Here is a 131,780-nt window from a genome sequence, read left to right as displayed (position 1 = left end):
GCTATAAAAAATGATGAGTTCGTGTCCTTTGTAGGGACATGGATGAACCTGGAAACCATCGTTCTCAGCAAACTGACACAAGAACAGAAAATCAAACACTGCGTGTTCTCACTCATAGGCGGGTGTTGAACAATGAGAACACATGGACATAGGGAGGGGAGCATCACACACTGGGGGCTGTGGGGGGAAACTAGGGGAGGGACAGCTGGGGTTGGGGGGTTGGGGAGGGATAACTGGGAGAGAAATGCCAGATATAGGTGATGGGGAGGAAGGTAGCAAACCACACTGCCATGTATGTACCTATACAACAATCTTGCATGTTCTTCACATGTACCCCAAAACCTAAAATGTAATAAAAAACATATATATATAAAGAAGTTAAGAATATTAAAAAACAAAAAACAACAGAAAAGATTTATAAAACCAAGAGTTGGTGCTTTGAAAAGATAAACAAAACTGGTAAACCTCTAGTTAGGCTGACTGAGAAAAAAAAGAGAGAAGACAAACATTACCTGTATTAGAAATCAAAGAGGCACCATGACTATGATACCCATGGACACTGAGAAGAAGGGGATGCTATGAACGATTTTATGTTTAAAAGTTTGATAATTTAGATAAACTGGAAGTCCTTGGAAGAAACAAACTACCAAGCTCACTAAAGAGGAAGTGGGTAACAAAAACAGTTCGGATAATATCTATGAAGAAATTGAGCTGGGCATGATGACTCATGCCTGTAATCCCAGTGCTTTTGGCCTTAAGCAATTCTCCCACCAAAAGGATTTTTCCAAGAAATGCAAGCCTGGTTCATCATTTAAAAATCAACCAATGAACCCTCATATTAACGGACTAAAGAAGAAAAACCACACGATCATCTTAGAAGGTTCAAAAAAAGCATTTGACAGTATTCAACGTCCATTCATGATTAAACAAAACTCAGCGAACTAGGAGGAGAAAGAAATATCCTTCATCTGATCAATCTTTGTGACACTGGCTCAGCTTTTACTTGATGAAAGACACTGTTAAGATAATAAATAGAAGGGCCGGGCGCGGTGGCTCAAGCCTGTAATCCCAGCACTTTGAGAGGCTGAGGCGGGTGGATCACGAGGTCAAGAGATCAAGACCATCCTGGTCAACATGGTGAAACCCCGTCTCTACTAAAAATACAAAAAATTAGCTGGGCATGGTGGCACGTGCCTGTAATCCCAGCTACTCAGGAGGCTGAGGCAGGAGAATTGCCTGAACCCGGGGGCGGAGGTTGCAGTGAGCCGAAATCGCGCCATTGCACTCCGGCCTGGGTAACAAGAGTGAAACTCTGTCTCAAAAAAAAAAAAAAAAAAAAAAAAAAAAAAAAAAAAAGATAAATAGAAAAGCCACAGATTTGGAGAAAATAATTACCAGTCATATTTCTGTCCAATAACTTGTATTCAAATATATATATATATTATCCCCAAATTCAACAATAAGAACACAAACAATCCATGTTTTTTAATGGGCAAAAGATCTGAATAAACACTTCCCCTAACTATATATACAGCTGGTAAATAAGCACATGAAAAATTTCTCAACATCATTTTCATTAGGGAAATGCAAAGTAAAACCATGATATAGAGAACAGAGATGAGAAAATAAGTAATTCAAAATTAAAGCTTTTGGAACTTTATTTGGGGCCTTAAAGGAAGTGATTATGGGACGTGAGTCATATAACAGGCAGCTGTAGCTTAGACAGCCGTAACCTTTGTTGCTCTGATTAGAGATTCGCCTTTTCTTTACCTACATTGTTTTGTAAAATGTAAAGACTAAAGGGCATCAGAGAAGAAGCTCTTTCCACTTAACCATTGATCTTTGTTATAGATTAACTTTTCTTTTTCTTCTCTTACACAAAGACGTCACATTGTCTAAGATGGAATGTTAAATATACTCTTTGAGAAAGGAAAAGAAAACAAGCCATATCTCACCAAATTTCTGTGACACATAAAACAGGCTTGTATGGAAAATGTTGTAATCCTGTAAAATCTCCTTGTTTTCTGCCTATGTAGGTAAGACCTTAACTTTTCAGTTTCAGAGCACTGACCCCATTCCTTTGGAGTCTGTGTTTTCAAGATGGTCATTCTCAGCTTTGCACTTACATAAACACTCTTAAACTGGATTTTGATCCTATAGATTATTTCAGGTTGACAGAATATAAAAGTTAACTGTTCCAATTGCTAATAACAGATGTGGAGCAACTGAACTCTCCAATGCTGCTGGTGAAATGCAAACTGCTACAGTCATTCTGAAGATGGTTCGTCAGTTTCTTATAAAGTTAAACATGCATATGACACAGCAGTCCTACTCCCAGGTATTTATTTCCTCTAGAGAAATGAAAAGTTGTATCCACACGAAAATGATGCTGAGAAACTTTTCATGTGCTTATTTACTAGCTGTATATATATTTAGGGGAAGTGTTTATTCAGATCTTTTGCTTGAGCTGGGTGTGGTGGCTCAAGCCTGTAATCTCAGCATTTCAGGAGACTGAGGCAGGTGGAGGATCACCTGAGGTCAGGAGTTTTAGACCAGCCTCACCAACATGGTGAAACCTCGTCTCTCCTAAAAATACAAATAAATTAACTAGGCGTGGTGGTCGGCACCTGTAATCCCAGTTACTTGGGAGGTTGAGGCAGGAGAATCGCTTGAACTTGGGAGGTGGAGGTTGCACTGAGCCAAAATGGCATCACTGTACTCTAGCCTGGGTGACAGAGCAAGACTGTGTTTCACGAAAAAAAAAAAAAAAAAAAAAAAGAAACACGAATGCTTATAGCAGCTTTATACACAATGGCCAAAACTTGGAGACAACCCAAATGTTCTTCAACCAGTGAACAGATAAACTGAAACATCCATACTCAGCCATAAAAAGCAACAAATTATTACAGATTATTCAACAAAAAAAATCAAATTCATTTTGCTAAATCAAAGGAGATACAGAAGCTTACATATTGTATTATGACATTCTAGAAAAAGCAAAATAACAGTGATAAAAACCAGAGCTGTCATTGCCAGTGGCTAGGGAGGCAGAGCTGTGTACAGGGGAACAGCCAGAGGGATTTTAGAGGGGATTTTACTTTCCCATATCACGACTGGGGTGGTAGATACAGTGCTCTATGCATTTGTCAGAATCTATAACACTATACAGCAGAGTGACAATAAAAATTGTAAATACATTTAAAAAACATGTTTTTCGCTTTTCCTGAAATTCTGTATGGCTAATACATTCTAACGGCAACAGTTAGCCAGAGATAATGCAACCAGACCCACGTCCAGCAGCCTGCCACTCAAACGCCAAACACGACGGACAAAAGTTGGTGGGAGGAAAAGCAGGCTTACTGGAGAGCCAGAAAACTGAGAAGATGCTGGACTATTGTCCTAAAGTACCATCTTAAGTCGGTACAAACTGTAGGTACTTTTCATGTTAAGGGAAGGGGAAAGAGGAGGGAACTGAGATCGAGAGGTAACCAGTGACCACAGACAGCTGGGTGCCAGCAAGGGTCTGAGGAGGTGGGGAATGTCTTTGTCCTTGGTCAGGTCTCAATGCTCCTATAAATGTTCAACAAAACATGGTTGTTTAAACATGTCTCCTTTAATCCCAAACTGTTTTAAAAACTACATTATTGTTGTTTTTGCATATTAGTGCTCTAAAATTATCCCGGCCTATGAGCAGGAATGGGTAAAAGCTCCTTAAACAAAAATGGAGTAAAGCGTTTTTTAATTTTAAATTTTATTTATTTATTTATTTTTTCTGTTACAATAACTCAGCAGCCCTTTTAAACAGAGCAGGCATTCTTCATTTCGCCAGTCACTCTCCCTCTGGTCTCGCTCTTGGGCCTCTTCCCTCATTTAGGTTACCTGCTAGGCCCCCTGTGATGCTGTGGCTTACAATAATACATACCTGTGTTGGTCTTTGTCCAGTTTCCTGGCACACCACTCCAAGCATGCTTTAAAGTGATAAGTGATGTGTCTTTTTGCATGTGAGTGAGATGTCTGAGATGACTGCCAGGGAAGGAGGGGGGCCTCAGGATAGACTTCACGGGCAGGCTGGTTGCCAGGGAAACCAATCCTGATGAGAGAGTTGAAACTTTCAGCCCCAACCCCCAATCAGGGAGAGGAACTGAAGTTTGAATTAATCACCATGGGCCAATGATGTACTCAATCATGCATACGTAATGAAGTTTTCATAAAACTCAAAAGGATCTACTTTGAAGAGCTTTCAGGTTGCTGAACGTTGAAGATGCCTAGAGGGTGGTGGGCCTGAAGAAGGCATGGCGGCTCCTTGCCCTTTCCCACATACTGTGCCCTGTGTAGTTCTTTACCTGGCTCTTCATTTGCATCCTTTGTAATGGCCTTTATAATAAACTGGCATAGGTGAGTGAAGTGTTTCTCTGAGTTTTATGAGCTGTTCTAGCAAATGATCAAACTCAAGAAGGCAGTTCAATTTGTAGCCAAGTCAGGCAGAAGCTGTGAGTAGTAAGTCCTGGGAACTTACTACTTCCTGTTGTCTTGTGGGACTGAGTGGAGTCACCCAGTAGGTTCATTTTGCCCACTACCTAGATAGATCCAACTTATTAAGACAAGGAAATTGCAATAGAGAAAGAGTTCGATTCTCACAGAACCAGCTAAACGGGAGACTAGAGGGTTATTATTACTCAGATTAGACTATCCAAAAATTCTGAGACTAGGCTTTTTCAAGGATAGTTTGGTGGGTAGGGGGCCAGAAAGTGGGGACTCCTAATTGGTTGGGTCAAAGATGAAATCATAGGAAATTGATGCTCTGTCCCCTTGTGATTAGTCACTTCCTGGGTGGGGGCCACAGGACAGATGGTGAGTCTGGGTAGACCCACAAGTCATCAGAAATCCAAAAACCTGAAAAGATGTCTAAATCTTAAGCTCTATGGTAGTGGTATTATCTTCAGGAGCAATTGAGAAAGTTGCATTTCTTGAGGCGATTTTGTTAGCCCTACCCAAGGCAGGGTAGTCCTCAGGTAAGAAGGGGCTTGTTTTGAGAAACTTAAACTATATATTAAGTTCCTCTCAAAGTTAGCTCAGCCTATGCTCAGGAACAAACAAGGGCGGCTAGAAGGTTAGACACAAGCAGGAGTTGGTTAGGTCAGATAACTTTTGCTGTTACACCTTTCTCACTGTTTTATTTTTGCAAAGATGGTTTCATGAGTCCTCATCCTACGAGGTCTGCACTAACTCCAGTTACTGTTGCAATTGAATTGAACCGTGAGCTAGGAGGACTATTCAGTGGGGACCACTCCACATGTGGTCACGGAAGTGTTCTGTGTTGCATGAGAGTAGTAGGAGAGTATAGAAAGAGAAAAATATCTTGTTTTCTTATCTGTGCACCCCTGTAGGCATTTCAGTTTGAGACTCTTGTTTTTGAAAATAGCCTAATTACAGTGCCTGTAAATCCAATAAAAACCTGGGCCTTTACCTTGTTCCAGAAACCCTCTCCTGCCCCTTTAGGCCAGGTTAGGCAAGCTCTTAGAAATCCCATAGCATTCTGCGCATGGCTCTTTTAGAATGTTATGAGATTTCCTCTGTATTTGTTAGAATCCTGTTGATTTTAAGTGGCAGAAATCCAGCTCAATCCAGCTGCAGTCAAATCAAGAAATGAATTGTTCACGCGGCAGGGGTGGAGATGGTTTCAAGGATGGACACTCCAATCTCACTGGGATCCCTCCCTTCCTCATACATCCTCTCTCGGGTCTCCGTTCTCTGGAGCTGTTGCCATTGTGGGGCTGGGAGGAGGACCACAGGCAGCTCTGGACGCACCTCACAGCAACCAGGGAAAGAATGCTCTGCCCAGTCCCCATGGAAGAATATCCTGGGCCAAACCCCGACCATGGCCATAGAGGAAAGATAGAAAACTCAGATGGTACCTGGCCCAGGCAGGGCACAGAGAGCCTTCAGCTGACATCAGAACCACATGGCTGGATTTGGGTGGGAGAGTATCCCCCAAAGGGAGGCAGGCTGCTCTGGGCTGGCAAAATTGTGAATGTCATTACATTTGTCAGCTTGTCTGGTTTTTTTTTTTTTTTGCTAGACTCTTAGATCTTTAAGAATAGAAGAATAGATTATTGTGTCTTTCATTTCTCTATCTAGTACAGCAGGGGGTCTGCTACGAAAGACTTTTAAAATATTTTCAAATAAATGTTAAATGAAGGATAAAATTTAAATTGTCATAGTCATATGCCTTGAATTTTCTGGAAGGTTCCCAATTTCATAATATGTCTATGATATATCTTTTTTATTAAGACAATTCTTTCAATGAATAATTTCCCTCTTTTGTAAAACTTTTTAAAAAACGAATTCAAAAATTTACTCAGTAGTCAGTCACACCCTCTGCTTGTGGTTTTCATTCGGCAAATCTGGCCGGTTGTGTTGCTTATATCTTATTTGGCTTCCAAATTCCCTTTAACCACCTTTTCTGGCCTGGCTGGTGCCTCAGGAGGTTAACCCTTTGGACTGCTCTCTGTCAATATCTTGCTGGTAAGCATCCACTGGGCTTGTCAGTAAGAGCCGACGCCCAGAGAACAGATTATATGAGAGAGAAGGAGAAGCAAAGCTGGAGGATTTTTTCCCTGCTTGTTTACTGTGTCATGTCCCTCAAAATGGCTCTGTCCCTTCCAGGGGACAGCAGCTCCCCGACAGCCCAGGCTCTCACAGGGAGAGGTGGTAACAGCTTCCTTCTCTCACCAGTCTCTGGGAGCCTTACCCCATGTTTATGTGCTCAGTAAGTAGTCCCTTTATTTAAGCCCCATCATCTGAAAACAGTGGGGGTGGATTCTGCTTCCTGCTTAGATCTTGACTAAACTACTAACTTAACCTTCGCAGGTGCAATTTACCAATTAGATCCCCTGTCTAGTTCAGTGGTTCTCAGTCTTTGCTGTGCGTGGGGATCACCTGGGGAGCTTTAGCACCTATGATCTGTCCCCAGAAGTTCTGCGGTAATTGGTCTGGAAAAGTGGCCTGGGTGTCAGATTTGAAAAATCTCTCCAGGTCATTCGATCGGGCAGCCGAGGCTGATAAGCACCGCTCCAGCCTCATACACCGCCTGTGCAGAAAGGAGAATTCTAACACGTGATGAAAACAACTTCCTACAACCTGTGTTCTATTTCTTACTTTCTTGCAAATTATTGCAGTCTTCACTCTAAAGGAATGTTGTTTTTTACTTATCACAAAAGCATTTTTAAACAAAGTAGAACAATTTTAAACACATTTACATAACTGTAAATGTTTAAAACAAAGAACAGATATTTCCAGAAAGCATACAAATCCACCATATATACTTTGTTTTTGAATAAGGTGTGTGCAAGGGTGATGGCAGTGGCTGCTGCCATCATGCTGGCTGCAGCAGGGAAGCACAGCTGGGGCTGCACACTTCCTGGAGTCAGTGGGAGCCCTGCCCTTTCTGAGTTGGGACACGAGTTCCCCATGCAGTTACAGCCACCTAAACCACAGCTGCAGAGCCAGGCCTCCTGCTCTAGGGAGCAGGAAGGAGCCCCACCCTACTGGGTGAGGCTACAGCTGCCCGAACTGCAGCTGTAGATTTGAGCCTCCCTGAGCTCTTGGGAGAACCTGGAACAGGCAGGATCTGCCTTCCCAGGTGCAGATAAAACCGCCTCACTCCAGGAAGGGGAGCTGAGGACAAATGGGAGCCTTGCCTCTTCTGAGTTGAGGGGGTGGGAGCTCCCGGCTGCCGCTGTGCTGCCCTCCCAAGCACGGGACCTAGGCATCTCTGCAGCCTACACCCTTGGGTGCCCCAGGAAGGACCCCTGTTCCTGCAGCCTCAGGGGTGTCTGCTCCCACTGCTTGGCTTCTCTCTGCTCCCAGCACCCGCTTCAATCTCCCAGAGGAGTTGGGACCAAGTCCCAGCAGGAGGCTGACAGAGTACTGGGCAGAAGGAAGTGGGTCCCCAGTAAGGCCCCACCCGCAGGCCATGAAGAGCCTGAAGAATAGGGGCTGGGCTGCCACTCCCATGGATTGGACTGGGAACTCATGTGCCTCTTCCAGGCCCACCCATGGCTGCTCATGGGCTAACTGGCATGCATTTCCTCCCTTCTGAGGTCCATAAAAGCCCTGGGTTCAGCCAGAGCAGGGCAGAGGACCGCCAGAGGACAAAGAGGGCAGGGAAATCATGGGACCAGAAGACCAGCTGCAGAGGAGTATCCTTTCCACTGAGAGCTGCAGAGACGACCTGCCAGCAGAGAGACGCTAACTACTCCTCTGAGACGGTTCTAACACTAAATAATTAAACTCTTCTTCGCCCTTCACTTGTGTACCTCATTGTTCCTGGACACAGAATAAGAATTCGGGCAAAGGTGCTGTGGCCACAGAGGTTTCTAGCGAGAAAAAAATCAACACTCCAGAGCTCCCCTAACAAGGGTAAGTTTTTCAGGAAGATAAAAAGAGAATTAAAGAACCATTGGGGGATATCACAAGATAAAAAAAAAATTGCGAGACTATTAACTGTTGAAAAACTACTATCTTACAAATATAATAATTGAAATTCTAGTGCCACATAATTAACTCATGCCAGGTCCATGACTGATCTGGGTTTGCCGATCTTCTCTGAGAAGGAACCAGATTAAAGCACTCACAGCTTCCAGCACATTAAAATAAGCAGTGGCTACTGGCCTCATGAGAACCTTTAAAGTGTTTGAGGTTTAAAACACCTTTGCCATTTGTCAGGTTTTAAGATACAAGAGAACCTCAACCACACTATTACTTTAAAATGCAATTGCTTTTTAAACACTATTTGTTGATGGTGACAGAATTTAATATTTTTGAGAAAGAACTGATTCTACAAAGCCTTTTCTTATTTTGAGGGTCCCAGGAGTGTTGCATTTAAATAAACGCTGTGCCTGTAGCGGTCAGCTATTGCTACATTAGTGTCTGGCATGCAGCAAAGAGCATTTATTTCTCACTCACAGTTTGTGAGTCACGAAGGCAGGTCAGCTGGGGTGAATCATTTTTCTCCTGGGACCAGTGAGCAGCCCAGGTTTATTTCTTCTAACAACCCATTAGCCAAAGAAAACCACGTGGCCATGCTCACATTCAAGGGTGGGGGAAATACATTTCATCTTTGGTGGGAAGGACTGTAAGGTTACATGGCCAAAGGTGTGGATACAGGGAAAGATGAAGGACTGGGGCCAATAATTCCCCTTACCTCCATCCTTAAAGTAAAAGTCTGTAGAAGATTACATCTCAATAGTGTATTTACAAGTAGAACGTCTTGCTCTAGAGTGATGTCATTGACAAGGTCTAGAACTCTGGAGGTAAGATGACTTTTTGTGGGCCAGGTGCGGTGGCTCAAGCCTGTAATCCCAGCACTTTGGGAGGCCGAGGCGGGTGGATCACGAGGTCATGAGATCGAGACCATCCTGGTCAACACGGTGAAACCCCATGTCTACTAAAAATACAAAAATAAATTAGCTGGGCATGGTGGCACGTGCCTGTAATCCCAGCTACTCAGGAGGCTGAGGCAGGAGAATTGCCTGAACCCAGGAGGTGGAGGCTGTGGTGAGCTGAGATCACGCCATTGCACTCCAGCCTGAGTAACAAGAACGAAACTCTGTCTCAAAAAAAAAAAAAGATGACTTATTGTGTCCAGACAGATGGCAATACTCATCAATAGGCTGCCCCAGGGGTGATGCTGGCTTTTCTTGCCTGCCCTACCCCCAGAATACCAAAATGATCTCCAAAGAAGTAATCAGGGTTTCAGGGGAGGAGAGAATTGAACAGGTGGCCATGGAGAATTTTTTGGGCAGTGAAAGTATCCTGTGTGATACTGTAATGGTGGATACATGGCACTATGCGTTTGTCATAACCCATAGAACTTTATAGCACAAAGAGTGAACCTCATTGTGTGTGAATTTTTAAAAAATCATTTGGGAGATCAGGGATCCCATTTGGGACTCCCAAGGTGTAGAGATAGGTCAAAAACTTAAGATGCATGCACAGACATGTCTGCAGTAGGTAAAAACTTAAGTCTTACACAAAACTTTGCTACCAAAATTTGAAGAACACAAATAGCATAAAAACAACGTTCATGGGTGATCCACAACTTGAATCAATAGAATTGTATTGATTGCTGTGAAATAAAGTTACGCAGAATACAAGAGTCTACGCTATCAGAAATACAATGGCACTCACACCCTGATCCAAGTCTTGCCTCCTTGATCTCTTTCTGTGTGACTTTTCCCTGTCCCCGGCCAACTCACTATGTATGTGACAACCACTCCACCTTCTTCCAGTTCCTAGAACACCAAAATTGTTTCTATCTTAGGGCCCTTGCCTTGTTGTTCTCTAAGCCTGGAAAGGTGTTCCCCCATCACTCCATGTGGCTGGCTCCTTCTCTTGAAGTTTCAGCTCAAATAGGAGCCTCTTGGTAACTCCATTACTGTCTTTCACTAGTGATTATCCCCAATCCCTAAACCCCTGCCTGGCACATAGTAGGTGCTCAATAAATATTTGTAGACCAAAGGGATACTCATGTATTAGTATTTGGCTCAGGGCCCTGATGGAGTATGGACCTCTGCTTTGGAATCAATGCTGTGCAGACAGTCAGGAAGTCCCACACTACACACATTAAACCAAGAAAGAGTCCATGTAAAGCTCCTGGGTGGCCACTGCGATAGTTCCAAGCATTCTAAGAAAGGCATAAAGCAGCTTGATGCTCAAGTATTGGCCCAGATCTACAAAGGACATTGGGGTGGGGAGATGAGCAGCTGATCAGTCGAAACTAACCCTGTCGAAAGCAGGGATGGTTGGGACATGATTGCCTTGGTACAAAATGGAAGCAGGATATAGGACAGGTCCAAACCAGGGCTCAAAAAAGAAAAAAACAAACCCCAGAGTAACAATAGCAACAAAATCTTGCCGCTACAGGAAACCTAGAGGGCGAGCTCTTTCTCCACATGAGCCCTGCTGGCAGCTGTGTGTGTGTGTGTGTGTGTGTGTGTGTGTGTGTGTGCACGCACACGCATGCACAAGAGCACGAGCAGAGGACGTAGTAAAAAGTACAATGTGGAATGAGGAAGTAAAGAGTATCTTCTCAGTCAGCAGCCGTGGGAGGAACAGAGAAGTAAAAGGTCCTGGGAGCATAGAGATTATATTTTATATGTTGGGGGAGAAACCCAAATGTTGTAGTGGTTGTGTGTGATAAAAACTACTAGTATCATGAAAAACAGTATATTTCCAAAACTAACACTAGAGGGGAAAATGAAGAAAATTAGGAAAAGTAAAACTAGAAAGAAAAAACAGCAAATAGCAAGCAAAAATGACACAGAAAACAAAACCCGGTATGTGAAGCATCACAGTTGCTCTGTACTGGCTAAATTCTCTGAAGTTAAACAGCCTCATGTTAGTCATAAAATAAAAGCCAGGCATAATTTATTTCTAGAAACATACTGAAACAATGTTACAAAGACAGATTGGAAATGAAGACAAGGACATACTGAGCAAATGCAAAGGTAAAACCAGAACCAAATCAGCACCAACAGCAACATTAATATCAATTAAAATGCAATTTAAAGCCAAAAAGCATTAACTGCCAAAGATGGATGATATCTAATGGATAATGTTAACCAATGAAGAAGCTCTGTATAGTGATAAACCCTAACAGAATACAAAATATAGCAACCACATATAGAAAGCAGAAAACCCCAGAAATACAAGAGAAATTGATAAAAATATATTTATTGTGAGAGGTTGCAATATTCTTTCAGAATTGAACAGTCCAAGTATACAATTGAAGATATAAGGGATTTCAAAAATATAATACACTGTAATTTTCCTCTTATATTCATGTAACACACAAATTAATCATATACTTGATTAACGGCATTAAATACAACTTTAATTTCCCAAAAGCAGATTTTTAAACTTTCCTTCATTCAAAGAAGAGATAAGCAATAAAATGATTTTTAAAATCTCTAATTATTGGGAAATTTAAAATTCTTTTCCACATAATTCCTAGTTCACAGGAGAAATCAAAATTGAAACCACAAATTCAGTATCCAAAAGGGAAAAGAAAACAACATTATATCAAAACCTATTGGATACAGCTAAAGCTATGTTCAGGGGAAAATTTGTAGCCTTAAATAATTTTATTATTTAAAAATAATGCAAAGCAAAATACACAAACTTATGGCTAACACAACATATTTGGAGCTATTTGCATCTTATTTTTTGTTGATAATTGAGAAAATGACTAGGAAGGTCCTCATGCTTCCATTGATTTTCAGATTTTCTTCATTTGAACTATTTTCCCTTTTCATTTCTCCTTTTTGTTAGTGTCACAGTGAGCACAAATAAAGCGATCAAGAATTTGTCTATCTGAAAAGAATGAAGAAAAACAGGATGAAAATTTCCATGTATTTAAATGCTAAATTAAGAAATTCTAGGAAGAAAATATTTGACAGTATTACTAAATACACAAATTTGATGAGACCAAAATAATCACAAGCTATTATATTTAATACCTAAATAGGCACAGTTATATAATTATTGAATAAGAAGAGTAAACTTAATGTTCAAGGGATTGGCAAATTTACTGGACAGACACAGATTTTAGAATGAAAGAGGCTTAAGTTTCAGTTGTGTGTTGGCAAGTGTTAGCAAATGATTTAGCCTCCCCGCTTCCTTGGGTCCTCATCTTTGAATACACGCAGCAGTACTCACCTTGCACAGATGTTGGAATAGATTAGGGACACTGTGTGTGAAGCACCCCGACAGTGCCTGGCCCATCGAAAACAATAAATAGTCATCTTAGCCTTCTATTACGGGGTCCATAGTAATAAACAGTGATGATGAACAATAGAGATTATTGTTCCAAATTTCACAGAAGCCAGGGCTGTTTTTGTATCCACCGACATTGGTAAGCTTTGCTGTCCTTGAATGGTAAATGTTGACCTTGAGAAGGCCCTTCAGCTCCCCTCCCTGGCCTCCATTTCCTGATCTGTAACATGAAGGAGTCTTGTCTGGTTCTGAACATCTACGATTCCCTATTCCTAGTCATATATACACACACACACACATCTATATATACACACACGCATAATATATATAATAGATATGTATACATACATATATCATGTATATAATGTATATATATTATATATATAATATATACATATACATATATATATATATTTTAGATGGCGTCTCACTCTGTTGCCCAGGCTGGAGTACAGTGGTGCTATCTCAGCTCACTGCAACCTCTGCCTCCCAGATTCGAGCAATTCTGCCTCAGCCTCTTGAGTAGCTGGGATTATAGGCATGCACCATCATGCCTAACTAATTATTGTACTTTTAGTATAATCCCAGACTCCTGACCTCAAGTAATCTGTTTGCCTTGGCCACCCAAAGTGCTGGGGTTACAGGCAGGAGCCACCGCGCCCAGCCCCTAATCATACATGTTTTTAATAGTACAGAGTGGAGCTGTAAAACTTGTTCACTCCCAGCAGTTATCACCTGTGCAGTCAAATCCAAAAGGGAGTGAATATACAAGTGACGTTATGCTCGTATTCTGTGTTCATGTTGTCCTGCTCAACGTCCCAAATGCCAGTGGAGGTCCATAGATCAGGGATGTCTGTATGTGCATGTGTGTGTGTGTATGCGTGTGTGTGCGTGTGCATGTGTGAGTTCCTGTTTTCTCTTCAATGATGTCTTCATTTATTTATTTTTGTGATTTCATGTTTAATTCTGAAGCATCCCTACCCTGTTCCATACCTTCTCTCCAATATTTTTTTAGTTGGGTATACTTTTCATAAAGTGAAATTCACTAATCTTTTGTGTACAGTTTGATGAAGAGACATATGCATTGCTGTAACCTATGACCACAGGATGATATAGATCATTTCTCCCACCCCAGAAGACCCTTCATGCTCCTTCCCAATCAACACTCCCTACCCCAAGACAGCCACTGTTCTGGTTTCTTTCATCATAGATGAGTTTTCCCTGTTGTAGATCTTCAAATAAATGAAATCATAAAGAAGGTATTTTTGTGTCTGGCTTCTTTCATTCAGCATGTTTTTGAGGTTCATGCATTTTATTGTATATATCAATACCTCATTTCTTTTTATTGTCGAGTGGTATTTCATTATGTGAATATATCACAGTTTGTTTATCCATTTTCCTACTGATAGAGATTTGGGTTGCATCCAGTTTGAGGCTATTAAGAATAAAGTGATTATAAACATTCTTGTACATGCCCTTTTGTGGACATATGGTTTTCCTTCTCTTGGGCACATATCCAGAAGTGGAATTTCTGGGTTATGGAGTAGGTATATGTTTAACTTTAGGAGAAGCTGCCAGACCTGTTTCCAAAGTGATTCTCTGATAGCCAGGCACAGTGGCGCATGCCTGTAATCCCAGCACTTTGGATGGCCAAAGCAGGTAGATCACTTGAGGCCAGGAGTTCAAGACCAGCCTGACCAACATGGCAAAACCTTATGTCCACTAAAAAATAAAATAAAATAAAATTAGCTGGGCATGGTGGTGCACACCTGTAATCCCAGTTGCTTGGGAAGCTGAGGCATGAGAATTGCTTGAACCCTCAAAGCAGAGGTTGCAATGAGCTGAGATCGTGCCACTGAACTCCAGCCTGGGCTACAGAGGGAGATTCTGTCAAACACACACACACACACACACACACACACACACACACACACGCACACAAAACAACAACAACAAAATAATTGTACTCTTCATTCTTTAATATCCCCACCAGTGCTGTGTGGGGTTCTGACTGCTTCCTCTCATTGATATTTGCTATTGTCAGTCTTTCTTACTTGAAGCATTGTCTCTATTACCAAAGAATTTATATTAAAATAAGAAAAAAATCCTTTCTTCTCATACCAGAGATATACACACACTGTTAATCAAGGTTTGCATGAATTAGTAAAAAAGGATGAGAGTCTGTAAAATTTAATGTCAACTTAACTGTTCAATAAGGCTACAAATAGTAAGTCAAATGCTACCATCTTTACTAGGTATAAATGCAAATTCATTTCTTCATGATTGTGTACATGCTGTTGCTTCTGCCAGGAATGCTCCTCCCTCTCCTTGTCATGCAGATTCATCTTTAAAACTTAAAGGACCCCTCCTCCAGGCAGCCTTTCCTCATCTCCTGTCCACCCACAGGGTTGGGAGTACCCAAAGATTGCTTTGATTACAGAACTGGTGACATTTTAACTATGTGTCTGTCTTCTTTACCGATAATGAGTTCCCTGAGAAGGATTCCTTATTTATCTTTGTATCAACTGAGCATTTATTGGGTAAATAAATTGATTCTTAGCGTTGAAACACAGGCTATGAAGAAATACCTTTTACATGGCCATTTGTGGGAGTTTCAGTTGGAGGAAGAGACAGGGCGGGAGCCATAACTGAATAAATTCACAGAAAACTGGGTTTCAGATCATTTTACCTTTTAACTGGGGAAAAGTGGACAATTGACACAGTCTTTACAAATAGGAAACAGTTGCCCAATGAGTAAGCTTCTGTGTGGTCTGAGGCAGACTCAGAGATTAAAAAAATGTTGAGAGTAGAATAGCCACTAAAGATAAATAGTTCAACCTCCTCAAGTTATAAATAAGCTGAATACCAAATAGTGGTGACACAGAGTTAGTGAAAATAAAAAGGTTTGACTTCAGCTCTCTCTCCTTTATGCTTTCACAGCTTTATTTTCTGTTGTATTGGAGTTTTCTCTTTACTGTGTTTCACCCCCCACCACACAAACCAACTCTCTGCCCCCTCCCCACCTCCCACCCAACTTGGTCCATAAGAGCAAGCCTGGTCCCTTCTCTCTCTCTCTCTCTCTCATTCTCTCTCTCTCTCTCTCCATCTCTTCATCTCTCCCTCTCTTCCTCTCTCCCTCTCTAAAATGCACCTGTTCTAGGCTCCTATTCCATCAGTTCCTACAACCTATGAGTGATAATCCAGTAAAATAATTTAAGCTGAGTTGATAATAATTCTGCCTAACACATCTGCATATGTGCTCAGCCACAAAAGCTCTGCTGCGATGTTCACCAGCTGAAAAGCATCAGTGCCATCCCTGACACTAGAAAATGACAAGAGGTTTTGGGCACAAGAATTCAGGGGAAGCCTTCCATTTGTTTGTCAGCTTCTAACAGGCTGGCAGTGAAGCGTGGGTCATTCTACAGCAGAGCGTGGAAAAAGGAGTACAAACCCATGGGAAGCGGATCTCACATCAGCCCAAGGCAGCACCAAAGAGCAAAGGTCTGGGTCATGAGCCTTCAGGCACTGGCCCCTGGTGCTGCCCTGAGGGAACCAGGAAAGCAGAAGAGCTAAGAAGAAACAAAACCCTAGCTTATTCTAAGTTATCTTGTTAGCTAACAGGTCATGCCTCACCTGTCTAGGGAGGAAAGTCCTATCAGGTGGACAGAGTGTTTTACCTGGAAGATCAGCTTACCCCAGTAACTTGGAGAATGTAGATCCAAGGCTGCCAGAGCACTTTGAGGAGTTCCTAGGTCACCTTACGGGGCGCCACTAAGACTTAGATTGCACCTGACACACAGTAAGAGACAAAGCTGCCTACAGCCACCATGGTTTCCGTGGGGGCAGAGAAGTGACAGCTGCATCTGCATTGCAAGTCCCTGGGCAGATGGGAGCATCTGCTTAGGAAAGACAAAAATCCTCTTTCTACAGGGTCCAACAGATGTGGATCCTAAAGGTAAAAAGAGCTCCTTGTAAAATGCAGAGGATGCTTTTATACACAAAAATGAGCATGAGAACAGGTGGGCAGGCTTGAGCTTGCTGCAGAGCTTTGGCTGGGCCCTCTGGGGAGTCTGAGCCAGCGGACCCCCAGGAGCCTCTTGGCTTCCTTCTGAAGTGTCAGACTGGCCCAGAGCCATCTGTGGAGAGCAGGGAGGCATCATACTCCCTCCCTGTTCCTTTCTCTCAACAGAAAATGCATACTCCTGCCTCAGTAGGAGGCTAACCTGCTTCTTGTACCTCCCTGAAACCAGCATTCAAGGTCTTAGAAGGGTCTTTAGGTTCTCAGCCCTCAATGTGTGACAGTGGCAAATACTTCATTTCTACACACACACACACACACACACACACACACACACACACACACACCACTCCCTGTCAGCCTTGCCAACAGTAAGATTTTCGTTTTTCTTGAGGCAGGAGATCCCCCAAAAAAGAGGGTTTCAGTGAGGATTTCAGAGGTGCAAGCTCTTCTGATTGTGGCTGGGGACCCAGGAGAGTCAGACAAGAGACAGAGAGCCCTTGGAGGGAAACCACATGGCCGGTGGAAGTCTCAAGCTCATTACAGAGCACACAGTAAGTCAGCAGCCCCCAAATAGCCTAGAGCACAAAATGGGGTACAGAAAACGATCACTTGGGTACAGAAATAAACAGTAGACCCCTATTGCTATTTGATTTTTACTTCCTTCTAAAACAGTTTGTATGCTCTGCAATGTATGTGATACATTAGTTTAGTTGGCATATGAATGTATTTTATATAAAGTTTTACAACTGCATTAGGTGATGTGCTCACAAATGAGGAGGAATGGGGGGGTGTGAGCCCTCATGTCTGATGCTGAGCGAAAGCTGCAGGAAGAGCTCTGTTTCCTTCCCTCAAGCTCTCTTAGTCTCTGAGTTGACATTTTATATACTCTCAGTTAAACTCACCAGTTGGCCCTAAGATGCTCCCAAATCAATTCCAGTCATTTGGCTACAAACTTGGATAAATCTTTGTCATGTGGAGTGAAGCCACATCAATGGCATTTGCTCACTTTGAGAGAGTGATATATAGAGATTCTCTTGTACCTTAAAAAGCCGGTCACAAAAATGTACCAGCAAACAGAAAATAAAGATTAGACAAAACACAGCAAAATAGTGTGATTATACGAACACCCAGAGGAGAAATCAATTAGCTCTAAGAAAAAGAAGAGTCATCCTGGAGCAATTCGACTGCAGGCAAAATGAGATCAGAAATGAGTGAAAAGCTGCATGTCTCTTTTTTAATAAGTGGGGATATAGTCACTGGGGTCTCCTTAAAGGAAAATATCTTTTCAGTGCATTGAGGTTTGCACAACACTGAGATGTTTTATTTTTGAGGCTATGCTTTCCCTTTTTGTGGGCATTCAACTCCAGTGGCTACAAGTTGGAACAGTTTCTATTTGGCAAAAGTAATGTATTATGAATTGTAAGCGCATGAAATAAGACCTCATCTTACCTTTGTAGGAAACACTCTGAAGGTACTTTTTGACTTGAGAGGAAGTAAATGAGTTTAAAAGCATTATGAAATCCAGGTAGGTTCTGCCATAGTCGCTTTGGTACGTGGTCTGCTTCTTCATATGCTCTTGGTTCCTTAGGTAGCTGTGCAGCACAGAGGGCACTACAGAAACGCACAGGAGAGGAGAGGCTCAGGGGCTGGTACCCAAGCGCAGCAGTCTTGCCCTTACTGTTTAAAAATGACCCTGAGGCCAGGCGCGGTGGCTCACGTCTATAATCCCAACACTTTGGGAGGCCGAGGCAGGCACTTTATGAGGTCAGGAGTTTGAGACCAGCCTGGCCAATATGGTGAAACCCCATCTCTCCTAAAAATACAAAAAATAAAAATAAAAAATTAGCCAGGTGGAGCAGTGCGGACCTTTAGTCCCAGCTATTTGGGAGGCTGAGGCAGAAGAATCACTTGAACCCAGGAGGCGGAGGTTGCAGTGAGCTAAGATCATGCTACTGCACTCCAGCCTGGGTGACAGAGTAAGACTCTGTCTTAAAAAAAAAAAAAAAAAATCAAAGAAAGAAAATGACCCTGACAGCCCTGATCCCAGCTTTGAGCTCAGGCAGCGTCCTTCATGATGCTAGACACTAAGGCTCTGTATTAAATCAATTCTTCCAATGACTAGGGCTACGCAGAGCTGTGGGGGCTTCCGGCCTGTTGCTGCTGAAAGTGGCAGTGATGGGAGACAATGACCGGAAGGGTGAGTCTGACCATCACTTTCAGAAGAGAAGTTTTCCCTGAACTTGACTCTTATGCAGGTCAGTGTGTTATGATGGTGAAGGAAACTGAAGTATTTCACCCCAAAATACACTTCTCTGGTGTACTTTGAGAAGGCTGTTGAAAAATCCTGCCAACTGCATTAGCTCTGCGAAGTTGTCTTTGGGAGTGGGGTGACCTGCATCCACAGGGAGTCTGCACTGGTGCAGCCCAGCTTTCTAAGGCCTTTCCTTGTCTGGATCTAAGAAACATGAACTAAGATCGGACTTCATAGGTCTAAAACCTTTACCATCATTCTCTCTGGGGGCTGCTACCATTGAACAAGACCGCCTTTGCTAGCCAGGCCTCCTCTGCTCCCCCACCCATAACCTGTTCAGCCAGCTCTTTCTGTAACCTCAAGATGGTATAAAAGCATCAACCTTCCCGTCATTTCTTTGAGTTCTTTTTTTTTTGAGACGGAGTTTCTCTCTTGTTCCCCAGGCTGGAGTGCAATGGCGCAATCTCGGCTCACTGCAACCTCTGCCTCCTGGGTTCAGGCAGTTCTCCTGCCTTAGTCTCCTGAGTAGCTGGGATTACAGGCACACGTCACCATGCCCAGCTAATTTTTTTTGTATCTTTAGTAGAGACAGGGTTTCACCATGTTAACCAGGATGGTCTCTATATCTTGACCTCGTCATCCACCCGCCTTGGCCTCCCAAAGTGCTGGGATTACAGGCGTGAGCCACCGCGCTCGGCCTTCTTTGAGTTCTTATATTTTGCTTGACTCCCATGCATGTTAATAAATTTATGTGCCTTTTCTCCTTTTAATCTGACTTTTTTCTGTTGATTTTTCAGCAAACCTTCAGAGGGTAAAGAGGAAGTTTGCCGTTGGTGGCTCTGATGGGGATGTTCACTGTCTGCTTATTAACAAAGGTCCTCATAGAAGTTTCCTTTGCTTTGAGGACACCTCCTGCGCACATTTCGGATGGCACAGTAAGGGACCTCCCTCCAGGGACCTCCCTCCAGGGACCTAGGCATCTTCAGATGAGCGTTTTGGAATAATGATGGTGTTTATAGTCATCACTCATTGTCCATTTGGAGTGATGGGGGTATGAGGTGCAGGCAATACCCAAATCACTTATATCTGATTATGAATATTGCTCATTTATGTGAGTTCTGATATTCAAGAAATGATCATGAAAAAACTAATAAAATCATGATGCAAAAACCAAATTTTCACAACTTGCTCAATCTTTTTTTCTTTTTCCTTTTTTTGGGACACAGTCTCTCTCTGTCACCCGGGCTGGAGTGCAGTGGTGCAATTTCAGCTTACTGCAACCTCTGCCTCCCGGATTCAAGCAATTCTCCTGCCTCAGTATCCAGAATAGCTGGGACTACATGAGTGTGCCACCACGCCCAGCTAATTTTTTGTATTTTCAGTAGAGATGGGGTTTCACCATGTTAGCCAGGATGGTCTTGATCTCTTGACCTTGTGATCCGCCCGTCCCTGCCTTCCACAGTGCTGGGATTACAGGTGAGAGCCACTGCACCCAGCCCCAATTTTTAAACCTTACGAACACCTTCCAGCTCCAGGTGTCCCCTTTAAAATGTTACTGGCCAAATAGAGGGACCAGACTGGTGAGAGGATTTGATGTTATACCCTGAGAAGAGTGTTTGTAGGGCCTGGAAATACTTTAACTGGAAAAGACTTAGAAGGCATATGACAAGATTTTCATAGAATAACAAATTTATAATAAACAACATCCACGGGAAGAAGCGGAACCAGTGGCTAGAAGTTCAGCAGGAGTTACAGCTGCTCTAGCTTCTAAACAGACCGCGAAGGGTATGGGGCTACCCTGAAGAGGATATGCAGGGGCAGTGTCGCCCCTTGGCAAGGATGGAGTCAGGAGGATTCACAACATGAGGCTCTGGATGAGGTAATTTCTAGACTACCTTCTAACTCAAGGTGCTAAGCGTCAATTCTTTGATTATTATCTCAAGTGCTACTTATTCTCAACTCTATGCTAGGAATGAATCACGTCTCAGACTGACACCAACTTTTCTGCTCAATTAGTAGCATGGAGGTGGCTTGGTCATGGAATTTTAAGAAACTTTCGAGGGATGCACATGTGGATACACTTCCAGTAGGAGACTGAGACTAGACTGGTTTCCTGCCTCAGCTCTTTCTGCACTTTACAGTAACTGTGTCCTACCTCTGGTTGTATAAGGAGGAAGTAGCCCCTAATCCTCACCACCGCCCCTTCCCAGCAGGGATCACACTCATTTCATGGCGTAAGCGGTCAGTCGTCTTCTGAAATCTGCTGGCTCTCTGGGTTCCAGGTTGGGAGCTGCAGTGACCAGGTTCTGATTTTATGCCAGGATCCCCGGCTTTCTCCGTGACTTTTACCAAATGGGCTACCAGTGCCCTCTGCATTGAGAAGTCCTGGAGCCAGGGTTTGGGATCTATGAGGCTGTTTTAGAAGCTGTAGCTGTACTCACCTACACCCCGAGAAGCAACGGGCAAGCTTGCGTAGCATCCATATTTGAAACTGAAATCCTGAAGCTCGGGAATTTTAGCTGGAATTTGGTAATTCCTTCGGAATTCGGTGTCTGGAGGTCGGGGAAGGAACTTTTTCCATTCCAGAGACAGGGGAGAACTTTTCTTAATCTTCTGAGCTGGGGTGGGGTGGAAATGGAAGGCAAGACTTACTCCTTGTGGGCCATTTCTAAGCAGCTCCACATCCCACCTTGCCTCTGGCAGGAGCTTCCAATTTATCACACTAAAAACCCACTCTTGCTGTATTTAGAGGTCCAGTCAATGTGCTCTGTGTGAACGCCTCAATGAAGAAATAATTTTATCAGTCACAGGAGGTATGCGCGCAAATGAATGAACACTTCGATGAAGAAATAATTTTCTTTACCAGTCACAGGAAGTATATGCTCAAATGATCAGAAGTAGTTTCTAGTGAATATATTTTTAAGTCAGGAGTCTGCTCAGCGGGCACAGAAGACACTGATCACTCCACTAGGTCTGTCTAGTTCCTGGGGCAGAGGAGGGGTATCAAAGAGATTTTTGGATAGGGCCAGGGTTGCCATTTTATAAAACATGAGATGTCCAGTGAAATTTGAATTTCAGATGAATAATGATTTTTTAGTGTAAATACTTTCTACCTACTATATATCATTATTCAAATTTAACTGGGTGTGCCATAGTTTTATTTGCTTAATCTGGTAGCCTTAGATGGGGTGGTGTATATCATCCCCATTACCTGGGAGAAAATAGAAAATAATAAAAAAAACACTGGAAACTTATCCCTTACTGATGGATGGTTAGATAACATTGCTGGCATTAGTGGATAGTACCACTATTACTTCTTTGAAATATCTCTGCTAAAACATATTCATTAAATATCTATGAAGCACCGAAGCCAGTGTTGCAAACATTATCAGATTTACAGAGGCAAGAGTCACAATCCATCTCACTTAGAATGAGTTCGTTCCTGATTCTTGCTACAAGCCGTAGTTCAGAGGCATATCATATAACACCATCTTTATTCAGAAGGACAAAGATGTCAAAAACATGGGTTTCATGAGCAATGTCCAAACAGCGCAAATTACAATCGACACTGAACTCAATTATCTTCCAGATTAGTTTTCCAATAGATATTTTCAAAATAAATCCTAATACACATTGCGTATCAAACCATTTATAGTGGTACCTACTGGTATAGATTTTATATCAAAGGATATATAATTGCATCTACTGGCCTCTGAGAGCATTTTTATATCAATTTTTAAAAATGATTTCTGTTTAGACCAGCAGAGGAGGAGAAGGTTCTAGTACATGTTGCCTCTTACTTTAGAAAACTCAGGAAGAGAGGACATGGGTATTCAGTAGCCCTTGTAATGACCTCATAAACTGCCGATACAGAAGACAGGTTATAGAGGGGAGGAGTTTGTGGGGCTCAAAATCAGGGCACCCCTTAAGATATTTGGAAAACCATCTGGCACTGTCCCTGTAACTTCCATCTGTAACTTAGTGCTATGATTCGAATGTGTCCCTGCAAAAGCAAACTTAATCCCTATTGCAACAATGTTGGGAGGTGGGGCCTACTGGGAGGTGTTTGGGTCATGGGCACTCCGCCCTTATGAGTGGATTAATGCTGTTATTGTGGGAGTGGGTTAGTTATTTCAAGAGTGGGCTCCTGATAAAAGGGTGAGTCTGGCTTCCTCTCTCTCTCTCTCACTTTCACGCTCTTGTCCTTCCATTTTCCACCATGGGATGATGCTACAAGAAGACTCTTGCAAGGTGCCAGTACTATGCTCTCGGCTTCCCAGCCTCCAGAACCAGGAATCAGATAAATGTATTTCATCACAGATGACCCAGTCTCACACATTCTGTCAAAGCTGCACAAAACAGACGGAGACGCTTCGCTTTTATTATTTACCAAGAGCTTTATAGACAAAAACAAATTTCCATTGAAATACTTGATGCTTTTACCTGTATCTCTTCCCTAGAGCTACCATTCAATAGTAAATGCTTTCAGTCCCTGTACCAGTTCTGTGCTATATGACAAGGTTTTACATAATTAAGTCATTGTTCTGTCTTAAGACAATTAGTGTGATTCTAAAGATATCCACAGAACAAACAGGTAGGGAATGTGGTAAGTCTTGCAATCCACATTTGGAGCTGCGGATCTCACACGGAAATAAGACATCAGAATCACCTGGGAAGCGTCTCTCAGAATACATCTGCTTACCATCACCCCAGACACTGAGAACCTCTAGAAGTGAGGCCCCAGGCCGCTATGCTGTGAAAACAAACCACCCATGTGCTTAAGAATTACTGACTCAAAGCTTCGAATAAGGTTCTATAGGAGCCCAGAGAGTATGAGGGGCTGTGATGGAGGAAGAGGAGGAAGACAAAGACTAAAAGGCAGTCAGAGTAAGGAGCTTTGACAATGGGTCAACAAGGAAACGAAAAGTGTGTAGTGTGTTCGTGAAACATGGCCTGACTCGCAGAAGGCTGGGGCATGCAGGGCAAGGCGGAGGAGCTGAGGGTGCCACAGGAGAGGCAAGCTGGAGCCAGGCTGTGAAGGGTCCGGGACATCCGTTCCACATGAACAACGATGGACCAGCAATCATTGGAGACGAAGACCCAGAAAAGGCAAAAACAAGGACCTAGACTTAGATATCTACAGGACGAACAGGGAATATGGTGAGTCCTGCAGCCATATCAGTTGGAACTGTAGATCTCACATGGAGATAAGCCATCAGGATCGCCTGGGAAGAGGTACTCAGAATACAGATTCTCACTCGTCATTGACCCTCAGCACTTTTCACAGTACTAGAACTCATTAAATATTTACTAAATTAATGAGTAAACGCACACATCAAAAAACCTGGAAGCATAATTGCTATGGATTAGCAATTAATATCTGCACTACACTCTCGTGACTGCCTGTGTGACCAATCCATGCTTAAGGTAACTCCTAGTAAATTACATATTGCTCATTCCGTAGCATGGGCTTAGTTCTTTTAAACGGATGCTTTTGTTATCTTTATAAAATGTGTTAATGAGCTTCACGCATTATTTGGAAGAGAGGTTCCTGATAAAAAGGGACCTAAGCAACACCTAAAACCCCCATAGTTGTGCTGAAGCATGGAGAGAAATAATAACCATGAGTTAGAACTGACCTCACCCAGTGACGCCTCTCCAGTGGTCCTATTCCCCAGGAGCTCAGCTCCCCGGGTTTCTTTTCCACTGGAGTAAAACTGGAGTGGTTTAGCCCAAAGAAAAAAACTGGCCCATTTACGGGACCTGCAGAAATGCCCAATCCAAAAGTAAATCTCCAGCAAGGACCATTCAAAACCATGAGAGTCATCGGCACATGACCTGTAGCCAAGTGGGAACTAGTGCTACAGTCTTTTTCAGCTGTTCTGATACATCAGACCCACGTTCTCTAAGCCTGAATGTGCAAAGAAGCACCTTTCAGTGCTTCTCAGTTGTTTACCTTAATTCCACAATGAGTATAAAAAGCTAAGGCACGGCCCTTGTGCTTCAGAAGCTTAGATTATTACAATATCATTAGTCTTACAAAAGAAGTAAGAACCAGGGCTGTTAAAACACACGGGAAGGCCAGCAACCCAAAGGTGGGGGATCAGGGAAGGCTTCCAGGAGAGAGGCGAGGCCTACAACTGGACTTAAATTCTGCATAGACACAGGCAAGAGAAGGAAGGGAGACGTGCTCCACAGGGAGGAAGCAATGCGTGCAGCCTGCACGAGGCCATGAGGGGTGGAGGTATGTGGAGGGTGTGAGTCGGGATGGCTGGAAAGGCCATGAGGGTGGGGGCTGACAAGGGAGGAGGCGGCGTGGCACCCAGGACCAGATTGTGCAAGACTTGTGTAAGGCATTTAGCTTTTATCCTGAGGACAACAAAAATTCACTGAAGGGGTTTAAGCCATAAAGTGACATCAGTTTGCACATCTGGAGACTCACTATGGCTGTCTCATGGACCGTGGGTTAGAGGGAACAAAACTGGAAAAGCTCACTGCGAAGGCTCCTCTAGCTGCCATGTGGCAACAGAATTGGAGGGAACCTCTGGATTATGCAGGAAGATCGGCTGCAGGGGAAGGAGATGAGTTGGAATGCTCACACGGCTTTTACTCAGCACTCAATACAGGAAACGGAGGATCTCAAGAGACGTTTGAGGAGAGATACAAATGTGGAGGTCCTCAGGATAGTTGTTCTACAGAGGAATCAGAAACGCTGATAGTTAGAGCCAAACAGAAAAATGACCAAAGAGAAGGATCAAAGAAATAGGGGGAAAACAGGAGTGTATGACAACGCAGAAGTGCAAGGAGAACAGGGGTTTGAGAGAGAGCAGAAACCACAGTTAACGATGCTCAAAGGTGGGGTAAGACGCAAATGGAAAAGTCTCCATTGAAGGTCACTGCAGACCTTGAAAGGAGCAGTTCAGTGAATGGTGGGGGCAGACACAAGGTTGGAAGGGGTTGAAAAGTCAGAGGATTAGCAATGCTTCCCATTAAACTCAGTGGATTGTATCCACGCATTTAGGATCCTCTGTCCCCAAACTCCATCAGAATGATCACAGATTTGAAATGTTAACACATTTTTAGAAAATGGGAAGCAAATGTAGATGTGGCAACTGAATGAGCAAAGTAGAGGCAGCTGAAGCCTGGATGATGTGAGAGGGGATCAGCAAAGAAGGGAACTGTGTAACCCGCAGTACAGAAGACCTGCAGGCTCAAGCGTAACAGGTACAGTGGAAGACAGGGAGACAGGCTCAGGGCTGAACACAGACGCTTGGCTGAAAACTTGGATACCAAGTGGCTCCCTGGTACTCAACCACACCGAGTTTTAGATCCTCCTCTTTGATTGGAGGTGATAACTTCAAAGGTTGTGAAGGTTAAATGTGCTCACGTATGAAAAGCCAGGGGCTTAGTAAATGTTGGCTGTTTGTAAAGGGAAGCGGAGAAATAAACAGGAGCTAAAAGAAGAGATGGGGTTGAGGGGAAGCTCGGTTTTTGTTTTCATTTGGAACATGCTGGATGGGATATACTGGAGTCAAGGTGCATGCCGGTGGGATGGGATTAATGCTTTAGACATGGAGGGATGATGCTGGAGAACAGCCAGAGAACTGGAAAGGTAAAGTTCTCGTTCAGGGGGTGGGGAGACAGATGCACAGCTCACAGGGATTGATGGTTCTGTTGGGGCAGGAAGGGGGATGTAGAATGAAGGTGGAGACACACAGGCCTTGAGAGATGCGTCATTCTCCTATTGGGTGAACAGGGGCCCTCTGCACTCCCTGGCTTGTGTTCAGAGCCTACAGGTCAGCCAGCCTTCCTCAGCTGTCGTTGGGTGTCATTATTTTTTCACCAAAGGCAGGAGAACACCAGTACTCCAACTGCCATTTTGTCACAGGGCTTGGGGCTGTGCACCGGAGTGTGTCGTTTTCCCAGTGACTTAAAGAGAGGTTTCCTTCCCTGAGTTTAAGAATATAATCAATTTTCATGAATTCTCAATAAAGTAAATTTCCCGGTGATAAGAAAGAACAAAATGGCATCCAATCACCAAATATGTCATTTCTGGAAAATGTGTTGGTATAGATGGAATTCATTTTTGATGCCCTGAGACATGTGAGCTATGATGTCATCTCCACCTACCCTACAGAAGACCAGTCAAAGGTATTCTCAGCCACAGAGCCCTAAGGGCAGAGCCAAGTGAAGAAGAGAGAATCTAGATTCTCACAGGGGAATCTGCACAGCAGAGTTCCCATCCCAGGACACATGTGCTCTTCCAGGAAGCAGGACGAACAGCATGCTGGACTTCTCACCTCTAACAAGTGAGAGAATAAAATGGCTCTCACTTCACCTTCTCATGATTTCTACTTATCTAAGAAGGCAGCAGACTCCCGTTACTCCCTTATCCCTGACGTCTGTCAGTCACTCATCCCTATCATTCATTCTTTTGTTCAACCAATTTTTATTTTCATCACCTGTGATAAGCCAGGCACTGGGATGGGAGCTGGTGGCACAATGTGAGCCAAAGAGCCACAGCCCCTGCCCTGGAAGTGGCTCATTTGCTGACTGAAGTGCCCATGCCACCACCTTGCAGATCCTGCCTCTGCCTGCACTGCCCCAGCCCTGTGTCCAGCCACCTCACTCCTCTCTGCGCTGCTCTGACAGCCTCCTCCTCCCCGATTCCTCCTGAAGAGCCACCTCCGTTCTTCACTCCGCAGCCAGTGTGAGGCTTCTAAAAGCCAACATCGGAATTGTGTCACTACCTTAATAAAACCTCTTAATTGCTTCTGGAATAAACTTCAAACTCTTTAGTATGCCCTGCAGGGCCCTTCCAGACTGGGTGCTCTCTGGCCATGCTGGTCTCCTCCCTTAACTCTCCCTTTGCCCTTTACTGCTTTACTCTTGGCAAAGCTCTTCCAGTTCCTAAAATGTTCCTCCAGGCCTTCAATCCTGCAGCAGCACTCTCTACAACCTCTCCGTCTGCCTGATTCCTCTTCATCCTTTGGGCCAGGCAGCGAAGGCTTTCCTAATCCCCACCCCACACTCGGCTGGATGTCCTCCCGTATGCCTGCAGCTACCTGCATTTTCCACAAGGTGCACCTTTTTATACTTGATGGTTTTTACTTGCAAAGTTGCCTAGACTTTGAGTTCCTTGAGGGAGAAGATCAGACCCATGCTGCTGACCACTGCAGCTTCAGTGCCTACCACATGACCCCGGGGAAAAAAAACAAACAAAAACCCCACAAAAAACCATGTTTACCTTTCTCTCTGTCCACAAAGTCTCTCTTAGTAAGGGAAATAAACTGATTTGATAGTGCCTGGTTAACTTCTTTCATTGAAGCAGGGATTTTCCAAGGGGGGCAGTTCCTTAGTGTCCTCTCTTGTTGACAGTGAGGTAGTGTCCACAGGAAAATGTCCTATCAATGAAAACACAATTTTCAAGAAAATCCATATGGGTTCACCTAAGAGGATCAATAATCTGAGTGTCTGTGTGCACATATTCTTCAGAATCCTTTAGACCCAGCTGCCACGCAGGTGCACGGATGCAGAGAGCAGGTCAACAGGAGCCATTCGCTGACCTGGCCGAAACAGAGGTTCCATGCATTGCTTTGACTTTTCACACTGAAAATGAGAGAATGAGATTGAAAACTTCCACAAGTTGTGCTTCCAACCAGAAGTCTCCTACAGATAAGACCAGGGGAAGAGAAACCCCATGTCAATGCTAGTTCTGGCCAGACATTCCCAAGGAGTGCAGGCAGTGGCTGCTTTCCCGTTGGGAGCCCCTGAGGAAAACCAGCTCACATGCAGAGGCCTCAGCAACTTCCTGAAGGACAGCAAAGGACAGGCCCTCTCTTCTCTTCTCCAGAGAGATTTTAGGATGAGAAAACTTGAAACCTCCACCTTCTCTTGCCAACATCCCTCTTTCCCATGATCTTGCTTCCCATTTCCCTGAGAAAACTGAAGCCACCAGAGAAGAACCTCCACAGCCCAGCAACCATGTCCCAGCAACTGGCACCTGCTGTGCTGGAGGGGAGCCGGCAAGTGCTCCTCCCAAGGCCCAGCCCCACCTGCAGCCCTAGATCCCTCTCTACTGAGTCCACTCCAACAAATCGTCCAACAATCCTCGCTTCACTCTTGCAACCTGAATCTCTCCCTCTCTGCTGGGTCATTGCTATCAATGTCCAAGCATGCGTTTATTTCTCCTATCTTAAAAAAGAGAAAACACTCTCTTCACTCCACTTTCCCTTCTAGTTACCAAGCTATTCCTCCATTCTCCTTTGCACCAAATTCTTCAAAATAGGTATACTCACTGTCCCAAATGTGTCTTTTAAATCTCTTATAGTTTTCAAGTTCCCTCCTGATTCCCTTCTTTCCCTCAGAATTTATCAACTGGAAAAACCAATAGATAAAAGTATAATTTATCTACTGAAGAAGCCATTAGATGTGCAGCGGTGAGGTCCCCACAGTCCGGATTTTGCTGATCGCATACTCATTTATTGTTTAACAAGTTCCTGTGTCCCCTGTATTTCCTACAAATTGGCGGGTGGATCCAGAAGCTCAAACTCACTAAACTAGAAGCCAAACTTGTCCAACCCAAGGCCCCCGCCAGGACGGCTTTGAATGTGGCCCAACACAAATTCATAAACTTTCTTAAAACACTAGCAGATTATTTTTTGCTAATTTCTTTTTTTTAAAACTCATCAGCTATCATTAGTGTTAATGTATTTTATGTGTGGCCCAAACCAATTATTATTCTTCCATTTAGCCCAGAGAAGCCAAAAGAGTAGACACCCCTGAATAAATGATGTTTCTGTAGGAAGCAGATAATATATGATTGTTTTTCTTGTGTAATGTTAGCAGCTGCTGATACTCAATGCCTGGATTAACTGAGGCTGCTGTCTGCTTTGTGAACACTCATTGGCTGAGAACACACAGGACAGTCTGCCACACTAGCTGTCATTGGCTGAGAACAAGACAGTTGGCCACACTAGCTCTCATTGGTTGAGAGCCTTCTCAAGCACTTAGAGGAAGGGAAGATTATATGGTCATGTGTTTGTGGATGTACACATACAGTATAATATTGTATACATACAATATAGTATCGTAATCAACTCTTTTACATTAATTTAAAAATATTAAGGATGACCAAGCACAGTGTCTTGTGGCTGTAATCCCAGCGCTTTGGAAGGCCAAGGTGGGAAGATTGCTTGAACCCAGGAGTTTGAGACCAGCCTGGGAAACAGACTGAGGCCCCACCTCTACAAAAAATAAAAAATGAGCTGGGTGTGGGAGCATGCACATGTACTTCCAGCTACTCTGGAGGCTGAGGTGGGAGGATCACTTGAGTTCAAGAGTTCAAGGCTGTAGTGAAATCTGATTGTGCCACTGCACTTCACCCTGTGCAACAAAGCAAGATCTTGTCTCTAATACATATAATTACATTTAATAATACATGTTAGAGACATATTTATATGTTATATATAAATGATTTATTAAATATATAATATATATATGTATTTTTTAGAGACAGGAGTTTTATGTGTATATCTCCAGGAGACACATAATATATGTGTGTGTGTGTGTGTATGAATAAATCTATCTATCTATCTATCTATCTATCTATCTATCTATCTATCTATCTGTATTTCAGGGTTGAACAGTTTATAATGAATGGGTGTCACAAGGAACCAAATGGAATTGGCTATATGTGTACATTCTAATGACTCCCAAGTCCATATGTCCAGCTCATCTTTCCCCCACGAGCTCCAGACCTGTCTGTTCAACTGCCTGTTGGGAACCAACCAACATGTCTTCAACTAAAACTACATTGTTCCCCCAATGCCCCTCCCCACCCAACCTAGTCCCCCCATGTTTCAGCCCAGTAAACAACATCTGCATACACCCGGCTGTCCAAGTCAGAAGTTGAACATTCTACTTTCCTCTTCCTTATCCTTCACATCCTTTTAGTCATCACATCCTGTCCGTTCTACCACCTTATCGTCTATTGAATGCATCAAGGTGGCTCCATCCCGAGTGACCCCATCCCAGGTGGCAGTCAGGTAATGAAACCCTTCACTACAACCGAACATTACCTTTTGTGATGGGAGAAGGGCATAGAAAGCCAAGAGAACCCATAGGGAGAATGAGTTATTTCCATCTAGGGGAGAAGGGACTTAGAGGTAGCTTTCTTTAATTTGAACCTTGAAGAAATACAGGGGTTCCCTTAGTGCACAGGATAGGGGCATTCTAGGTAGAGGCAACAGAATGATTTACAAAATGGAGGTTTGAGAGTACACAGAACACAAGGCTAAGCACAAGTACTTGTACATGGCTGTTCATAGCAGCACAATTCACAATAGTCAAAAAGTGGAAACAACCCAAAGATGCATTGACGGATGCCTGGACAAACCGTGGTCTATCCATGGGAGAGAACACTAGTCAACTGTGACAAAGAATTGCAGGTACCGGTATTTGCTACATGGATGCTACATGGGTACTCTTCATAATAGTGCTTTTCCTGTCATCTTTCTAGTCAGATAATTTCTTAGACGATGAACCTTGAAAACATTATGCTAAGTGAAAAGAAGCCAGGCACCAAGGGTCACCTGTTGTTGATTCCGCATTTAAAATATCCACAACAGGTAGTCCACAGAGGTAGACACAGACGGTGGGGAGTAATCACTAATGGGTAGAAGGTTTCCTACTGGGATGATGAAAATGTTTTGGAACAAAAATAGAGGGGATGGCTGCACAACAGCATATATGTACTAAACGCCACTTAATTGTTCACTTTAAAAGATTAATTTTATATTATGTAAATTTCACCTGATTTTTTTTTTTTTTTTTTTTTTTTGAGACAGAGTCTTGCTCTGTGGTCCAAGCTGGAGTGCAGAGGCATGATCTCAGCTCACTGCAACATCCACCTCCCGGGCTCAAGCAATTCTCCTGCCTCAGCTTCCTGAGTAGCTGGGATTATAGGTGTGTAATCCTGTGTGTGTAGCCACCACACCCGGCTAATTTTTGCATGTTTAGTAGAGATGGGGTTTCACCATGTTGTCCAGGCTGGTCACTAACTCCCGACCTCAGATGATCCACCCACCTCTGTCTCCCAAAGTGCTGAGATTACAGGGGTGAGCCACTGCACCCAGCCTCATTTCAATTTTTTACAAGTCTTTAAAAAAAAAAAACAACTCTAGGGGATAGAACATAAGTGATTAGAAATAAATGTGAGAAGATAGATAGGAAATAGTCTAAAAAGAACCACATATCCTGTGACTGTAGAAGCTGAAAGATCTTTGTGACATAAACTCTCATGGGTTGTTGATACAGCATTAAATTCAACACATATGTAGATATTATCTTACTTCATTGAGATGAGTTTTTTGGCTCTTGATTCCTCTTGAAGTCTCAGTTTTGATCAAATCTTCTTTAGAGTATGATTTCCAAGTGTACTCATCATTATATTGTGTCTGATTGAGAATAGGATCGCTAAGTGAATATGTATATCCTAATCTTCTGATACCGTTTTGGCTACAAAACAAACCCAGCAGAAATTAGAGTTGAAGGTTAAATGCCAAATCTCAGGAACGTACGCATGTCAAATCATTTTCTTTTTACATTTTTAAAAAGATTGAGTGGCAGAAGAGTTGATGCCAGAAATAATTTAATTTCAGGTTTTCCTTGAAGGAAAACAATCTTGTATATTAGGATGGCTTTTAACAAAAGTACAGAGGCCTAAAATAAAGTGTAAAAACATAACAATCTGAAATGTATTAATTTTTTTAAAGAGCTGAGCACTCTCCAGTATAAATGGCACTTCAGTATAACCAAATAGTTGGGGAAGAAAAGCTTCTCTCATATAGAAATCTTCCATTTGATTTCCCTTAGTCACAAGGATAGAAATATAAGAATTAAAATATCACTAGTTTCAAACCCCTAATGAAATTACCAATCTAGGCAATGACCAGAGGTGTCCACTCACAGCCCCAAAAGAGGACCACCAGATACCGGGAGCTTCTGAGTGAGTGCCTGCATCGCCACTTATTAAGTATCTTTGCCAAAATGCAAAACTTGAATCAGATGAAGTCTTTAGACTGTTGATTATAGGAAATACATGAAAAGAGAAATTATTTAAATGGCTATATGAAGATTAAAAAAAAAAATCCCAGAACAATCATTCTGTTTCTTCAACAAAGATTTTGTTAGAAAAAAAAAATTCTCTCTTCCCCTTTTTTTAAGATTAAATGAGGTAAGAGACAAATAACCAAACCAAATGTGTGGACCTTTTTTGGATTCAATTTCAAACCACTGCCTTTTTAAAAAAAATTATGAGACAATTGAAGAGACTTGATTGCTGATTGGCTATTTGATATTAAGGAATTGGTTTTCTTAAAGGTGAGATAATAGTATTATTTTTTAAAACATCCTTATCTTTTAGAGATACATACAAAATCTTTAGGACTGAAATGGTACAATGCCTGCGATTTGCTTCGGTGGGAAGGATAGTGGAGAGTACAGATAGCAGTATCTAACCAGTGATGATCGCTGTCACTGGGTCATAGTGGGGGATTTGTTGTATGTTCCTTTGTGTATGTTTGAAATATTTAATTTTTACTTTTTTAAAAAAGAAGGATGGGTATATTGAGATTATCTCTGTAAGAAACAAATCTCTGGGAATTTGGAAACAAACTTCTAGATGATCGTTCTGTCGTCATTCAGATATAAACTGGAGATTTTCCAAAGGGAGGGGACACCGCTCAGATAGGTTTTTTTTTTTTTTCTTTTTGAGACAGAGTCTTGCTCTGTTGCCTCTGTTGCCTGGGCTGGAGTGCAATGGTACCATCATAGCTCACTGCAGCTTCAAACTGCTGGACACAATCTATCCTCCCACCTCAGCATCCCAAGTAGCTAGGACTTGCAGGCATGTACCACTATGTCCAGCTGACTTATTCTTTATTATTATTTTTTGAGATGGGGTCTCAGTATGTTGCCCAGGCTGGTCTTGAACTTCCAGCCTCAAGCATTCCTCCCACCTCAACCTCCCAAATAGCTGGGACTACAGGCACATGCTACAGACTGGGATTACAGCTGTGAGTCAGCACACTTAGCCCCCAAAACAGTAAAAGAATCCATTTTCAGCCGGGCACAGTGGTTCACGCCTATAATCCCAGCACTTTGGGAGGCTGAGGTGGGTGGATCACGAGGTCAAGAGATCAAGACCATCCTGGTTAACAATGTGAAACCCCGTCTCTGCTAAAAATACAAAAATTAGCTGGGCATGGTGGCGCGCACCTGTAGTCTCAGCTACTCGGGAGGCTGAGGCAGGAGAATTGCTTGAACCCAAGATGCGGAGTTTGCAGTGAGCCAAGATCGTGCCATTGCACTCCAGCCTGGGTAACAAGAGTGAAACTCCGTCTCAAAAAAAAAAAAGAAAAAGAAAAAAAGAAAAGCAACTCTGAGGTGGTGAGGCAGCAGGGGTTGGTCATGCTGATTACTTTAATAACCAGAATCTTTCCCCATTTTTTTTTTTTTTTTTTTTTTTTTTTTTTTGTGAGACAGATTCTCCCTCTGTCACCCAGGCTGGAGCAACCTCCACTTCCCGGTTCTCCTGTCTGAGCCTCCCGAGTAGCTGGGACAATGGGCACATGCCACCACACCAGGCTAATTTTTGTATTTCTAGTAGAGATGGGGTTTCACCATATTGGGGTCAGGCTGCTCTTGAACTCCTGACTTTAGGTGATCAACCTGCTGCAGCCTTCCACAGTGCTGGGATTACAGGCATGAGCCACCACATGCAGCCCAGAATTGTTAAAGATTCACTGGATAAAACTAATGAATAGGAATCTTGTATTTTTTTTTCAGATTTTGTATTAATTACTCAATAAAGTATTTAAACTTTATTCGGAACCCAATCATGTTACAAAATATGTATTTGAATACAGCCAATTTTCATTTTGTTTTATGTTGTAAAATATTTAACAACAAATGAAAGTATAAGCTAACCTGCCAGACCAATTTTCACTATATGTAACTTTCTCTCATTGAATACTAGTAAATATTTGATTTGCTGTCTGATGAAATTAATGAAATTGTTTCTGTTTTTATACATGATTATTATTTAATTATTCCCAAAGGAAAGCAGCAGAATTCTATACACATTAGCATATATTTAAGAAACATCATGCTTTTATTATACTCTTCACAAACAACACATACATTTAGCTACACATTTTATTCTATTATTTTTGGATATAATACAATAAAATGTGTGGCTAAATGTATAAGTTACTTGGATATAACACTATACTATATTAAAACTCCTTTTTTTGCATCGACTAATGTGTATATATATATATCTATATATATATGAACAAGGTTTCTTAACATTAGAATCTATAAATTGAAAAAAGAGAGAAACAGAAAAAAATCGATGCCGAGTACAGTTTCAGTCTAAAAATAACACTCAAAACAAGATATATGAACTAATTGAAAACAAAACAGCCACATTTATCTCATTAAGATGCAGTTGCAAAAAATTTCCTTTTTGTATTTCCTAATTATGAATATGTATAAGGTATTTATTGCTTTGAGCAATTGTATCCTAAAGTAATTGTGATAACTCAATACTTAGGGTCATATAACACGTTTAAAAATTGATTTCAATTAATATACTAAAATAATTGCAAAGAAGTATAATAGAGTGATCAATAAACTGCTTTCAAACATAAAATATATTAAAGCAGGGAAAAAGTCTATGGAGGAAGTGGAGTGGAAATGAGAGTTCAAAAAGAAAAAGAAATGAAATAAATTATCAAAGAAGAGCTGATTTGCATATTTATTTAAAGATCATGGCAGGCATCAATTTGCTAAAGCATTCCCAGTATTCACTGGTTTTATTGAAAATTTTATTTTAAAACGTCAATATGTAGGATGGGGAGGAAGTTTCATCTTTTGCAGCTATTTAAACTTATGTTGTCATTTGGCAAAGCCATCATACCAAGACTCTCTATAACCAAGGAACTTATACAGAGTCTTCACCTTTGAAGGCACCAAGAGCCACGTTAGGCTGTAAAAACTGTAAACATTAAAGTCACATCCTTAAGGGAGAAAAAAGAAATTAAAAAAAAAAATCAAACCAAAAATAAATTCAAGAATAATTAGAATAAATAGTCCAACCAAATGAGAAAGAACCAGAAAAATAATCCTGGCAATATGACAAAACAAAGTTCTGTAACATCCCCAAAAGATCACACCAGCTCTTCAGCAATGGATCTAAACTCAAATGAAATCTTTGAAGTAGCAGATAAAGAATTCAAAATTTTTATTATTAAGCTACTCAAGGAGATACCAGAGGAAGGGGAAAACCAACATAAGGAAATTTAAAAACTCAGGATATGAATAAAAATTTTTTTAAAGAAATATATTAAAAAAATCAGAACTGCTGGAAATGAAAGTCACATTTAGGGAACGACAAAATGCAGTGGAAAGTTCTAACAGACTAGAACAAGTAGAAGAAAAAAATTTAGAGCTACAAGACAAGGCTTTTGAATTAATCTAGACAAAAAGAAAAAGAAATGAGCAAAATCTCCAAGAAACATGGAATTATGTAGAATGGCCAAATCTAAGAATAACTGGTGTTCTGAGGGAGAAGAGTAAATGAAAAGTCTGGAAGAATCATTTGAGGGAATAATTGAGGAAAACTTCCCTGGGCTTGCTAGAGATTTAGATATCCAAATACAAGAAGCTCAAAGAACTCCTGGGAGAATCATCACAAAAAAGACTTCACCAACACCTATAGTCATCAGGCTATCTAAAGTCAATGTGAAGGAAATAATTCTGAGAGCACTGAGACAAAAATATCAGGTAAACTATTAAAAAACAACAACAATAACAACAAAACCCTATCAGACTAACAGCAGACTTTTCTGCAGAAATCTTACAAACCAGAAGGGATTAGGGTCCTATCTTTAGCCTCCTTAAAAAGAGTAACTGACTGTCAGTTAAGAATTTTTTTATCCAGAAAAACTAAGTTTTATAAATGAAGGAGAAATAAAGTCATTTTCAGACAAACAAATGCTGAGGGTATTTGTCAGTACCAGGCCAGCCCTACAAGAAATGCTACAAGGAGTTCTAAATTCTGAAACAAAAGGTCAATATGCACCAGAGTAGAACCTTTTGAAAGGGCCTATAAAACAATAGCACAATGAAGAAAACAAAGTATCTAGGTGAAAATTAACATGAGGACTGGAACAGTACCTCACATCTCAATATGAGCGTTGAACATAAATGGCCTAAATACTCCACTTAAAAGATAGATTGGCAGAATGGATTTAAAAAAAAAAAATCACAAACCACAAAATATCTGCTGTGTTCTAGAGACTCACCTAAAACATAAGGATTCACATAAAACCATGGAAAAGTGGTGGAAAAAGATATTCCATGCAAATGGAAACCAAAAGCAAGTGGGAGTAGCTATTCTTATATCAGATAAAACAGACTTTAAAGCAACAATAGTAAAAACAGACAAAGAAGGTCATTCCATAATGATGAAAGGATCAATCCAACAAGAAGATATTATAATACTATGATTGTAGGCTTCTAACACCGGAGCTACCAGATTCATAAAATGTTTGCTACTAGATCCAATAAATGAGATAGACAGCGACACAGTAATAGTGGGGGATTCCAACACTCCATTGACAGCACTAGACAGATCATAGAGACAGAAAATCAGCAAAGACACAATGGGCTTAAACTACACTCTAGAAAAAATGGACCTAACAAATGTTTACAAAAGATTCTACTTAAGAATTGCAGAATATATATTTTTCTCATCAGCACATGGAACAGTCTCCAATATAGACCATACAATAGGGCATAAAACAAGTCTCAATAAATTTTAAACAATCCAAGTCATGTCAAGTATCTTCTCAGATCACAGTGGAGGAGCAAAACTAAAAACCAACTCCAAAAGGAACCCTCAAAACTATACAAATACATGGAAATTAAACAATCTGGTCCTGCACGATATTTGGCTTAACAACAAAATCAAGATGGAAATTTAAAAATTCTTTGAAATAAATGATAATAGTGACTGACACAAGTTATCAAAACTTCTGGGATACAGTAAAAGCAGTGCTAAGAGGAAAGTTAACCGCACTAAATGCCTACAGCAAAAAGTCTGGAAGATCACCAATTGACAACCTAATTTCATACTTCAGGGAACTATAGAAACAAACAAACAACAACAACAACAACAACAAAAACTAAACCCAAAGCTAGTACAAGACAAGAAATAAGATCAGAGCAGAACAAAATAAAATTGAAGCAACAACAGTAACAAAAAGTAAGTAAAATACCAACGAAACAAAAAGCTGGTTGTTTGAAAAGGTAAAATTGATAGACCATAAGCTAGATTAACCAAGAAAAGAAGAGAGAATATTCAAATAAACTCAATTAGAAATGGAGCTGGAGACATTTCAACTGACACCACAGAATTGTGAAAGATCATTCAAGACTACTATGAGCACCTCAGTGCACTCAAATTAGAAAATCCAGAGAAAATGAATAAATTCTTGAACACATACAAGCCTCCTAGATTAAATCAGGAAGAAATAGAAACCTTGGACAGGCCAATAACACACAGTGAGATTGAATCAGTAAGAAAAAAATGGTTGACTTCAAAAAAAGCCCAGGGCCAGATGGATTCACAGCTGAATTCTACCAGACATTCTAAGAAAAATTGGTGCCAATTCTACTGAAACTATTCCAAAAGATTGAGAAAGAGGGAATCCTCTCCGACTCATTTTATGAAGCCAGTATCACTCTGATACCAAAATCAGAAATATTGGTCTGTAGAAGACTATAGACCAATATCATGATGCAAAAATCCTCAACAAAATACTAACTAATATCAATAGTAGGAAGTCAATAGCAACATCAAAAATAATATACAATAATCAAATTGGTTTCATCCCAGTGATGCGGGCATGCTTTAATATATGCAAGTCAATAAAGGCGATATATCATATAAACAGAATCAAAAACCAAAAATCATATGATCATTTCAATAGATGTTAAAAAAAAGCATTCAGTATAACCCAGCATGCTTTTATGATAAAAACCCTCAACAAACTAGGCATCAAAGTAGTATACCTCAAAATAGTAACAGCCATCTATGACAAAACCACAGCTTTTGTTTTACCAAATGTAGGAAGTTGAAAGCATTTCCTCTGAGGCCTGCAACAAGGAAAGGATGCCCACTTTCACCATTTCTATTCAACATAGTACTGAAAGTCCTAATCAGACCAATCAAGCAAGAGAAAGATATAAAGCATATTCATGTTCAAAAAGAGAAAGTCAAATTATTGCTGTCTGCTGATGATATGATCATATACCTAGAGTTTGGATAAATTAATTCAGTAAAGTCTCAAGTTACAAAATCAATGTAGGTAAATCAGTAGCACTGCTGTATGCGACAATGACCAAGCTGAGAATCAAATCGATAACTCAATCCCTGTACAACGGCTGCAAAAAACAGAACAAAATACCTAGGAATATGCCTAACCAAGGAGGTGAAAGATCTCTGCAAGGGAACTACAAAACACTACTGAAAGAAATCAGAGGTGATACAAGCAAATGAAAACACATCCCACGAATGCATTTCATGGATTGCAAGAATCAATATCTTGAAAATAACTATACTGCCCAAAGCAATCTACAGAGTCAATGCAATTCTTATCAAAATACCAACATCATTTTTCACAGAATTAGAAAAAAAAATCCTAAAATCCACATGGAACCAAAAAGAACCCAAATAGCCAAAGCAATCCTAAGTAAAAAGAATAAACCAGAATGTATCACATTACTGAACTTCAAATTACTCTACAAGGCTGTAGTTATCAAAAGAGCATGGTACTGGTAAAAAACAAAACAAAACAAACAAAAAACCACATTGACCAACTGACCAATGGAACAGAATAGAAAACCCATAAATAAAGTCAAATACTTACGAACGAATGATCTTTGACAAAACACACAAAAACATAAATTTGGGAAAGGACATCATATTTAATAAATGGTGCTGGGAAAATTGGCTAGCATCTCTCACAAAAATCAACTCAAGATGGATCCAACACTTAAAAACCTGAAACCATGAAAATTCTAGAAGGTAACCGAGGAAAAACTCTTCTGGACATTGGCTCAGGCAAATAATCCATGACTAAGACCCCAAAAGCAAATGAAACAAAATAAATAAATAAAATGGGACCTAATTTAACTAAAATGCTTCTGTACAGCAGAAGGAATAATCAGAGTAAACAGACAACCCACAGAATGGGAGAAAAATATTTGCAAACTATGCATCTAACAAAGGACTAACATCCAAAATCTACAGGGATCTCAAAGAAATCACCAAGAAAAAAAAACCCATCAAAATGTGGGGAAATTACATGAACAGACACGTCTCAAAAGAAGGTATAGAAATGGCCAAGAAACATGACAAAAATGCTCAACATCGCTAATCATCCAGGAAATACAAATGAAAACTGCAATGAAATACCACTCTACTCCTGCAGAAAGAATTATCAAGCATAATTATTAAAATGTCAAAACACAATAGATGCTGGCATCGATGTGGTGAAAGGGGACACTTACACCTTGATAGTGGGAACGTTAATTAGCACAAACTCTACGGAAAACAGTATGAAGATTTCTTAAAGAACTAAACGTAGATCTACCATTTGATCCAGCAATCCCGCTACTGGGTATCTACCCAAAGGAAAATAAGTCATTTTATTAAAAAGACAACTGTACATGTATGCTTATCATAGCAAAATTCACAATTTTAAAGATGTCGAACCAACCTAAGTGCCCATTGGTGAGTGAGTGGATTAAAAAAATGTGGCATGTATACACCATGGGATACTACACAGCCGTGATAAAGAATAAAATAATGTCTTCTGCAGGAATTTGGATGGAGCTGGAGGCCATTATTCTAAGTGAAGTAACTCAGGAATGGAAAACCAAATACTATATGTTCTCACTTGTAAGCGGGAGCTAAGCTATGGGTACCCAAAGGCATACAGGGTGACATAATGGACGATGGAGACTGAGAAGTGGGGAGGGCGGTGGAAGGGGATGAGGAATATAAAACTACATATGAAATACAATGTACACTACTTGGGTGATGGGTACCCTAAAATCTCAGACTTCACCGTTATACAATTCATCCATGTCACCAAAAACCGTGTGCGCCCCCAAAGCTATTGAAATAAAAAAGTTAAAATTTTTATACTGAAAACTTCTATGAGAACTTTATAAATATGTGAATTCAAACACCACTGACCTAGACTCCCTAAGTTACCTATTTGTTTTTGGCTTTCATCTCCAATGTTTCTTCTTCAGGCAACTGTTACAGTCATATACCTTGTACATTCATTAATCAGATGATAAGACCTCCCAGTTACTGGACTCTCTGGGATAGCTAGTAACTCAGAAATCTGGAATCTTGTAGCCTTGTACTTTTTTTTTTTTTTTGCCAATCAGTTTGAGCTTATAAGGTTGCTCAGGTTAGCCTTGAACTCATGACCTCGCCTTCTGGACCCCCCAGCTTTGTACTTTTTGTAGATCTATCATATACTATGGTGGAAAAAATAAATGAAAACGACTAATTTCTTTGTGTTAGTCACTGTCCTAGTGGTTTGTGTCCTCAGAACAGCCTCTTTAGGCAGGTATCATCGTCCCCATTTCACCAATGACAAAAATGAGCCCCAGATGGCTTGTTACTTGCCTAAGGTAGCAGAGATGATACAGTAAGGGGCTGTGGCTAGAAGCCATTTCCTCTAACACCACAGCCATGGTCTTACCAATACTCCATTCCACTTCTCAATAACTTGAACTATTAAGGTGAAAAGAACCTCATTCTGTCGCCCAGGCTGGAGTGCAGTGGCATGACTTTGGCTCACTGCAACCTCCACCTCCCAGGTTTAAGCAATTCTGCTGCCTCAGCCTCCTGAGTAGATGGGATTACAGGCTCCCACTGCCACTCCTGGCTAACTTTTGTATTTGAGGTAGAGACAGGGTTTCACCATGTTGGCCAGGCTTCAAGTAAAAAGATTCTTATTGGAAACAATTCACAGAATGAACATGATAATTGAAGGCTCTCCATGCTGATTTCATACCTACTAGCAACACAGTGAAAGATGATGGGGCTCCCCTAATGCCACTCTCACTCACCAACTGATGAGTTTCAAAGTTTAGAAAGGCAGCTCATGTTTAGAAACTCCCAATACCCTCAGCTCAGGATGAAATGGAGAAGCTGAAGCCAGTATTGCAGTATCTGGAGGAGTGGAGGTAAGAATAGGGGGACAGTGGCCTTCCTCCAGCTTCCATGACTAGTCTTGGTGATGCTGTGATAAAAAGTATTTATTCATTCATTTATCTATTCACTCAGTTTCCATTGCCTGCCTACTATACATCAGGGAAAGGATTCAAGTCACATGAATGTTTAGGTAGCACAATTTTTTTTTTTTTTTTTTTAAATAGAGATGGGGTTTCACCATGTTGGCCAAGCTGGTCTCGAGCTCCTGGCCTCAAGTGACCACCCACCTTGGCCTCCCAAAGTGCTAGGATTACAGGCGTGAGCCACCGCGCCCGGCCTAGGTAGCACAATCTTATTAACCTGTATATTGGGGTCTGCTGTAAACCACAATACACAGTAACTTTATGAAAAATCAGTGGCCGTTTTCTTGGTTTTCCTATAGGAAGTTTGGACATCGTTTGAGGGTGGAGGTATCACTCATACTTGGAGGAGAGCTGTGTACACAGTAACCCCTATCCAAGGGCATTTCTATGAGGCTTCTCTATTGTCTATGTGTTTAGATTCCAAGTCATAAAAGACAAGTCAACAAATTAAAACACGTAAATCAATCCAACTCAAATAAGGATCTACCGAATTAAAGCAGGCACCACTCCTGTCTTAGGTGTGAATGCAGTCCTCACAGTGGTAGCATAGGAATCCCAGTTGGGGTCACCTGCTAAAAGTAAAATAAAGCATTTTTAAATGTGGTAAACCAGAATATTTTGATGAAACATTGTTTTAATGATTAAGATAACTTTGCAAGAGAAAAAAAAAACATTCTGGATAATAATTTACCTTTAGAGTCTAAGGAATAAAGATCAACATACAGCCTCTAACAGGAATAAGCTCGACTTACGTGTGCTTCACCGCAAAATAAAATAGTTCTACTGTTTGTCCTGAGCATTCATGCATGCTATTTTAAAGAATTAAAGACAGACATTAAAATATAAAAAGGAAAGTAGTTCATTTGAAATTCTATCACCTTAAGAGACTCACTATGATGTTTTAGTCACCAACTTTATATGCATCATATTAGATGTACCTGTAGACACATGGAATGATTTTTCACACAGGAGATTACATCAGACACGTCAGGTTTTATAATGGACACCTCCTTACTTTTTCCTTTCCCTACCATTGCCATGCTCCTTCCTATCCCTTCCTCCAGGCAGCACATGTTAAAAATTGTGCCTGTTTCTTTGCATACATGTGGAGGTAATCACATGCAGATTTATACATAGGCATATTGGGTTTCGGTTCTCAATCTTTTGTTTCATAAAAGTGAGCGCATCTGACACAAAGTGTCTTTGTCTTATATCTGTCACTAACAGTGTCTGATCTGACGGAAAACACCTCCAACTCATCTGGCATAGTTTTAATTCATGTCTTGCAATGGTTGTGCAAAATTCTGTGATGTAGATGCTATTTAAAGCTATGAGAGTAGGGAGATCAATGAAGGAGAAAGTAGACTTGGAGCAGAAGTTCCAAGGCCGAGACTGGAACACTCCAGTCTGTACCTGTGTTTCTAATCCTGCTCTATAATAAATGATATCATTCTCCAATATTCCTGCTTTAGGGGGAATTACTTTATGCTTGAAAGCACGATATCCCAATAGCAAAATTATAAAATTTATCTTTATTTTTATTTTTTTGAGATGGAGTTTCACTCTTGTTACCCAGGCTGGAGTGCAATGGTGCGATCTCGGCTCACTGCAACCTCCGCCTCCTGGGGTCAGGCAATTCTCCTGCCTCAGCCTCCCGAGTAGCTGGGATTACAGGCACGCGCCACCATGCCCAGCTAATTTTTTATATTTTTAGTAGAGACGGAGTTTCACCATGTTGACCGGGAAATGTTCTTTATTAAAAGAATTGCAAGTGCAGACAAGTAAAAGGGAAGAAACGGTGAGGCATGCCACTTGTAAACGAAGCCTTCTCTAACCTGGTTCGAACTCCTGCACTGGACTTTTGGAAGGATCAGGAAGGCTATTCTGCACAAAACCACATATGACTTCTCCCTCTTTTTCTCTAAGGTAAACAACTCTAACCGTTCAGATCACATTTCTATTAGGCTCAGCTATGCCTCAAAAAGCCTGGCAGAACGAACAGCACTCCAGGCAGCATCTCCCAATCAACCTCCCAATGGGCAAGCATGACACGCCTCTCTGTGTTCCTGTCTAGGGTCCTATCCCTTCTGAAGATAGACTGGCAACCGGGGTCACCAGTTGCTTGGTGCCAGTCTCAGGAGTCTGATGGATAAGAGCAGCACGCCTCGCTGCTTCCAGGAACCAAGGCCATGTGAGCCTCTCACTTCCTGTGTTACCTTTGTACAGATCAGCAACTCCCTCCACTCCCTAATCCTAACCTGCTCGGATACACACTTGATCTTCCTTTAATTCCATCTTCATGATTTCCCATACTACAACCCTTTTTGCCAGGGCGGTATTTCCATGCTTTTTACCTCCATTGACAAAGCTTCTGAAAATACAGTATGCTATTGGAATTAATCTTCATTAACACAAATGTTCATTGAGAAATCTGTAATCACAATATTCTGAAAATCTATTCTATGCATGTCACTACTTTCTTCTTGGTGTCTCAGTGTCTTTTTCTGTAGCTCATATCCATCTTTCCTGTGATTCTGTCTTCCTGTTCCTTTCTTCTCTTATTTTCTGTTCCTCCTGCAAACCAATCCCCAAGCCGTCCCGCGGACGTCCCTGTGCTGGCACTGGGACTTAGAGTCTTCACCTGGTCTTGGAGAACTCACAAGACAGGAGATGAGGTATGTATCCTTCGAACACAACATTAATGTAGCGCTGATGTCCTATGGGTCACAGGGACCGTGAAGAAGGTGCAATTCTTTTTTGCTTGGATGAGAAGATGGGGAAGCAGGGGCAGGCCCAGGGGTCATCATAGCATAGGTGGCATCTGAGCTGGGATTTAACTTAGTAGATGTTTGAGGGGTGAACACGGGATATGAAGTAAAGCAATTTATAGAGGAAGTAGCAGGAGGTATGAGAGTCTGAGACGAGATACAACAAATGGCCCCAAGTGAATGAAGCAAAGGGAAAGATGGCTGATGACAGGTCAGCAAAGCATCCTAAAGCCTCATTCTGCTAACCTTGGCAACCCACTGGATGAGTATGTTTACTATTAGGAAAATATAAAGCTTTGAAAATATTGTAAAATAGTAACTAACATGTATATTCCATTATGCTTTACAAAATGTTTTCATATATATTGTTTTACTCCCTCATTTTTGTTTTGAGGATTTGAGGTATTGATAAATATAAGTTGTTCGTAGTATGCTGCATGGTGGCACTACACAAAGATAGATCCATGTCCTCATCCCCAAAACCTGTGAATCTGACCTTATTGGGAAAAGGAGTCTTTGCTCATACAATGAAAGATCTCGAGATCAGGACATCATCCTGGATTATCCTCGTGGACCCTAAATGCAATGACAAGTGTCCTCAGAAGACACAGGCAGAGACCTGGAGTAATGAGACCGTAAGCTAGTGTTACAGGATGTCTCTGGGGTGTTCATTTTTCTGGCTGGACACCTCTGTGGCTGCAATTCTTTTGCCAGTCTTTGCCAGAGTTCTTGTCCTGCATTGAGGTACACAGACAAGTGAAGAGTGAAGAAGAGTGTTAGTGTTAGAACAGCTCAGAGGAGTGGGCAGCTCCTCTCTGTAGGCACGTTGTCCGGTCGTCGAGTGCTCAGCTCTCAGCAGAGAGGAGGCCCTGGACAGGTTCGCTCCTCTCCATAGGCAAGTCAGTCAGAGGTCTCTCCATAGGCAGGTAATTCAGAGGTCTCTGCAGATCTCTGAAGCTTTCAGCAGAGAGGGTAACTCCTCTCTGTCAGTAGGTCGTCTCTGCAGCTCTCAGTGGAGAGGGTACTCCTTCCTCTCTGTGGCTAGTTACCCCATCATCTCCAGCTATCAGCAGAGAGCATACTCCTCTTCAGCTGGTGTTTCTCTTGTCTCTCCCTGCCCTCTTTGTCCTCTGGTGGACCCCTGCCCTGTTCTGGCTGAGCCCAGGGCTTTTATGGACTCCACAGGAAGGGAAGTGAATGCCAATTGGTCCATGGGCAGCCATAGGCAGGCCAGAGGAGGCATCATGAGGCCCTGCTCTGGTTCCTGGTTCCCAACTGGCAGCCTGGTCCCCAGGCTTCAGGCCCTTCCTGGTCTGAGGGTGGGGCCTTACTGGGGACCCCACCCCCTTCCACCCAGGACTCTGTCTGCCTCCTGCTGCCATTCATAGCCATGGTGCTTGACCTCAATCTCGCTCTGAGATTGAAGCCAGTGAAGCAGACACCCCTAAGCCTGCAGGGATAGATGGGTGAGGGATGTCCTTCTTGGGGCATCCAAGGGTGCAGGCTGCAGAGATGCCCAGGTCCTGTGCCTGGGAGGGTAGCCACAGGGGCACCAGGGAGCTCCAGCCCCACCAACTCGGAAGAGGTAGGGCTCCCTCTTGTCCCCAGCTCCTGCCTGCTTCATGGAGTGGGAGGCCCAGGTCTGCAGCTGTGGGTTCCACAGGGAGGCTCAGAGGCACAGGGAGGCTCAGACCCACTGCCGCAGTTTGGGTGGCTGTAGTCTATTCCAGGAGGGCAGGGCTCCTGCCTGCTCAATAGAGCAGGAGGCCTGGGTCTGCAGCTGCGGTTTGGGCAGCTGTAGTGGCACAGGGAGCTCCCATCCCAACTTGCAAAGGGCAGGGCTCCCACTGACTCCATGGAGGGTGCAGCCCCAGCTGTGCTTCCTGGCTGCAGCTGGCATGATGGCAGCAGCCACCCATCATTAGCAGCGCCGATGGCCACCTGAAGCTGGAAGAGGCAAGAATTGCTTCTCCTGTAGGGCCTGTAGAGGGAGTGCAGGCTTGTCCAGACCTTGATTTCAGACTCTTGACCTTCAGAACTGTGAGCAAATACATTTTTGTTGTTTGAATCCGCCAGTCTGTGGGAACATACAGCAGCCACAGGAAACTAACCCAGCACCTGGGAGCGCTGTGTAGTAATTATTCAGTAGCAGTTAGTCACCACAGTCACCATCAACCTCATCCTACTTTGGACCAAAGCTGGGCAGTGGTGACGTACCAAGCCCACCTTTTGGAGGGTGGCTCTCCCAGCAGTGGGAGAGGAGGTGGCACAGAGTAGCCATTAGAGGCCCGAGACTGGAGGTAAAGGGGGCAAAAGAGCTTTGGAGGCAGAATCAGAGAACTGGTGATCAAACAGCAGTCTCAAAGAAGCTGCCTCCCCTTCTCAGTTGTGCGGCTGGGACCTTCTTAACTGAACTCTCAGTATCTGGAAAGTTTGAGGAGGACAAGGAGTGTGATTTTGTACATGTCGAGTTGGAGACCCTGCTCTGACACCCACATGGAACTGGCTGGTTTTAGGAGGCAAGTCCAAGTCAGAGATAAAGATTAGAGAGTTGTTGGCCCTTTTATGCAGCACCTGAAGCCCTGTGGCAGGATGGGGTCATGAAGAGACCGTAAGCCCAGAAGAGTCAATCTTGGAGGACTCTAGCAGTTCCCAGACAAGGAGGAGACAGGGAGACAGTGGGAAAACGGGGAGGTTAGAAAGGAAAGAGGAAAGCTGGGTGGAATGGCTCATGCCTGTAATCCCAGAACTTTGGGAGGCCGAGGCGGGCAGATCATGAGGTCAGGAGATCGAGACCATCCTGGCTAACACAGTGGAACCCTGTCTCTACTAAAAATACAAAAAATTAGCTGGGCACAGTGGCACACTCCTGTAGCCCCAGCTATTCTGGAGGCTGAGGCAGAAGAATCACTTGAACCCAGGAGGTGGCGATTGCAGTGAGCTGAGATTGTGCCACTGCACTCCAGCCTGGGAGACAGAGCAAGACTCCGTGTCAAAAAAAAAAAAAGGGAAGAGGAGCGTCCAAAGGGATGCTGTCGGGATCCTATGAGGAGATCCTCCTTCCTCTGTCTCTCGTGTTTGCCTTGAGCATCATATAGAAACTGTGCATATTCGAGATTTTCTGCACTAATTAAGTATTTTCATTTTCCATTCTTAATTTACAGAGGAATGAATTGGAATGAAAAGATGCATTTCATTCATTCTTGTGGGAACGCAATTCTAGGGAATTTGTACTTGAACAATCCCTCACTGCTCTGTCGCCACTGTGGAATCACAATTACCCACCTAGACGGCAGCAATGGGCAATTATTGCCACAAGAGACCATGACGGAGCTGACTACACGGTATTATGCCACTAGCGTCACAGCTAGAGTGGCTCTCCTTCTGCAGACCCAAAAGGCTGAACTGGTGAACCTACTGCATCTGCGGGCAGAATTAGGGTGGAAAGCACTACCTCTGTGAAATACAAAATCTCCGTGGAAGAAAAATCAGTTCAGGTTTAGAGGCCGTGGCTCCCAGCCTGTGCGACTGCCCAGGGAGGGCCCCCGCCTCTGCAGACACCGCTGGGACTGCATCCAGCAGCCGCCCCTCCCCCACTTTCCTTGCTGTTTCCTAGACCCTGTATGGGGATCAGGACTCAGGCAGGGTCTGTTCTCATCAAAGCTTCCCGGACTTCTCTTTACTCTTGGCCTTTGGCCCTGTTCTCCTTGGATAATCACCAGTTCTTCCTTTTTCCTGTCCGCTCTTAGCCAGGAGTTTCCTTGGGTGTTTAAAACTTAACCCTGCGCGTTTTAGGGAGCGGGGACTTGGCAAAGGGTATGTGAAGGACTCAAAAGGGGTAGGATCAAGAATGCCTTGTCATTCTCCCTGACTCCTCCGTCTTTTTCTCAGTTGAGCTCACTCCGAAGAGCGAGGCCACACCCTTAAAGACCGCAGTCCCGGGCTGGGCGTGGTGGCTCAAGCCTGTAATCCCAGGACTTTGGGAGGCCGAGGCGGGTGGATCACGAGGTCAACACATCAAGACCATCCTGGTCAACATGGTGAAACCCCGTCTCTACTAAAAATACAAAAAATTAGCTGGGCATGGGGGCGCGTGCCTGTAATCCCAGCTACTCAGGAGGCTGAGGCAGGAGAATTGCCTGAACCCAGGAGGTGGAGGTTGCGGTGAGCCGAGATCGCGCCATTGCACTCCAGCCTGGGTAACAAGAGAGAAACTCCGTCTCAAAAAAAAAAAAAAAAAAAAGACCTAAGTCCCCTTTTTCTCAACAGGACCCTTTCCCCAGGAAAGACCTCCGCCCCTCCTCGCGGGCCGGCAGAGTCCCCTGTCTTACTTGGCCGGAGGTTGTGGTGGCAGAGAGAGGGATCCGGAGCCCGGGTCCCAGGCTGCTCCATTCTGCCCGAGTTAGGCGGCCGCGGGGCCCTGGCTGCAGCCCTACTCTGCGTTGCAGGAGCCGCAGGCCGCTTTGTGACGCGTCGCCATGGAGACAAGGGTCGAGTTCAACGGAGCTCTTCCCTCGGCCAACGGATGCTGGCCACGCAGGAAGCTTAACCCAGCCGGCGCGGAAATAGGGTTCAGAGAGCAAAGAAATGTGGCTTTGATCCTATGGATGCCTTACTTTTACATTATTTGTGTAGTTCTTGCGGTGAGCTTTCCTGACTACTGTCTTGTATGTTTCCTAAGAAAAGCAAAAAGGGAAAGGATTGAAGAGAAAGTAGTAGTGCAGATTTTCAACTGCAAACTTTCATCCATTGGCTTTCAGCTTAAGCAAATGTGCGCAGAGTTGTCCTGGATCTTTGCAGTAAATAAGAGCCGAGCAAGAAGACTGAATCTCAAGTCATCTGGTATAAATGGAAGCAGTTTCTGTGATAGTTCCATGGGGTCAGAAGGGGCATCCTAGCTTAGGAGAGGGACAGAAAGGGAAATGGAAACACCAGTGGGCAGGGAGGATGTGACACTGCCATGTTCCTGGCATCAACCATAGTGTTTGTGAGTGTCATTTAATTGTTGTTCTGCTCTCATAGAGAAAGCTGTGTGTTTCATCCGCATGTAAGACTTTTCACGGATGAAGGGGCTCTTCTATCTTCCTATCTTGGGAACTACTGAAAGTGTTTCAAAGACTCAAAGACACCAACAACTAAAAATTCATGTTTGCAGGATGGCAAATAAGAAAAGAAACAACTTGCTGGAACTCCCTCTGCTTATAACAAAACTGGTTGAAACCAGCTGGAATCAATATGGCCAAATGGAGTTTGTGCACAGCAAGCTTGCCGATGTCACAGCCTGAATTTCTACCACGTTTCATACTAACTCCCTCCACATTTGCACATGGGACCTATGAGGAAGCATGAAGAGAGGACCGTGCATGCCTGAAGACTTCCCAGATGTCCCCTTTGCTTCCTCCAATAACTACCTGCTAACCCCAGAATCCACCCCTAAACCTTTTGTAAAATTACTGCCTCAAAGCCAGTACAAGAAGATAGATGTGAACTAGACTCCTGTCTCCTCAGAGGCAGACTGGCAATATAAAGCTTTTCCTTTCTCAAAACCTTGGTGTCATAATGTTGGCTTCTAGTGCGGTGAGCCCCTTTTGCTGGCTAACACTGCCAGGTAATTTGACATACTAGGTGGGTAGTGACTACTGAATGCCTCCAGGTTACAACACAGTTATTACCCACTTGAGTGGAAAGAGAAGACAGGAAATACATATTGGAGTCGGCCGGCAACCTGTTTACAAAGCAATTTACAACAGTTCCTTATTCTTAAAGGGCCATTCTAATATAAGACCTCAGAGAAACAGTGCAATGTGACAAAGGAGGAATTTATCAGAGGACACAGGAGAAGCATCAAGGTAAGGATCCCAAATACGTATGCAACGAATTTCTTTAAAATGGAGAGCTAAACTAGAATGTTCTGAAGGTAGAGTTCGATCCGTATAATGGAATGACTAGAACACATTTTAAACTCTCATATTTGGAAGCAATGAAGGGTGGAACACGTTAGAAGGCATAGACGTTATTAAAAGGAATGAGTCTAAATTAGGATTTAGTAGTGGCATCTAAATTTAAAAAGGAGCACCCAGTAACAGATTCCTGCTGGAAATGGTAGCACGAATTAGCATAGCATAATTTAAGAGAAGTATGTTTTTAAAATAGAACAGCAAGTATATAGAATTTTGAAAGTGAATTCTTATTAATATCTTACAATTTGTCTCATTTTAGGCAAGCTGCGAAATGCCGGAGTAGGCACCTAATAGAGAGCCAGAAGATCTGTCACTGCAGGCCCTCAGGGTAAGCAGGTCTTTCCCGAGCCCCGGTCTTCTTATCTGTAAGTGAGAATACCAGCACCCACCTCGCTGTGCTCTAAACCTGAAGAGTTCCAACAGTAATTTATAAATTGTAAAGTCTCACAAATCTAAGGTATTGCTCTTGTTGCTATTCTGATCTTCATTCCTTTTATATTCTTTCATTTCTGCTTCAAAGTGTATTTTTGCGTGGGTCTATTTTGTGGCTAGCAGTATAGCACTATTCCTGCCTTTGAATTCTGGTTGCCTGAGGCAACCCCTCTAAATGATTAAGTAGAGATTCCCTGCCCCCTGCCTTTCTTCTATCCCTCAACAAATACTGACCAGGAGGAGTTGTATGATGGCATCGGGGCAACCCCCTGGTTATTACAGTGAGCAACTTCGTAGAAGAGGAGGTACCTGAGCTGTGTCCTCAAGGATGCTTGGAGTCACCCAGGTGAACGGAGGAGGTGACACAAAGTAGGGCAAGGGCTCAGAGGCACAGAACCGTGCATGCAGTCCTGAGACCTTTAGAAGTTTAATACTGCCATACTGTAAAGAGTGTCGGGAGAAACTGAGAGCTGGCTGGCCAGGAAGGTCTGCAGGCCATGCTGAGAAGCTTGACTTCACCCGCGCGTGTGTGGGTTAAACAGTGCAGTGAAGGGGCCAGGCTGGGAGTTTAAGTAAATCCTGGCCTCATTCCAGAAGGAGAGGCAAAATTCCACATCATCCTGCCAGAGTAAGTTTCAGAAATTAAAGCATCTAGGTTACTAATTTAGGTTACTGATATCCTTTTAGCAGAGTTTCCAATTGATCCAATACAATTGAGAATAGTTGTATTGAATGGGTTAAATGTTAATTGGCTGTTTTCAGTTGAAATGATTACAGCTGGGTGCAGTGGCTCATGCTCGTAATTCCAATACTTTGGGAGGCTGAGGCAGGAGGATCCTTTGAGCCTAGTAGTTCGAGACCAGCCTGGACAACATAGGGAGACCCCATCTCTACAAAAAATGAAAAAATTAGCCAGGTGTGGTGATACATACGCTTAGTCCCAGCTACTTGGGAGGCTGAGGTGGGAGGATCGGTTGAACCCAGGAGTCTGAGACTGCAGTGAGCTGTGGTGGTGCCACTGCACTCCAGCCTGGATGACAAACTCCATCTCCAAAAACAAAAAGCAAAAAATGTGTTACAATCAATTTCTTACTGCACGTACACACACACAAACACACACACACAGAGAACATGATATGAAGTAGTAAAGACTGGGATGGGAGGTAAGGGTGAAAGACAGCAAATATGGAACACTCGAGTTTTAACTATAAAGGAGAAGAAAACCTCTAGCCATGGGAGGAGGAGGGGCTCAAGCAGAGAGTTATTACTTAAAGCAGGGGAGGAGTAACCAAATTCCTAGGCCCAGGATCAGGAGCAGACAGAGAGAGCTTGAAGCTATAGGAGAGAGCAGATGGGGCCCAGGCCTGGAGAAGACCAGTGTGCTGGAGCCACTCCCCAATCTGAGTGTGCATACCTGCCCCTGGGCGTCTGTGAGCACATGAATTCAGATTCAGGAAGTCAGGCAGAGCCTGAGCTGCTGTATTTCTAACAATATCCCAGGTCATTCACAGAGTTTGAGATGGACAGATGTAGAGCCTTGCTGTGCTCCAGTAACCTCAGCAGCACCTCGTTAGAAATGTAGACGTTCAGGCCCCACCCAGAGCTGCTGAATCAGGATCTGCACTCTGTCGAGATCTCTGGAGGATTCCTAGGAACATTCCAGTTTGAGAAGCATGGCTCCAGGTCGTACGAGGGGCAAGGTCATCTCCCAAATGAGAGGGAGAGAGGAAAGAGTTGAAGGCAAAAGTTCAAAGAGGAAGCTAATGAAGAATGGGTAAAAGAATTGACAGGTGGCTGCTGCCAAAAGCCCAGAAGAGGTCACAGACAGTCTGCAGCCTTGCCAGCTACTTTGAATACAAAGATAGGAAGTGAAGCTTCTCTGCCTTTGCTCTTACATTTGGACAAGAGGCTTTCTATTACTATGCAGTATGCAATGCTTTGATTCGAGTGTCCTTATTTTTAAAATAAAATAGAGATTTATTTTAAGGAATTGTCTCACACAATTGTGACGAGTCCAAAGTCTGTGCGGTAGGCCAGCGGTCTGGAGACGCAGGGAAGAGTCGATGTTGCAGCTTGTGTCTGAAGGCTGCCTGCTGGCAGAATTCACCCTTGCTGGGGGGAAGCCAATGCGTTGTTCTAGTTCATCCTTCCACTGATTAGATCAGTCCCACCTACATCAGAGAGGGCAATCTCCTTTATTCAAAGTCCATGATGTAAACGTTAATCCCATCCAAAAGCACCCTCACAGAAATATCCAGAAGATGGTTGACCAACGACCTGGGCACTGTGGCCCCATCAAGTTGACACATAAAATTAGCTGACACAGACTCAGATCTTGTTGAGCCATCAAGGTCATAGTTGCAACTAATGGGAATTGTGGGTAAGTAGTCCAAGAATGATTTGGGTCCTCTTATTGAAAATTCCAGAAAAAATAATCTACAGTTACTTTCTATTTTATCAGGATAGTCTAATTTAATGGGGTAAATTCTAAGCTCTGCTTCTAACTTGTTACTTACCAAATTTACTTATATTTCATCTAAAGAAAACCATAACGGCAAGTACAGACTATTGATTCTATCAAAACCTCATCAATTGCCTTTAAATGTGACCTCCCTCCTTGGCCAGCCCTCCTCTTGCTGATTCTTATCTGAACTCTTTTTTTGCGAGGGAGAGATGGGGTTTCACCATTTTGCCCAGGCTGGTCTCAAACTCCTGGGCTCAAGCCATCCACCCACCTCATTCTACCAAAGTGTTGAGATTACAGTTGTAAGTCACTGTACCTGGCCTCTTCTCTGAACACTTAAGAAACACACAGGCCACAGCGGCCATTAGGTAATTATCAACGCCTTTCATTGTTAGTTCTCTCAGGTTTATGCAAGTAGCAAACAGCAAAAGTGAACAGTCATTTTGAATTCGTTATACCAGCATTTATCCATCTAAATGAATGCCCTCTTTCAGAATGTTCTTTTTCATGTTCTCAAAGTAATCATTTATTTGAGTGCTGCTTATATTAGTTCATTCTCACACTGCTATGAAGAACTACCCCAGACTGGGTAATTTATCAAGAAAAGAGGTTTAATTGATTCACAGTTCTACATGGCTGGGGAGGCCTCAGGAAACTCACAATCATGGCAAAAGACCCCTCTTCCACAGGGCAGCAAGAGGGAGAATCAATGCCCAGTGAAGGGGGAAGCCCCTTATAAAAGCATCTGATCTCGTGAGAACTAACTTGCAATCATGAGAACAGATGAGGGAACCGCCCTTATGATTCTGTTATCTCCACTTAGTCCCTCCCATGATATGTGGGGATTCTGGGAACTACAAGGTGAGATTTGGGTGGGGACACGGCCAAACCATATTACTGTTGCTATTGCTTGAAGCATTTTTGAAATTCTTTAGAAACTCCCTTCGAAAACTGACACACACATTCTTTTGGATTTCTTCAATGGAGGCATAACTTTGCTCTTCGAGGATAGATTGGATATTTGAAACAGTAAAACGACATTCAAGTTGATAATTAAGGTAGGTGATCAAGTTGAGCAATGTTATCTTTTAGCCAAAAATCAGGCTAGTACCATCGGGCAATAAGAAAAAAATTCCCTAATTTTGTAAATCATTTTTGTACCTGCATTCTTGTTGGGATAAGTGATGGCCCCCAAGGTCACTGAGAGCTTGGGTAAATCAATCACCTGGATCAATCAATTCTTAAATATTTGTTTTTAAACTAAATTTTGCCAGGCACAGTGGCTCATGCCTGTAATCCCAGCACTTTGGGAGACCAAGGCAGGGGGATCACCTGAGGTCAGGAGTTTGAGACCAGCCTGACCAGCATGGTGAAACCCTGTCTCTACCAAAAATACAAAAATTAGCCAGGCACAGTGGTATACACCTGTAATCCCAGCCACTCAAGAGGCTGAGACAGGAGAATTGCTTGAATCCAGGAGGCAGAATTTGCAGTGAGCCGAGATCATGCCCCTGCACTCCAGCCTGGGCAACAAGAGTGAAACTCTGTCTCAAAAATAAAATAAAATAAAAACAAAATTCTATAGTACATGTCTTTGGTTTTTATCTCCAAAACTGGATTACAGGCATCTTAGATGTTTTTCTTTTTGAATTTCTCAGAGCACTTGTTTTATTAGTCTTATTAGCTTATATACGAGTCTTCTTTTATAAGACTGGAAGCTCTTTGAGGGCAAAAGCCATGTTTAGGTGCCGTTCTATGCTAGCATCTATCTGATGTGCACCTATGGCACCTAGTAGGCACTCAAATATGTGTGTTGAATAAATGAAAATGAATTGAATGAATGAATGACTTGCTTAGGTCATTGCTGTCCTACAGATTGCATTGATCTTCAACTGTTAAAATATCAGCATTGGGCCACATTTATACTCAGTGTGAGGCCTCTTTTACCCAGGAAGATCTGTTCCTAGACTTTTCATCAGTTTTAAAGATGGCCCAATATAACTTCTTTGCGATATTTGCTAATAAAATATACTAGCACAGTGTATATTTCTTAGAGGTAATCAATAAAACTTTGCTGAGTGAATATTGAATGTGTGAATGCATTTGGTTCAGTTGACTGAAAAGAAGTTTTTAGTGGTAAAAGAAACCTTCCAGATTTTTAGTCCATTCCTGGAGTGATACTGATGGGTTTTCTCAATTCTGCTACTTAAAAAAAAAAAAAAAAAAAACTCCTTTGTCAATTTTGTGAATAGAGTTTCCTTTGGGAAGCATTTCATATTTGATATCCACCTAAGGTTTGTTTGCACTAGTGTAAAACTTATATTGTTAAGACTCTTCATTTTTTACTGAGTGCAAATAATAAATGTTTAACCTCTTTTGCTATTAAGCAGCATTCCTCTCCTCTTTTCTGAAAGATCAGCATCAAACTTGATTTACTTTCTTCAAAAAGCTCTTCTTGAGAAAGCGGCTATGAAAACCCACAATTCTTACTGTAATTCAGTAAGTTACAAGGCAAATACACAGCCCATAAACCACAAAGGAAAGCTCATGTGAAGCCTCAGTCGTAAATTTAATCAATTCTAGGTTGAATGCTAAGAAAAGTTTTAATTGTACAAATGTAGTACATAACATTTCAAATATAAATGGAAAGATCATCAGGAGTGTTATAAAAATGTATAATACAGAAACTCTTTTTAAGAAAGGATAAAAAAATTACACTCAGGACCCATAACTCTTCCTCATTATAAGCATATGTAGTGATTCATTCATGCAGGTATTCATATGTAGATAGAATGATTTTTTTTCCTTTTCGAGAATTCCATTGTAGCCATGAGATGAAAAATGTGTTATGGTAATGATATAGCTTTCTTCTATTTTGCTTTTAGTGATAAGATTGCTAAAAGCTTATTTAAAATTCCCAATGGACACAATGTGCTTTCTATAAAGAGAACACTGCCATGTCCAATACCCTTCCCCTGTCATTGTTGGTACCACATCACCTAGCTTCATTCTACATGGGTCACTCAGTTAAGAGGGAGGCCGAGGGAGTTCTGATTTCAGGCAGTGTGTGGCAGGATTACTGTCCTAGCAACCTGGCTAGTTCTCCAGTGAACCTTGAGCGTTTCTCATAGGTATCAAATGGCAGGACGAAAAACATATTTGCCTTCCAATGAAAGATGGCACAGGCTTTTGCCCAGCCAGGTTTGCAAATGAACAGATCTGTTAACCCCTTGTTTGACAGGTTTGAGTTCAAGGGGTTGGATGCCCTAAGCAGAGGGCCAAACCATGATTTATAAAGCATGCTGGGTCAACACCCAGTCAGACCACTCCCACGAAGGCTGCTCGGAAGACTCCCAGGGTATGGAGAAAAATGTTCAGGGTGGCTGAACTCTGTGGTCTTTTCTGCCTCTTTGGAGAACGGTTCAAAGTAGAGGTTATATCCCGGCCCCAGACCCCCCCAGTGCCATGGGCCCAAGGCCTTTCCATCCTAGTAACCATAACCTTCAGGAGAATAGCTGTCCTGGGCCTGCCAAGGTATTACATCCACAGAAACAGAAGAGAGGAGCCCTCCATAGAAGCCATGAAGGAGCTGGAGACTGACACGCAGGTGGAAGTACCTGCCTCCCACCTCCTACCCTCCACCCAGCCCATAGTCTGGCACAGGCTTGGGGTGTAGGAGCAACTGCTAGAATGTTCAGTCCAATCAGATAAATTGGTTGGGTGTCTCTTCAGATTCCAGAACACTTGGAAATGGTAATTCTGCCAAAAGAGGCTCTGTCAGAGACGATCTGGGTGACAGATTGCAGTTAAAAACGTCATCTATTGAACCTAAAAAACAGTAAACAAGGCATGCATTATTATCATCACTGAAAGAAAAAAGAAATCCCAACAGTGCCTTTCAAATTCATGCAACATAACTATTTCAATAATTAATAGAGAATCCTGGCTTCCTCAGAAAAATTCAAAAGGCTAAACAGAAATATGTTGCTTTTTCTTTATCAGTGGAACAAGATTCTCACTTGCTTTCTTGTGGGCCGCAGTACACTTGCAATGAGTCAAATACACTCATACTTGAGGGCAAAAGGCTCACATTTTGGGAATAGATACTGAGGACAGAGGCCAGTTTTTGCAGGGGATGGAGTCAGCTGAGCACCCTGGTGGCCCTGTGCTCTGACTGTTGTGGGTGCGAGGTTTGGACTGTGTGACAGGCAGGAAGGAGGTGTGTCTTGGCTGTGCTGTCTGCAGTGCATGATGACAGCTTCTAGGAAGGACCCTGCCACATTGCTCTGAAGTTGAAGTGGCCCCAGGGCTGGCTTAGAGTAAACTTTCAAGGAAGCACTGCCTAACTTCGAATGTTCCTCAGTGTCCTAAAGATGGGGTGGACACCTTGGGTAGCCCACAGGACAGAGGCTGAGCCATGGTGAAACCGGAAAACGCTGCCCAGGCTGCTGGGGCTGATGGGTGAGGCTGAGGGGTGTCAGAGGAAGGCCCAGGCACATATGGCACTGCCACAAAAAGGACAGTTAATCATCCCCCTGAAGAGAATCACAGCATAATCCTCCACATGACTGCAATGGAGCAGAGCACAAAGGCATCTTTGTGAGGAAACCCCAAGCAGAGAAAGCTGAAACAACATGGGAGGAGATGAACAGAAGGACAGAGAGGGAGAGGGGAAAGAGAGAGACAGAGACAGAAACGGAGACAGAAGAGATGGAGACTGAAATGAAGACAGAGATGGAGAAAGAGCAGGAGAAAAAAACACAGAGAAAGAGAAAGAGAGAGAGGCGGTAGCAGGGAAGGAAAGAGGAAGGGAGAAAGAGAGAGACCACTTCTAGGGTAAGGAATTGCTAGTAGCAAGCATTTTTGTTATAAATGTTTGATGATAGAAACACAGGCTGTGGCCAGGTGTGGTGGCTCACGCCTGTAATCCCAGCACTTTGGGAGGCTGAGGACTTTGGGAGGTCATTAGTATAAGACCAGCCTGGCAAACATGGTGAAACCCCATCTCTACTAAAAATACAAAAAATTAGCTGGGCATGGTGGTGCGTGCCTACAATCCCAGCTACTTAGGAGGCTGAGGCAGGAGAATTGCCTGAACCCAGGAGGCAGAGGTTGCAGTGAGCCGAGATCGCGCCATTGCACTCCAGCCTGGGTAACAATAGTGAAACTCTGTCTCAAAAAAAAAAAAAAAAAAAAAAATTCAAAAACTGGGGCAAGGGGAGATGCAAGATGGCCAAATAATACACCTCCAGAGTGCAGTTCCCAGCAAGAACAGTGCAGAGGGTGAGTGCTCACTGCATTTCCAAACAATTTTCACTGCCCACAGACCAGGAGATTCCTGGGCTGAAAAGTGCCATGAGTTTTCAGAGCCAAGGTTTCAGCCGGTGCCATGTCGGCTCACAGAAACTTACACAAGTCTGGGTGGCCTTTTCGACTGGTGCCTAGAATGCCTGGGAGACAGAGCTGCCCATTCAACTGAAAGATGGGGCAGAAACAGGGAGCCAGGCAATCTAGCTCAGCAGGTACCACCCCCACAAAACAAGCAATCTGAAACGCTCTGGACTGAGAGTTTCGCAGCAAGTGCAGCTGGACCCAGGACTGTCCAGCTCAGTGGGGGGAAGGGCGTCCCTGACTCTTGAGGCAGTTCACACAACAGCTGGGCAGAACTTGCGGCAGCTCAGCAACGCCTCTGCTGGCAGACTGTGACTAGACTACTCAGTGCAGGGCAGGGCATCTGTGAAAAAAGGCAGCAGCACGACACGAACTTATAAACAAAGCCAACCTTCCTAGGACAGAGCACCTGGGAAAAGAGGTGGTTGTGAGTTCAGCTGCAGCAGACTTGAAGGTACCTGCCCAGCAGCTCTGCACAGAACAGTGGATCTCCCAGCACAGCACTTGAGCTCCTATAAGGGACAGACTCTCTCCTCAAGCAACTCCCTGACCCCTGTATACCCAAAGAGACACCTCATAAGGGAGCGCTCAGGCCAACATCTGGCACGTACCCTTCTGGGACGAGGATAGGAGAGGAAGAAACTGGCAGCAACTCTTGCTGTTCTGCAGCCCCTGCGGGTGATCCCCAGGTGAGCAGGGTCTGGAGTAGACCTCCAGTGGTCCTGCAGTAGAAGGGCCTGACTGTTAGAAGAAAACTAAGAAGCAGAAGGAAATAGCTTCAACAGCAACGAAAACGACGATGTTCACTCAGAGACCCCCATCTGAAAGTTACCAACTACAAAGGCCACAGGTAGATAAAGCCATTAAGATGGGAAGAAACCAGCACAGAAAGGATGAAAACACCAAAAACCAGAATGCCTCTCCTCCTCCAAGGGATTACAACTCCTCACCAACTAGGGATCAAAGACGGATGAGAATGAATCTGATGAATTGACAGAAACAGGCTTCAGAAGGTTGTTAATAACAAACTTCTCAGAGCTAAAAGAACATGTGCTAACCCAATGCAAAGAAACTAAGAACCTAGAAAAAAGGTTAGATGAGATGCTAACTGGAATAAACAGCTTAGAGAAGAATATAAACGACTCGATGGAACTGAAAAACACAGCATGAGAACTTCACGAAGCATACAGAAGTTTCAATAGCTGAATCGACCAAGTAGAAGAAAGGATAACAGAGATTGAAGATCAACTCAATGAAATAAAATGAGAAGGCAAGAATAGAGATAAAAATGAAAAGAATGAAACCTCCAAGAAATATGGGATTATGTGAAAAGACATAATCTACGTTTCATAGGTGTACCTGAATGTGACAAAGAGCATGAATCCAAGGGGAAAAACACTCTCTTGGATATTATCCAGGAGAACTTCCCCAATATAGCAAGGCAGGCCAACATTCAAGTCCAGGAAATACAGAGAACACCACAAAGATATTCCTCAAGAAGAGCAACCATAAGGCACATAATCATCAGATTCACCAGGGTTGAAATGAAGGAAAAAATATTAAGGGCAGTCAGAGAGAAAGGTCAGGTTACCCACAAAGGGAAGCCCATCAGACTCACAGTGGATCTCTCTGCAGAAACCCTACAGGCCAGAAGAGAATGAGGCCAATATTCAACATCCTTAAAGAAAAGAACTTTCAACCTAGAATTTCATATCCAGCCAAACTAAACTTCGTGAGCTAAGGAGAAAGAAAATCCTTTATGGACAAGCAATTGCTGAGAGATTTTGTCACCACCAGGCCTGCCTTACAAGAGCTCCTGAAAGAAGCACTAAACAAGGAAAGGAACAACCAGTACCAGCCACTCCAAAAACGTGCCAAATGGTAAAAACCATTGACACAATGAACAAAATGTGTCAACTAATGGGTAAAACATCCAGCTAGCATCAAAGTGGCAGGATCAAATTCACATATAACAATATTAACCTTAAATATAAATGGACTAAATGCCCCAATCAAAAGACACAGACTGGCAAATTGGATAAAAAGTCAAAACCCATTGGTGTGCTGTATTCAGGAAACCTATCTCACATGCAAGGACACACATAGGCTGAAAATAAAGGGATGGAGGAAGATTTATCAAGCAAATGGAGAACAAAAAGAAAAAGGCAGGACTTGCAATCCTAGTCTCTGATAAAATGGACTTTAAACCAACAAAGATCAAAAGAGACAAAGAAGGGCATTACATAATGGTAAAAAAAATTAATGCATTAAGAAAAACTAATGATCCTAAATATATATGCATATAATACAGGAGCCCCCAGGTACATAAAGCAAGTTCTTAACGACCTACAAAGAGACTTAGACTCCCACACAATAATAGTGGGAGATGTTAACACTCCACTGTCAATATCAGACAGATCAACAAGACAGAAAATTAACAAGGATATCCAGGACTTGAACTCAGATCTGGACCAAGCAGAACTAATAGACATCTACAGAAATCTCCACACTAAATCCACAGAATATGCATTCTTCTCAGCACCTCATGACACCTACTCTAAAACTGACTACATGATTGGAAGTAAATCACTCTTCAGCAAATGCAAAAGAACTAAAATCATAACAGTCTCTCAGACCACAGTGCAATCAAATTAGAACTCAGAATTCAGAAACTAACTTAGAACCACACAACTTCATGGAAACTGAACAACTGGTTCCTGAATGTCAACTGGATAAATAATGAAATGAAGGCAGAAATAAAGATGTTCTTTGAAACCAACAAGAACGAAGACACAACATACCAGAATCTCTGGGACACATTTAAATCAGTGTCTAGAGGAAATTTATAGCAATAAATACCCACCAAAGAAGCGAAAAAAGATCTAAAGTTGACACCCTATCCTCAAAATTGAAAGAGCTAGAGAAGCAAGATCAAAAAAACTCGAAAGCTAGCAGAAGACAAAAAATAACTAAGATCAGAGCAGAACTAAAGGAAATAGAGACAAAAAAAACCCTTCAAAAAAATCAATAAATCCAAGAGCTGGTTTTTTGAAAAGATCAACAAAATAGACAGACCATTAGCCAGATTAATAAAAAAGCAGTGGGATAAGAATCAAATAGATGCAATAAAAAATGATAAAGGGGATATCACCACTGACTCCACAGAAATACAAATCACAATCAGAGATTACTACAAACAACTCTATGCACGTAAACCAGTGAACCTGGAAGAAATGGACAAATTTCTGGACACTTGCACCCTCCCAAGTCTAAACCAGGAAAAAGTTGAAACCTTGAACAGATCTATAACAAAGGCTGAAGTTGAGGCAGCAATTAATAGCCTACCAACCAAAAAAAGTCCAGGTCCAGATAGATTCACAGCTGAATTCTACCAGATGTACAAAGAGGAGCTGTTATCATTCCTTCTGAAACTATTCCAAACAATACAAAAAGAGGGAATCCTTCCCAAATCACTTCATGAGACCAAAATCCTCCTGATACCAAAACCCAGCAGAGACTCAACAAAAAAAGAAAACTTCAGACCAATATCCAAGATGAACATAGATGCAAAAATCTTCAATAAAATACTGGCAAACCGATTGCAACGGCACCTTGAAAAGCTTATCCATCACAATCAAGTAGGCTACATTCCAGTGATGCAAGGCTGGTTCGACATACACACGTCTATAAACATAATCCACCACATAAACAGAACCAAAGACAAAAACCACATGATTATCTCAATAGATGCAGAGAAAGCCTTTGACAAAAGTCAACAGCCTTTTATGCTAAAAACTCTCAATAAAGTAAGTATGAAAGGAACATCTCTAAAAATAATAAAAGCTATTTACGACAAACCTACATCCAATATCATATTGAATGAGCAAAAACTGGAAGCATTCCCTTTGAAATCCGGCACTAGGCAAGGATGCCCTCTGTCACCACTCCTATTCAGTACTGTATTGGAAGTTCTAGCTAGAGCAATTAGGCAAGAAAAAAAAATAAATAAAGTGTATTCAATTAGGAAAAGAAGAAGTCAAATTGTCTCTATTTGCAGACAACATGGTTGTATATTTAGAAGACCCTATCATCTCAGTACAAAATCTCCTTAAACTGATAAGCAACTTCAGCAAAGTCTCAGGATACAAAATCAATGTGCAGAAATCACAAGCATTTCTATACACCAATAACAGACTAACAGAGAGCCAAATCATGAGCAAACTCCCATTCACAATTGCCACAAAGAGAATAAAATACCTAGGAATACAACTAACAAAGGACGCAAAGGACCTCTTCAAGGAGAACTACAAACCACTGCTCAAGGAAATAAGAGAGGACACAAACAGATTGAGAAACATTCCATGTCCATGGTTAGGAAGAATTAATATCATGAAAATGGTCATACTGCCCAAAGTAATTTATAGATTCAATGCTACCCCCATCAAGCTATCAATGACCTTCTTCACAGAACTGGAAAAAAACTACCTTAAATTCATATGGAACCAAAAAAGAGCCCACATAGCCAAGACCTAAGCAAAAAGAACAAAGTCAGAGGCATCATGTTACCTGATTTCAAACTATACTACAAGGCTACAGTAACCAAAACAGCATGGTACTGGTACCAAAACAAAGACATAGACCAATGGAACAGAACAGAGGCCTTGGAGGCAATGCCACACATCTACAACCATCTGATCTTTGACAAACCTGACAAAAACAAGCAATGAGGAAAGGATTCCCTGCTTAATAAATGGTGTTGGGAAAACTGGCTAGCCATGTGCAGAAAGCAGAAACTGGACCCCTTCCTGACACCTTACACTAAAATTAACTCCAGGTGGATTAAAGCCTTAAACATAAGACCTAACACCATAAAACCCCTTGAAAAAAAACCTAGGCAAAACCATTCAGGACATAGGCATAGGCAGGGACTTCATGACTAAAACACCAAAAGCATTGGTGACAAAAGCCAAAGTAGACAAATGGGACCTAATCAAACTCCAGAGCTTCTGTACAGCAAAAGAAACAATCATTAGACTGAACTGGCAACCAACAGAATGGGAAAAAATTTTTGCAATCTACCCATCTGGCAAAAGGCTAATATCCAGAATCTACAAAGCACTAAAACAGATTTACAAGAAAAAACAAACAAACCTATCCAAAAATGGGTGAAGGATATGAACAGACACTTTTCAAATGAAGACATATATGAGGCCAACAAACATATGAAAAAATGCTCATCATCCCTGATTATTAGAGAAATGCAAATCAAAACCACATTTAGATACCACCTTATGCCAGTTAGAATGGCAATCATTAAAAAATCTGGAGACAACAGATGCTGGAGAGGATGTGGAGAAATAGGAACAGTTTTACACTGTTGATGGGAGTGTAAACTAGTTCAACCATTGTGGAAGACAGTGTGGCACTTCCTCAAGGACCTAGAAATAGAAATTCCATTTGAGCTAGCAATCCCATTACTGGGTATATATCCAAATGATTATAAATCATTCTATTATAAAGACACATGTACATGTATATTAATAGCGGCACTGTTTACAATAGCAAAGACCTGGAACCAACCCAAATGCCCATCGACAACAGACTGGACAAGGAAAATGTGGCACATATACACCATGGAATACTATGCAGCCATAAAAAATGATGAGTTTATGTCCTTTGTAGGGACGTGGATGAATCTGGAAACCATCATTCTCAGCAAACTGACACAAGAACAGAAAATTAAACATTACATGTTCTCACTCATAGGTGGGTGTTGAACAATGAGAACACATGAACACAGGGAGGGGAGCATCACACACTGGGGTCTGTTGTGGGGGCCAAGGGAGGGACAGCTGGAGGGGTGGTGGGGAGGTCAGGGAGGGATAACATGGGGAGTAATGCCAGATGTAGGTGATGCGGGGACAGAGGCAGCAAACCACATTGCCATGTGTGTACCTGTGCAACAATCCTGCATGATCTGTACATGTACCCCAGAACCTAAAGTACAATTAAAAAAATATATATATATATGTGATAAAAATACAAAAATTAGCTGGGTGTGGTGGCACACACCTGTAGACCCAGCTACTTGGGAGGCTGAGACACCAGAATTGCTTCTGCCAGGGAGGAGGAAGTTGCAATGAGCCGAGATGGTGCCACTGCATTCCAGACTGGGTGACAGAGCGAGACTCCATCTCAGAAAACAAAACAAAACAAAAACCACAGGCAGTAAATGCAATTAATGAAGACTCTGTATTTTACATCTGAACTCTGAGAACACCACAACTTCATAGAGGCTGCTGGTTTTCTGCAATCAGTAGCACGAGTCCTGACTCAAGGAAGTTCCAGTACAGACTAGCAAAAGACAGAGAGAATGGGCTCTGCAGAAGACACAACCAGAGAAGCCGTGATTCATGCCACCTGCAGCCACACGGGTGTCAATACCAAGAACTTGCCATATGCCATCAAGAGTGCGTTAAATGAAAACTTCTCAAGAGGTATTCTTTTGTGCTCTGTCCAAATCGGGAGAAGCCTTCCAAATGCTGTTAAAGATTGCTATCTTGACCATACAGACTCCTCCCAAATCATCATTTTTGTTTACATTCTATTGTACAGAATGTGAACATTTGGAAGGCAGCATTTTTTTCCTAATATTTGAATGATTGCCAATAATACTTAAATGATCATTAATATTCATTTAAATTAATAATAACCTTTAAAGTTATTTTGGGGTAGACTACACAATATAATCCTGATGTCAGAAAACTTAAAGGGGCCCAAAAGGAAAAGTCACTACATTTGTTTTTGGTAACAAACATGTCCCACTTCTTACTTGCTGAATTTTGTGATATATTTTCCTCTTATTAACAGGTCTTGCCTTTTTGGTCAGTTGGCTCTCTTCCATTATTTTATTCTATCCTTTTATTTGACTACCTTCCACATGTCCTTGGGAATTTTTAACATACCTCTGGAAGTCACGCTGAATTTGCGGTCAGAGAAACTGCTCCTGCGGATTAAAGGCTCACTCATTTTTTCCAGAAATAACTTAATTGTCTCCTTCTTTTCTGGACTTGTACTTGACAAATTCAGAACTTTTCCATTGACTTTTACAATGGAATTACTGAGCCCAAACCAATAGAAGAAGTCAAATAGTGCGTCGGCTTTGAATTCATATGCAAAGCTTAAATTTTCCCCATTGAGCACTTCATTTCCTGGGGGGAAGAAATTCTTCACTGCCTCTTGAAAATCAAACTGAAAGAGAGAGGAACATTGCATTGATCTATTGCACATAACTCTCCTGTTGACATTCTAGAACTAACAACTGCCCAAATATCTGAAACATCACACCTCTTATTTCCCTTTCACACTCACAGATATTTTTTAACTGCTGTCTTTATTTTTTCTAACAAAGCTTTGCATTTGCATCGTATTCCATCTAAATATTCGGAACTGGTTGGCCAAAACTACATTTATGCTTACCCTATTTCCTTCTTTTTCTTTCTTTCTTTTTTTCTTTTTTCAGACTGACTAAATCTCGTTCTGTTGCCCAGTCTGGAGTGCAGTGGCCAAATCTTGGCTCACTGCAACCTCTGCCTCTGAGATTCAAGCAATTCTCTGCCTCAGCCTCCTGAGCAGCTGGGATTGCAGGCGCGCAACACCACACCCAACTAATTTTTGTATTTTTAGTTGAGATGGGGTTTCACCATCTTGGATCTTAAACTCTTGACCTCGTGATCCACCCTCCTTGGCCTCCCAAAGTGCTTGGATTACAGGTGTGAGCCACCATGCCCAGCCTGTTACCACATTTCTAATAGGTTTCTGAGAACTAAACTCATTTTATTGGTAGCAATAATGGCACCTTAGAGAACAAAGTGTCTGGATGCACTTTGTTCTCTAAGGGCCATTCTCTTGGCCTAAGCCAGGGCCATAGGGCCTCAGTTCTTGCATGAAATGCACAAGCTCCTTCCATGTGGTTTGGTTGCCAGCCCTGGATTCAGACAGGCTAGGCTTACCTGAAGCCGGTAACTTTCTCCAATCACTGAGGAGATGACCATGTCCATCCCTTGCTCTATCTGTCTTCTTATCTTGGGGTGCCTTGTGTTCACAAGAAACGCGTATGTCCTTTCTAGAAATTAGCAAGCAGAATTCAGAACCAAGCGTGTCCATGTGACATACTATGCTTCTTAAAATTGCTGCAGCAGTGCTTCCCACCTCCTTTGGAGATTTTATTCATTTATAACTTTCCTCTCTGCTCCCTCACATCCTTACTACAAAGCCTCACTAGATTTCCAGAAGTGTTTCTGAGAATTTTGCAGATTTGAAGGAGGTTCTGGGCCGCTGTAAAGGCAAGCTAGACAATCAGCTCCTGCAAGGCTGTGGATTGTCACTGGAGTCTCAGAAATCAAAAGTTCCACTCTATAATTATCACAGATGAGAACTGTGCCTCCACAGCATGTATCCAGTGTGGGGAAGGAAAGTGAAAGATGGAGATAGCCAGTTTTCATGTTACTGCTGTGCTAGATGATTTCTTCTTCTCTTTCTTCCTTCTTCCTTCTTTCTTCTTTCTTTTTCTTCTTCCAGAGTCTCTGTCACCCAGGCTGGAGTACAGTGGCACAATCACGGCTCACTGCAGTCTCAACCTCCTGGACTCAAGTGATCCTCCTACCTCAGCCTTCTGAGTTGCTGGGACCACAGGCATTTGCCACCACACCTGGCTAATTTGTGTATATTTTGCAGAGACAGGGTTTCATCACATTGCCTGGGCTTGTCTCGAACTCCTGAGCTCAAGCAACCTGCCATCCATAGCCTCCTAAAGTGCTGGGATTATAAGCATCAGTCACCATGACTTGTTGGGTATTCAAATCACAAGTTGGCTCTTACAGAATCTTTCTTCTTTGCAAAAGAAAATCTGCAAAGTTCAGGAAATGGGGCTGCTCCATGCTTTCCATGTCCAGCCCCACCTCCACCGCATGACTAGCTCTCCCCAGCCTCTCTAGAGACCAGACATCCTTCTGACAAATGACTAGTCTATGGTTCTAAGGATCAAGGCAGCTGGAGGTTGATTCTTCTCCCTGCCACTGAGGAAATAGTGGCTTTTTCTGATTTGCACAAAAGTGCAGTTTAGAATAGCAGCAAGACTGGACAGATAGCCTTAATCACAATTTTGCAATTTAAAATTGACCGTCTTAAGCTTCTGTGTCATTGTGGCTTTTATCACAGTTAATCAGTACTGGGTATCTGGATTTCTGTTGTGCTGACTCATTACACTATAGCATGCCTCAGACACAGGCCTCCTGCCATAATAGTTGTTCAACAACCTCATACATTCTGTAGGCTACCTAAGAATTCCTTGTTGTACCGCTACCTATACTTTGATTAAACTGTTAAAATGAAGAGGTCCCTTACTCTTTTTTTAGATTCCTCCTAGTGATTGATGCAGGAGGTATACTTGATACAGCTGTGAATTACATTCCTAAAGAACTAGCTGGCTTTCTGGTTATAATCAAGCCAAAGAACATGTGGGCTTCAGATGTTCTGATGAGCATTTCTTGTTACTGGGCATTCTGTTCCTGACCTTTCCAGCAGAAAGAGCATTGTGACTTTTTATTGTAAAATGAGCAAAGAGTGCTGCACAAGTCTGAATGAGAATGAATGTTTGGGGAAGTCTATTTGAAATTCATAGATCATTTCTTATTCCCTTAGACTCATTTTAAGAATGTTAGTTAGAAGCAAGTTTAAGAAATTCTACTCTATTACAGAGCATTGTGCCCAAGATTTCCCCCACATATCATTCTGAGCAGGAGGAAGAAGGCAAAATGGAGACATTTTCCTATTGAAATTTGGTTAAATATAGTTGTTACCAGCTAATCTGATTTCTTGGAAGAAACAATAAAGAGATGTGTCTAAACATGACATTCCAACATCATAGCATGAAACAGAAAAGCATCCACAATGCTATTTATTTTCTCAGTTTCCTCATCTATAAAATGGGGATAGTGTAAGCACCTCCTAGCTGGGATAATTACGCATCCTAGTTTGTCCAGGTCAGTTTATACCTTCATCCAAGAATAATTATTGATAGCAATGATGTTCCTGTTAATAACGTCCTCAGTTGATAAGCCCTACAAAGTTGTTGTGCTGATCCATTACATCAGAGCACTTCTTAGACATAGTAAGTGTTTGATACGTGGTAGAGCATGTTATATATCATCCTTATCGCTCCAGTCATTTCTGCAACCTCCCAAGTCTCAGAATGTCAGAGCACTTCCTGCCTAGACAGGAAGTAGCAAAGAAGCTCTGAGACAGGTGGCTTCTGCCCTACAATCATTGAGAAGTTTGTTCAGCAGGCTTGTGCTGTGCTTCAGGTGACCACATACACCAGGCTCCTTGCTGTCCATCTTATCACAAGCTAATTTCTGCCCTGCTCATCAGCATACCTCAGTCCACAGTCTAGCCCAGTTTGGTCCCAGCAAGGACTAAGCCAAAAATATTTAGATACTGATATTGTTTGGATTTGTGTCCCTGCCCAAATCTCATGTCGAATTGTAATTCCCGATGTTGGAGGAGGGGCCTGGTCAGAGGTGACTGGATCATGGGGGTGGATTTTCTCCTTGCTGTTCTCATGATAGTGGGTGAGTTCTTAATAGATCTGGTTGTTTAAAAGCGTGTAGCACCTCCCCTTCTGCCTTCTTCCTCCTGCTCCATGTAAGACATGCCTGCTCTCCCTTCACCTTCCACCATGATTGTAAGTTTTCGGAGGCCTCACCAGAAGCAGAAGCCTGTACAGCCTGCAGAACTGCGAGCCAATTAAACCTCTTTTCTTTATAAACTACCCAGTTTTAGGTATTTCTTTATAGCAGCGTGAGAACAGGCTAATATAGAGACTTACCTTTTGAGGTGTCTTTTTTGGTCTGTACATTAATAAAGAACAACATTGGTTTGCTCAATACGGTTTCCCTGTAGTCTTTATAATCACAGTAGTTGGTCAGTTCCACATACCTGTGAAAAAGCAGAGATCACTGCAAATGTAACACACCCTTTCATCTAAATTAGGAAGGGGATGTACTGGACAGGTACTCAGCACAGCCACAGATCTTGGAGGGAAGTTCCTTGAAATGTTTCCTTACAGAGGTCACCGTATAAATAAATCTTTCTCTGGTCATGGCTGATTGGAGGGAGGATCAGCATACAGCCCACAGGCAGCCATGGTCCTTGGGGTGTCCTGGCATCAATGCTTGGCTCTCAGACTTAACCAGTGATCATCAGTATCATCTATCATTTGGGCTAAAACAGTTGATTTTAAGCTGTAAGAACTCTAAGTCCCTCTGAATTGAGCATGAATTCGACTTAATAAGTGGAATTAGTTGGATCTTCTCCAGTGGAGTCATCCTGTCTAACTGGTGGGTCTGGAATTTTCCTTTCCTTCTCTCCACTTTCCCCACTAATCCCAAGATAAACCCAACTCCCTCTATAGATTACAGAATCAACCAATATTCATATGAAACATTACTAATTCACATCTCCCCTATGCTGAGCTTGTGTAATTAAAACGTCAAAACAACTGATGTTGAACTTTTCGCCACATGCTTGTTAAATTTAGTCTTTTTTGTTTTCATTCATTGTTCTCATTTAGGAAGATCTTTCTGAATCCTGACTCTGTCATCCAGCATGTTAGCTTTCTCTCCCTGCCCTTCTGCTCTTCCAAGCAGCCTAGCTGTGTCCCTATCCGCATTATTGATAAAAAGGTCCAAGTGCAGATTAGCTTCCTTCAAGAAGTTGGCTAATTTTCTAAGTAAACCCAAGCTCAGATGCCATGTGGATGTAGGCAGGCGAATGGCCCCCAGTGGGCTGAAGGATGCGTCTGCCGCAGTCTCTCTAATCACAGAGCTGGTTCCCCGTTGACACAGCTGTGAGCATCTGCACGGAGTGAAAGGCTGGCTGAGCGGAGCGCGCGGGCTGCCTTTTGCTACACCACAGCATGTTTGTTTCTTACATCTAGTCATCAGCAGAGACAGCTCCAAGCAATTCTTTCCGGCTGGTTGTCCTTCCAGTGCCTGACATGAAAATCACAGCGTTGGTGAGAAAACAGCCACTGCAGGGAGCTGTGGCCACAGTCATCTCGGCATCCCTCCCCTGCGCCCACTTCCCACCACCCCTTGGAGGGGCCAGCACACAAGACAGTGACTGGGGCATGTGTCAAGAGCAGGCGAGAGAATATCTACCCCGAGGCAGGAAAACACGGCTTCCGCTTCGCTGTCTCCCAGCTTGGTTTCTTAGAAATCTATGTCATTATCTTTCTGCTGGGATTGTCAGACCTGATTTTGAGAGCTTTTAAAACCTGACCCCTGATGGAGCCTCTAAAATGCTTCCTGCCTTCTATTTCACCAGGCTTTTAAAGCAGTCTCCACCTCCCACTACATCTGTAGTGGTGGCTGCTTGGGGGCTGTTCCTGGGGTGGGGAGGGGAACATGGAGCTGCAGTGTTCCAGAGAAGAAAAAGGCAGGTGTGGGTGTTGATGCTCAAGGAGTGGGTGAGGATGGCAGGTGGAGAGGAGAGGACGATGGGAATGGAGGAGGGTCGCTGAGGTGGGGTGCTGGGGTGTTACAAGGAAATGGATGGCCAGGTAAGAGAATGCAGACCCCGATGGGGCTTTTGTATGACTCTCCCTTCACCTCTCCGCTGTGCTCACCCTCACCTGGGCAGATCAGGAGAAAAGGGGTGAGATGGGGGAGCCTCAGGAGAGTGGCACTGGTGTTACATATCAGCTGGGAGAGAATTTTCCTGCCCTTCTTTGTCCCAGTTGATTAACTGCCAAAAGTTACTAGAGAAAGAAAGCAAAGGAGAAGGCAGAGAAAAGAAAACCACCATTCGCTGGGCACATCCATTCATTCACTCAGCAACTTCATTGAGTCCCGCTGATGAGCCAGGCACCAGGTGAGTATTTAGTGTCTCATTGCCTTATTATGCTGGAGGGGCTCGGAGCCCAGAAAGGGGGCAGTGGAAGGAGGCAGTGCAGAGTGCCCCTGTGCTCACCCATTCCTCTTGCCATCCATCTATTTATTCAGCTGCCAACCACCCAGCACAGGGCAGGCAGGCAAGAGTGGCTTGGGAAGGGGGTGAAGAGAAGGTAAAGTCTGTGGTTACATGGGGGGTTTAGGATACAGAGGGAGAAAAGAGAAAGAAACCCCCTGTAGCAAAAGAGGAAGAAAAGGGCAAGTCTGGTTGGCATAAACTTAAAAAAATAGATGGGTGATGCAGGGGCAGCGGCAGGCTTCACCTGTGACCTGTTCTTCCACCACCCTGTTTACATGGAATTCAGTCATGGTCATTTTGGCTCCTTTACTGTATTCCTCAGGGTGATTCCTCTATTCTCTCATTATCTGGAGTCTGATTGTCATTCTTTGTGGAAAGTGCATGGCATCCGTGTACAATGCGCCCAGAAAATCTTCAGTTTCAATGCCTTTTCTGATGACACAAATGCCAGTTCAGTATTTCTCTCTGCGTTCAAAATTGATTGACATCCGATGGGTCAGTAATGCCACAGATGAAGTCTCAACTTACAAATGATCTCTGCTTCAGAGAATACTCAGTTTTCCCTGGAATTTGGTGGAAGGCTTTTTGAATGCTACTGGGCTCAAAGAGCAGATTTTAAGCATGAGCACAGAAGGACGCCTGCTGGATAGCCACACGTTGAGTGAAATGTACGATCTACACATGAACTATCCATTTTCAAGCCTGAATTTCATAATACACCTTGGAAAATAAAACTACATGCAACGTAATTTAACCTGCCTTTGATGATTCAGGAGGCACTTTAGTACCTCAAGTGGCTGTAAACCTCATCACAGTGCATGCCAGTTATCACTGTACCACAGATGTGTAAACACTGCTTATAGAAGAGCTTTCATGCCAGAACTTACAGACAAGAGATTGTGGCAAGATCCCTACTTAATAAGCTTCCTATCTCAACCAGGTAACAAAGAAGAAATACCTCAGTAGTTCATCCATTTCCAGCCTCTCAGTTATGGTCCAATTGTTAAACACCTTGAAATTCTATTGAAATAAATAAATATGGGCTTTCACTAAAATATAATAAGACCATAGAATTTAGTTGTTAAGGTGCACAGATAAATATTTAAGTTTCTGACATTTAATCACTGGTTTTAGTTTAAGACTAGCCTCACTAGATTACATTAGGGACTAGTTATTTGACCTTGTTTGTTTGTTTGTTTGTTTTTTGAGAGTCTCGCTCTGTCGTCCAGGCTGGAGTGCAGTGACACAATTGTGCCTCAAAGTAACCTCTGTCTCCCTGGTTCAAGCAATTCTCCTGCCTCAGCCACCCAAGTAGCTGGGATTACAGGTGTGCACCACCATGCCCAGCTAATTTTTGTATTTTTAGTAGAGACAGGATTTCACCACATTGACCAGGCTGGTCTCGAATTCCTGACCTCAGATGATCTGTCTGCCTCAGCCTCCTAAAATGCTGGGATTACAGGCATCAGCCATCACGCCTGGCCTTTAATCATAGATATTTCAGAATTACTAATGTAAATATTGCTTCTACATATTGAATATTTAACATAGTTGCGGAAATGATCATTAGGAACGAAAAGCAAACACTTTAAGATAGACAATTCCTTTAAACTCTCTTTTCTTCATTGCTTTACCCTGGCCCCAAAATGTTTTTGGAGTGAAAGTTTCTACTCCTGGCTTCAATCCAAAGATTAAAAGGCAGGTCAAGGCTGAGCATGGTGGCTCATGCCTACTATCCCAGCATTTTGGGAGGTCAAGACAGGAGGATTGCTTGAGGCAAGGGGTTCCAGACCAGCCTGGGCAACATAGTTCCAGACCAGCCTAAGCAAATCTTGCCTTTGCAAAAAAATGTTTAAAATTAGCCTGTTGTGGTGGGTGCATGTCTATACTCCTAGCAAGTCAGGAGGCTGAGGCGGGAGGATTGCTGGAGGCCAGAAATTCCAGGCTGCAGTGAGCTATGACTGCACCACTGCAGTCCAGCCTGGGTAGCAGAGTGACACCCTATCTCAAACCCAATGCATGTAACCAAACAAACAAACGCAGCAGGACAATGTAATGGGAAGCACAGTATTTTAAAATAAGATCTAATTCATGTCCTAATTTGCTGGCTATGTGAACTCAGTTCCAGAGCCACAACTCACTGTGACCTTCAGGGATGTCTTCAGACCTGTCTGCACCTGTTCACTCATCTGTGAAAAGAGCGTAGAGTATTTTCTTCCCACATGATGAGTAAATGCAGTACGTGCAATGTAGACGTATGAATTTGAAGCCATGGGGGGATGCTTGATAAACCTCACGGATGTCTCTAATCCTCGCCAACTTGGCAAAGCCACAGGATGAAGTTTTGTGAACTTCTGACTTACGACCAGGGCTGTGTTCGTTTGAGTTCCCAGAAAATGAGGACGATATCAGTATCTGATAAATGAGCAAGAGTTGCTCCTTCCTTGTTCCAATTTCTTTCCTCGTTTTTTCAGTTTTGGAGGCTAAAGGGAACAGCTTAATGACAGCAACATCTGAAGGGGGACCAGAAAAAGAGCATTGTGTTTTGCTTCTAGAAAATCAGGAGTCATTGAAAGATGGCCCACCTCTAAGACACCCGCCTTTCAAAGCTGCCCCAAATTTCCCTTGGCTCTAACAATTTCTGCTCAATGACAGATAATCTCCATGGCCTCCATCAAAGGGTGGAGTGTGTGTGTGTGTGTGTGTGTGTATTCATTAAAAAAAAACTATGGACAGTGGAGCAGAGAAAAAGAGGAACACACACTGCCATAGTCTGTGTAGGAGGCCCAGGAACTGCTTGCCACTTTCATAATTCTTTGCTGTGACACTAAGCAAAAGCTTGCAGAGCCATTTTGCTGTCAGGGGAAGCAGGATGCCCCCGCCATGAGTTTCTAGTGTTAGCTTGATCGCCTTACACAGAGCCTCGCCCTATTCTCTCTTCCTTTCTTCCCTCCGCCTTCTGCCCTAATTCTAGTGAAACAAAGCAAAATTTTTAGACTTATCGCTCTAATGTCTGTGACACTTAGTGTGTGTGAAACTCTGATGGGGCAGAGAATGATTCATTCATTTATGCATGTAAGAAATGTTTACTGAGCACCTACTGTGTGCTGGGCACTGGGAACGCAGAGATGAGAAAGGAAACAGTCTCGCTTCTAAGATGCATATGGTCTCCTGGGGTGACAATTGAGAAAAGACACTGTTTTGGTATGAAATGATGAATGTATATCCTTGCTCAAAACGTGATCCTTGGACTAACAGCACTGGAATCACCTGGCATGATGCAGAATCCAGGGCTCTCCCCAGAATCAATCAGCATCTGTGTTTTAACAAGGTCTCCAGGAGACTTGCATACTTACTTAAAGTTTGAGAAGCACTGGTCTAACACGCGGTCCCTGCTATTCATAAGTTTGCAAACTGGCAAATCATTCAAATATACCAATGCCAGAGAAATGCACAGTTCTCAATATTCACGTGTCCAGACTCCACTGAGTTCTCTCCTAGCCTGTTAAGCCTAAGGGAGCAAGTCAGGAGGGGCCTGGGGTTAGAGCCACGTATTGAGATGAGATGGGTAGTAGGAGAGAGATTGTCCTGTCAAACGAAATAGCCCACAAGAGTTAGGTAAGAGCAGGGGCAGGGACACCCCAGGAAGGATCACAGCCTAGACCATCCATGGGGACTATGGGGTGGCTGCATGCAGTCAGGCAGGCAGGCAGGTGGCAAGGACCAGGGGAGCTGAGGATAGGAAGGAGACAAGTGTGGCTGCAAGTCTGGAGCCTAGCTCTGAAGAAGTCAGGCAGGAAAGAAGGCTGGCGGCACATCGCTATGCAATCATCGGATCTGAGTGTGATTTCTGTCTCTGGGATCTCAGCTAGTATTTTAACCTTGCAGATATTCATTTTCCTCGACTGTACAATCTAGCTAACAAAAGGTACCCCGTGAGGTGGCTAAGGGATTAAATAATGTGTGTAAAGCTCTTGGGTCTGGGGCTGCTTAATAGTATTATTATTATTATTCCCACTTTACAGTTGAGGAAACAGAGTCCCATGGACAGTAAGTGAATTTCCCAAGGTCATTCAGCTGGTAAAGAGCAAAGCCCTTCCTCTAGACTGACTCCTAAGAATCTCAGGGCTCAATGCGTGGATGGTTATTATTCCACCGACATCACTATGTATCCTGCTAAGGGGCTGCTGCCTAAGCAGGTTGCCGCATCAAAGACCACACCTTCCAACCTCCAGCCTCAAGTTGGGCTCCTTTCTGGGCCTGGGCAGGCAGACAGAACCCAGCACTTCTGACTGCAGGGTGGAGGCGAGGCTTCCCCAGTAAACTTCCAAATGTGTTCCAGCCCAACTGTCCTTATTCTACCCCCAGGAGTGCCGCTCCATCTCACCTGCATTCTCTGCACCAAGAGGATGCTTTATAGGAAAAAAAAGGTGGTGTGTGTGTGTGTGTGTGTGTGTCACAGTTAATGGTAATTCTGACTTTTGAGCATTGAATGAATAGCTCCCTGAATGACCATTACATGCATCTGTGTCCTGAGCATGTTGTGTTTACAACATGGGTGAAAATCCTGATCTTGAAAGAAAAAAGTAAAAATCAAGACCTTGCCATAAATCCTACAAAGTAGGACAAATATTTTTCCAGTAGGTTCTTGAAGGAGCTTTAGAGCTGGTGGCCATCACTAAACCTTTCCACTATGCTAGATTTCCTTAGTTTACTTAGTAGGTATGTATTTAGAAAAAATGGTCAAGTATTAGAAAATAAACCTAAGTAGGGCTCCCAAAATCATCCTCGTGCTGTCTCAGCAAGGGAATCATCTGAAAGTCAAGGTCAGTGGCTCTTAGCCTTTCGTAGTTCCTTGGAAAAGGGCCTCATGAAGGCCATAGGACACACTGATGAGTGCCCAGAAAGCAATTCTGATTACACCATGGGCGTATCCCATGTGCCAAAAGTATGTGTTGAGTTAAAAAGAATTAATTAATGGAACAAGGATTCTTAACCTAGGTCCAAGTATCTCATGAACATTCTGAATGGTCAGCAAAAATTGGGGATATATCTACATTTCTGGGGTATCTATGTACAATTCTCAAAGGCTCTATGGTCCAAAATGATTAAGAATCATTTTGCCTTTTGGGATTCCTGGCCATCTTCATGGATGCTCTTGGTTAGAAGCCACCCCACACCCACAGCTGGAATATGGTGGCCACAAAGAAGATGAAAAGGCCCTGGAGTCCATCAACTCTAGTCTCCAAGCCATTAAGAAGGGTGGAAAGTACAAGCTGGGGCAAGCCAGCTCTGAAGATGATAGACAGGCGAAGTGAAACTGATCATCCCCACCAACCACCTGGCCTCAAGGAAATCTGAAATACAGCACTAAGCCACAACCTCTCAAAACTGCCATCTACCACTCCAGCAGTAATAACATTAAATTGGGCACAGCATATGGAAAACACCATAGGAAGAGCACCACGGTGTCACTGATCCAGAGAATTCTGAGATTCTTTTTTTTTTTTTTTTTTTTTGAGACAGGGTCTCTGTTGCCTAGGCTGGAGTGCAGTGACACCATCTTGGCTCAGTGCAACCTCCACCTCCAAGATTCAAGCCATCTTCCTACCTTGGCCTCCCAAGTAGCTGGAACTATAGGCACATGTCATCATGTCCAGCTAATTTTTGTATTTTTGTACAGAAGAGGTCTTGTTATGTTGCCCAAGCTGGTCTCGAAGTTCTAGACTCAAGCAATCTGCCCGCCTCAGACTCCCAAAGTGCTGGAATTACAGGCGTGAGCTACTGCACCCAGCCCTGACATCTTTAGAAGTAAGCTAGAACAGACTGATGAAAGAAAATAATGCAAATTTTCTTTAATAAAACTGGCCAGAGCTTGTTTTTCAAAAGGAAGGAAGGAAGGAAGGGAGGAAGGAAGGAAGGGAGGAAGGAAGGGAGGGATGGAAGGAAGGAAGGGAGGTAGGGAGGGAGGGAGGAAGGATGGGTCATAGCAGTATTTTGAGGGAGGAAGTCATATGCTATCCCCAAAGCCAAAATCAACTGGGCAAATTTGACAGCTTGGAGGAGCGAAACGTAAGATATTTGAGTTCTGGCTTCAGCATGCCTCTCACCTCCTGATTCACCAGGGCAGACCCTCTCACTGCTGCCCACAACCTAGTCCTCCCCCTCTGCCTAGAAGTCTGTCTCCATTTAGAAAGATTCCCTCCTGGCCATCCTTCAGGACTGCACACTCAGTTATAAAAGCCTCCTTCCCTGCCTGAGGACAATAGATGGCTCCTTCAATCACCCAAATTATCTTCAGAGGCTCCTTGCTATTTCCCAGATACAAAAGCCCTTACGGTATTATTTATACAACGATAGCCTATTATTTACTGATTTGTGTTTGCACCCCGGTCTGTGTTTCCTGGTCATTGTGGCCCAGGTGTTTATTCTAGATTCAAAGCTGTCAAAGAATCACTGCTGTTTAATTTTCTTTTGCGTAGGACGTGTTCAAAGCAAAAATTAGATGACAGACATTTCAGATTTTGCAGCACTGTTTGCGACAATTAGAACTGGTTCTGTCAAAACCTCACCTATGGCTTCAATTAATTCTGGACATTATTATTTCCCATACCCTGTTCTCAAGTACAGTGGGCATCCTCTTTTTAAATCTGCGCACATCTGATTTCTGACTCAGCTCCTCCCACAGTCCCGCACTTACGGTTTGGAATTTTCATTTCACTAAGAAAGGGAGAAATTCTTGCTGGGGAATGGTTCTTCAGGCATTCAGAGCCCTCCCTATCTTTGTCTGGAAAAGCAAGGTTTGTTCCCCCGCAGCTTTGAAGGCTGCACGTTCAATATCTCATTTGGTTTGCCTGCCTCTCTTGGCTCCCTCCTACCCACAGGGTGCCACAGCGCACTGTCTTTCCCAGTAGCAAAGGCACTGTGTCTCATGAGCTGGCTGCTTATTCATTTCTGAGTCAAACTCTAGACCATGCTTGCCTCTTCAGGCACTCGGCCCTCTGAGCACAAATACAACAGGGCTTTGCACTCCAGGCCCTTGCCCAGAGTAACCTCTGGAGGCCTAAGGCCACGTGGCATCAGGCCTGAAGTGCCCTCCTTTACTCCATGACATCAAAGCCTGCTTCAGATGGCTGGGCCACATCCTGCTGGCTTCATGTCTGCCAAGAAGAGCTTGGGGCATTGTGACCACAACAGTCAAGCATCCTGGGGGCCTCCTTCCAATTAAGGCCCGCAGGTTTTACACTTATTTCCCCAGAACTTATCTGTGCCTTTCACAGCCCACACGACTTACAGGGGCTTTGTTCCCTTCTCAGCTGCAGTTTATTTGTTTATTTTTTGAAACACGAAGGGAGGCCAGAGATGGGAAACTTTGAGCTTTTGCACGCTTCTCCACTGCGTCTCCTCGATGGAGAAGGCTGGCAGTGCTCCCTGCCTCCCGCAGCCACCCATGCTCCAAAGCCAGGATGTGAGTCTTGCAGCGCTGCAGACAGCTCCTAAAGGGTGTACCCCCAATTTGAGCTCATCTGACCTAGTTAAGGAGCCAGAACGGGAGAATTATCGGCCAGTCATGAGTTCTGGCTGGGGACCCTGCCCTCCCCCTCGCGCCCAGCCTTGATGCCCTTCTGGGCAGCTTCAAACAGCAGCTGCAAAATGTCAGTGCAAGAGGCAGAAGGACCAGGGCGGAAAGAGCGTGCCGACTCCGGATGATAGAAGCAGAGGGAAAGTCTAGAAGTACACGGAGCAGGGGGCTAGGCGGGGTCGCAGGCAGCGAGGACAGCCCAGGATCCCAGAGACGCCAGGTGGAGGCGTCTTGCGGGCACCTGGCGACGGGCCGGGGCCCGCGGCGAGGCCACCCACCTCTTGATGTAGCTGCTGAGGCGGTAGAGCTGCCCGTCGAGGCGCACGAGGCCGTCGCAGAAGACGTTGAAGCCCCCCCGCGCCGCCGCGGGCTCCCCGGGCCCGGCCACTACGAGCTGGTCGCCGCGCAGCTGGATGGCACCGGGCTGCAGGCGAAGCAGCTGCGCCAAAGGCAGCAGGGCCAGCTCGCAATCGCAGGTCCACAGGCTGCGCAGCTCCCCCGACGAGATGGAGGTCAGGCTCGGCCTGGCCACCGGCTCGCAGGCCGCCCCCGCCATGCCCGCGACGTCGGTCCTGGCACCGCCTGCCTCCGGCACCTGAGGGTCCCCAGGAGAGGCCGGGCGCCCTGCCTGCGTCAGCGCGCGCAGGGTGCCGAGAGGATCGGTCTGCCCACCTGGCCGGGACGCGGTGGCCGCTCGGGTGCCCGCCTGCCCTCCCGGATGGCCCCTCCGCAGCTGCCACTCGCTGGGAGCGCTGCAGGCACCGCGCGGAGAAAGCGGCCCCGGCGCAGCGCGGCCCCTTTTATCCGCCCTAGGGACGCCCGCCTTGCCCCGGCCGGCCCACGGCCACGACCCTAGACGCTCAGGGCCAAGTTATCATCGTCTCATAACTTGGCATGCTCTTGTCTGCTCTCAGCCAAGGCTTAGTCATCCCCCTGGGGTCCGCTACTCAACACCAGGGCTGGGCCCCGCCCTGCCTGGCGGACACAGCCGGAGACAGGAGGTGGGGAGAGTCTTCGCACAGTTCCCAGGCCCTGCCTGTGGTGGGCGGCGCGGGGGCCTGAGACACCACACCCCTGATGTTGATTGGAGAAGAATGCAAGGGCTCTCGCCCCACCCACTCCACCTGGGGCCCAGAGGATGTGAAAGGCCAGTGCCGGAACTCCGATCCCCACCTCAGTACCATACCTCTCACCCAGCCTCAGTTTCCTGCTGTTTCACTCCATCCAGATCTACCCTGCATTTCCCTCCTCCAGCCTTTGCATCCGCTGGTTCCTGGCCCTGGATCCCTTCTCCTTAGAAATTCCACTGTTCATCACATGGCTTTTCCATAAAGCCTTCAGGAATCCCACATGGGTTTCATCCTTTGCTTCTCCTTTCTACTGCATGGTGAACCCTAGACTGCAGTGTGCCATGTAGTGGGGATATCAGAGTCTTAGCATCCTCCGTCCTCCCCGGCCTCCCTAGTAGGTCATGATCTCCTTGAGCCCTAGAATATGCTCATTTGTTCAGTCTATAAACATGTGAGTGCTAGCCATGTGCTCATTGACTTGTGAAAGGAGGACTAATTTATTCAATTTAATTAAACACCTATTTCTGCTGCGAAGCCTGGATGGAACGGGAGGAGAATCTAGCCCAGTTTTTTGAGGCTTTCTGGAGTACTGTGATTTAGGATTCTACGTTACATCCTCAAAGTTGAGGAGAACTTAGAGAATATCTTTAGTTTGTCTTTAGATGTCCCCATGTGAACTCTTGTGTAGGTTTAATCAGATGGAATGAAGAGTCCTCCTGCCATATCTCATTTAAATCGCAGACTATAAATGAGCTCATGGTCTTCTCTTCTAGGTGCATACCTATCCTTTCTCCAAACATGGATCTTTTAGCCATGGGATCATTACCCCATCTCTGGGCCTACTCTGAAGAAATCTAAGTCACTGATGATGAATTGATCAATACTGAATCAGTCTTTTGCAGGGCAGGAAGGATGCTCTACCCGAGATAAAAGCATCCAGAAAATCTTCTTGCAAAGGGAAGTTTGAGGATCCCTGCTTAGAGAATGGGTCTGGGGTGGGCTGAGATGGTAGACAGGACTCAGAGGCTGGGGTTGTTTCACAGAGGAGGGATTTGGTGCCAGCAGTTAAATCTATCGTGCCCTATTTAGGACTTCACCCTTGTCCAAAACATTAACAGGGTCATCACTATGCACCGGGGACCATCTTAAGCTCCGAGGTCACACACACATGTACACAAGGGCCCAATAAGTGCTACCATAGATGTAGGGACTAAGCACTATAGGAGATAATATAGTGCCTTCTTGAGGCACTATAGAGGCCTCAAGAAGGGTGCTCAAAGGAGGTGACACCTGGGCTAGACTTTGAATAAGAGTGGCAGCCCCCACGTGAAGGAGCAGCAGCAATAAGGAGATGAGAGAGAAGATTCTGTACCATCCCATGCTAAGAGAGATGCTGTGGTCCATCTGGGGAAAGGGGAAGATTTTTAAGTGGCTAGAGCAGACTATCCTATTTGGGATAAGAGGGGTGAGTTTAGAAAGGGATGTTGAAGCCAGATTGTGGCAGGCCCTCTAAGTCGTCTAGGAATTTGGATTTTTAAGACAATGAGTGAGGAGCCTCGGGATGTTTTAAAGAAACGAAGTGATATAATTGTGCCTGAGTTCAGATAGACACCTTTGGTTATGATCATGTAGAAGATGTTTTGAAATCGGAAGATCAGAGGCAGAGAAACCAGGAGATTGATGTAATAATTCAGATAACGTATGATGAGGGTCTGAATAAAAAGCAGCTGTGGAAATGGAGATGAGCTTTCAACATTTTTGAGTTAGAGTCAGCAGGATTTCATGAGTAAATAAATGAAAAAGAGCAGGGAGAGACACTTAGTCTCTTGCTTGGGTACCCAGACAGATGGTGACACCAGTAACAAAGCGAGGGTCCACGGGAGGAAGAGCAGGGGCTTGGGGAGAGATAGTGGCGAGTTCAAGGGGACATGAACTCATCATTCTTATAAAACATCAAGATAGGAAAGTCCCGGAGGCAAGGAGTCAGCCGGGTCTGGAGTTTTGGAGAGACGAGGTCAATGATTGAGATTTGCAAGTCCCTAGATCAAAGATGGGATTGAAGCCAAAGAAGTGGATGGGAGCATCTAGCTAATATGTTATCGAGTGGGAATTTGAACCCAAGCCTTTGGTTTACTTCAACATATGTTAATTGAGCATCTGCTATGTTTAGTGCTTTACTGGAGATACAGAGTTGAATAGAGGATGGCCCCTGTCCTCAAAGTACAGGGAGAAATGCCAGAATCAGCATGAACTAGTCTTCAGGCACCATGTCCAAACATGTGGCTGAAATCTAGTTATATTTTGCCTACATCTGCAATCTGCTAGTGGAATACATCAACAATAATAATAGCTGCAAAAGTTGCTTTCAATTAGTAAGTCAATGAGGGCAAGTCTGCTGCAGAGCCCTCACCAACCCCTACCCTCCCCATTCCATAGATCAAACTCCACAACTCACCCTATGAGCTTCGCACAGATCAAGCTCAAGACCTGTTAATTGCCCTTGAACCTGCACCACACAGTCTATGGCTTTCTTGAGGGGTAAAATGTTACATCAGGGTTTTGTATCAGAATTATATGCATTTGTTTCAGATAAACATAGCAGTCGCTTCCACCAAAATCTGTTTCCTGCCCTGGCACAGTGGCTCATGCCTGTAATCCCAGTACTTTGGGAGGCCAAGGTGGGTGGATCACTTGAGGTCATGAGTTCAAGACCAGTCTGAACAACATGGTGAAACCCCGTCTTTACTAAAAATACAAAAATTAGCTGGGTGTGGTGGTAAATGCCTAAAATCTCAGCTACTCGGGAGGCTGAGGTAGGAGAATCGCTTGAATCTGAGAGGCAGAGGTTGCAGTGAGCTGAGATCGCCCATTGCACTCCAGCCTGAGTGACAAGAGTGAAACTCCGACTCAAAAAAAAAAGAAAAAAACTCTCTCCTTCACAGTAAAATACCAACACTCATCTGAGTAGAAGAATTAAATGAAATTTTTCTTTACCTTTACACAGCTCTGTGATTTTACAATTTTTCTGTATTTTCCAAATAAATGTGTATTGTTTTATACAGAAAAATGATGTTGAGCATAATAGAAATATTTTAAAGATGGTTTCTTGGTATGTTGTCTAGAGGTTTCTTTTGGTGCATTTTCAGCAAAACACCTGCATTTCTTTATGGGTAATTTATGCATTACCAAAATGCCAGAGAAGGATATGAAAAAGTGAACAGAAGAATAAATAGTATTCAATGTAATGTAAGCCATTGCTAGACAGTGGAGAGCTGGAGAGATCTTTTCATGTTTAGTGTCCTTTTCATTACCCAGGTACCAACCAGGCAAACAGTCAGTCCTGGTGAAGACCTTTTTAGTCTTTTTTTACACGGATGGTCTGCTTACATAGTTGTGTTCATACTGTAGAATTTTTATTCTGCTTTGTGCATTTAACACTAGAGGTATATTATGTTGTGAAAGTTGCATTTTCTTTGTGAAGAGTATTTTAAATCACTATACTATTTTCCATCAAATATATGTTCAGTTGTTTGTCTAGACATTTCTTTACTCTTGAATGCTCGGATTTCTTCTGTTTTTTTTCTTGTAAACAATGCTGCAATAAACATCTTCAGACTTTGATTTTGTTTTTCTGTATCCAAGCTCTGAGAGAGAGAATTACTTGGACAAGCGATATCAGAATGTGTATTGCTCTGGAAATGTGTGTCATTATTTTCCTAAAGGTTTGTACCGATTTGTCTTCTCACCAGCAGTGACTTCTCATGGTTTTAAATCTTTGCAGTTGGGGTAAGGTACCTCACAGCTATTTACACTACAAGTGAGATTAACCGTTTAGCTGTAATGCTACCACTCAGATTTAGAGACTTTATAGCAAAGCAATTGCTCTTTGGTGAGTTTGTGGCTATGGCCACAGGTAGAAGACAAGATAAAGATTTTGCCATCCTCACGTGTTCCCATTAAGGTAAACTGTGTTTCGGTGACATTACCAGCTTGCAAGCTCAGTTTCTCAGCTTTGGAGGTCCAAAGTTCATGTTCAGAAACTTTGATTCAACCTCACTAGATTCACAACAGACTAAAAATCAATTAGGCACCACCACTACCCCCATTTTCAAATTTTCTGTCAGCCTACAACCATCTACAGGTTTCTTTTGTCTTAAACAAAAATAACTTTTTAAACATTTTAACATCTGACTTTCTGTTTTAGTACCTTTCCATTTCTCTTCTTCTATGGTCAAACTTCCTGAAAAAAATTCTCTGAATCCCTTGCCTGACAGTTATTCCTCAGAACTTCTGCCCGTCACACCTCCTGAAACTGACCAAGTTCGGTGACCTCCTTGTTACTACACCTCAGAAACACTCTCTGTTTTGATTTCACTAGACTATGCTTGTCCCTTCAGTTCCCTCTTTTCTTAGCTTGTGAAGAACTTGCACAATGTAGTGAAAGGGGCAAAGGGCTTAGAGTTTAAAATCTAACTCTAACATTTGCTAGCTGTGTCATCTTGAGCAAATTTCCTAAACGCTCTTGTCCTTCATTTTCTCATCTCTACAATTAGGATAATAGAGGGAGAGGCAGGACAGCAATGCGGTTCAGAGCTCAGACTTGGCTGGGCGCGGTGGCTCATGCCTATAATCCCAGCATTTTGGGAGGCCGAGGCGGGTGGATCACGAGGTCAAGAGATTGAGATCATCCTGGTCAACAAGGTGAAACCCCGTCTCTACTAAAAATACAAAAAATTAGCTGGGCATGGTGGTGCGTGCCTGTAATCCCAGCTACTCGGGAGGCTGAGGCAGGAGAATTGCCTGAACCCAGAAGGCAGAGGTTGCGGTGAGCCGAGATCGCGCCATTGCACTCCAGCCTGGGTAACAAGAGTGAAACTCCATCTCAAAAAAAAAAGCAAAAAAAAGCTCAGACTCTGGTGCCTTGTCACCTGGGCTGGAGTCTTGAGTCTAGTTCTGTGGTTTTGAACATGTCACCCCTATGTGCTTCAGTTGCCTCTTCTGTGAGGATTTGCCATGCTCTGACTAAGTACTCCTAAGAATTGTCTGGCACAGAGTAAGTGCAATGTAAGTGTTTGCTTGATGCCTGCATCAGGGACTTCTATAATAGTGCAGTGAGGTGACCGCCCATGCACAACATCTAGCTCAGTGCCTGGCCTTCTAGTAATAGTCCTGGCTCCCTGTCTTCTCCCGGTCTTTGTCCCTCTTTTCAGGCCACTCATTTTCCTGAGCAGCAGAGTTCTGTCCTTGTCCACCTTCCCTTCCCCTGGGTGACTTTCTCCAAATCTTTGACTCTGACAGCCACTTATAAACTGACGATGTCTGAATCTCTAGCTCCAGGCCAGATTTCTTGTCAGACTCTCCAACCAAGCTACCCAACTGCCTGCTAACCTCTCCACATGATTTCTCCCCAGCACCTACAACTCATCATCTTCCTCCTGTCAGATGTGCTCTTTCTCCTGTGTTTCTCATCCCAGGGAGGCATCACCATCCTGCCATCCAGCGCTGTGAGGGCATCCTAGACTGCACCCTCTCACTTCCTCCCTCCATCCCTACCCTCCTCTGCTGTTCCTCCACCTCAATCCTTCTAGCCAACTGGCTGCCTCCACCCACTGACTCTGCCTTCTACAAATCTCAGGAATGTCTTGATTCCTTCCCACCCCCACTGCCATTGATTTTGCTTAGCCTTCCTCCGCTTTTGCTCAGGACCATCTCAGTAGCCTTCATACCAGTCCCCTCTCCCAAGCTCTCCTCCCTTCATCCCCCTCAGCAATTCACATATTGAAGTTCTAACACCCAGCACCACAGGATGTGACTGTATTTGGAGATGGTTTAGAGAACTCATTCAGGTCAAATGCAGTCATAAGGGTGGGACTCTAATCCCATAGGACTGGTGTCCCTATAAGAAGAGAAAGGCACCAGAGTTTGTGGGCTTATAGAGGAAAGACCGTATGAGGATACAGCAGAAAGCAGCTGTCTACAAACCAGGGAAAGAGCCCTCAGCAGAAACTGAACTTGCATCTTGCTCTGGTTTGAATGGGTCAAACCAATCCAAAGCAAAGTCCATGGACTGGAGACTTAATCCCCAATGCAACCTCTCTTTACATACAAAGAGAGGTGATTAGGTCCTGGAGGTGCTGCCTCATGCTTGGATGAATGTTGTTATCTCAGGAGCCAGAGTGTTATGGAGAGAGTGGGTTTGTTATGAAAGCCAGTCTGGTTCTCTCTAATTCTTTCACCTTTTGCCATGGGATGATACAGCAAGAAGCCTCTCCCAGATGCTGGCAACTTGATCTTGGACTTCCCAGCCTCTGGAACTGTCAGACAAATACACTTCTGCTCATTATAAATGACCCAGTTGGTGGTATTCTGCTATCGCAGCAGAAACAGACTAAGACACAAAGTTGGTGGCACTTCGTGATAGCCGCCCAAGCTGTCTAAGCCCCTTCCTCATGCTCAAATACACAACCTTTGCTTAAGCCTTGTGAAATACGGCTTGCAGCTCCCCGAGGGTGCAGCTGGCTTTGATGCTGTGGACAGGCTGTTCCTGCTACACAGCTCCCGCCCGTCTTCACAGCCCCTCACTCATCTTTTAAGACACAGTTTCAACATCACTTACTCAAGACTAATTTTGGTGTCCTTCCTGCTTGTCTCATAGGACAAATGATACATGCTGCGTGTCCCCTTATCACATCATGTACTATAAGTGTTGTGTTATTGATTTACTTGTCTGTCTCACCCACTAAGCCCATGAGAAAAGAAAACGGCATCTTATGCCTTTTTATTCCTGGTACAATGTGGTTTCACAGAAGATATCAGAGTTATTTTTATTGAATGAATGAATAAATGAATGAAAAGCAGCATTGAGTCATGGTTATATATAAAGTTCTGAGAACAGTGCCTGGCATAAATAAGCACTATTGAGTGTTTGTTAAATAAATGAACAAAATAGATCTGAATATGTCTCAGATCATTTTTTCTGCAATTGTAACTGTAAAAAGTCTTGTGAAAGCTAAAGAAGGAACATATGGGAAAATAAAAGCCCAGATTTGCAAAGAGATCCACTCATGCAAATACGTTCAAATCCGAAGTTATTGCACTGATTCCTGACAACTTTAGTCATGGCTAAACTTGAATGGAAAATTTTACTTCCTTCCCTCTGCTTACCTCATTGGGCTCTGACTGTGTTATTCTCTGAGCTCACTGCTTCCTGTCTGCCCAAGTAAACACTCACTGCTGGTTGCAGGGTTCACGCAGAAACCTTCCCAGGCCGGTCCGTTGGTCCTGGATATGTATGTGGTTTGGCACTTTGGTTAAACCTCTTTAATTGCTGGTGGGGTGCTCAGTGCTGTGGGGCACTGGGGCAATTGTAGGTTAGGACATTGCAGCAGCTAGGAGCATCTGGTACATGTAGAGTGTGGAGGAGGTGCAAGTGACTTGGAGAAGGGTGAGTCTATTGGTGTGAACACGTGTGGAAATCAGGGTACCATTTGATTCTGCAAACCCTGATGGAATGTTGGCATGGGCTAGGAGTGTGGGACTCCAAGATGCCTAAGACCTGTTTCCTGTCTCCAGGGGCCTCAAAGCCAAGCCAGCTACAAGTGGTCAACAAGTGTTGGAGGAGAAGATGGAGGACCTAGGAGGGAGACATGAGCGCAGCCAGATATGTAGGAGAAAGTCAGGATGGAGGGTCTCTAAGCCTAAGAACAGGAGTGTTGGTTAGGTACAGGACACAACTGAGGGCTCATCTAGAACTTGTAAAGAGGCTGGATGCAGTAGAAATCACATTTGAAAGAGTATGTTGTAAAGATTTTAAAATGTTCTGTATATTGTGATGTTTCAGCATCTTATAAAACCTTTCTGGCTGGGGAGAGACAGACCCTCCTGGATCTAGCCAATTCTTAGATAAATCACTTAGACTGAAGCAGGCCTTTGATAGGCAAACCAATGCAGTGCCAGACCTCCTGTATCTGGCCAGTGCACCACCGGAGGCAGTATTCGTCTGCCTACATCATCCCAGGACCAGATGCCAGGCGACAGACCCCTCTTTGTAGCCCAAAGCCTGCCAGAATTATTCAGACTAGCCCATCCAAAACCATTCACCCTGCCCTGCCTTGCCTTTGCCAGGAAACCCCAACAAAGGTTATAGCTTAAACCTCCCCCTCATCCTGCCTTCTGCGCCTCCACCCTGGTGTTTTTCCCACATGGACCAGCATGGCATTGTGTGCCCCTTGTCCCTGGGACCTGTAAGTATAATCAGCTTCGTTTCTTCCTGAGCCTCTCCTGCATCTCCTCCGTGGCTGCACCTGACTATCTCAAAAGAATTAAAAAATAGAGGGATGGCTCTTAGTAATATGTCTACAGATAAGATTCTTGCTTTAGAAGGGGGGTTGCACTAGAAGACCTCTGAGAACCCTTCTAACTCTAAAGATTTATTACCCTAAAATGGGCAGATTGGGGGAGGCAAGGGATGAAGCCAGGAAATCCTGTAATACTGTCAAAATCACTGCTGCTCCTGGAACAAAGGGCCAAATTGTTCTTGGGATTTCAAGTCTTTCTCCACCCCGTTGACAGACAGCACCGACCACAACCACCATAACGAGAATGGCTGATACTTAGTGAGGATTTCGCATGTCAGACACCGTTCTAAGTGGCTTCAATGGATGATTCTATGTACTCCTCCAAGCTAGGAACTATTTATATTCTCATTTTATAGAAGGGGAAATAGAGGCACACAGAATGCCAGTAACTTGTAACTTGCTCAGCCATACAGCTGGTGCAATGAAGAAGCACCTTTTATGAACCCCTTCCTACCCCAAGGCAGCTGAGCTGACAAGATGGAAAAGATGAAAAGCGTCACTCTTCACATCTGTCAACTGTAGAACAGTGGTGGGAAAAGTACGGTCCACTAGCCAAATCCAGCCTCCTGCCTATTTTGTATGACCATGATTAAGAATGTTCTTTACATTTTTAGTGTTTGCATTGGATCTGTAGCTCATTTGGGGTAGTAGTGTTAAATAGTTGGAAAAATAAAAGCAAAAAAAAAGAGTAATAATTTTGTGACATGGAAAAATAATACAAAGTAAACTCGTATTTCAAAGTCTTTAAATAAAGTTTTATTGAAACAGAGCCACATCCATTTGTTTACATGTGGCTGCTTCCATGCTACAAAAAGCAAGGCTGAATAGTAGCAACAGAAACTCTCTGGGCCATAAAACCTAAAATATTTACCCCTAGCCTTTTCCAAAGAAAGTTTGCCACTCCTTGCTCTAGAAGCGACACTGGAGTTTAGAGTGTTATTCTCTCTTCTCTAGGCAACCCTCAGCAGCCCCCTCTCTCTCCAGAACTTAAAGTATCCCCTTCCCCATTTAAAAGAACCAAAAGAGAATAATGTCACCCTAAATCCAGACTCCTCCTCCTTCAAGTTCTTGCCTTAAATTTTTAAAAAGGAACTTTACACAATGGCCTTTTTTCTACTGTTCACACCCTTTGGCATGTTGGTGGGGGCTGTGTTCATGCATTCATTCACCCAGTCATTCATTCATTCCACAAACGCTGATTGAGCCCCTTGGCCCTGATGCTTTCCAGGGTGGATGAGGGAGTGGGAAGTGGAGACTCACTCTCCATAGTCAGTAGTTACCTCTGGTCTTAGACCAGAACTGCATGGTCAGGCACACACTTTGAACTTGGACAGACCTGAGTTAAGATCCCAGCACTTCCACTTCGGAGCTCTGTGACTCCATGGCAGCCAGAAAACCACTGGGCCCTGCAAAACGTGGGGATACCCTTACTACCTTCCCATGCATGCTAGGAATAATCAATAAAACAGTGTGTGGAAAGCACTTTGCACAAGGCAGAGTACAGGGCCAGCCCCCAGAAAACCGTGACCCCTGTCGTCATGACCATCACCACCACCATGGTCCTGAAGAGTCTAAACAGGTTCACCTCAGAGTCGACCAAGCTGACACAGAGTTCAGAAATCTGTACTCTTTTGAAACTTCTATTTGTTTAATACCAGGAAACACTGTACTATTTCTAGTCCCCTTGGTATTTGTTAAATCACAAGAGCCAAAACAAGTTTTCAGAAAAAAAAATAAGAATTTTCCTCACATTAAGATCCTCCACAATTTTGAAAAAAAACACTGAGCAGAAATAACAAGAAACTTGGCAATGGCTGGCTGACGACAGCTAGAGGGGAGGCCCCTCACATGAGCGGCCTGAACTCCCGGCCTGAACGTCAGGGCTCTGGAATGCTGGCCTAATGCAGTAATTCCTTTAGTAGAAAAAACTGACAGGCACAGAATGTTCAGAAAGAAATAAAATGAAAACAAAAAAGCAAACCCCCTACACACATTTTGTGTCTTTGTGAGGCTTTACAATCAACGGCTTAGCAGAGAGATGGAGTGGGGAAAGCTGGGCCAGCCCTCCCTTAATCCAATTTTGGCCTGTAAGTTACCAAAGCAGTGGAACAAGGGCAAAAATCCATGTTTTCTAAATTTCATAGTGAAAAAAAAAAACAACTTGTTTTGCTTTACTGCTAAGTGCTTTATAAGTGCAGAAATATCAGAAAGTATTCATTTAATTTTTTCAAATAATAAACAGAAGCTCCCTCTATCATCTTACCACCCAGAGGTAAGCACTGAATAATACCAGTTAGTGTGTGTCCTCAAGCCTTTGTCTATCTGTGAGGAGCAGAGGGCATAGAGCTCACTATGTCAGCCAGGGTGGCCGGGTTGGTGCTTAGGACGGGAGACTTAGGAGCCTCGCTATCTGGATTTCAATCCTGGCTTGCCTCATTAGCTGTGTGACTATAGGCAAGTGCTTCCCTCTTTCTGCCTCAGTTTCCTTATTTGTGAAATGGGTTTATTATAGCACTAACTTCTTGGGGTTGTAGGGAGAATTAAATGAATTATTAAATGTAAAGCACTGAGAACCAAGACTGGCACTGCTGCTCTCTCTCTCCAAAGACATATACACATACACATGCACACATATTAAATACATTTTTATATGTACACTATGATATATATTTAATGTGCATATTTATATTAATATGTGTGCATTTTTCCTAAATAAAATTACATCAAACTGTTCATGGTACTGTACTTGGTAGCCTTTCTTTTCATGGGTTAATGATGTCATCTATGACCCCATATTACCAATATTTTAAATTGTTGCTCATTTTTCATGATCACAACTAAAAATACTTCCATTTACATTTTTACATTTGTATCGTTGGCAACTTGTCCAATGACTGGCTGATAATTCATCCCTAACCTTGATCAGATGTAAGCTCTCTTTCAAGGATTTTGATGCCTAATGCCAGACTGCTCTCCATGAAGTTACCTACTTCCCAAAGTCTTCACCAAAACTGTATATTGTTATTCTATTTTATTTTTCCCCACCAGGGTGGAGAATTTTATTGTTTTACTATTTTAAATTTTGTTACCAGGAAGGTTAAAACTTTTTATGTTTATTGTCCATCTTTATTTTTTCTACTGTGAATTTGCTATTTAGATCTGTTTTTAATATATTAAACATGTTACCTTTTCAAAATTGTATCATTTGCCTTTTTGATTGATAAGTTCCAAAATACATCAGAATATATTTTTTACTATTCAGAAATTCTGAATGTGTGTGTGTTTGAAGCCCTTAAGTCTAGAAATATTTTTCTACTATGATTTTTATCCTGGGATCCCCAGTTATAGTTTTTCTCTACCTTCCCCCAAATCACAACAATATTTTAAAAAATTTTCTTCCAATGCACTTATAATTTCATTTTTAAAAATTGAATTTATCTCAGGCTTAACTTGAAACTTAAAGCTGATGTGTGTGGTTTCTTCTTGAGGCTCAGTGATTCTATAAATTGATCAGTATCCAAGACGGTAATGGATGGATTAAACAAAAATTTGTCAATTTCTTTGAACAATTTTCTCCTCTAAAAAGCAAAAACAGTGAAATCTCTGCTTGTAATGTTGTGAATAAACATGTTTTGAAAGTGTCTAATGCTATCCCAGCATAACGATTAGGGCTCAATTCAACTTCAGAATGAGAAGTGAGACACAGAAGTGCAACATTTTGAGTTCTCCCAAGAAGGGAGAGTACTCTATAAATTTTCTTCATTTGAATGATTGATGAGCTCACGAAGGTTCCTAAGTCACGTACTTGGGAGCCATTGGGGGTAGTGTAGGACAAAGGTATTGTCTGAGCATGTCAGTGATACTTTACATATATCACAGAATTGACTTAATACGGCCGGGCGCGGTGGCTCAAGCCTGTAATCCCAGCACTTTGGGAGGCCGAGGCGGGTGGATCACGAGGTCAACAGATCGAGACCATCCTGGTCAACATGGTGAAACCCCGTCTCTATTAAAATACAAAAAAAAAATTAGCTGGGCACGGTGGCGTGTGCCTGTAATCCCAGCTACTAAGGAGGCTGAGGCGGAAGAATTGCCTGGACCCAGGAGGAGGAGGTTGCGGTGAGCCGAGGTCGCGCCATTGCACTCCAGCCTGGGTAACAAGAGCGAAACTCCCGTCTTAAAAAAAAAAACAAAAAAAACAAAAAAAAACTGACTTAATACTGTCAGAAAAAAAAAAAAAAAAAAAGACCCACCAAGATTCAAGTTTAATAAATTAAAAAGTAAAAAGAAGTTATCAGGTATTTCTGAAAAAAAAAAAAAAAAAATTGCATTCCTTAGGTTGCTTTGAGTCTCCATGAATATCATGCCAAATTTGTTAGAGTTATGTAAAACTACCACCTCTATTGCACAATATTTGCAAGCTTCCCCCCATTTTTTTTCTCTCATTAGAGTAGTGCAGATGAGATAGTTCAGAAGCAGCAAGCCAGGCCACCTCACTCTTGTTCCAACATTCTGGGTTCTGCTTAGAGCCGTCTCCACCCACACCGGAGCCTTCCTTGCCCCGGAATTCAGTGCGCTGTCACTTGGCGCACCAGAGTGGCCAGAGGGGACACCGGTGAGAGCTAACAGCCTCCCACCCTTGTGCTTCTTCCATTGGCCCTGAACGTGAATAAATCATGCCATTGACACCTGAAGGGACTCAACTTCAAAGATGAGAGAAATCACCCAAGGGGAACAGCACCACGTTTATGAGTGAAGGGTTGAGAAGCTGCTCTCAGAGTATCTGAAAGATACCAAGAATGTGCTGAATAATCTACAGTCATTCTGAATAAACTACAGTCAACTCTTTTATAGTTAGTTTGCTCAGGGTCCTGAAGGAGATTCTCAGTGTTGAAGTACGTGAACTAAAGCTTCCCTCGTTCTCTCAGATGTCAGCTAGAAAATGCAGCAATGAGAGATACAAGGGAGCAGTGTTCCACCCTCATTAACTCATTATGGAACTCTGATTGAATTTAAGGGAAAAATCTTGATTGTACAAAATGTGCCCTTCATTTTCTTCTTTCTGTGCTACTGAACACTTTGAAGATATAGCCTTTTTTTCTTTAAGAAAAGCAAAAAATAAGTGTGACAACATATTTTTCCATGACTCTAAATTTGTCGTACTTATATAAAAAGTACAAAATAACACCTATCCTTTTCTATATGCCTGGTCCTATTAAGGTAAATATTACCCATTTTCTAGATAAGGAAAATGACTCTCAGAGAGAGCGGGATACTTGCCTAAATTGTTGGAGTTAGGATTTGTACCTGCTCTGTCTCACTCAAAAGCTTTTGCTCTTTCCAATACTCAGGGCTGAAAAGAGGAAATGGAACCTTGCTGAGTTTTTAAATCCGGAAACAATTTTCAACTATTGATTCTTGGAATCTAATTCTTTGAGGTTTCTATTAGATATAAGGAGCCAAATTTCTTGGTTGTGTCTCTTTCATTCCATCCCTAGGAAACTACCATTCAGGCTGTTTTCCTGCCTGCTTGGTTACTTGGTGCCTCATTCCCACAGGGAATGTTCCTTCTACTTTCTTGTTACTCTGCAATCCGACAGAATCTCAAATCTATATGTTGCCTCACCTATGATGTCCAGATTTTTGATCTACTATAATATGTGCTAAAATAGTAAAATTCAACTCTCAGTGGTCCCCAAGAGAATTGAATGAAAGAATATCCTGACATACTGGCAGAGGGAGTCTTAGACACTGAGAAGAATATAATTCAATATTTGTGATGTATTCCAATGGTACCAGGTACTTACACCATGAAACAATTGGCATGGCTTTCCACCTGAGAAGTCCCCATTCTCAAGGTGAACACAGCGGAAACTGGATATATGTAATAGAAAAGGGATTTGAAACAGTCAGGTGTGGTGGCTCAGGCCTGTAATCCCAGCACTTTGGGAGGCCGAGGCAGGTGGATCACCTGAGGTCAGGAGTTTGAGATCAGCCTGGCCAACAAGGGGAAACTTCAGAATGAGAAAGAAGTGAGACACAGACTCTACTAAAATACAAAAATTAGCCAGGTGTGGTGGTGGGTACCTGTAATCCCAGCTACTTGGGAAGCCAAGGCAGGAGAATCGCTTGAACCCGTGAGGCAGAGGTTGCAGTGTACCAAGATTGCACCACTGCTCTCCAGCCTGGATGGCAAAAGCAAGGCTCTGTCTCACAAAAAAAAAAAAAAAAAGAAAAAGAAAGAAAAGGGATTTGAAACATAAGGACCCTCCCTAGCAAGTCATGGCAGGACTTGATAGGTAAATACTATAATCGTTTAACTGTCTGAAACTTTGGAAAGCACATCAGAAGATTAGATATATCCATTTTCTTTTTCTTTTTTCACTAGACATACTAGGACAAATTAATATTTATTTTGAACACTGAGCCTCATACCTCTACATAGGCATTTGGTAAATATTTGTTGAAAAAGTGAATGAATAATTGTAACTAAGCCCATTATTCTTTTTACTATTACAGCTCTCTTATTTGATTTATCTATTTGTTCAACAAATTTTTATTACATTGAATTGACAAGTACCATAAAAATGCTGAGGGTACAACTTTAAAATAAGTGCATTCTTCTTGTCCTCATATAAGTTTCCTCTTCCACTTCTGCTCTCCTAAACCTACTGTTTAACTCAGGGCAGTGCTTTCAAAGTCCCTTTCTTCATATAAAACAAGAGGAATAATAGCTTTCCTAAATAACTCTGTGGAGATGTTGTGAAAAGTAAGATAATATGATTTCTAAAGTGTGAAGTTGTATACTAATATGTCATCTGTAAAGTATATAAGTTAGAATGCAACTGACAGCTTCACTCAAAATAGTTTAAACATTAAGGGAATTTGTGGGTTCAAGCAACTGAAAATGCCACAGGTAATACTGGCTCTGGATAAAGCTTGATCAGGGAGCTCAACAACATCACTAAGAACCTTATTTCTTTCTAGCTCTTCATGTTGCCTTTTTTGGGGTCAAATTCGAAGGCTTACTCCCTTTGAGATCCCCTATGGCTTCCAGCAGCTCTCAGGGCTGCATACTTCCTCATTCTAATCCAGAAGGGAAGCATGAAAGCAGGAGAACATTCCTGCCTAATGTTTCCAAGGAAAATCCAAAACTTCATTCTGACTGGACCCCCTTAAGACACGTGCCCCCTCTACAACCAATATCTGTGTTCCAAGAAATGGGAGGTCCTGATTGCGTTAGCCTAGATCTCATCCCTCACTCCCATTGATAAAGTCAGCTTCCCTGGAATCTCATGGATCCTCCAGTGGAAGGTGGTGGGCTGCTTGGAAAAGAACACAGATAAGAGAATAGATAATGAATATGTGACAAGCCAACACACTGCTTGATTTGCTGGATTTGAAGCAAGAGTCAGCCAAATAATACTGCCTAAAATCCATTTTATGATCACAGCTAACGAAGACCAACTAAATATCTGGAAAAACTGGAGGCTTGAGTAGACTTTCTATGGTATATATGGAAGTTGTGTATGTAAATAGGACTCTGAAATGGAAAATAATTAACAAAATAATTGACATAGTCTGTTACTCTATTTCAGATAATGGCCACATAGTTTAAATAAATTTTTGACACATAAAAATTTTCCCTGTCCCACAAGGGATTTGAAAGTATTGAAAGAAATACTTTCAAGAATTAAAAAAAAAAATTCTGTTTAAATCTCTTATTCAAATCACTAGTCTGGTATGGTGATTTATTTCTCTAAATAAATAATCTTCTACCTCTCAATAAGTTATCTGAATAAGGTTGGGTCATGCATAGGCCAGCCTTACACAAGCATACACCCAAGAGAGAAGAAAGTCTAAATTCTTAAAAGTGTTGAGATGATATAAATCACTGAAGTTATCTCAATGGCCCTGAGAAAGGTCTTACACAGAGGAACACACAGCAAAACATCAACAATCCTTTGCACTTAACCATCCCTCACTGTGTATGAGACAAGTGGGTTTCTTACCTCATATCCACAGCTGGAGAGTTCCATATAAAGTAATTAAAAAACACCTCTTACGTAGGTGGAACTCACAGCCAGTATATTCACTACATACTGAAAGATTATGGTTTGGGCTGGTATGAAGATCCACCTCACTAAATCATCAGAGAGCACCTGGGAAAATAATCAGATTTGATCAACAGAGTCAGCAATGGCATGATAATTTATTGAGCTCAGAGAATGTCAGTTCTATTAAAAGAAAAACTTTACAGAAAGGAAATTTAACTAGAATTGACTTGAGCAAAAAAATGATTCATGAATCAGGCAGCACTCAGAACCACAAGAGGTTCACAGAGCTCCAAGTTAGCAGCATGAGCTGTGGCTTTTATAGGCTGAATGCAGAGGTAAAGTGCAGGCATAACTTGACTGGTTATGCTAGGCATTTGCCTTATTTGGACATGATCTGATCAGCTGACCGCCTGCGAATGGCTGAAGCTTGGCTGCTTGTGATTGACTGAGACCGGCTGTTCTAAAAAACATACTCGTAGGTTAGGTTCTCATTTGCTTATATCCCAAGTTAGGTTGCAGTTCATTGCACAAGAACTCAAAGTACCTGCACAGCCTCAAGCCAATGGCCTCCTTCTTATGACAGTCCTTTGCAAGTGAACTCTCAGACCAAAACATCGAAATTTCAAGGAAAGTCCTAAAAGAGTCTCAAATTTCTAAATTTAAAGAAGTGGTCTGTCACTATTGGAAGAATCAGGCTAACAGGATTCTGGTGCCAACTATCAAATCTATTGTGCTGCTGACATGAAGCCACAGTGATAATGTGGATGAGTGGTTTTCATGCCAGGCTCCACAGAGCCTTGGGTGTTCCTGGCAGCCTCCTCGCAGGCCACTCAGAGGGAGAAGGGAAGCAGACCTCTGGGGTCTCCACCTCTGCTTCAACTAAAGTGCTGCACTGTCTCTTGTTTACACCTTAAACTTCTAAGATTTTTATCTGAAGCTTTTCTTTTTCAAAATGGTGGCCCAGACACATACTACTGCCTTCCCCTCAGCATTAGGTTTTCAGACACAGTAGAAAAAAATGTGTTAAGAGGCCGGGTGCGGTGGCTCATGCCTGTAATCCCAGAACTTTGGGTGGCCAAGGTGGGGGGATCATTTGAGGTTAGGAGTTCAAGACCAGCCTGGCTAACATAGTGAAGCCGTGTCCCTACTGAAAATACAAAAATAAGCCAGGCATGGTAGCATGTACCTGTAATGCCAGTTACCCGGGAGGCTGAGGCAGGAGAATTGCTGAACCCAATTGACAGAGGGTGCAGTGAGCCAAGGTCACACCACTGCACTCCAGACTGGGCAACAGAGTGAGTCTCAAAAAAAAAAAAAAAAAAAAAAAAAAAAAACCAAAAGTAACAATACTCAGAAAACTAGAAGGGAGATTTTTGGGAAGTGGGTTTTCAGAAACTGAAAATCCCTAAAAGACCAAAAGAATCAGAGGAAGAAAAAAAAATAGGGTGAGGTGTGTGTAAGAGAGTCCTACCGCAGAAGGGACAGTGCCACCAAACATTTGTCCCACCTGGTGGTTGGAATGGAGGAGCTGTGTGGCTTAGGCACAAGAGGCAGGGTGCTTATTTGGGAAGGGAAGGACAGAGCCTCCCTGGTGGACTCATTCCCCCTGGTGTCACTGTGAATAAAGTAGATTACAAAACGAAGTGGCTGCATCCACCTCTCCTATCAGTAGTCAGTGCAAATTGAATTAGTCTATGTCACTGTTAATAAAGAAACCTGGCTGGGCGCAGTGACTCACACCTATAATCCCAGCACTTTGGGAGGCTGCTGCACACAGATCACCTGAGGTCAGGAGTTCCAGACTAGCCTGGCCAACATGGTGAAACCCTGTCTCTACTAAAGATGCAAAAATTAGTAACATGTGGTGTTGGGCATCTGTAATCTCAGCTGTTTGGGAGGCTGAGACAGAAGAATCCCTTGAACCTGGGAGGCGGAGGTTGCAGTGAGATGAGATAGTGCCTCTGTACTCCAGGGTGGGCGACAAGAGATTCTGTCTTGATAAATAAATAAAGAAATATAAAAAAATAAAGACACCTAAGCAAATGGCCAAATATCTAAATGAGTTCAAGTGCATAAAGGGTACTCTCCCAGAAAGCAGCATGCAGGGATAAAGAAATAGAATGGAAGAACGAAAAGTAAGAAATATGGACTCTGGACACAGGAGATCAAAAAGCCCTCTTCTAGGGGTTCCTGTAGGAAAAGAAGAGGGAGCAGAACTAACAAAGAATTTACAGAGAAGAATTTCCTAAAACCGAAGTTCTCAAATTGAAAGTTCCCTGGAGAATAAAGCGGGATACATTTTTTTTTTTTTAAATGAAACAAATCTCCCCCTGTAGATTAGAGGAAGAGGTCAGAATATCAAGGATAAAGAAAAACTCCTGAAACCTTTGAGAGAGAAAAAGCAGGTCACCAGCTAAGGCATGTGGACAGTCTAACACCACACTTCACCAGCAGCACCCAGTGCAAGAAGACAGGGGAGTAGTCACTCTTGAATTCTCTACCTAATCAAACCACCATTCAAGCATGAGGGGTAAAATTAGATATGTTTGGACATATAAGACCTGAGAAAGTGTCCCACCCATCAATTCTCCTGAAAGAAGTATTGGAAGGTGTAGTCCAGCAAGAAGCAAAGAAATTAGCACAATTTATGGTTGGCCTTAATAACTATTGAGCATAAAATATGTGTGTGTGTGTTGGGGGGGGGGCGCTTAAAAAAAACCACTTGTATTGGCTTAAAGAAAAGCTTACAAACCAATGGAAAAAGGGATGAGGTCAACTTCTGTCATATGTCACCCGCTGTATTACCTCTGTATACACAGGGTGTGTCTTCTCTTACCCTCTGGAGGAGTGAAGGGAATCAGGGGAGTTTCCTTTATGTCCCCAAAAGGCACAGTCTGTCCTCTGTACCATCTGGCTGGGACAAAAGAGATGAACTCTCAGATAGATGACCCTGGGGGAGGAGCTGGACACCTCCTCCTTCATCCTTCCAAGGCCACGTTCCCACTGGGAAAGGGTCTTTGAGGGATCTTCACACCCTGCAGAGGTGAGGAGAATCGTGGGTTCCTCTTCCAAGCGGCGCTGTCCACGATGGAGCAGCCTCCAGAAGGCGTCCTCCCTGGAGAGGACTGCAATGCCTCCCTCTCTTCTCAGACCTTAACATTTTGGGGGAAGTTCTCTCTTTTTCTTTTATTTCTTTAAGTTTAAAAACGCGGTGGTAGGGTAGGACCAGGCGTGGTAGGCCTGGGTGAAGTGGCTCATGCCTGTAATCCTGCGCTTTGGGAGGCTGAAGCAAGAGGATCACTTGGGTCTGGGTGATTTAGGAGCTATGATTGCACCACTGCACACCAGCCTAGGCAACTGACTGAGACCCCATCTCAAAAGAGAACGAAAGAGAGAAAGAACAAAGAAAGAAGGAAGGAAGGAAAGAAAAAGAAAGAAAGAAAGACAGAAAGAAGGAAAGAAAGAAAGAAGGAAAGAGAAAGAAAGAAAGCTGGCTTATGCCTGTAAGAAAGACAGAAAGAGAAAGAAAGAAGGAAAGAAAGAAAGAAGGAAAGAGAAAGAAAGAAGGAAAGAGAAAGAAAGCAAGCTGGCTTATGCCTGTAAGAAAGACAGAAAGAGAAAGAAAGAAGGAAAGAAAAAAAGAAAGAAGGAAAAAGAAAGAAAGAAAGCTGGCTTATGCCTGTAATCTCAGTATTTTGGGAGGCCAAAGCAGGAGAATTGCTTGAGGCCAGGAGTTTAAGACCAGCCCGCACAACATAGGGAGACTCCATCTCTAAAAACTTAAAAAAAAATAATTAGCTAGGCATGGTGGTGGGTGCCTATAATCCAGCTACTCAGAAGGCCGAGGCAGGAGTTCAGGAGAATCCCTTGAGCCTAGGTGTTCATGGCTGCAGTGAATTATGATTGCACGTTTGCACTCCAGCCTGGGCAACAGAGTGAGACATTGTCACACACACACACACACACACACACACAGAGAGAGAGAGAGAGAGAGAGAGAGAGAAAGGCTGGATGTGGTGGCTCACACCTGTAATCCCAGCACTTTGGGAGGCCAAAGCAGGAGGATCTCTTTTGAGTTTGAGAACAGCTTAGGCAACATAGAAAGATCTCGTCTGTACCAAAATAAAATTAGCTGTAACCTGTGGCTCCGGTTACTCAGGAGGACTTGAACCTAAGACTGCAGTAAGCTGTGATGACACCACTGTACTCCAGTCTGAGTGACAGAAAGACCCTGTCTCTGGCTGGACACCGTGGCTCATGCCTGTAATTCCAGCCCTTTGGGAAGCCGAGGTAGGTGGATCACTTGAGGTCAGGAGTTCGAGACAAGCCTGGCCAACATTGTGAAACTCTGTCTCTACCAAAAATACAAAAAATTAGCTGGGTGCACACCTGTAATCCCAGCTACTCGAGGGGCTGAGGCAGGAGAATCCCTTGAACCTGGGAGACAGAGGTTACAGTGAGCAGAGATCACACCACTGCACTCCAGCCTGGGTGACAGAGTGAGACTCCCACTCAAAAAAACAAAAAATAAAAACAAGAACCCATCTGAAATGAAATGAAGACAAGCAAATAAATAGACGTGTAAAATACACATAATGTAAAATTTGCCAACGTAACCATTTTGAAGCATACAGTTCAGTTCATTAGGTACATTCACATTGTCACGCACCATCACCATGGCCCATCTCCAGAACTCTTCCGTTTTCCCTGAAGCTCTGTCTTCACTAGCAATAACTCCTCACTCCTTTTCCTCCAGCTCACTGAATCCACCCTTCCGCTTTCTGTCTCTATAAGTTTAATTACTCTAGGTAGTCAGTTTATGATTATATTCCACCACAGATCAGTGAAATCATACCATGAACCCAAAAGTATCTGAGACAGATCTCAATCAATTTAGAAAGTTTATTTTGCCAAGGTTGGCCGGATGTGGTGGCTCATGCCTGTAATCCCAGCACTTTGGGATGCCGAGGCAGGTGGATCACCTGAGGCCAGAGTTGGAGACCAGCCTGGCCAACATGATGAAACCCCTGTCTCTACTAAAAATACAAAAAATTAGCCAGGTGTGGTGGCATGCACCTGTAATCCCAGCCACTCAGGAAGCTGAGGCAGAAGAATCACTTGAACCTGGGAGGTGGAGGTTGTAGTGAGCTGAGATGGCACAACTGCATCTATCCTGAGTGACAGAGCAAGACTCTGTCTCAAAAAAAAAATATATTTGAAGACATGCCCACAACACAACCTCAGGAGGTCCTGATGGCATGTACCCTAGGTGATGGAGATACAGCTTGCTTTTATGCACTTTTGGAAGACATAATACATCAATCAGGATATGTAAAATTTACACTGGTTCCATCTAGAAGGGCAGGACGAGTCAAAGCAAGGTGGGAATGGAAGGTAAGGGGGTGGGGGGGGGCCTCTAAGTCGTAGGTAGATTTAAAGATTTGTTGATTGGCAATTGGTTGAAAGAGTTATCATAAAAAGGAATGTCTGGTGAGGCACGGTGGCTCAAGCCTGTAAACCCAGCACACTTTGGGAAGTGGAGGTGGGTGGATCACTTGAGGCCAGGAGTTTGAGACCAGCCTGGCCAACATGGTGAAACTCCATCTCTACTAAAAATACAAATATTAGCCAGGTATGGTAGTGCATGCTTGGAATCCCAGCTATTTGGGAGGCTGAGGCAGGAGGATCACTGGAACATGGGAGGCAGAAGCTGCAGTGAGCCAAGATAGAATCATTGCACTCCAGCCTGGGTAACAGAGCAAGACTTCTTCTCAAAAAAAAAAAGAAAAGAAAAAAGAAAAAAAGAAGGAATGTCTGGGTAAATGTCCTTCTGGAGACCAAGGTTTTGTCTTGCAGATAAAGCCTCCAAGTAGCAGGCTCCAGAGAGACTAGGTTGTAAGTGCTTCTTATCCGACTCAAGGTCTGTGTTGATGTGAAGGTTGGCTGGCTGTTTCTGAATTCCGAGAGGAAGAAGGGTATAATGAGGCATGTCCCCCTCCCTTCCTGTGATGGCTTGAAACTACGAGTGCTTCAGGTTAACTTTGGAGTGTCCTTGGCCGAGAGGAGGGGTCCTTTCGGATAACTGGAGAGCCTTAGAATTTTATTTTTGGTGTACAGTACAACATTTGTTCCTTTGTGTCTGGTTTATTTCACTTAGCAGTGTCTTCGAGGTTAATCATGTGATCAGATGTGTCAGAATTTCCTTGTGTTTTAAGGCAGAATATTTTCCATTATACGGACCCCATTTTACTTACCCATTTATCTGTTGATGGGCACTTGCGTTGCTTCCGCCTTTTGGCTACTGTGAATAACGCTGTTGTGAACACGGGTGTACAACTGTCTGAGTCATCGCTTTCACTTTTTTGGGTATATACCCCGAAGTGGAAATAATACAGGTGTTAAAAAGAAATTATTTCGGCTGATAATGAGGATAAGGGAGTCCTCAGTAAGGTTTTCCTTTTAATGAAAAGGAACCCCCCAAAAGCACCTCCTCAAGCCTGTCTATTTTCTTTTCTAACAAAGAGAAGCCGATAAAATCAAGCTGCAGATGTAGAAAGGCAGGTCAGAAGCTTGCACAGGTAAATGCTGGCAGTTGTGCCAGTAGGAAAGGGGCTACCTGGAAACTAGGTATGTTCAAAATAGCAGCTCCATCTTCCCTTCTCCTTACCAACCAGTGTACAGTAGTGAGCAGACAACATGTCTACCCAGGCACATAGCTCATTTGCATAATACGATTAGGCTGGGGCAGCCAGCTTCCCTCAAGCCAATCTTAGGGCCTTATGTAAATCAGACCCCACCTCCTCAAGCCTGTCTATAAAACCGTGCGCACTCTGTGCCATGCCGGAACTCCCACTCGGATGCCCCTCTCACAGAGGGGACAGCTGTTTTCCTTTCTCTTTCTTTTGCCTATTAAACCTCTGCTCCTAAACCCACTTCCGGTGTGTCTGCATACTCGATTTCCTTGGCATGAGAGGATGAACCTCAGGTATTTATCCCGGAGAACAATGTTGCTTCAGAATTGCTGAAACGTGGTAATTCTATGTTTAATTTTTTGAGGCACCACCATATTGCTGTCCACAGTGGCTGCACCATTTTACATTCTGCCCATTCCCAATGCATCTGGCTTCTGGTTTCTCCATATCCAACGCTTGTTATTTTCTATTTTTATTTTTTCATTAATAGCCTTCCTAATGAGTGTGAAGTGGTGTCTCATTGCGGTTTTGATCTGCATGTTCCTAATGATGGATTAGTGCTGAGCATCTTCTCATGTGCTTACTGACCACTTGTATACATATCATCTTTGGATAAATGTCTGTTCAAGTCCTTTGCTCATTTTTTATTTGGACTGATTTTTGTTGTTGTTGAGTTACAGGAGTTCTTATTTTCTAAAAAGTTTTTCTTTTCTTTCTTTCTTTTTTTTTAAGAGAGAAGGTCTCACTGTATCACCTCAGCTGGAGTGCAGTGGTGAGATCAGAGCTTATTACAACCTCCAAACTCCTGGGCTCAAGTGATTCTCCTTGCCTCAGCCTCCCAAGTAGCTGGGATTACAGGTGTGTACTATCATATCCAGCTAATTATTTTTTTCTTCTTATAGAGATGGAGTCCTGCTTTGTTTCCCAGACTGGTATTGAACTCCTTGCTTCAAGCAATCCATCCATCTCTGCCTCCCAAAGTGTTGGGATTACAATCATGAGCCACCGTGCTTGGCCAGGAATTCCTTCTATGTTCTGGATATCAATCCTTTATCAGATACACGATTTGCAAATATTTTCGTTGATTCTCTGTGGGTCGCCTTTTCACTCTGTTGATTGTGTCCTTCGATGCATCTGAAACCCTCCTGTACCCTCCCCTCCTGTATCCTGCCCCTACTCTCAGGCTGCTCTGCACTTCACATGGGGTTCTTGGGTATTGGGGGGTCCTCCTCGACCTTGTATCCTGCTGCCTCCCTGGGGGGGCTCCATCCACTGAAGGGTGGGGGAGTGGAAGGGGTTTCATCCTCTGTGATTTCTGCCCCAGGACCTCTTCTAACAAATGCAAATCCCATTATGAGAATTTGCTAACATGTTTTAAAAATATGCAAATGGATTGGGAGCTTATTTCAGATACTTTTTTTTGAAGAAAAAGTAACCTATATATTTTTAAAATCCAGAGAATGTATAGTTCCTCTGCCATAACGTGAGGGAGAAAAGTCTGCAGACAGCTGATTGGTGACGACGAAACAAGATGGAAAGGCAAGTTGCTATGCCCAAAGCCTCTGAAAGGAGCCAGCAGGGCCCATGGAAGGTTCAAGGCACACACCTGCAGCCCTGCTTCCAGCCCCACCCTTGAGGAAGCCTTTATCAGGTGACCCTGGGCCTCTTCTGGGGAAGGCCCCAGGAGGTGAAGCATCCTCTACAGAGGAGACGGCACATGCAGAGGCAGAAGACGGACCACCATCTGGGCTCCGTTTAAGTCCTGCGATTTGGGGTTGTAACTTACCCTCATGATGCCTCAGTTTCCCACATGGAAGATCAAATCGATCATTGTTATAACATTTCACTTATTTATTTATGTATTATGAGACGGAGTTTCGCTCTTGTTACCCAGGCTGGAGTGCAATGCCGCGATCTCGGCTCACCGCAACCTCCGCCTCCTGGGTTCAGGCAATTCTCCTGCCCCAGCCTCCTGAGTAGCTGGGATTACAGGCACGCGCCACCATGCCCAGCTAGTTTTTTGTATTTTTAGTAGAGATGGGGTTTCACCATGTTGACCAGGATGGTCTCGATCTGTTGACCTCGTGATCCACCCGCCTCGGTCTCCCAAAGTGCTGGGATTACAGGCTTGAGCCACCGCGCCCAGCCTAACATTTCACTTTTTTATTATGTGATGTAATTTACACAATACTTTTGTATACATTATCCAATTTAGCAAAATAATACAGAGCAATGCACTTTGAAGGGAATAAAATGCTTAACATATGTGAGGAATTCCTTTCTTTCTTTGAAAACTACTCTGGTTGGCTCGGCTATTGTTTAGTTAAGAGAATTACACAATTTTTGAGACGTGGTTCCTTATCTTGTGTTGGCTGAAAGGCAATTAAACAATTATTCATGTCAGAATCTGAGGTAAATAAAAGGCTGCTTCAAAGAGTCCACTTAGTAAGTGAAAAGCAGTTGAGTAGAAACAGAGAGCAGTCTATGATTTCCTTCTGGAAGGAATATCCACTCCATATGGCCTGAAGCAAGAATTTCAAACTCCTCTGTGGGGAGAAAGAGACAGAAATAAAAACTTTAAGTTTTTTTATTCCGATGTGTCGAAGCCATTTTCTGAACAGCCTATGGAAGCCATCCGCTCCTCTAAACAGAAATAAGCCAAGACACAGAAAGAATGATTTGATTTCCGTGTGTAGGGATTGTTCAGTCGTAAATCAGTGTCTTTTTCCAAGAGGAAGGTGCCAGCAACAAAAGTTGGTCATAAAAAGGACATTAAACTTTAGTCGTCTCTTCACTTTTCCTCCCACATCCGGTTGCCAACAGCAGAGACGACTGTGAGACACAGTGAGATGAAGTTCCCTCCCGGCTGCCGGGCAACAGGCAACCCGGATACTGGCTCCCTGGCCGAAGAAATAGAAAGTCAATATCAAACCCAGACGCCTCCACTCTTCTCCATCGCCCACGTGCGACACCCACCGCCCGATGCCTTCCTCAGCCTTTTACTTCTCTTTCCAGTGAGTCAAGAAAAAACTTCTCCAGGCTTGCCCTGTAGAGATGAATGAGCCCATAATCCACGTCCGCGTGTGACCTTTACAAGCCTGGACCCCCACGGAGCAGCCAAACACGCCGTCCTGCAAACAAAAGGAATTTCAAGATAACTTTGTTCTTTCACTAACAATCCTAAAACCCAAAAGGGATCCGTATACATAGTCTGAAGCCTACTTCAAGAAGGCATCCTCCCCTGTGTATTTCCAGCCCATCCCATAGTTTCCCACTCTACAGCTCCAAATTCAACTTGTCCCATCGCCAGCCCCCAGCCTCTCTTCTTTCCCTCTCCTCGCTGCCTCCATTTTTTATTATTGCAGATTGACCAAGTGTCTATGCAGCTGCAGCAAGATTTCTTCTCTTTTGAAGCAGAGAATGGGGAGCGATTGGGCTTGGCTATGAGAGAATATTTTGGCAGGCTCAGTGGGCAGAGGCCGTGAACACCATCCCAGTAAGTACAAGGGACTGTAGGAGAGTAGAGTTCCTTTCCTTCCAGGCCGGAAACCCAGCTCCCCACCCCCCTCCCATCCATCAAACTGAGAGCGTGACAGTGTCAAAGCCTGAACTCCAGCCCGGACTTCTGGGAGAAGTGGTGGCCTGGAGCAAAGCTTGGATTGGAAGATCTGGAGAATGTGAGAGAAGGTTCTCTTACAACAGCCTCTTCCCCACTGAGGCTCCTTCCTAAGCTACCATTGATATCTGTTTTTGCCAGAGCAAAGAATGGGGGCAGTGGACAGCTTCTGCCAACAATGAGTTTGTTCCAAGTTCACCTCACAGTCATGGGTCCCTCAGAGTGTCACTGAGTCACAGGACTCATGGAACTCTGTCCATATCATGAAGATAAACCACTGTGATCACTGCTAAAATCTTTCCTTGGGAAGATAAAGGGGCGAAATTAAACAGAAAGTGGGAAGAGGTGGGACTTTTTTTCACTAACCTTAACCTTTGTGCCAAGAACAGAGATCTCTGTTTGAAAGCATGTCTCAGATGACCATTTATTTGCTCTGCCTGGTAAACCGTGGTGTAATGCTTGGCTCTAAGCATTAGTCATTCCCTGCTGGGAAGGAGGTCAGAACTCCAGAAACAAGGCTATTGCAGAGCTGGACTGTGTGGGTCACTAAACCACAGGGGAAAGGGTGGAGAAGCAGCTGGTGTTCTGCTTAAAGGTCACAAAGCATTATTTCTACTTTAATATCCAGAGTTCAAGTGGAAATCAACTGAGAAGGTTAAGATCTAAGTGAAAATTAACTGAAGGCAACTGTGCCGTTTGGGCTCTGCGAGGTGCTTGCTTTGGGAGCGTGCAGACCACGCTGGCTGTCTTTCCATGAGCAGAGCTGAGCAGGACTAGGCATTAACAAGGGTAAACATAAAGAAAAGTGGCTAATTATTAACAGAGAATGCCAAGAAAAGTTGGCGGAATCCTTTTCTTTGGCAACCCTGGGAATAGGACAGCAACAATTAAGTACAGAGGAACCTGGAAGCAAACAAACTTCTTTCCCTGGGACAATGACTCTGCGCTATGTGTAACCCTGAGATCTTTAGGTTACTACAATCTGCGTGAAAACTCAGACTGGCTAATGAAAACTCGCTGGTTCTGAGCCCCCTTCCAGAAGAACTGTGGGTACTTTCAGCCTCTTTTCTCGCTTCGGGGTCTCAAAAAGCTCATGTTCTGTTCTTGGCGATTACTACAGATTTCTTGGCTCTTCCCAGTCTGCCAGTCAGTGGCCTTAATTTGCCACTTCTGTTGCTAATCAGCATTCTTGCCCCAGCATCGGCTGGATCATTCCTGCAGCTGTAGATGTTGGCCTTTCTGCACTGGATGCTCGCAGAGCGGGGAAGGCGCTCTCCTCATCACCGTTTCTAATAAAAAATGAGAGCCTTGCATTCTCGCTCTCTTGCTGAGCTTCTCCTGGTGGAGCTAGCCATGAGGATCCTGATGTTTGGAGGAAATCTGAGGATACCTTCCCTGGAACACCCTCCACACCTCTCTCAATAATCAACTCATGTTCCAGGACAGATGCTGTGAACAACGGTAAATGTAGAGCAGGTACTTTTTAGGGACCAGAAACTACGAAACTACGCTTAGTGCTTTACACAGATGATCTCATTTCATCTTTACCGTAACCTCATGAGAAAGGTACGATTACGGTCCCTATTCTACAGATGTGCAGAGAACCAGCACCGCAACTCTCTGATCTCAAGTTGAGAGGTTGGGGTTGCCCTGGTTGGCTCTTCAAGTCAAGAAGACTTTTCATTCTGTCCCACCGCGTGTCCTTTGGGTCATCAAGGCATTAAGCTGTCCAAAGGATATCGCTGGTGTGCCTGATGCAGGTGGCCTTAGGCCTCCCTCCATTACATATGCTGATAGCTCCTGGTTTTCTTTCATTTTCAGTACAATTCAGATAAGTGAACATAGGCTCAAAAAATAGGGAAATTAAGTCTGAACAATAAAGATAGCTAAGATACTGACTTTAATTTTGTCAGGCACTGTTTGCCAAGCACTGTTCTGTAAGGACATTAAATACTCAGTATCTTAGGAGGTAGGTACTGTTATTATCCCCATTTTACAGACACCAAGAGGTTAGGTAACTTGCACAAGATTGCACAGCTCTTAAATGGAGAAGCTGGCACTCAAACCCAGCGGTAGCATAGGGCTGTTCCTTGCCAAATACAACAAGGCTTTCTACCTTCTTGGATGTTTATTTCCTATCACATTTGCAGAAACAATTCACCAAAAAGATCAGAATTAAAATAAGACACATAAGAAGTAGCTAAGACAAGGGGCTCACATTCAATGCACAGAGTTTCAGCTTTGTGGTTAGTTCCTTCTCTGAGTTCAGTAATGAAAATGATGCTACACATAAAAAGATAACAAAACAGAAAGAGGCGAGTGCTCCAAGGAGGACACAAATACAGCCCTGGGGAAGCTAAGGTGATGGAAGAGACACGGCTGAGTTAGGTCCCAGTGAATCACTGCGATCTCCACCAACTGAGATGGGAAACACAGACAGAAGCACTCTAAGCAGAAAAAGAACTTCATAGTGGAAAAGTGTCCTGGGTCCAGATATAGTGAACTACTGAGATCTGATAGATCAAGGAGGAAGTCATGGATGATTCCAGGATGGAAAAAAATGCATAGATTCATCAGAATAATTAGCAGGTGAAATTTAACAGTATTTTCAACTTACACATGGCCTTCAAAAACACTTGGGAGTGGGCACATGGGACAGAAGAGTCTCATGTATACGGATGTCCAGGTTTACACCAGATGTCCTGGCAACACATCTGGTTAGCAACCGTGACCATTCTCAGGAAGGTCCTTGTGTGGATAATAAATTATATGGCCACTCTGTATCTGGAAAATGGAAAGATAGGGCCCAATACTTAGGTGTATTAAAGGTACTCAAGAAGGCATGTTATGGCCGGGAGTGGTGGCTGACACTTGGAATCCTGACACTGTGGAAGGCTGAGACAGGAATTCCAGAATAATCTGGGCAACATGGCCAAACACCATCTCTACTAAAACGAAAAGCAAAACAAAATTAGCTGGGTGTGGTGATGCACAAGTGTAGTCCTAGCTACTCAGGAGGCTGAAGTGGGAGTATCACTTCAGCCTAAGGGGTTGAGGCTAGAGTGAGCCGTGCCAGAACCTGTTTCAAAAACAAACCAACCAACCAACCCACAAAGAAGTCAGGGTTTAAAAGCCTGCATCTCAATGCCTAGCTAAGCTCTATAAAGAATGCGGGCTCTTCTACACTTGAATACAATTGCAACCACAGTTGGTTTGGGAAGCCAGGGTCAGTTCTTCCCACAACGCTATTTGGTGTGGGACGTTTCGCACAAGGTAACCCAACCAGTATCTGCCACAGAGATATGCAGGAAAATCCAGCCCTTTGGTGAACAAAATCCCCATCCACCTGCAATGTATAGTGAAGAAAAAATATGGTTAAAACACACACTGACATAAACTGATAAAGCTAATTTTTTTTTTTTGAGACGGAGTTTTGCTCTTCTTACCCAGGCTGGAGTGCAATGGCGCGATCTCGGCTCACTGCAACCTCCGCCTCCTGGGTTCAGGCAATTCTCCTGCCTTAGCCTCCTGAGTAGCTGGGATTCCAGGCACACGCCATCATGCCCAGCTAATTTTTGTATTTTTAGTAGAGATGGGGGTTTCACCTTGTTGACCAGGATGGCCTCGATCTCTTGACCTCGCAATCTACCCGCCTTGGCCTCCCAAAGTGCTGGGATTACAGGCTTGAGCCACTGTGCCCGGCCTAAAGCTAATTTTTATCCAAGACCACTTTTGGATTTCAAACAACTGAAGTCAGAGAAGCTAATTAAAAACACATAGCGTTGTCCATGAGTTTAAAAATAAAACACACATTTCTTTGAAACAATGAGACTTACTAACTCTGTGGTAGAGACTAGTTGGCTCGTCTTTTGCAGAAGAGCCAACCGATTTGTATTTGAGATAAAATACATTCAGGAAAGAAGGAAAATTGCAGAGTGATCCCAGAACAGAGAAAGCAACAAGGAGGAGGCAGTTCTAACTGTCCTTTCAACTTTGAGGTGCGATCTGTCTACAGGGCTCCCTTGGGGGAAGCACAGGTTCTTTCTTTTAGTGCAGTCTGATTTCGTTGATTGATGCTGTGCTGTTGCTGGATTGTATTACATGTGAAGTTGAAAGGCTTGATGTTAATGCATCTTAAACTTCAAGACCTGGAATGCATGCTGCCATTTAAACTTGACTGTTCTGGGCAACGTGTTTTGATTGGCTGGATGACTAGCTTGTGCATTTCTGCCATTTCCTAATGCGTGTGGTATGTTTTGAGCATTGCAGACAGGAAACTTACTTTTTCTCTGGCTTTCTTCTGATTTTTCTGTTTCTTGTTTATTGGGAAAATGAACAAACAATGATAAAAATAATAATAAAGTGTCACCCCAAAAGCCTTATCTTTAAAATAATGTGTAATGGCAACACTAAAAATAAAGCGACTTGAATGAATTTCCACTATGAGTAAGGAACAAGGAATCTGCACCTTCCCTGATGTGGGATTCCAGATTCCAAACATTTCATAAATAAAATATGACCAGCTGCATGAATTGCAAGGTACATACCATGTGAGTTACATACATAGAAAGAGGTTGTTTTTTAAATTTCCTGCTGGCAAAGTCAGACTTAGCCCATTGCCACTTTTTTTTTTTTTTTGAGATGGAGTTTCACTCTTGTTACCCAGGCTGGAGTGCAATGGCGCGATCTCGGCTCACCACAACCTCCGCCTCCTGGGTTCAGGCAATTCTCCTGCCCCAGCATCCTGAGTAGCTGGGATTACAGGCACACGCCACCATGCCCAGCTAATTTTTTGTATTTTTAGTAGAGACGGGGTTTCGCCATGTTGACCAGGATGGTCTCCATCTCTTGACCTCGTGATCCACCCATCTCGGCCTCCCAAAGTGCTGGGATTACAGGCTTGTGCCACCGCGCCGGGCCTCATTGCCACTTTTAACCCTGTAAGATAAAACCATTCCAGAATGAAGTTGGAGATCTATCATAGCACATTTTAACCCATTTGTGCCTGAGGTTGCAATTTTTTGAGTGTGAAAATCAGACCTTGGCGATTACCTGGAGCAGCAGGATATAAATAACTCCCACATGCTAGGTGTTCCAATAATGGAACACTAGGCATAAGTAGGTTTTAATATAAAAGCTTAAAATTTGTACTCAAGAGTAGGGTAAGCTTGATTATATTCATTTACTCTCTATTAGGGGCCTCACACCCAGCTATATATGTGTGTGTATATATATATATATATATGCGTGTGTGTGTGTGCGTGTATATATATATATATATTTTTTTTTTTTTTTGAGACGGAGTTTCACTCTTGTTGTCTAGGCTGAAGTGCAATGGTGTGATCTCAGCTTACCACAACCTCCGCCTGTGAGGTTCAAATGATTCTCCTGCCTCAGCCTCCCAAGTAGCTGGGATTACAGGCATGCGCCATGATGCCCAGCTAATTTTGTATTATTAGTAGAAACAATATTTCTCCATGTTGGTCAGGCTGGTCTCGAACTCCTGACCTCATGTGATCTGCCCACCACAGCCTCCCAAAGTGCTGGAATTACAGGCGTGAGTCACTGTGCCCGGCCTTCAGCTATACTTTTAAAGGAAGAAAAAGCGTATCACTTCCTTTGTATGCATATCGTCTAAATGAACACTTGGAAGTCAGTATCAGGTGTCAATGAAATGCCACATGATGGAAATAAAATCATCTACATATAAATATGTAGTTCTATTCCTGTAAATACTTATCTTTGTATCCTCATAAATATTATTCAATACATAAGTGAAAAGTTATCTCATAAATAAAATCTGATTTTTTTATAAAAGACCTTCAAACATATTGCCTTATGCGTATGTGATTTCTGCGTCCTTCACACATGATAAGTTGAAACCATAGCATAAAATACTCTAACAGAAATCCATCAGGGAAGCAAGAAACTATTTACCCTAATTAGTCCAGTGGCTATTTTCATAGTCAAGGAGTGCCAAAGTTATCGATTTTATTCCAAATACATACCACCCTTTATTCAGACCTGGAAATGGAGCAGGTAGGGTGCCTGGGTCCAAGTTTAGACCATCAGAAACAAACACATGAGTGACTGTTGAAGTCTGTGTACAGGCACTGTCAGATGCTGGAGATATAAATGAACAATACCGTGGTAGGTTAAATGGTGGCCCCTGAAAAATATGCCCTGAAAAATATTCACCCTGATCCCTGGAATCTGTGAATGTGATCTTCTTTGGAAAAGGCCTTTGTGAATTTAAGTAAGTTCAGGATTTTTAGATGAAATCATCCTAAATGAGCCAGGTGAACGCTAAATGCAGTGACTAGTGTTCTATGAGACAAATGAAGAAGACACACACAGGAAGGAGGAGAAGGCATGAGAAGATGGAGGCAGGGGCTGGTGATGCGGCCGTAGCCACCAAATAACTAGAGCCACACAAGCTGGACAAGGCCAGGAAGGGGCCCTGCTAGAACCTTCAGAGGAACACCAGCCAACACATTTATTTCAAACATCTGGCCTCCGGAACTGTGGGAGAATACATTTTGGCTGTTTTAAGTCACCAAGTTTGTGGCGCTTTGTTACAGGAGCCCTGGGAAACTGACACAAATAGCATCCCGATATGCAGGAGCTGAAGGACAATATGCAGAGGAGAACAAGTTAGAGATAAGTTACTCATCTGAAACTCACGCCTGTCATCCCAGCACCTTGGGAGGCCAAGGCAAGCGGATTGCTTGAATCCAGGAGTCCAAAATCAGCCTGGCCAACACAGTAAAACCTTGTCTCTACAAAAGATAAAAACAAAAAATTTAGCCTGACACGGTGACATGAGCCTATACTTCCAGATACTCAGGAGGCTGAGGTGGGAGGATCACTGGGGCCCAGGAATTCAGTCTGCAGTGAGCTGTGATGGCACCGCGGCACTCCAGCCTGGGCAACAGAGCAAAAGCGACTTCAATTCAAGCAAAAAATAGGCAGAAAAATTTGTGTGAATTTTTGAAAATCTGAGTTAGATTGGGACTCCCACACATATCTTTTTTCAAGGCCACTCCATTTTGGATCTCCAACTCCAGGTGCTGGACTCCTGGACTCGCTTGGATTTGAAATCTGGCCTTGATGTTCTATTTTTCCAATCAGAGCTTTTTGAGAGGTCTTGAAGAACAGGCTTGAGTAGAAAGTCATATTTTTTACACGCGTATGTGTTTACAGCACATGTGGACCATGTGCTTTGAAAACCACTGTGCGTGTTGTGGCAGCCTGGGACATGGCCTGGGACACACCCACGGTGAGGCTTCTGCTGTGACTGAGCACATTGGGCTCAGTAGTGAGCCAGGCTGGACCAACATCCACAGCAGGAGCTGAGAAAGTTCTTAAGAGAAAAATTCCTGTGAAGAAGGATTCTCTCCTGAAGGCCCAGAAACTCCTGAGCTTGTCTGTGAAACGTTACCTACATGTTCACTTTTCTGAGAGAATTTCTGGGGCTTTTATCATCTTTGGAAAAGGCTTCACGACTTAAGAAACCAGGTTCTAAGAACCCAGAGTGAGATTCGGTGAGCTTGACCTGTTAGAAAAATCTCAGCTGACAGAGTAAAATAGGGTTTCAAATACAAAGATGTGGCTTTTACCGGGCATTCCTGGAACTATCCCCTGGGGGCAAGGCTGGGGCTGAGGGAAGACAGCGCAGACTGGAGGCAAAAATTGGATGGCTGGTCAATGAGGGCCCAAGCAGCCTTGCAGTGGGGTCCCATACAGAAACTAACACAGCAGAGAAAGCTGTTCACCTCCCCCAAGTCCCGGGCAAGGCTTTGGCACTCTAAGCCTGCAATGGCCACCAGCAGAGATCAGTTGCACCCTCCAGAGTGGAGCACATGTGAGATGCCCCAGAGACCCCCAGAAATCTGAGGGCAGAAGTTCAGGAAGCTGCATGTCCTGCTTCAGCCTGAGGGGGTAACAGAGTCAGCAGAATTCAAGTTCTCAATGTTACTCATTATCACCCTCTGACGTGGGAACTTTGGGGCCACACACCGTTATGAAATTTGACACAGGAGTTATACCCCCAAAAGATTATGTATGTTCATCAAATCACAATAAATTGGTTTCAGATTTTTATATTTAGTGCCATGTGGGAAAATCCCACAGATTCCTGTAGATTTAGCTACATTTTCCTGTAGCTAAAATGGTAATGTTTAATGCTCATTCCCTAACAAACCCCAGATACTATGCTTTTCCGGAGCATTACCGAATGAAGGAAAGGTCTGTGCGTATGAAGAACATTGGGGATTAAAGGAATATGCACAGTTTTGCCAACCATGACTGGGTAACATTTTCAGACTCCTGGTAGACCTCCGCAGGGACAGTGGTAGGCTAGAGAGGCCTGCCTTCCTCTGGGGTTGGTGCTGCAGGCATCTCTGCTTCAGACTACAACCATTTACCCAGAGCCTTTTCATCTTTTCACTGAGGAAAGCAAGAAACCAGATCTCTTCTTAAAACACTTGCAGGAAAAGAAAAAACAAAAGCAACTCTGCAGTTTTTGTTGTGTTTTGTTGTTTTATATGGTCTCCGTAGAGGCAAGTAAGAATAGATTATATATTTATCTAGAATGGGTTTCAAATAAAATGGGGAAAAAAGGCTTAGGGAGTTATTTTGTGATTTGTTTAAAAAACAAAAAAGCTCAAGCCTCAGCCTCAGTCTCTATTGAAAAAAAAGAAAAAAAAATCAGAAGAGAGGAACTTGCTGGAAATGGAGTGAATGCTGGCTTCCCCCAGGCCCACTCAACCCGTCACCATGGAGACTCCTGAAGGTTCCAGGAATGACTCACGGGATTCGCTGGTGAAGCCTTTGAAATGGAAGCAGCACTGGAGCACAAAGACCAACTTAGTCTGCAGCCCTTGAAGACTGTGCCTTTGCCTCCTGACTGACAGCCTGGGATGTAGATGGCAGGCTACAGAGAAGGTGCCCTTCCCTTCTTCCAGGTCCTCATTACTTGGGGGCAGTTTGCTCAGGAGAGCAAAGGTCAAAAAATGTTTTTGCCTCGGATTGGGCTCTTGCCCCACTATTGGAGAAATATTGATGTGAACCCCCACAACCCCCACCAGAGCGTGAATACTTAAAAAGGGAGGCAGGCCAGGGGCCCTTGGGATTAGAGAGAGCGTGGTTTTCAGAAGCACTGGGCTGGAAAAAGGTGTGTGGGAGCTACGGGCCAAGCTTTTTCTTGGACAGCTGAAATGTATTCCCCTGGCTGTCCCTCTGGCTACATAAAACTGGCTCACGGTAGGTTCCTTCAAAGCTCAGAGTGCAGGCGGAGTATACACTGCCTTTGGGTTTCATCTCTGCTGTAGCAAGTAAGGCTCTAAATTCAGCAAGCCACAAGAAGACTCCTCAAAGAAAAGAGTCATTCTCTGCCCAGAGTTTTATCTGCTGAATGTCTCTAAATCATAATTGGCAATTTGTGGGTACAGGGAGAGCACTCTGCCTGGGGCTGCAGTGAACTCCTGCCCCTGAGAATTCACACAGAACGAACATGGGCATGGCCTGTGCCCTCCTAAAGAAGCCTCCTTGCTGAATATCTAAGGTCCGTCTTTCCTGAGGGCCTCAACGATGCAGCCGGGCTTCTTGCAGGGACTCCACACAGATGCCAAAGTTTCTGGGCATGGCAGGCACTCTGGGGGCCATGCCAGCACCCCAAGTGCCAGCTGCCATTGCTAACCCAGATCACCTGATGTCCTCCCCGTCAGGAAGCTCGGCCCAGGCTCAGATGTGGGGTCCGGTTGGGCTGCCTACCTACTCACAGAGCCCTGACTCCACCTAACAGAGACCCTGACTCACCCCACACAGCCAAAACCTAAGGAGGAAAAGAAACTTCTCTGGTGGAGCCCAGTCCTTGTCTCAGACTCAACAGCACTGAGCCTAAAACTCAAGGGAGTTTGCCAGGCTTGCCTCCATAACACTTCTAAAACAGAAGCTCATCAGAATTCCCTCCTCCAAAAATTATAGAAAGTACCCTTCTTTCCCTGCAAGGGGAGAACCACCGTGAAGATGCGTATTCTCTCCTTCCCTGCCCTAAATGTGCATCCTGGTGACTACAGACCTGCTTAACCATGGAAACAAATAAGAAATAAAGGTCTGAGCAAAGCTGCAGTCGCCTCCTCTCAACTATTTATTCTGATCCACAAGTGAGTTAATTGGATGGGCCCTGTGACAGACATTCCATACTAAAATTCATAGCATTCTGCCAAAACAACATATTGTGCGCTGCTATATTTTCCTCGTTGGAACTTGGCGCTGACGTGGGTCCCGAGCAGTTTCATGCGGGAGCCGGAGACTGCAGGCACTGAAACAAAGGAGGCACCCCCTGAGGCTCCCAGACGGCCTGTCCCCGTCCTCTCTGCAGCACCTGTTCCTTGGCTTTTTTAATTGTTACTTGGGCTTTGCAAGGTTCGAGTTCAAAGGGAGCCCCAGGAGTGAAGAAACAGATGCCGGGTTTGAGGCCACACCAGCTGGGGCCTCCCTGCAGCCTGGGAAGGGTTTGGGCTGTCTGGCTGCCTTGGTGGGCCCAGCTGCCCGGCGCAGGCAGGTCCCCTCTGTGCAGCTCTGCTCCGTGCCCCAGGCTCCATGCGCAGCCCCCTGCAGGGAGGCCAGGTTGATCCGGTCACCCCAAGGAAAGGACAGGGCCGGTGCAGGCTCAGAGCCGCGGACCACAGGCTTGCCCACCTTCCGCGGCCGCACTGCTGCCACCATCACTGTCCTGCAGGTTCCTTTCCCTTTCAGCAACATTCAGCAGCGGCCTCCTCTGACGCAAGGATGTTCCCCTCTGAAATAGTGCTCTCTTCATTTTCCAGGAATCTCCGCCCGTCTCGGCGTCCCTCCATCCATCTGCCAGCGCCGTCCCTCGGCGTCCTAGGCCTTTTCTCCTGAGATTCAAGAGCACCGTGTTGACATGCCCAGGTCCCCAGCATCCTCTCAGGACGGGGGTCGGCTTCCGCACCTTTTCCACTCTGTAGCCATGCTGTCGGCATTCAACAGGTAGAGAGAGAGGTTGGCCTTTGCTCCCCACATCAGTTCCCAGAATGCCCATCAGTCAGCAAGCAGGCACCAGCCCCTAGTGCAGCTTCAGTACCCCACAACCATCGCCCTGCCGGAGCCACGGACTCCCTCCAGTGAGCCTCGGATAAGAAGCTCAGTGCCCCTGACTCCACCCAACAGAACCCCTGACCCCACCCACAAAGCTCTGACTCCACCCACAGAGCCCCTGCCTCCACCCCACAGAGCCCTGACTACCTAACACAGCCCCTACCTCCACACCACAGAGCCCTGACTCCATCCACGGAGTTCTGACTCCACCCACAGAGCCCTGACTCCACCCAACAGAGCCCCTGAACTCCACCCACAGAGCCCTGACTCCACCCAACAGAGCCCCTGAACTCCACCCACAAAGCTGACTGCACCCACAGAGCCCTGACTCCACCTGACACAGCCCCTGCCTCCACCCCACAGAGCCCTGACTCCACCCATAGAAGAGCCCTGACTCCACCCACAGAGCACCTGACTCCACCCCACAGAGCCCTGACTCCACCCAACAGAGCCCCTGAACTCCACCCACAAAGCTGACTGCACTCAGATCCCTGACTCCCCCTGACCTCCCTCCACCCCAAAGAGCCCTGACTCCTTCCTACAGAGCCCCCGACTCCACCCAACCCAGCCCCTGACTCCACCCCACAGAGCCCTGACTCCACCCATAGAAGGGCCCTGACTCCACCCATAGAAGGGCCCTGACTCCACCCCACAGAGCCCCTGACTCCATCCCGCAGACACCCCACAGAACCTCTGACTTCGACCCCGCAGTGGCCCCTGAAGCTCAATCCCGTGTGGGCCAAGGAGTTATATGAGCTCCTTACCCCTGTGCTGTCACTGTTTCTTTGCTCCCAAATGGCTTCCCTTAGATGACCTCATGTAGCATGCGTCACAAACTGAAGGAGCAGAGTAACATCCTCTCCATTCCAGAAGTAACCGCAGTGGAATGCCATGATTTGCTTACAGTTTCACGGCTTGTGACTGGCAGCAGCTCCACCCAGGGCCCTGGGCTCAGATTCCACGCTCTTTCCAACCTTTCAGGCTCCCAGATAAATTAAACCAGCCTGGAAAGTGTCTGCCTCTGACTGGGGACATTCAAATGTGCCTATCACCCAAAGGGAAGAGATAGGAGGAAACAAGCTTCCAGAGCGACAGGAGCTGAAGAATGGAACCCAATCACAAAGGAAAATTTTAAAAAGAAAATTGACACAAGAGAAGAAAGTCCCTATTTAGAAGAAAATATTTGCTCCAAAAGCAAAATGCCTCAACATTTGTGCCTGAAACCATCTATATTTCTGAACAGGGGTTGTTCCACCCTACCAAATCTTGACTCCACCCTGCAGAACCTTAGTCTCCAGCCCAGCTGTGACCTGGATGCCCCTTCCCAGCCTCTGGCCAGCCTAGATTCATTCCTTCCTGCAAAACCAGCTCAAGTACGTCTTCTCCACAGCCTGTGGGGCTCCTTGCCTGCCTCCCTGTGTGTCTCCTCGCTGAAGTCCCCTGGCATGTCCACACTATTTGGGGCTGCTTTAACTGGTCCTCGTTGGTATTTTGTCTTGAGAAAGTCCTTTGGTTGCTGCATGTATTTCTGCTTTGGCCCCTGCATCAGATTGCAAAGCCGTCTAAGACGGAAGCGTACCCTCTATTTCTCTTGTTGGCTCCTGTGAAGCTCCTTTCTGCAGGTCTTCCTCTGACCTCTCAGGATGCACAATCTGTCTTTCCCGGCTTGCCTCAGCATTTAGCACCCAGTTTGGAATCTTGGTCCTCTTAGCATTTCTTCTCCTCTCAAGCTACACTCTCTCCAGGGATCCTCACACGTGCACAGTCGCCGCTGCTGCTTACAGCTGAGAGTGTTTCCAGCCAAGTGTTCAAAGCCACTTCTCAACTTCCAACTGGGCCTTTCCTCCTGAAAAGTTCTGAGACAACTTCAACTCAATATGTCCCGAACTGAAGAAATCACCTGTCTCCCAGACCAGTTTTTTCACCGGTATCATCTGTGAATGATTAATGTTGGTTAATGTTCCCTCATCCACCCAGTCACCTAGAAACCTGGGATCATCCTAGACTCCCCTCCTCACCATTATCACTGTGCCCAGTCCTTGCAGCTCCTCTGAGGGCCACGGCCTGAGCCAAGCTTTTGACTTAGAGCTTTCCATTCACTTCTCTCCACAATGCTATGGAGAAAGCACTTTTACCTCTGTCTTAAAAATGAAGACATCCAGGGTGGGCACAATGGCTCACACCTGTAATCTCAGCACTTTGGGAGACTGAGGCAGGCAGATCATTTGAGTTCAGGAGTTTGAGACCAGCCTGGCCAACATGGTGAAACCCCATCTCTACCAAAAATACAAAAATTAGCCGGGCATGATGGTGCATACCTGCAATCCCAGCTACTTGGGAGGCTGAAGCAGGATGATCGCCTGAACCCAGGAGGCAAAGGTTGCAGTAAGCAGAGATCACACTACTGTACTCCAATCTGGGCAACAGAGTGAGACCCTGCCCATGCACCCTTCCCACAAAGACACCCAGGCTGGGCACAGTGACTCACACCTGTAATCCCAGCACTTCGGGAGGCCAAGGGGAGAGGATCACTTGAGCCCAGGAGTTCAAGACCAGCCTGGGCTACATGGCCTAAAACATTCTAAAATTAGCCAGGCATGGTGGCATGTGTCTGTAGTCCCAGCTACTTGTGAGGCTGAGGTGTGAGAATCACTTGAGCCCAGGAGCTCAAGACTGCAGTGAGCTGTGATCATAGCACTGCACTACAGCCTGAGTGACAGAAAGAGACCCTGTCTTAGAAAGAAAAAATGAAATGAGGATGCCCAGGTTTAGAAAGGGTAAGACATTTGCCCAAAGTCACACACGGAGTAAGTGGTGGTGTTGAGATTCACAGCCAAATGAGCTGACCCCAGAAGAGACAAACATCTTCCTGTAGTCAGCCAGTAACCACTCTTCACAGTACAGGTCCCACGAGTTAGAGAAAACCCATTTTATAAAGGAGAGCACTGAGGTTCAAAGCAGGAGGTGGCCTGACCTAGGCCCACCAGAGCTATGACTGTTCTCATTCCTCTATAACACAAGCTACCTTTGAGAGAACAGAGCTCCAGAGCATTTAACAGATTTCCTTCTGCTGAGTGCCAGTTGAGTTAACATTCCCATTTGAGTTGTGATTATCGTTTCCGTTGATTCATTTCCATTGATTGAGAATAAAAATAAGTGGTTTATGTTGCAGCATGAAAGATCTAAATTAGAAATTAAAAAAAAACCATCTAGATCTGGAGAGCTGATAGATTTTTCATTTCCTTGCTAAGAGAGTCTATGCAAGCTCTCTCTGGAAATCCTTTGAAATGGCTTAGAGACCTGGTGTAGTTAGAATGAGTCTGGAGAAATCCAGCATGAAGGTAGCCCAATACTAGGTCCCAGACAGGCTAGATGCTTTGGGGTTTTGTAGACATGTTGGATTTGACACACCTGGTGTTTTACATGAAAATCCTGATTTCTGGCTTCTTTTGAAAAACCAGTTGATATGACAACCCAAGCCTTTCTGCCCCAGTTGGCAGCAGTCAGTGCTGGAGCAGGGTCAGCCTGCCTGCTGACAGGGTTGGCACACACCACTTGGCCTCAGCCCCTCCGGCCAGCTTAGCTACTGATGTTACCTTCCTGGGCTCTTTAGGTGTATGAGTCAGTGACCTCAGATGACATTGGTAGGGCCAACCTTTCAAATGTGCACCTTTCCACTTAGCCAAAATCTGAGCTATGCCAGACATTTTGTTAGATAGCCTTAGAGCATGGTCTATAAACTGAATTGCTCTTGCAGTAAAAAGACTGATTCCCACACTCCTATTTTATCCCTACATGAAAACATGGCAAAATCTAGTTTCCTTCTTGCATACCTTCTAGGAAAATCAGAAGTATTCACCAGGTATTGAAATAGAAACTTGTTTCTTAGAATTGCCAACTTTGCTGCACTGAGTCACATGTTGATTTCTACCTAATGAAAAATCCAGATCAGGCTGAGTCTTGACAGTTAGAGCCCGATTCGCTATTTACTCTGGTGCTAATCACAATCATGTTTACAGGAAAATGCCCTCATCTGCTTCCAGCAGCTCCAGCCACTCAGCCATGTGAGCACTGTCTTCAAAGTCAATTGCCTGTCATTTCACTGATTTATGTTGAGCAACTGCAAGGACCCCTCGAGGTATTTGTAGCTAGCTTGATGATTCCCAGCTTATAAAGTGGCAGTGGGCAGAGTATTTCAGTTCAAATTCCCATCAAGACAGAATTTAAATCCCCAGCCCTGCTGCTCATATTTGCAATGTGAGCACTTTAGATAAGCAGAAATCATCAAACCCTAAGTGCTGGGGGAAATACAACCTGGATTTCTTCAAATGGAGCCTGAGCCCAAATCTTCTTTCAGACCTTGGATAGGAGAGTGATTCTAACAGTTTTTAAAAGAGTGATCACGCACTCTTTTTCCCAAGAAATATTAATGACTGAGGCAAGACGGGAACAATCAGGTAAGATTGGAGAAGCCGGGAAACAAATTTCCCTCGCTGCCTGCCTGGATTCTGACATTTCAACCAGTAAAATCTAATTTCTTTGGAATTACTTGCCCTCTAACAGAAGTTTTCTTTTTAAAATGAAAATATTGCCAAAAAGAGAGACTTGTTAAATTACTAACCCATTAGCTTCTGGTTTCGCTTCGATTTTAGAGAAGCCTGATTCCTTCTAAACCCGTCCCCTCCACACTGAAAGTACTGGTCTCAGTGCACTGGCCTTCGCTGCTGAGATTCAGGGAGGTTAGATGGCAGGTAGAGTCACCCACATCCTGTGGGATGGGGGTCTCTTGCATGCACTCTCCCGGCAAGTCCTGAACCACCAAAGGTGTAGTGGATTATTTTTCAGGTTCTCCCTTACAGCCCTTTGAAGTCAAACACAAGATATAAGGATTGCTCACAGGTTACATTTTCTGTTCGTTTCTCGTTCACTCAACATCTCCAGGTATTTAATAGCATACTCAATGTTAGGGCTCAGAGAAGCTGTTTAGAGGTTCAGCTTAGCCCCTTCAGGTCACAAAACGGAGGTACAATGACTTCCCCAAAGTCACAAAGCCCAAGGATCCTTAAGAACCCAGACACGTGAGATACTGAGTAATCCGAACTGAGGCCGACTCCAAAAAAGAGCTCCTTTGACTCATCTTTCGGTCATCTCGCTCCAGCCCTCACTTAGAGAAAGTGCGTATTTCCTCCATTTAGAAAAGAGGTTGCTCATGCTTTCCATGTCATTACATTTCTTTATTCCTCTCTTTATATTCCAGCTGCCTTTCTTCCTGTTTTTCTCACCTGCCCTATTTAGCCATCTCCAAGCTAGCCCCCTGCCTCCGTGCCATGGAGCATGCTTTTCTGTGATTTAGTCTCAGGATTCTAGGCCAGGTTTTGCACCCGCTGCCCCCTCCATCCTTCGGCTTATAAAACTGGGTTTCTTGCTCCCCCTCTGTGTGCTGTTATGCTTCAGAGGTGCCGCTGGGTGGCAGTGTCTCCGAGCAGTCCTGAGCCCTGCAATGTGGCTTTGGGCTGGGCTGCTGGTTGCATGTCGGTTACAGCACAAACAGGCCTGCGTGAACAGGCAGAGCAAAGAGAGAGCTGCAGTGGTGCTCTGGAAGGATGAGTATTAGACATTAAGGAAGCGAGGGACAGAGGTCTGCGTACTGTGTCCTTTCTGAGCTTGCACTAGCCACAAAGCTGACATCTGCTTTCATTCTAACAAAGGAATCTCAAATCCTAAGGCTATTTGGGAGGTGTCCTTGAAAAGAATGACTATAACCCTTTGCCCTCCCTGTTTTGATTTTTCAACACACCATTGGGCCCTGATTCATCCATAAAAACAACAGCCAAAAAAAAAAAAAAGAAAGAAAGAAAGAAAAAAGGCAATCCCCATGAGCATTGTGTGTTTGCTGGACAGGATAGTAATGGCCTAATCCTTCTAATGGCTTTGGCCACTGCAGGATATTAGCTATTAGAAGGGTCTGTTTAAAAGGGGGCAGTGGGGGAAGGTAGGGCCATCTGCTGATTACAGCATGCTTGAGGAAGGAAGGGAACACTTAAAGAGACACCATCCATTGATTCAGACACAAATAATTAGTGTGTAGTTGAAAAGGCATATTTAGGGCTGGAATTTTAGTGTCTGAATTACTTGCTTAAAGTGCAAATGTGATGTCTCAGACTGGAGATGATCCAAGGAAGTATTTGATCGCCCTTCTCGTGCTTTTTGTAAAGAACTTCTCCAGGACTAAAAGGAATGTGGCCTGAAGTGCATCAGCATTGACATCATGGGTTAGAGTCTGTGGAAGTCAAACCAGATGTTTTTATTATAAACAGGTCAGCCTCGGACCAAACTGTGAAGTATGAGTTTGATTTCCATGCGCCCCACCCCCAGCCCCAGCCCCAGCCCCAGCCCCAGCCTCAGGCTCCGCACAGAAAATAGTTCCCAACATCCCACCAGGTGGTGCAGCCCCCTCCTCGCTGATTCCCCTATTCCTTTCAATTGCACTTCACCTTACCTTCCAGGCCTGACAGCAAACGAAAGCAAAGGAAATCTTCCCAAGAATCGCGACAGATTAAGAAATGAATGTACACTCTCCATTCAGCAAAGCTGGGGGCAAGCCAATCTCACCTCCCAAATGGGAGAAACCTAGACTAAAGGTGAGCAAAGAACTTGGCTTCCTGTCTAGCCAGGCCCTGGGTCCATAGGCTACATCTGTTCTGGCAACTGGGAATTTCATATAGCAATTCAGTGAGAAGGAAAAGATGTAGCGGATATATTTGGTATCAAATGCATCCTTTCATTCCACAAAACCAAAACTTTGGTCCTTGAACCAAGAAAACATAAAGCTGTAGGGAAAGACAGTTCCTGAATATTGAGGAGTGAGTACTGAATAGTGTAAGGTACCGTATGCTGCCTGTCCGTGTCCCTGGCGGTAGGCAATGCAGATGTGGAGAGATGGGCACAGAGAAGCCACCCGGGGAAGCAGCGTCATGGAAGCCACCACAGGAGGGATGAAACACAAGTCAAGTCTTGAAGGAAGAATGGACTTTGCTGGCAGAGGAAAGGAGGGGGAGTTTTCCTTGAAGACCTTATATTAGCAAGATACGGAACAGGAACACGTAAGAGTGAAAAGATGGCTCTCGTGGTTGAGGCGGAGAGTCTGAGAAGCACAGCAGAAGAGAAGGTAGCAGTAGATCCGGGTGAGATGGGGAATCCCCGAAGTTAGCTTTTTTTAGATTGCGAGGAACAGAGACGCTGGACGTACCTTAAGTGAAGGGGATGGACTCTGAGATGCAGGGATGCGGCGGGAAGACCACACAGCCCTGCCTCTAAAAAAGCAGGGGCAGCCACATTGTCACACTCCAGAGAGATGGGAACGCGGTGTGGGAACTGTGTATTTTACAACTTCATGAATTAATTAAAAATTTGAGGTATCGTAAGGCAAACAGATCAGGAGACCATTGCCAATGAAGAGATAGCTTGTTACTCACAGTTTTCCAAGAGGAGGGGGTGTGCTATGCCTGTTGGGGAGAGGGCGCACAGGGAAATCCCAGAGCATGTTGGGAGGCTGGACCTGTGGATGGGACCCCTTACTGTGGTGCTTGCTGAAAGGTGTGGGCAAGACAGAGCAGGCAGGCTCAGGTGGGCTGGTTTCACTGGGCTTTGGGGCATATGGGCTGTCCTTAGTTAGGGACTTGGCCCTGGGGGAGGAGTGATTAGGGCAGGTGGAGGCGGGCCCTGAGTGAGAGCCCAATAAGGCAGGTGGTTGGGGTGGGTCTGTGGAGGGGTTGGTTGCATTGAAAAGCACATGGTGGGGGGTGGCAAGTTGTTTTCTGCCTTGGGAATAATTGGTGACCCTGGGAGGGTAGGGTCTCCAGGGCCAGCAAGGCCCAGATGTCAACGCATCAGAACATAGAAAATAAAAGACGCAATTACTGCACCAAGAGAGCATTCAGAACATGACGTGGTTCTTGCAGGGCCCTCGTCGGTGGCTGCCACCAGCACTCCGGATTGGGTGGCCAGTCCTCAGCCCCCCGCTGATTATCCTGTGCGGCACCTGTCTGGAGCTAGATTCCCAGGAGAGGATCAGATTGGCTCCGTGGCTTCCAGCCGGGCCTGGTTGCGCCTGTTGGGCAGCTGTTTATGTCAGGCTGCGAGTGCCGGCGGCGCATGAATCAAGCACCCACTCGTGGTCTAATCAATTTACTAGTGGGTCTCTAGGTTTGGCAAGCTATCCTCTGTGCCCCTGCCGGGGGAGGCCTGCGTGGAGAGAGACATTCTGAGGATTCCGAGGAGGAGAAACTGTGACGAGCACCTCACTTGGCTTTTCCCGGAGAAAGCTTTTGGAGGCCTGGAAATGAGTCTGGGTTACAGCTGCAGAAGTGCCAAGGATTTAATCAGGGTGGTGACATGGGAAAGCATTGTTTTTATGAGGAAGATTAATCTGACATGTGGGGCGCACTGGAGAGGGAAGAGGATGCTGCGGATTCCAGCATCTGGAGTGGGTGGGGACCACGGGCCAGAGAGGAAGAGGCGGTTCCCAAAGAGTGGCTGAAGAAAGCACTGACAGAACTTAGTGAGCAACCAACCAAGGAAGGAGAGGAAGAGGAACCTAAAGACACACTGAGACTGAAGCCTGGTGGGTGGAGGGAAGATGCCTCACTGACTCTGAGGACAGCAAAATATGCAAAAAGAGCAGCTATGAGGGGGATTCTTTTCAGATACATCAATTTGTATCAGGAGATGAACACCGACAGCCCCCAACTGCTGCTGAGTGGGAAACAGTGTGCCCGTAGCAATGAGACACCATGCTGAGTAGATAATTGATTAACTCTTACTTTTTTTGCTCATGAGTCCAGTAGATCCATGAGCACAACGACCACATTTAGGTTTTCCCAAGTTTTCTCAGAGCCCAAAGTCTAGGTCTTGAATTGAACTCATGGAGATAGACAGTAGAAGGATGATTACCAGAGGCTGGGAAGGGGAATGGGGTGGGGGTGAGGAGTGAGGATAGTTAATAGGTACAAAAGTAGTTGGAAAGAATGAATAAGGTGGGATACGATGGCTCATGCCTGTAATCCCAGCACACTGAGAGGCCGAGGCAGGTGGATCGCTTGAGCTCAGGAGTTCAAGACCAGCCTGGGCAAAATGGCAAAACCTTGTCTCTACCAAAAATACAAAAAGAAATTAGCCGAGCATGCTGGCATGTGCCTGTGGTCCCAGCTACTTGGGAGCCTGAGGTGAGAGGGTTGCGCCCAGAAGGTGGAGGCTGCAGTGAGCCGAGGTTGTGCCACTGGACTCCAACCTGGGTGACAGAGTGAGACTCCATCTCAAAACAAAACATGAATGAATAAGACCTAGTATTTTATAGCACAACAAGGTGACTAGAGTTAATAATAACTTAATTGTGCATTTAAAAGTAACTAGGAGAGTGTAGTTGGATTGCTTGTAACACAAAGGATACATGCTTGAGGTGATGAATACTCCATTACCCTGATGTGATTATAATGCATTGCATGTGTGTATCAAAATGTCTCAGGTACTCTATAAATAGTTACACCTACTGGCCGGGCAAGGTGGCTTGTGCCTGTAATCTCAGCACTTTGGGAGGCTGAGGCCGGCGGATCACGAGATCAGGAGTTCAAGATCAGCCTGACCAACACAATGAAATCCCGTCTCTACTGAAGAAAAACACAAAAATTAGCCAGGCGTGGTGGTGGGCACCTGTAATCCCAGCTACTCAGGAGGCTGAGACAGGAGAATCGCTTGAACCCAGGAGGCAGAGGTTGCAATGAGCTGAGATCATGCCATTGCATTCCAGCATGCGCAACAGAGCGAGATTCTGTCTCAATAAATAAATAAATAAATAAATAAATGCACCTACTATGTACCCACAAAAATTAAAAATTAAAAATATTAAGTTCAGGTGTTGAGTCCAGAGTAAATAGGTGCTGACCATACTTACTTCATGTCTTCTGCCCATCTCTGCCCAAATAGGAGTTTTATACAATTAGAAGAATGCCTCCTATACAAATATATGCTGAGCACCTGATAAAGACATTTCACTCCCGAATGAGGGAACTCACAGGGAGGTAAAACTGCTCAAAGAGCATTTGTGGAACAGATATTTACATGCTCTCTCCGGAAAGAAATGTGGAAATAGGTTTGCTAGTTAGAGACAAAGCAGGTTAATGCCTTACAGGGCAATGCAACTACAACCCTTTACATTATCTTTTCCACTGGATAGAAATGTTTGCATCTCCACCAGACCCCCCCCCCAAAAAAAATCATTTGCAATTTAACAATCTTCTACAAGTTAACCTCTAACTTCACACAGTTTGGGCCCTAATTAATAGTTAATAGTAGGTCAAACCAGGTGTACCTGCCTAGAGAACTGGGACACCCTCGTCTCAGACCATGTTCAATATGACCCTGAAAGTACATATTGCTTTATTTCTAAGTTTGGGATAATTTCTAACTTACATCCTGCCTTAAGATGTTGGATTTCAATGCAAAGCATCATCACTTCCTTACACCAGCCCTTCTTGGCCTCCCGGACACAGTCACATCCCCCTATTCATTTGCTTCCACAGTGTCAGCTATTTCCTCTTTTTGGCAATTACATTAAAAATTATTCTGACAGTGTTAAAACTGTAAGAAAGACTTTTTTCAGGACAATTGCAATAGGTGTCAAGATTATTACAACAGGAAAGGGAGATGGAGCTCAGCTCCTAATACGATAAGAACAAGTGGGGATTTATAGCCAAGGAGCAGAATGAGGGGCTGGTGGACGGAAAATGACTAAAAGAAGACATCACAGGGAGGGGGATTCTTGCTAAACTGGCTTAGGATTCTTGCTGAAGGCAGGGCAGGGTGAACAAAATTGAGGGTGGGGAATGAGAAATTTGATCAGTTAGGGAGTGTGATCAGATATCAAAGATAGGGGAATTCTTGCTAAACTGATTTTTGCAAAGACTGGGTGATGTAGGCACAAGTACAGAATAGGGGCCAAGCTTAAAGCTCGGGCCTAGTTGAGAAGAGTGCTGAGAGGAACCTGACCAGCTTGGTCAAGGAAAGAGCCTTTGTCAGTGACCACTGGTCTTATTTATTTACTTATTTATTTTTGAGACAGAGTTTTGCTTTTGTTGCCCAGGCTAGAGTGCAATGGTGTGATGTTGGCTTACTGTAACCTCTGTCTCCCAGATTCAGGAGGTTCTCCTGCCTCAGCCTCCCGAATAGCTGGGCTAACCAGCATGTGCCACCACGCTGGGTTAATTTTGTATTTTTAGTAGAGACGGGGTTTTACCCTGTTGTTCAGGCTGGTCTTGAACTCCTGACCTCAGGTGATCCACCCACCTTAGCCTCCCAAAGTGCTGGGATTACAGGCGTGAGCCACCGTGCCCTGCCACTAATCTAATTTTTATGTATCCTGTGGCCATGGATTCATGGCTGTCTCCCTTTCTAGACTGTAAGTTCCTTGAGGACAAGGCCATTGTTGGCTTCTGCTTACCACGCTCTTTCAGCACCTACATTGGACTTGAGGCATACAGAGGCTCAGTGAGTGAATTTACTGAACGAATGAGTGACTGAACACATCTGGTATACTAAGCCCAGGGAATGTCTTGGAAGACAGGAAACAGACCACCCACGCCTCCACTAACTCGCTAGCCTGCCTGTTATTTCTCCTCTTCTTTGTTTCTGTTTGCTTAATTGCACCTTTTCGCATTTACTGCCTGGCCTGCAATTCAGCTGTAGGGGATCTCAGAGAAAAGTCGGGCTGTTTGTGCCACAGTGTGCTGGTGCAGACTCAGCCAGCCAGCTCTGCCTGCTGGGGCCTAAACACACTGATCAAAGTCCTGGGGAAATGATGTGCAGGAGCCGCTAACCTTTCTCTCTCCTGCTGATGCTTCCTGATTTGCACTGCCCGACCTCCTTCAAGGTTCTTCCCCATTTCCCAGGAGTTTAGGACTCCCCTGCCAGCCTTAAGTTAAACGGAGACCCAGGAGGATAGGATGACCACCTGACAGGTTGACTGTTTAATGTCCCAGGGTGGAGGAGGGAAGAGGAGAGGTGTGCTGAGCTCTGAGGATTGGGAAAGGGCTTCTCTTTTTAGTAAGCAACCTCTTTAAGAACTGTGGTACCATTTCCCAGTCCCTTCACTTCCATTTCCATTTCTTAGTCATATTTCTCATTAGCCTCAGCCTGTCCCACTAGGCAGACCCCCTGGCCCTCCTTCTCTCATTCCATTGTTTGCTCCTTCTGGGATTCCTATTCCTAAAGGCTGGAGGGTCCAGGACTCAGGCCAAGGACCTCTTTTCTTTGGACATTCACTCCTGTTATTGCATCTCTAGGTGGCCTGACAGCTTGCCAATGTCTGTTTGGAGCCCAGCCACCTCCCCAGAATGCCAGGCTTGCATGCTGTGCTAGGCGGCCCCTGAGATGACTCCCGTCTTCCCCACTGCCTGGTGTTCACACCGCTTCCTGAGGGCGAGCTGGATTGCTTCTGAGATTAGGCCTCTGTCTTGCTGGCCCTCTTTTGCTCTTCCACTTGCTCACTCTGATGGAGATTGGCTACTGCATTGTGAGCCACTCTGGGAAGAGGCCCATGTGCCAAGTAACCGGGGGCAGCCTTCAGCCAACAGCTAGTGAGGGCCTGAGGACCTCACTCCAACAGCCTAGGAGAAACCCACTCCTGCCAACAGCCACATGCATGAGCTCAGAAACAGACTCGCCCCAGAAGAACCTTCAGAT

At 44.0% G+C, this 131,780-nt stretch overlaps 3 protein-coding genes and 1 long non-coding RNA gene across 17 annotated transcripts; 1 reads left to right on the top strand and 3 right to left on the bottom strand.

Moving 5' to 3' along the window:
- Positions 1-11,719: 11,719 nt before the first annotated feature.
- Positions 11,720-49,690, bottom strand: TEX26 (testis expressed 26). Of its 4 annotated transcripts, XR_004743751.3 has the most exons (8): positions 49,600-49,690; positions 42,988-43,072; positions 32,402-32,567; positions 28,297-28,453; positions 21,491-21,667; positions 18,248-18,409; positions 12,721-12,997; positions 11,728-12,375 (listed from the first exon to the last, which is right to left on the bottom strand). XR_004743751.3 is itself a non-coding variant. In XM_078375242.1 (7 exons), the coding sequence occupies exons 4-7, from the start codon at positions 28,370-28,372 to the stop codon at positions 12,314-12,316; spliced, it is 477 nt and encodes a 158-aa protein (XP_078231368.1). In that variant the 5' UTR covers positions 28,373-28,658; positions 32,402-32,567; positions 42,988-43,072; positions 49,600-49,690; the 3' UTR covers positions 11,720-12,313. The 4 variants fall into 4 exon arrangements, 3 of the variants coding, with proteins under 3 accessions (XP_078231368.1, XP_002806931.3, XP_035158332.2); XM_078375242.1 differs by lacking the exon at positions 12,721-12,997 and having other exon boundaries at positions 11,720-12,375; positions 28,297-28,658; XM_002806885.6 differs by lacking the exon at positions 12,721-12,997 and having other exon boundaries at positions 11,720-12,375.
- An 89-nt stretch (positions 49,691-49,779) lies between these two features.
- Positions 49,780-80,903, top strand: LOC128932222 (uncharacterized). 5 transcript variants are annotated; one of them, XR_013536186.1, is made up of 4 exons: positions 49,780-51,117; positions 51,488-71,591; positions 72,315-72,448; positions 72,870-80,903. It is a non-coding gene; the product is annotated as an uncharacterized LOC128932222 (long non-coding RNA). The 5 variants fall into 5 exon arrangements; XR_013536188.1 differs by having other exon boundaries at positions 49,780-49,911; positions 50,029-51,117; positions 51,488-80,903; XR_013536187.1 differs by having other exon boundaries at positions 51,488-51,556; positions 55,060-80,903.
- Positions 56,675-80,905, bottom strand: MEDAG (mesenteric estrogen dependent adipogenesis). 2 transcript variants are annotated; one of them, XM_054256740.2, is made up of 6 exons: positions 80,408-80,905; positions 70,404-70,513; positions 67,528-67,640; positions 66,481-66,766; positions 60,127-60,237; positions 56,675-57,952 (listed from the first exon to the last, which is right to left on the bottom strand). In XM_054256740.2, the coding sequence occupies exons 1-6, from the start codon at positions 80,683-80,685 to the stop codon at positions 57,828-57,830; spliced, it is 1,023 nt and encodes a 340-aa protein (XP_054112715.1). In that variant the 5' UTR covers positions 80,686-80,905; the 3' UTR covers positions 56,675-57,827. The 2 variants fall into 2 exon arrangements, with proteins under 2 accessions (XP_054112715.1, XP_002748997.2); XM_002748951.6 differs by lacking the exon at positions 60,127-60,237.
- Positions 80,906-106,118: 25,213 nt separating this feature from the next.
- On the bottom strand, positions 106,119-119,852 carry LOC144582772 (uncharacterized). 6 transcript variants are annotated; one of them, XR_013536182.1, is made up of 5 exons: positions 119,810-119,852; positions 118,626-118,920; positions 114,606-114,700; positions 107,309-112,859; positions 106,119-107,205 (listed from the first exon to the last, which is right to left on the bottom strand). XR_013536182.1 is itself a non-coding variant. In XM_078375246.1 (4 exons), exons 2-4 carry the CDS (start codon positions 118,917-118,919, stop codon positions 118,127-118,129), a joined length of 339 nt encoding a protein of 112 aa, XP_078231372.1. In that variant the 5' UTR covers position 118,920; positions 119,810-119,852; the 3' UTR covers positions 118,054-118,126. The 6 variants fall into 6 exon arrangements, 4 of the variants coding, with proteins under 4 accessions (XP_078231372.1, XP_078231371.1, XP_078231369.1 ...); XM_078375246.1 differs by lacking the exons at positions 106,119-107,205; positions 107,309-112,859; positions 114,606-114,700 and adding an exon at positions 118,054-118,245 and having other exon boundaries at positions 118,626-118,825; positions 118,900-118,920; XM_078375245.1 differs by lacking the exons at positions 106,119-107,205; positions 107,309-112,859; positions 114,606-114,700 and adding an exon at positions 118,054-118,245 and having other exon boundaries at positions 118,626-118,825; positions 118,900-118,920; positions 119,737-119,836.
- Between the last annotated feature and the right edge of the window lie 11,928 nt (positions 119,853-131,780).

This window comes from Callithrix jacchus, chromosome 5 (genome assembly GCF_049354715.1).
Source record: "Callithrix jacchus isolate 240 chromosome 5, calJac240_pri, whole genome shotgun sequence".
Classification (NCBI taxonomy): Eukaryota; Metazoa; Chordata; class Mammalia; order Primates; family Cebidae; genus Callithrix; species Callithrix jacchus.
The sequence above is the reverse complement of the archived record's forward strand: the minus strand, read 5'-3'. Positions and strand labels throughout refer to the sequence as shown.

Bases quoted from the DNA above. Each gene is read 5' to 3' on its own strand.
- TEX26 (XM_002806885.6), bottom strand. From the start codon at position 49,660: ATGGAGCAGCCTGGGACCCGGGCTCCGGATCCCTCTCTCTGCCACCAC. The intron at 21,668-28,296 runs GTAAACATGGTT...ACCCCACCCCAG, and splicing joins CTTTGTGGACAGAGAGAAAG to CTCAGAAGATTAAGAAAAGT. The intron at 18,410-21,490 runs GTGAGTACAGCT...GCGTTTCTGTAG, and splicing joins CGTTGCTTCTCGGGGTGTAG to TGCCCTCTGTGCTGCACAGC.
- MEDAG (XM_054256740.2), bottom strand. From the start codon at position 80,685: ATGGCGGGGGCGGCCTGCGAGCCGGTGGCCAGGCCGAGCCTGACCTCC. The intron at 70,514-80,407 runs GTGGGTGGCCTC...GCTTTTTCACAG, and splicing joins CTCAGCAGCTACATCAAGAG to GTATGTGGAACTGACCAACT. The intron at 57,953-60,126 runs GTACGTGCCAGA...ACTGTTTTTTAG, and splicing joins CCTATCCTCGTCCCAGAAGG to GTTCAATAGATGACGTTTTT.
- LOC144582772 (XM_078375244.1), bottom strand. From the start codon at position 119,235: ATGGAGTCAGGGCTCTGTGGTGTGGAG. The intron at 118,921-119,208 runs GTAGGGGCTGTG...GAATGCCGACAG, and splicing joins CAGGGCTCTGTGGTGTGGAG to CATGGCTACAGAGTGGAAAA. The intron at 118,246-118,625 runs GTGGGCAAGCCT...CCTTTGTTTCAG, and splicing joins CAGCAGTGCGGCCGCGGAAG to TGCCTGCAGTCTCCGGCTCC.